The sequence below is a fragment of the Peromyscus californicus genome, unplaced genomic scaffold (genome assembly GCF_007827085.1).
Source record: "Peromyscus californicus insignis strain IS unplaced genomic scaffold, ASM782708v3 Scaffold_4__1_contigs__length_199733344, whole genome shotgun sequence".
Lineage (NCBI taxonomy): Eukaryota > Metazoa > Chordata > Mammalia > Rodentia > Cricetidae > Peromyscus > Peromyscus californicus.
In genome coordinates, this window is record NW_026294562.1 from 194,139,524 (window position 1) to 194,275,139 (window position 135,616).

The 135,616-nt window shown below is 37.9% G+C and overlaps 1 protein-coding gene and 1 non-coding gene across 2 annotated transcripts; both read right to left on the reverse strand.

Annotated features, from left to right (window-relative positions):
* Positions 1–12,461: 12,461 nt before the first annotated feature.
* LOC128124283 (vomeronasal type-2 receptor 116-like) lies at positions 12,462–74,220 on the reverse strand. The gene is made up of 13 exons (XM_052760446.1): positions 74,211–74,220; positions 68,527–68,663; positions 67,366–68,172; positions 64,801–64,924; positions 61,568–61,977; positions 42,001–42,062; positions 41,614–41,799; positions 20,762–21,062; positions 19,600–20,406; positions 18,608–18,826; positions 16,216–16,339; positions 14,559–14,561; positions 12,462–13,390 (listed from the first exon to the last, which is right to left on the reverse strand). Exons 1-13 carry the CDS (start codon positions 74,218–74,220, stop codon positions 12,462–12,464), a joined length of 4,119 nt encoding a protein of 1,372 aa, XP_052616406.1.
* On the reverse strand, positions 17,628–17,700 carry Trnak-cuu (transfer RNA lysine (anticodon CUU)). The gene has a single exon. It is a non-coding gene; the product is annotated as a tRNA-Lys (tRNA).
* Positions 74,221–135,616: the final 61,396 nt, after the last annotated feature.

The window sequence follows — 135,616 nt, forward strand, 5'->3', positions numbered from 1 at the left end:
AGTATGCAGCTATGTGGAGTGTACTGTAGGGACCAGCTGACCTGTCCAAGAGTACCTGAATACGGGAGTGAGGATTAAGACAGAAAAAGACAAAAGACAGAAGATAGAATCAGGAGGGCTCTCAGTGAATACTGCAGCAGCCCCGAATTTATTTACCATAGTCTTTTTATACCCAAAACAAGGTGGGGGGTGGGGAGATCTTCTTACCACAGTTCAAGGAACAAACAAGCATAAACACCTCTTAGTTATCAAAACATTTAGTAACCACACCTTTGACCAAACACCCTGTTACTTGGCGTTGATGAGCAAGACATCTAGTAACCAGTTCTTTGACCAAACATCCAGTTATTCAGCCTTGAGGAGCAGAGCCAAACTTGAACTCTCTGAACTTAAGTTAAGATGGAATCAAGCCACAAGCTGGAGTCACTGTGGCATCTCACAATTCCCCCCTTTATTTTCTAAGGGTGCCTGGAACCCCTCAGGTGACTGTTCCTGTATTAGATTGCCTTTTTCAACTAACCAGTCTTATCCATCTTAGTCTCATGAATTCCATCATTCATTCACTGCTTAGGTAGAAAAATGCTAAAAAGGACTTATTTGTCTTTAACTACCAGCCTCTGGAAAATTTCAATGGAGGATGCAGAGCTTAACATCATGTAACTCTGAACCAAATTTCCACCAAGAGTTCACAAATAACTTGGTAATAATAGACAAGCAAATAATGCCTAGCAATACACATGTTCCTATGGCTGCAATATACTCTAATAAGGTGAGTAAAGGATGACTAACATGGAATGACGTTTTTAAATTGGTCAAGGATGTCTTTAGTCGTTTTAGCTGCATCAAAATTCAACATTTCCTTTTTAACTACATCAAATCTAAGGACTCAATAGCATCACACCAAATTCCTCTCAGGTGAGCTCTAACCTTTTTCCAACCAGTAATATTTTCATTGTGAAAAGAAGAGGTTACAAACAATAATGAGTTAACAACATAATTCTAGTATGCTTATTAAAAATGAACACACAATTTGTTAATTACAATTCTCATAACTTACATTAAAAAGAGGGTGCTTTAACACAAGCAAATACTGATCTATTCAAGAAACAAGAAAATGTGTTTTTTGTTGTGAGTGTGGTAGGAGTAACTCCATAATTCTGAATGCCTTATTTTCCCTCTCCTAAAATTCAATGCATCACTGCCTCTGGCTTCCAAAGAAAACTTTGGGTTGCTCCAGTCCCTGAGTACCAAATACCAACAGCAAAACTTTCATCCCACTCCTTATCATTTTGGAGGGCCTCTTCAGTACCTCCTAATTTGGTTTTCTGACCAGTGTAGCACATATCTCTGAAATCCAGTGATACTATACTGAAGAGGGGCCTCAGCCACACATTGCTTTCATAATACTGTTGGATTCCTCCAACAAGTCTCTTTCCCACAGAGGGAAAACCTCTGAGGCACTTGTTTTCCAGCCTTCTATTTCCTTTTGGCAACAAAAGATAAACAGTATAATGGCAAAAGTGACCTCCTTGTCCCAAGATATAGTGTGGATAAATGGCCAAACACCCAGTCACAGTTTTATTTTGGAAAAACAAGCAGGCATTTCTCAGCTGGATCCAGAATAATTAATACTCACAGGGGTCTGGAAAATTGTGTAGCATGTCTATCAAGAAGCTGAGAATCATTAACCATAACCAAAATCTCCTTCCTTTTCCAGACTAGATGATGAAATATTGGGGGATTAGGAACATTGGTTCAGTAAATCTCACTCCAACCCCTCTGGGAGAGCATCAGCAATCACAAGATCATCTGGACTGGCATTCCTCTCTTCTGTACACCACACCAAATGCTGAGGCAGCCATCTAGCTTCATTTTCTTCCTGTGAATAAATGCAAACATGCCCTCGACCCCATATCAAAGAGGGTTGTGTCCCTTCCATAACCCAGTGCAAAGGGTCCTTCCATTTCACCTCAGCAGAAGTTGTTTGAGTGCCATCATGCCAAAATCTATATGTGGCAGATTGCTCATGGGCATCCAATTTCAAAATATTTAAAATAAAGAGGGAACAATTGAATGCATTATATGGTGACTGAGGTTATAAGTCCCTCTTTTTATTTTTTGAAGATGGATCTTGAGACTGCAGTGGACTCATTCAACAATACCTTGTCCTTTAGGGTTATAAAGAATGTCTGTGTTATGCTCAATTTTCCATTGGGAACAAAATTGTTGAAAAGCTTTACTAATATATCCCAAACCATTATCTGTTTTTATAATTTTAGGAATCCCCATATATGAAAAACATTTTAAGAAATGAGCAATCCCATGCTTGGTAGCTTCCCCAATTTGCCCAATAGCCATCAAAAAACCTGAATAGGTATTGACTGTCAAATGCACATATTTTAATTTGCCAAATTCTGCAACCTGAGTAACATCCATTTGCTATAAATGATTGGGAAGACAGACTCAAGGATTTACCCCTAAGGAAGGCACAGGCAAATACTGTGGACACACATCACATTGTTTAGCAATCTGACTAGCAACTTCCCTGGTAAGGCCAAATTGTTTTCTTAAACCTTTGCTTTTCTGATAATGAAGGGCATGTGACTGTTGAGCCATTTCTACCTGGGACAAGGTGACCATCTGTGTTAATTTATCAGGTGATGTATTATCATCAGCTAGAGGGGCAAGAAGATTGAAATGAACCCTAATAGGAACCACAAAGCATGACAACTTTCTTTGATGACTGGCATCTTAAATTTGCAGAAATAACATCCTAACATGACCATTAGTAGTCCCAATGCAGGAAACAGTCTCTATGAATTGAAGGGCTCAAAAATATAATGACTATCAGTATACAAATTAAATGAGCTATTTACAAAAAAACTGGAAAACTGTAGCCACATCTCAAAATTCTGCTTCCTGAGCTGAAGCTGGAGCTGCTTGTACTGCATAACCGTTACCATTAATGACATAAGCAACTCTTCCATTGAAGGAACCATCAGTAAAAACCAGCATAGCATCTTTTATGGGATCTTTTATCACAACTTTAGGAAATATAAATGAATGCATTTGGGCAAATCGAAACAATCAATCAGCTGGAAAATGATTATCAATTTGGCCCCAAAACTGAGCAATTACCCAAAAATCATTATATTAAAATAAACAATCGGCTTGTTGTTTAGTAAAATGAATGTTGATCACACTTGATTCTCTACCAAATTATCACATAGAATCTATCCAAGTTTTCTGTGTTAAACAAGGTACTGCTTCATAATAAGAGTTTAACACTCAGGCTGGTGAAACAGCTAGATTCAAACACAATAACAGCCCATTTTGCAGTAACACAGCTGTTGGAGTATGTCATGTAGGAAGCACATAGATTCCCCATGGTTTTGCATAGTCAACATAGCATACTTGCTGATGTTGAATGGCATGCTCCACCTGACCCAGTACTTGTCCAGCAACATCCGTAAGATAACTAGGGAAACTAGGATCACTATTTCCTGTAAGAATCTCACTGCGGGGCTTCAGATCTCCCACACACAACTTTAAATAGGGCCATTGTCATTGAATATCCCCAATAATTTTTGAACACCATTCAAAGTTTGCAAGCTATGTTTCCTAATTTCCATTTTTCTGAGGTTTAATTTCTTTAGAATACAATATATGTGTCAAATAATGAAAAGGCAGCTGTCTTTGCACTTTCCTGGAGCAATTAACAACCCTGCATGAAGAAGACTCTGCTGAAGCTGTATAAATGTGGCAAGCAGAACTCCTTCATTTTTATGCGTAAGCAAAATACCACTTATAAAACACAGTGGATTCCTCTTGGTATCCTTCTTTGATTTACATTTATTAGCCCAAATTCCCTCTCTTGAATCCACAACAGGTAATCCTCTCATGACGGGCAAGCTTTGGCAATCTGTTTCCAATCTCTGGGAGCAAGGCTTCTATCAGTCCCTGGGAATATTTGAAATCCTTGCACATCCTTCCCTCTGCCAGCTGCTTCTCTAACACTAGCTTTCAGGGGAGATGCATGACTAAGGGTGAGGGTTTGACGTGTTCCTGGAGGACTTTGCACCATAGCAATCATAGGCAAATTTTCTACATTGATTGATGGCCCCCCAGGTAGTTCTAATCCAGCCCTTACAGTAGAAAGTGGAGCGTTCTTCCAAGCAGAGGAGACCCGAAGAGTCTCCAATTTTGTGAAAGGGAAACTATTAAATCTCTCAAGCCCTTCAGCTCCTCCTTAGTTTCATCACAAAATCTGTGCTTCTTAACATTCATGGTCAGAAACAGAGCATGTGAAAACTCCTGATTATGTTATTTAGTGGCTTCTTCCTTAAGCTCAGCTTCATCATCAGGATTGAACTGATCATCATCAAACAATTTTGTAATGTAGTCTGTGTCTAGTGTCTCCTCTGGTGTCATGGAGTGTTTTGTTTCACTTTTAACCATTTCAGGGGGAAATGCCATCTGCTGTTCATGGCTCAAATTAAAAGTGTCCCTGAAAAGTGCCCACAGAATAAGTTCATCCATTGTGACCTTCCCAGGCCCATGCTCATTATAATGCTGTTGGATTTTGATTACAATTATCCCTCATGTGTCTGTGTCCAAGGTCTCATGCTTGGGAACCCAGGGGCACACCTGCTGTACAAACTAAAAATTTCTGTACTGGCTGCTGCCCTACTTTAGCTCCTCTGACTTTTAAGCAAATGTATAAACATTTTTTACTATAACCCTGCCCCATATTTACAATTTCACTCCCAAGTTACTCACTGCACTTCTACTTTAATAATATCTGAAATGCTTCATTCACCTGAGTGTCCTTCATGAAGGGCCCCGTTTCCAGATCCCCTGTTTGGGCACCACATGTCAGGACCAACTGACCTGTCCAACAGTACCTGAAAGGGGAAGTGTAGATTAAGAAAAAAAAGACAAGAGACAGAAGATAGAATTAGGGGGTCTCTCAATGAATACAGCAGTAGCCCCAAATTTATTTTGCAAAGCATTTTTTATACACAAAGTGGGGTGCAAAAGACCTCCTTATCATGGTTCAAGGAACAAACAAGCATAAACATCTCCTTATTATGAAAACATCCAGTAACCATGCCTTTGTCCAAGCATCCTGTATTCAGCCTTGAGGAGCAAAGACAAGCTTGAACTATCTGACCTTAAGTCAGGATGGAATCAAACCACAAGCTGGAGTCAGTGCGGCTCCCACAAGTATGTCCTCATGTTTCTCTCAGTTTCCTCAGGATCTGTTGTAAAGTCATCTCTTTCATATCTAGCTTCATTAATTTAGATATTCTCTCTCATTTTGTTGACTAATTTGGCTATGGCTTTGCCATCTTCTTGATTTCTTTGAGGAAACAACCTTTTATTTCTTTTATTCTTCATTTGGTTTATGCTGTTGCTGTTTGTTTCTATCTCATTGATTTCGTCCTTAATTTTCACAGCCCTGATTTGTAGTCCTCTTATTTCTTTTTATCTACCATTCTCAAGTATTGTTTCTCTAGAGATTTCAAGTGTGTAATGAAGTTATTAATAAGAAATCACTCCAGTGTTTTTATGTAGGCATTTATTGCTTTGAATTTGCCTCTTAGAACTGCCTTCACTGTGTCCCATACTTTGAATATTCTGTGTTCTTATTTTCATTCTTGGTTTCTGTCTTGACCCACTGTTCATTCAGTAGTGAGTTGTTCAGCTTCCATGAGTTTGTGTATTTTCTGTTGGCATTGTTGATGTCCAGCTTTAATTCATAGTGGTGAGACAGAGTGCAGGGTATTATTTCAATTTTCGTATAACTGTGGAGACTTGTTTATTTCTTGTTTGTGGTCAGTATTGGAGGAAGCATTGTGAATTCTTGTAAAAAGGAATATTCTTTATTGTTTGGTTGTTATATTCCATAGATATCTGTCAGGTCTATTTGATTCATGATGTTATCTAACTCCAGTGCTTCTTTGTTTAGATTATGTCTGGAAGACCAGCCTATTTGTGTGATTAGGGTATTGAAGTCACCTAGTATCACTGGGTTTTGATCAATATGTGATTTTAGCAGCAGTACTGTTCCTTTTACAAACTTTTGTGCCTGGCATTTGGTGCATACATGCTTAAAATTGTTAGATGTTTTCACTATATTTTCCCTTTGATTATTATGTAATATCCTTCTCAACCTATTCTGTTTAGTTTGGGCTTGAAATTTATTTTATCATTTAATATAAAATTAGCTATGCTTGCTTTCATCTTAGATTCATTTCCTTATAATATTTTATAATCTTTTTAAAGTATGCAATAACTGACCTTGTTTGTTAAGTGTGTATTTTGGAAGCATCAGAAAAATGCACCTTGTTTTTTACTCAATCTTTTAGTCAGTACAGGATGTTAGTAGAATATTAGGCTCAACTGTCCCATAGTTAAAATGAATAAATTATTATTTTCAACATATTTCTAAAACAGAAAATGTCTATACTATGAGAAATTTAGGCTCATTTTTACTATGAGATTAAAGCTGAGAGTAAGAAGAATTATCTCCATGCATTCATTGTCATTCAAGTATTAATTAATTTATTTCATTTTTTTTATTAGAGGACAAATTTTTTTTTACTCTCTATTGATTTTATTGTCCAGATTCACCTTTGCTCAAGCATCTTTATTCTTTGGGGAGGGCTAGCCTTAATACACATTCCCTGGCTAACATATTTGGTGTACTCTCTCTCTCTCTTTTTTTATTCATTTTACATAACAACAGCAGACCCCCCTCTCTTTCCTCTTCCTGCTCCGCCCCTACCTTCCCTTCTCCCCAACCCACCTACAACAGGGTAAGTTCATCCTCTCCTCCAACAATGTAAATCATCCCATGGGAGGACAGCTAAGTCTGGTATATTTGGATGAGGCAGGACCAAGCCATTCCTGGCCACATCAAAGGTGAGCATGGTGTCCTACCACAGGTAATGGGATCCAGAAAGCCAGTTGCTGCAACAAAGATAGATCCTGATCACACTGACAGTGTCCCCTCAAACAGACCCAGCTACACAATCATCTCCCATATGCAGAAGGTCTACTCTGGTTCCATGTGGGATCCACAGCTGTAGAGGACAAATCTTTAAAAAAAGTTTGATGTGAATTGAAGGATAATTAATTTCACAACCTACTTAATTATTTAGTAAGGAAAGCTGAAGTACAACATTAAAAATATAGAAGAAATAAATTATCTTTAAATGCCAATTAATAGAATTGCATTGTTATTTTTCATATTATAGTGAAATTACATCATTTTTCTTTGCACTTCTCTCTGACTAAATGATCCTGAATACCCATTCTTTCTCTATTGCAAACTCATGGACTCTTTTTTAAGTTGTCATTAGATATATACATTCAAATATCTGTGAGTACATATTAGGAATATAAAAGTATGTATAATTCCTATATATAATATATACCTTATGTAATATATAACCTATACATATAATCTCAATTATAACATATAAATTATGTACTATATGATTCATGTATACAAATACATATAAATACACAATCCTAAATTGTATATGAATATCATTTTGTCTTACAAATCATTTAGTGTGCTCTGCCTCATGGAAGACTTTTTCTTCCTCTGTCAGCTTTACTTTGTTGCCTGTTGTAGATGTTACTAACCGTCTTATTAAATAAGAAACACAGAGCTGATTCAGAGAAGAAAGCCAAGAGGTCAGAGCTAAGAGCGTTACCCTTCCTGCTTCAGCCAAGAGCTCTCCGAAAAAGGAGCTACTTCCTGTCTGTCCGTCTTTATATAGACTGTCTGTTCTGCCTTCTTATTGGTTGTAAACCCAAACATATCATGCCAGAATAAAAGATCTATCTTCTGCTATGGGACAGGAGAAAAGCCAAATTAATTAAGGGACTATTTTATTACTAATTTCAACTCTTTGATTCTATTCTGATTCTTTAAACTTTTCTTAAAGTATAAATATTATATCAAAATTTACAAGATTAATATATATATATAGATATATAGATATATATACATTTTAAACTTTGTTAAGATATGAATGGTCGTATAGAGTACTAACTAATTCTAGAAAAAAGGCTTCCATTAGTTGCATACATATGTCTTTGTGTTCGAGTCTCTTATCAGTTTTCTGCAGGAAATCACGGCCAGGCCTAACATCAACTGAAGTCTCCAGGAAGAAGATGGGGCCCCACAACAACAATAATTCCACATGGACAATAATAACATCACTAAGCTGACAAACATCATCTACAGATCAGCTTTGAACTACAAGGTGCTCAGAGTAATTTCGAGATGACTAGCTGAGATGATCCAGTCTCAAAGACTACTTGAATAAAGACGTAAGATAAATCCTGAACTTTGGCATTATACAAAGAATGGATAATGAAGGATATAGTTACCTTTTTTAGAATTTGACAATTAATCTAAAATTTTTCTTTCAGGATAAAGATACCTTCGCCCATACCCAGCAGGAAGAAATTTTAAGAATATGATGCCCACATTCCCAAAGAGGTGGTGTGAGGCAGGTGGTTTTTTTGGTCTTTTTAATGGGTTTTGGGTCCGGGATAATTTTCATTGTTTAGGGGGGTTGGTTACAAGTTGTTGTCAAGGGTTAGGAAAAAGGCTAAGCAAAGGAGATTAGATTTAAAAAAAAGAGAAAGAAAGAAAAAAAAAGACAATTACTAGTTTCAAATACTTTTCATTGGATTGGATTTTTTATATTGTATACAAATTATATATATTGAAATTGATATTGTTAGAAAATGCTATATGTATATTTCTAATTGTACTTATACCGTTCATTTAACAATGCAATTTTCTGATCCTTGAATGTTATTATTACCAACTATTAGGATATAAAGAAATGAAAGTTAGTAGTTAGACATTACAATAGAACTTGTAGTCATTAGATATGTTTTCAAAATTGAGCAGATATATTTTAGACAGGTCATCTTCAAACCCTTCAGAGATCTACAGAATATGGCATTTAAAATGTTTTAATTACTTAGAATTTTTTTCTTTTTTGTTATGACTATGAGACATGTCGGCTCCTGGCAGTACCAATCTGCTTCAGAGAAAATATTGAAGAAACTGCATATGGAGTTAACTTTCATTGTGGCAAAAGTTAGCCACTGTACAACAAAGTATCCTCGAATCAACAGGACAAAATGGACAGACAGGACATGAAACAAAGGACTACTGATTCTTGCCTAAACAAGCATGGTTATGGCTTTATCAAAAGGCATCTTCTGAGACCAGGGCAATATGGCACCATCCCTGAAGTGGCCTTCACAATTCGGAAAAGTTACAGTGCCCTTTTCTTTGAAGGCAGCTTAACAGGCAGTGGGTCGATGGCTTCTGATGTGCTATGGAACAGCAGCTGAAACAGTTATTCTTGAAGAGTAACTAAGCTCACACCTCTCGATAGTAGACTGGCATTTGATAGAGGGATGTGGAGAAGAATGGGATGCTGAGATGAAGCCATATATACACAGTCAAGAAGAATGGACAGCTGAATTAAAAAACCATCAACAATTTCCAGAATTTAAAATCCTAAATTTGACACTAGTGGAATTCAGGTGTTTCTGGTACATGGACTGCTCTCACCCAATGTGAGGTTGAACTGTTGACCCTGTTTACATCCTACTTCACAAATGTGTCTGTCAGATACGCTAAGCCTATAGGCTGAAGATGATGCCCCAGCACTTCGGAGAAACCTCAGGTGACTGTCCAGGCAGCTGGCTGTTTCTGTCAACTCACAAATTTTTTTGGAAGTTGCTTGCATGCACTTTCTGTTTTTATTTTTCTTAGGTAATATTATTTCCTTCTTGTGTCTCTGAGGGAGTTGAAGATTAGTTAGTTATAGTTGAAGATTAATTAGGATAGAAAGTGAATTAGATACATTTTGAACTTACCAAAATAGAATAGATAATGAAATTATTTTCTCTGAATTTGTCAAATACAAATGGACTAGACATTGTTTAGATATTTATTACTTATATATATTGTATATAGTTATTGTACTTTTGTATATAGTTTTTCTTTTGTTAGTTATAACCTTTTTTTTCCTTTTTATTAAAATAGAAAAGGGGAAATGTGGTAGTATTTTACTTGTACTGAAATGTCATTTTAATTGTATGTTAATAAATAAAGTTGCCTGGGGGTCAAAGCTTAGAGCCATAGCAAGTGCGTGGCACCGGTGGCGCACGCCTTTAATCTCATTACCATAGAGGACCTGGAGGGCTGTACATGCATGCAGTGACGAGGCAGTCACGTATTTGGGTTTACAATCAATGAGAAGGCAGAACAGCTAGACTATATAAAGACATACACACAGGAAGTAGGTCCCTTCTTTTCGGAGAGCCCTTTGGCTGAAGCAGGAAAGGAAAGGCTCTTAGTTCTGACCTCTTGGCTTTCTTCTCTGAATTGGCTCTGTGTTTCTTATTTAATAAGACGGTTGGTTACATCTACACCCTGTAATCCTTGTATGGCTGAGGTCTAACGAGGTTTGCCATTCACATCTGCATGCCTATTGCTGTGTTCCTAATTTAGCTCACATTTATGAAGTCATGTTGATCAGACATTATGTGTCTTTATGGATAATGTATATATTCCTAAGAGACATAATCTCACAACACACTCACAGGTCCTCAGGCACTTAGATTCTTTCTGTTCCATCTTCATCAATGAAACCTGAACCTTAGGGGAGTATTTACTGTAAATGTATCAATTGGAACTGGGATCCACAATTATTCAATTTGATTGCTTGTGGCCTTGTATAATTGTATGCATCTGTTTCAATATGCCATATCCTTAAAGAGATCTGAAGAATAGACTTAATTGTAGGTATGAGAACAAATATTTAGAATGTTTAGGGACTATGCTATTTTAGTAAAGTGGCAGTTATAGCTTCTCCTCTGAGATCCAAGACTTCACTAGTTCTTGGTTGTTGCTTTGGTTTCCATAACTAGGGTTGGTTTTCCTTTTGAGAAGTAGTAAATATGTTCGAGTATAGCTAACAATAGCATTTGTGAAACCTCCTAGCCTAGTATATAGACATAAGAGCAAAAGAGTCACCATAGCTAGGACAAAACTCACAGTAGTAAAAGTCTAACAATGTTATACAATTTTGCTTCTATTTAATGATGTGGAAATAGAAAATATTTTACTTCATATATTGAATGTATTTGTATGAAATGGTGATAAATTCTGGAGAAATATGTAACAGTAAAGTGGCATGTTGTAACCTATTCATGATTTTAAATGAGGAGTATATACTAATTCAAGGAAAAGCAGTTAATTGGAAGAAGCATTCAGATAAATGATGTGCAAATGCGCAGAACAAAAGGGAACTGGGGGTAGTCAGCTGGAGTTAAAACAGGTGGAAATGCGACATACCTCATATGAGGGCAATAAGGGATCCATGTAGTTAGACATGGTTACTTGTTCTGATTGACTGACATTTGAAATTGGGAAATAAAATATAATTCATAGTAAGTCTACATTCTAACTTAGCTTGCAAAATATTATTCAATGACTGATGAAGTCTTATGTTCATAGAAGATTATATTTACATTTTGAAAATGCCATAATCTTCAGTATAATTACATAAACTTGAATGAAATCATGATAATTTAGTGAAGGGCCTTCACACCTTATGAAACAGATGGATATTCTTGTACAAATCTGGTATATTAAAAGTTGAATATAAAATAAAATTTTGATCTATATATTTTACCACAGCTATTGAAAGACAAGATAAAATTTTACTAGGAAACACTTTCAAAATTTAAAACAACATGTGATGAGTACAATTGAAAAAGAGAATATACTTGATGCTTTCAAGCAATTTAAATCAATAACATGAATCTTACAGTCTATATTATAGAAGAATATGGTGGGGTGGTGGGACTGGCCATCTTTAATCCCAGAAGAGGTGTTGTGAGGCTGTCCATCTCAGATGAGCAGAGGCAGATGTAGGTAGAACTCTATGCGTTCAAAGTATCATGATATTCACAGAAGGTTTCAGACAAGCCCAGATACATACTGAGTCCTGTCCTTATGAAAATGCAACCTGGATTTCAATAGGTCCAGTATAAAGAGGCTCTAGTTCAATTGGATGACTGTAGACAGAAATTTTCCTGTAAGCAGATGATGTAAAAGCACAAAGAATCGCCCGGGCGGTGTTGGCGCACGCCTTTAATCCCAGCACTCGGGAGGCAGAGCCAGGTGGATCTCTGTGAGTTCGAGGCCAGCCTGGGCTACCAAGCGAGTCCCAGGAAAGGCGCAAAGCTACACAGAGAAACCCTGTCTCGAAAAAACGAAATAAAAAAAAAAAGCACAAAGAATCAAACCCACACTCTAATTGCATAACACATATTTGCAGTAGAGATCAACTGGACCTCATCTTTGAAATTCATGTTTTAATATGAGAACTGTGTTGAGTTTTGAACTAGGTTTTGAGAGGGTTATTCCTTCTAGAATGTGGCTTGTTCCTGATATGATGAATTGAGTTCTTATCTGGCCTTATTAAGATAATATAGCACTTAGGGGCAAAAATGAAGCCGAGGAGGGCTGCACTAGAAGCCAAGATAGAGAAGACTTCCATAGCCACCATGACCTTCCCCTTGGTGCTGTGGTAGACAGGGAGGAATGTGATCCACACACAGAAGAACACCAGCATGCTGAATGACAGGAACTTGGCTTCATTGAATGTGTCAGGCAGATTCCGTGACATGAAAGCCATCGTAAAACTCCCAATTGCCAAGGAGCAGAGATATGCCAGTATACCATGGAAGGCGAAATCTGAGCCCTTGTTACACACAAGGATGATATGTCCATGTTCAGCATGAACATCTTGGTCAAGGAAGGGAGGAGAGGTCCCTAGCCATATTCCACAGAGGACTAGGTGGATCAGAGTACATATGGGGATGATGAAGTTCGGAGCCTTTGATATTATTAACCACCTCACCACTCTCCTTGGAAAAGTAACCTTGAAGGCAATAACCACAGTGATAGCTTTGGCCAACACAGCGGCAAGAGCTACAGTGAAAGCACCTCCAAATGTGATCTGCTGCAGGATACAGGTTGCAGTATTGGGATGGCCAATGAAGAGCAAGGCACATAGGAAACAGACAGTGAGTGTGATAAGCAATGTGTAACTAAGGGTCCTATTATTAGCTTTGACAATTGGAGTGTCTCTGTGCTTCACAAAGAGTCCAAGAACCACAGTCGTGAGTACAGAGAAGCACAGAGCTATGGTTGTGAGAGACATCCCCAAGGGGTCCTCATGGTTAAGAAAACTCACAGCTTTCTGGAGGCAGTGTTTCTTCTCTGTGTCTGCATAATGACTCTCTGGACACTTCATGCAATTTTCCATATCTGATCAGAAATGAGGTGAGATTTAATCCAAGCTGAAGTTATTCCTTTTATTCTCAGCCATTTCTCTGTACTTTTTGACAGAACTGCTATCTACATCACTTTCTTTTTTCTCAGGGAGAAAGAAACACAAACTGTAGTGAACATTTTCATATTTATACTACTCAACTTCCTTATCTGATATTTCAGTTATTATTTATGTGAAGTTATAAAGTATGTTGATCCAACTCAGCCCTCTTTCCTCTTGCTACATTGCTCAACATCTCCCTCTTTTAGTTCCCAACTTATTGTGCTCTCTTATCTCACCTTTTACATTTTAATACTCACTGAGTCTATTCAGTGCAGCTAGTATTTACATATTATGGAGGCATCACCTGGAATATGGGCAACATTTCAGAGTCCACAACCTTAAAGAAAAAGTGATGTTCCTCTTTTGGTAGTAGTTATCAATTACTAGTAGCTTCTCTTACAACTCATCTTCTTTATAGTGATATAAATTAAGTACACTTTACACTTTTCTCTCTTATATGCCTTCAAGCCTCTTGTGCTATTGGTGTATCTCTTTTGGAAGTTATTAGAAAACTGAAATACAATATGTAAACTTACTTTATTTCTGAAACCACATCATAATTCATACCACATTATTAATTTAAATAGTGCAAAAGAGGGAGTATGCTCTTGAAATTATTTTCATAAAATACACTTTTTAAACATAGAGTCTCATTTTTCTTATCATTATAAAATGCTTCCTGTTTTCTAGTATTGACTCTTCTTTGTGGAAGCTTTAGTGAATAGGCATTACTATGTTGTAACAGGCTTGACTAGTGCACTAGTGAATAGTCGTCATTCAAACTGGGGAAAGGTTAGAACTATTGAGACAGTTTTAGGGAATGAAATAAAACAGTTTATAATATTCTGCTCTTGAAAATTCATAAAATTCATCTTGTATTTGAAATACAAAATAGCGATTTATGCATGCCAGATTGCCACTGTCATTTTTTGTATGATTTTAAAAAGAAACTCATCACCAGATTTTCAATATTATTTTGTTGACAAATTTCATTAGCATATTATTGAATTCACTTTAGAAGAATAAAACTTATTTCTATATGCCTTGTAAATAATGTTTCCTTCAGCTATTGTGACACATTGTTTTATCTGTTCTTAGCACCTGCTTTTAAGGTAAAACTTCAGGCTCTGTTATTTCCTTCCCTTTTTTGTGGAGGTGTTCATTTTGTTTTAGTTTTCTAAGTTCTAATGGATGACTCACATGTATAACTCCATTCCTTACTAAAGGCACATGACACATATAATAAAAAAAACTACTCTGTGTGTGTGTGTGTGTGTGTGTGTGTGTGTGTGTGTGTATGTGTGAATATGTGCATGCATATTCACTAAAAGTGTGTTTCTTTTGAATAACGGCTTGAGGGCAGAGTCTTTTACATCTCAATGTGAGAAGTCCATGAAAGACGTTGCAGAAAGAATGTAAAAGCCAGAGGTCATGAACTACTTCATGGGAATAGAAACTTGCAGACACAGCAGGGCTGTTGAATATATAAATTCAAGGTTTGATATCATGCATATAACAAACATGTGAAAGCTCAGGGCAGACCAAATATCATTATGTATGGAGAGTTGGCATAAAGTACTACACTGAACTGAGAAGCTATTTGACCTCATAGCTGCTATAAGGGTAAGACACTTAAAACTTTAAGAATGTGGCAGTAGGAATTAGTTCATATTCCATCAGGGACTTCACTCCAAAGAGTATTTGGGTAGCAGAAACTGAATTCAACGAGTTTTTCTTAATTTTTTTTAAATAGGAGAGAAAAAAAGTTAAGTAGGAAAGGAGAAGATTTGGGAGGGTATGAATATGATCAAAATGCATAGTATGAAATTCTCAAAGAATAGAAAACATTTCAAAATTTCAAAATTGAAGCAAACCTCGTCACAAATTTAGTACTAGGTATGGAAATTCTAGCTTTTAAAGATTTTTCTTTCCAATGAATTATGCTGTGAATATGTTCATGAACTATTCTTCTTCTTTTTTTTTTTTTTTGGTTTTTCGAGACAGGGTTTCTCTGTGTAGCTTTGTGTCTTTCCTGGAACTCAGTTGGTAGTCCAGGCTGGCCTCGAACTCACAGAGATCCGCCTGCCTCTGCCTCCCAAGTGCTGGAATTGAAGGCGTGCTCCACCACCGCCGGGCATGAACTATTCTTCTAAATGGAGATTCTATATTCCATTGAAGCTCTTATGTCTTGGTACAACTCTCAGTAACAGACTGATGGAACTGCTTTGAGGATGTTGTTTTATATACCGTTTCTAAGAATTATCGCAGAAAAATGGACATTATTCTATTCATTAAGGAAATTTGAAATTTTAGTTATGCTGTACAGTCAATAATTATATAGTGGGAATATCAAACACAAATTGCTAATTTTCTGTTCTTGCTGGGAAGAATCATTATTAAAATAACCTATCCTACATTTAGGTGAGTTCTAATCATTATTGAATTACAGTTAGGAAAACATCAAATTTGTGTACTTTATTACTATGTGTTAAATTATGTGGGGAAATAAAGCATATTGATTAGTACAGAGAAAAGGGGTTTCCTGCAGTAAACAATAGCTGAAATTGATCATAAAGTAAAACAATTATAAATTTCAGTGTATACTCTGCACTATTTCAAGACATGGTGATGCACATTTCATATCCTAAATAAGAGAAGGAATACATTACTCTGACTTCTCTCTAGATATTTTTCAGTTTTTAAGATAATGCAGAATCCTGTAGAAATGTGGAACCATTCCTGGAAGATTTATTCTTACCTGTCTCATTGGAAATCTCATTGTCTGCACAAGGAGTGCAATCATAGCAGCAAACAGCCTTGCCCTCTAGGGAAATTTTCCTGAATCCAGGCCCACAGCTCTCACTGCACACAGACTTAGGAAGCTGAGAAAAATGGGAGCAAAGTTACCAAATTCTCATGGTTTATTGAAAGTCTCAATAATATTTTTAATAACACATAATTAATTTGCAAGTTTTATTCCTATAAAAGTAGAAAATGAATTTGAGCATCTGTGATCTATTCAAAATTGGTCTGAGGATTATACCATTATTAGACAGTTTGGATCATAATGAGGTAAGGACAAGTTTGATGCAGGGAGGTCATAGAAGACATCACCTAGAAGGTCAAGTGGTCCTTCCAGATGGATCTTGTCTCTCTGCTTGCTTTCTAATGTGTTGAGAAACTTTTATTTCCACCATGGTTGTAAATCTTGCTTGTCAACATGACAGGACTTATAATCACGATGTAAACAAATTGTTGGGTATCCCTGTGAGTGTTTTTAAAGAGAAGTTTAAAGGGTTCACTCTAAGAGTGAGCATCACCATTCTATAGGCTGTTGTCTCAGAATTGAGAATGAGAAAAAGGTGATTCATGGTATTTGCTTTTTTCTATTTTTTCTATTGACTGATAATATGATGTCATCAGGAACGTCATGCTCCTAGAGCAATAAATTTCCAAAGATAAGGGCTGAAGGCTCATACTGTCATCCAAAAGAAACACTTGCTTAAGTTATATTAGGTATGTATGTATCTTCAGTAGCTGAACAAGAGATAACATACACATGTGCATGCTATAGTATTTCAATTCAAGGGGTGGATAAAAGAAATGGTAACTGTTTATCTTCTGTAATTTTAAGCATGGAATCAAGATGAACTACTCAAATTTTAGAAACAGTGAAGGAATTCTAATAGAGACATTGTGTATTGGTTTGAATGAAAAGTGGCAATTATAAACACAGATATGTGACTATATATTTCCTCAACGGTGGTGCTATCATGAAAAATATTGCAACTTTAAGAGTTGCAGACTTATTGGCAGAATGAATTCAGGGTTGGGGATTGTGCAAATTTATGACCCGATGTAGTGGGTAGCCATTCCAGCTTTGATCTGGAAGTTCCAACCCCCATTGAGACTTCGGCAACTGTCACGCCTACAAGGCAGGGCCAAGGGAGGCGCCGGGGGACCCGAGATCTGGATCGGCGGGTGCTCTCTCTGTTGCGGGACCCTGGACTGGAGAGGTGGACTGAGCAGAGCTCCAGAGAACACCGCTGGACTGTGATACACCTTCCCCAGACTCCGCGACCTACCTATTCCTTAATTTGTAAGTTACGCCATTAAATAAATCTCCTTTTAACTACGTGGAGTGGCCTTAATAATTTCACCAATATCTGGCGCCCAACGTGGGGCACGAACCCACGACCCTGAGATTAAGAGTCTCATGCTCTACCGACTGAGCTAGCCGGGCTGGTTCTTCGAGCCACTGATTGGCAGTGGCCAGGCAGGAAGTATAGGCGGGACTAACAGAGAGGAGAACTGAGAGAACAGGAAGCTGGGAGGGGAGACACTGCCAGCCGCCATCAGGATAAGGAAGATGTAAAGTACTGGTAAGCCACAAGCCACGTGGCAAGGTATAGATTAATAGAAATGGATTAATTTAAGCTGGAAGAACAGTTAGCAAGAAGCCTGCCACGGCCATACAGTTTGTAACCAATATAAGTCTCTGTGTTTACTTGATCGGGTTTGAGCGGCTTGGGACTGGCGGGTGAGAGAGATTTGTCCTGACTGTGGGCCAGGCAGGAAAACTCTAGCAACAACCCTCATCTAATTCCAGTATTCACTCTCTGCTTCCAGTGTGTGGACTGAGACATTTTGTTTCAGGTTCCTACCCATCTCTCCACGGATGCCACACACTGGCATGCCTCCTGAGTATAAAGGACACTTGAAACTCCAGAACCATAAGTCAGATAAACTCTTTTTTCCAAAAGTCACTTCTGGTGATGGTGTTTGATCTAGCAAGAAAATATAAATTATTCAGTGTTCTGTTGTGAATGTAGAGATTGTCTACATCAGAGTGTCCTGTGAGACATTACGAGGATTGCATATACCACTTCTCAGGTGTACTTAATTTGTGCCAGACTGACAAAATTTAACCCATGAACAACTGAATATTAGCAGACATTTAAAGCTTAAATATGTCCTTTTTTTAAGAATCAAGGGATCATAAAGCACTGTCTTCTTTAGTTAATTTTGTCTTTGTCCTCTGGGAATTTTATAGTACTGGGATTAAATTTCAAAAGTAGAAGTTGTTATACTGGGGGATATATTTGTATTATTATGTTAAGTTTAATGCATTGAGATAATATATAACCCACCTCTGAATATCTTTCTGGCCATCGTATCATCTTCTCAGATAAAGTCAACTGTTGACTCTGGGGAGCATTGGGCAAAAAATTTCCTACTTTCACTTTTAGTCCAAGACCCTTTGGAAAATTCCAAAAGTTGAGAATATCATACTTATCATCATCTAACTTCTGTTTCCATTCTAAAGCCATGTTGCCTCCCACATGGACATTCCTCAAGAAAGGATTAAGCTGAAAGTGATGCAAGAATATGTTTTAATGTAGGTCTGAGAGTTTGACCACCCATGGATTATAGAATAACTCTCAAAGTTCATTATCTGTGGTGTAGGACACAATACTAATGTAGGTGTCATTGAAGGTCAGCAATGGTGATCTATGTAAATGGGATACAATTCTACATCTGAGGAACAGTCAGCCTCAAGCACATCTCCTATTCAAACTTAGGAATGGAGTCAGTGAGTATTAATTGAAGCAAATCTCAATTTCTTTAAAAGAAAGCTATTTCCATTTACACACAGGGTTATCTCAAATTTCATTGAGTAAAATGTGGGTACTTATGACTAAATAGTAGTTAGAAGAAATCATTTATGTACCAATAACTTGGGATAATGAGCTTTCATTGTTTCACTGAGAAAATTCTTAGGTTTCTGGTGTAATCATTATAATGAAAAAAACTGTGCAGCTATTTGTGACACAATTTTTATATTCATTAAAATCATTTCCTCCTTGCCAATAGCAACTTATTCCTAAGCATCATGAACAGAAAATCTGCACTGACCTGGAAGATAGGATAACACATGAAGAATCACCTGTGGATGGATACACACACACACACACACACACACACACACACACACACACACACATACACATATGCATACATGTATGTATATATACATATAGTATATGTAAAATACTGAAATATGTAATATCTACTTTGGTGCCTCTCAAGACTCTCAAAATTTCACATTGTTGATGCTCTAATACAATGGAAGGAATATTACCTGCCAGGGGAAGAACACCATGCTTTCCCCATTTCCAAATGGTTGCATTTGTACTTGCTGAAGACTCATCTTATGGAGACCGTGGGCCACAGTATAGACAGCCTTGTATGTATTGTAGCTGTCTTCATTCATTACCATGTCAAAAATGTGTCTAGGCAGTAATTCCAAGGAAGCATTTGGTTGACAGTTCTCCAAAAGATGACAATCAAGCTCTGAAAATGAGCAGTTGAAGAACAAAAACCACAACTTAGGAAGGTAATTGTCTTCTGGGTATTTATAAGGATTAATTGTTTGGATAAAATTTTTAAATTCAGCCACCTGCTCATGGTGTTGTGAAAAAATGAGACTTCCATGGAATGAATCCAGCAAGAAATAATCAGCGATATTAGTAACATCCCACTCAAAGGTCATGACCCAGACTTTACTCGTCAAAATCTGTTGCCCTATGTTGCTCATTAAACCTTGTAGTGAATCATTGTCACCATAAATGATGATAATATTGGCCAATGTTTCCTGGATGATGCCAAGACTTTTCCAGTATTTGTATGATAATGAATTCAAGGTACTTTGGATCATTTCAATAAAAGCGATGCAGACTTGATTTTTCTCCATCTTTTCTCTGATATCTGCTAGAAACTGAGTCCCTCTATGATCATCTCGGATAAGCAGACCAATCCAGGTCCAGCCAAAATGAAGCATCAAAGAGACCATGGCAAGAGACAGAGTTGTGCCTTTGGGGGCCATCTGGTAAAGAGAAGTAAACTGACCTCGGTCACTGAAGATAGGCTCAAAAGGACCAACAGTGAGCTGAAGAGAAAAAAAATTGGAAATAAGAGAAAGAACAATGGTATTAAGCACAATCCTTGTTCTGCAGAAACGGATGGAAATGGTTAGCACAATGATGGATTCACCCTGATTGTAAAGACAAATTTCTGTGAGAGATGTTTTCAGTAAATGACTGGCCTATTTTCTATTTTTGTTAATCCTCCTTGTCTACTCCAACCTCCCTTTTCTTTTCCCAGTTCCTTAAATAGAGATCCATCTCCAACTGTCTGGACAATTGTCATTGATATCTAACTAATCCAAATACACCGTTTTACCTATGGACATACCTGAAATGTCAACAAAGGAGATCTGCATTTATATCCCATACACTCCTCACCTGTGGAAATTTGTAGAGCTGAAGCAGTGTCCCAATATGGGCAGATTTTGCCCACGATGGTCCTGTTATTGCAGCAGTTAACTTTCTCTCATTTACACAGTTATAATTACAGTAAAGACTCTGATGACTACTCAGGCCTGTGATCCAAAAAAAAGCATTCGTAAGAATGTTTTTCTCACTGTATGGGACATTATAGAAGTCAAATCCCAGAGATATGTTGGGTAAAAGATGAGGGTTCCTGTTGATCTCCTCAATGGCAAATACCAGGGCCAGAACCAACTGGTGTAATTTAAAATTATACCTGCAGAGATCGAGTAAAAACATACATGAGGGAATTACAGAACTGCAGATTCCAACTTCCAAGACTAAGGGACAGATTCCAGAATTCCTGAGTGCAGCTGGGTATTTCAGTGTTTGTGGAAACTGCACTGCCTCTATATATAAACACAAAGTAGGAAAACTAAGGCCCTAATCTTGACCGAGACTAAATGAAAGACATTCAAGGCTTTAAAAATATCTCTGAATTTAGCTCCAGCCCTAGAACTTCCACATGCCTCAAAACCTTTTCATTGCAAGTCCATGACACAAAAGACAAAGGGGTTTTACCCAAATGTTGGGACCATGGAAATTCCCTGTGATACATCAATCCAAATGACTGGACCCTGTAGCCATAGGATGGCCTTTCTGTCAAATATGTGTGGAGAGTACTGCTAGCTTAATAAAAGAATGCAATTGAGTTAAATGTGTTGAGATCTGACACTCACAGTATCTACAAAAATGAGATCTTCTACTGAGGAAAGAAATGAACTGTTAATGACTGTTTGACCCAGTATAATACTCTACTCTTGGCCCCAACTTGAGTTCAGTTTGTCATCAATCCAGTTATCCCTCTTGCCTGATGATGACCTACAGGTGCTCATACAAGACTGTCACCAGATAAAAGATGAAACCAGGAACATGCGAGATGCAATACTTACTTTTAATAAAATTATTTTTGCCTAAACCAGGAACCTCATTCCATTTAGAGGAACTGATTGACCTAGACCAGTATCTCATATGAGGAAAAGGAAAATCCACTACTATATACATGGACCATCAGTTGATATGATTTTACAAGTGGGTATGTCAACTGTGTGATCTATAGAGAAAGATGGCTTCATATGTTGATATTTTATTTGTATTAAAATGTTATTTGTATGTTAATAAATAAAGTTGCCCGGGGGTCAGAGCTATTAGCAAGCCATAGGAAAGCAGGGCAGTGGTGGCATATGCTTGTAATCCCAGCACTTGGTAGGCAGAGCTGGGTAAGTCTCTGTGTGTTCAGGGATACAGCCATTATTGGATACACATGCCTTTAATCTCAATACCTATCATGGAAAACCTGGAGGCCTATACAGACAGGCCGTGAGGAGGCGGTCATGTAGTTGGGTTTACAACCAATGAGAAGGCAGGACAGGAACTCTATATAAAGACTTTAACACAGGGGTAGCTCTGGTTTGGAGAGGTAGGACCACTGCAGGAGGAAGGGTAAGGTTTTAGCTCTTAGCTCTGACCTCTTGGCTTTCTTCTTTGCATTGGTTCTCTGTTTCTTATTTAATAAGAAGGTTGTTTACATCTACATTTGGCACCCAACATGGAGCCTGCCCTGCTGAACAGGGCCCCTGCCTGTAAAGCCAAGGCTTGACTTGGCTCAAGCAGCTATGCTTTCTCTCTCTCTCTCTCTCTCTCTCTCTCTCTCTCTCTCTCTCTCTCTCTCTCTGGATTCACACCTCGAACACCAGGTGGCTGTTTTGAAATTCCCTCGGACTCTACTGTTCTACCCAGACTTGGTAAGTCAATTAACATATCTATTTAAAAGAGAATTTTTTTCTACATTAAAAAAATGAGCTTTATGTGTACATTGGAAGAAAATTGTGCTTTGTTTGAAATTTTAGGCACTCTGACAATGGAACAACTATATGACAAGATTAATATTGATCAAATTATTCAGTTTGTTACATTTCTTATCCTCATTTTACTATTTAAAAAGATAGTCAATTTAAGTGTCAGGAAAACAGTCTTAGAAAAACTTGTTAAACCGGTAAAAATGAATTATAGAGAAATTCAAATTCAGACAGAAGAAATAAACAGTAAAGTTGTTTCAAAATTGGATCATAAGGTTACAGAAAGAAAGCCAGTTTTCACACAATTACCCTTAATTTATCTGGTAGCCATACAGCAGCTACTGATGAAGAGAATGAACAAAATACTTGGGTTCCAGTTAAAATGTTAGACTTAAGAAGATTTAAGGAGGCAATAGCATCTTATGGCATGCACTCCCCATATGTAAAGCAAATGTTAAACACCTGGTCAACTTGTAATAGGATTCTACCAAAGGACTGGCAGGATTAGGCACAGGCTGTTCTTGAACCCGGACAAAATTTCCAGTGGAAAATGTGGTTCAATAGTGAGTCTAAAAATATAGAAAAACAATGGAGGGATAACGGAATACAAGTCTGCCAGGATCAGCGTATTGGAGAAGGCCAATATGCTTCAGTACAAACACAATGTTTATATGATGTCCAAACCCTAGTTCTATGTTGAACAGAAGCTTTGAATGCATGGGACAGAGTTGAAGAACCAGGAAAAAAACTCAGTCATTTACAAAGGTTATACAGGGCCCAAAAGAATCTTTCACAGATTTTTTTTACGAAGATTGACTTCAGCAGTACAGAGAATGGTCCCGAATTCAGAGGCTAGTCAGATAATAATTGAATCTTTGGCCTTTGAGAATGCAAATACAGCATGCAAAAGAATAATCAGGCCATTAGGCAAGATCTGCACCTTTGGAAATTTGGATTAGAGACACAGTTAAAGTTGAGGTTTATGACCATGATGATATGTGGGTAGGAGAAGCAATTTCAAAAGGTTTGAGAAAAGTTAGATGTTTTGGATGTGGAAAGCAAGGACATTTGAAAAGGGATTGTAAACAGGTCATTCCTAGAAATAATGTTTCTTCAAGGAACACTGGCAACAGAATGCCCCTTCCTTCTGGTGTATGCAGAAGGTGTGGTAAGGGAAAACACTGGACCAACGAATGTAGATCAACAAGGGACAGACAGGGTAATCCTCTGCCTCGAGCTTCGGGAAACTCCCAGAGGGGCCTCAGGCAGGCCCCCACAGTAAATCCAGTTCAAACCATTCCTGCAGTTGTAGAGGAAACCCCTACTCAAAGCAACTAAATAACCAAATGTCTATTGGAATAAATCATGTTAGTCGAGATGATGAAACAGAGAAAATAGGAAATACAGGAAAAAACATAAAGAAAATTTTTTGGCAAACTTCTATTAATGAACAAAGACCAAAACTAACAATAAAAATAAATGGTGTTTTGTTGTCTGGTCTGGTAGACACAGGTGCTGACATTACCATAATTGCACCAGAATTTTGGCATCCAACTTGGCCTCTTGAGGAGGTAAACGTTCAACTGTTAGGAATTGGGACATTATCCCGAGTGAAACAAAGTATAAGATGGCTTGAATGTATAGGTCCAAAAGGACAGAAAGGAAAATTAAAACCATATATGGCTAACATAGCTATGAACCTGTGGGGTTGAGACTTGTTACAACAATGGAATACTCAGATTAATATCCCTCCAATCTCAGAAACAAATCATAAATTAGTACATGTTTCTGAGAGAAATATTAAAAGATATTATTCTAATGAGTGCTCACCAGCCATCCATGTCATACAAGAACAGGGCACAACAACTGATAATCTTCCAAAAACACTAATAGGTCTACCTTTAAAATGGTCAACAGACAAGCCTGTATGTGTTCAGCAATGGCCTTTAACAACAGAGAAATTCCAGGCTTTACAAGAGCTGGTGGAAGAACAATTAAATGCTCATCATATTGAAGAATCAACCAGCCCTTGGAATTCTCCTGTATTTGTTATTAAAAAGAAATCTGGTAAATGGAGAATGGTAACAGACCTTAGAGCAATTAACAAAGTAATTCAGCCAATGGGCTCTTTACAATCTGGAATTCCTTTGCCTACTCTGTTACCAAAAGGATGGCCTCTCATAGTTATTGATTTAAAAGACTGTTTCTTTTCAATACCCTTTCAAGAAAAAGACAGAGAAACATTTGCTTTCACAGTGCCTAGTTATAATAATTCTCAACTGGTTAAAAGATTTCAATGGAGGGTTCTCCCACAGGGAATGTTGAATAGCCCAACTTTGTGCCAATATTTTGTGCAACAGCCATTGGAAGTGATATGTAAAAATTTTCCTAAATCTATAATTTATCATTATATGGATGATATTTTATTAGCTGACTCAAATGCAGATACTTTAGAAAGAATGTTTGAAGAAGTAGAGAAAATTTTGCCTTGCTGGGGATTACAAATTGCTCCTGAAAATATACAAAGAGGAGATTCTATTAATTATTTAGGATATAAAATAGAGCTACAAAAAATTAGACCTCAAAAGGTACAAATTAGGAGAGATCAACTACAGACGCTTAATGACTTTCAAAGATTATTTGGAGACATTTCTCATCTAAGAACTATTGTTGGGGTCAAAAATGATGAACTAAATAATTTGTTTAAAACCTTAGAAGGTGAAAAGGACATAAATAGTCCAAGAGAATTATCACCTGAATCTGAAAAGAATTGGCCTTGGTAGAAAAGAAAGTACATGAAGGGCACTTAGATCATATTGATCCAAAGCTGGATTGCATTTTGGTTATTTTACATTCTAGGCATTCTCCTACAGGAATATTAATGCAAAGGGAAGATATTATATTGGAATGGATATTTTTACCAAATAAACCAAATAAAAAATTAAAAACTTATGTGGAAAAAAATCTCTTTTACATATGTGGGTGCCCTTGTGTTTGGGGCATAAATGTTCAGAATTGAGACTTCGTCTTGGTGGATCTTTCCTGTGATGAGTATGTAATGCCCTTCTTGATCTCTTTTGATTGATTTTAGTTTGATGTCTATTTTGCTGGATATCAGGATGGCTACACCCGCTTGTTTCTTAAGATAATTTGATTGGAGAGTCTTTTCCGAGCCTTTTATTTTTAGGTACTGTCTATCTTTGAATTTGAGATGTGTTTCTTGTATGCAGCAGAAAGATGGGTCCTGCTTTCGTATCTATTCTGTAAGCCTATGTCTTTTTATAGGTGAATTAAGTCCATTGATATTGAGGGATATTAATGACCAGTGATTGTTCATTCCTGTTATTTTTTGGTGGTGATGTGTGTGTACTTCTCTTCATTGGGGTTTACTGTTGTGGCTTTATCTATTGCCTGTGTTTTCTAGGGTGTATCTGACTTCCTTAGGTTGGAATTTTCTTTCTAGTGCTTTCTGTAGGGCTGGGTTTGTGGATAAGTATTGTTTAAATCTGGCTTTGTCATGGAATGTCTTGTTCACTCCATCTATGATGATTGAAAGTTTTGCTGGGTATATTAGTCTAGACTGACATCCATGGTCTCTTAGTGTCTGCATTACATCTGTCCAGGTCCTTCTGGCTTTCAAAGTCTCCATTGAGAAATCGGGTGTTATTCTGATGGGTTTGCCTTTATAAGTCACTTGGCCTTTTTCCTTTGCTGCTCTTAATATTCTTTCTTTATTCTGTACGCTTAGTTGTTTAATTATTATGTGGCGAGGGGACTTTTTTGGGGGTCTAGTCTGTTTGGTGTTCTATAGGCTTCTTGTATCTCTGTAGGCATTTCCTTCTTTAAGTTGGGAAAGTTTTCTTCTATGATCTTGTTGAATATATTTTCTGTGCCCTTGAGTTGGCATTCTTCTCCTTCTTCTACCCCTATTATTTGTAGGTTTGGTCTTTTCATGGTGTCCCAAATTTCTTGGACATTTTGGTTCATGACTTTGTTGGCTTTAAGAGATCAAGAAGGACATTACATACTCATCACAGGAAAGATCCACCAAGATGAAGTCTCAGTTCTGAACATTTACGCCCCAAACACAAGGGCACCCACATATGTAAAAGAAACATTACTAAAGCTTAAAGCACATATAAAACCCCACACATTAATAGTGGGAGACCTCAACACCCCACTTTCACCACTGGACAGATCTCCCAAATTGAAACTTAACAGATAAATAAAGGACTTAACTGATGTCATAACTCAAATGGACTTAATCGATATCTACAGAACATTCCATCCTAACAAAAAAGAATATACCTTCTTCTCAGCCCCACATGGAACCTTCTCTAACATCGACCATATACTTGACCATGAAACAAATCTAAACAGATACAAAACAATTGGAATAACCTCCTGTGTTCTATCAGACCACCATGGTCTAAAGTTGGATTTCAACAACAACAAAATTTACAGAAAACCTACAATCTCATGGAAACTGAATAATACCCAACTGAATCACCAATGGGTTAAGGAAGAAATAAAGAAAGAAATTAAAGACTTCCTAGAGATCATTGAAAATGAAGCCACCACATATCCAAACCTATGGGACACTATGAAAGCAGTACTAAGAGGGAAATTCATAGCACTAAATGCCCACATAAATAAGTTGGAGAAATCTCACACTAGTGACTTAACAGCACACCTGAAAGCTCTAGAACAACAAGAAGAAAAGTCTCCCAGGAAAAATAGACGCCAGGAAATTATCAAAGTGAGAGCTGAAATCAATAAAATAGAAACAAAGAGAACAATACAAAAAATTAATGAAAGAAAGAGTTGGTTCTTTGAGAAAATCAACAAGATAGACAAGCCCTTATCAAAAATAAAAAAAAAAAGAGAGAGAGAGCATCCAAATCAACAAAAATCAGAAATGAAAAGGGGGACATAACAACAGCTATTGAGGAAATCCAGAGAATCATCAGGTCATACTTCAAAAACCTCTATTCCACAAAACTGGAAAACCTAAAAGAAATGGATAACTTTCTGGATAGGTACCACATACCTAAGTTAAATCAAGACCAGATAAACTATTTGAATAGTCAAATAACCCCTAAGGAAATAGAAACAGTCATTAAAAGTCTCCCAACCAAAAAAAGCCCAGGACCAGATGGTTTCAGTGCAGAATTCTACCAAATCTTCAAAGAAGAGTTAATACCAATACTCTCTAAATTGTTCCACACAATTGATACAGAAGGAACATTACCAATCAACTTCTATGAGGCTACAATTACCCTGATTCCTACACCAAACAAGGATACAACAAAGAAAGAGAACTACAGACCGATCTCCCTCATGAACATTGATGCAAATATACTCAATAAAATACTGGCAAACAGACTCCAAGAACACATCAAAACAATTATCCACCATGATCAAGTAGGCTTCATTCCAGGGATACAAGGGGGGTTCAACATACGAAAGTCCGTCAATGTAATACACCATATAAACAAACTCAAAGAAAATAACCACATGATCATCTCACTAGATGCAGAAAAGGCATTTGACACAGTCCAACACCCTTCATGATAAAGGTCTTGGAGCGATCAGGAATACAGGGAACATACCTAAACATAATAAAGGCAATTTACAGCAAGCCAACAGCCAACAACAAATTAAATGAAGAGAAACTCAAAGCAATTCCACTAAAATCAGAAATGAGGCAAGGCTGTCCACTCTCCCCGTACTTATTCAATATAGTACTTGAAGTTCTAGCCAGAGCAATAAGACAACATAAGGAGATTAAGGGGATACAAATTGGAAAGGAAGAAGTCAAGATTTCCATATTTGCAGATGTCATGATAGTATACTTGAGCAACCCCAAAGATTCTACCAAGGAACTGATACAGCTTATAAACACCTTCAGCAACATAGCAGGATACAACATCAACTCAAAGAAATCAGTAGCCCTCCTATATACAATGGACAAAGATGCGGAGAAGGAAATCAGAGATACATCTCCCTTTACTACAGCCACAAATGACATAAAATACCTTGGGGTAACACTAGCCAAACAAGTGAAGGAAGGACCTGTATGACAAGAACTTTAAGTCCCTGAAAAACGATATTGAAGAAGATGTCAGAAAATGGAAAGATCTCCCATGCTCATGGATAGGCAGGACTAACATAGTAAAATGGCAATCTTACCAAAAGCAGTCTACAGATTCAATACAATCCCCATCAAAATACCAAAACAATTCTTCACAGACCTGGAAAGAATAATACTCAACTTCATATGGAAAAACAAAAAACCCAGGATAGCCAAAAGAATCCTGTACAATAACACAACCTCTGGAGGCATCAAGATCCCTGACTTAAAGCTTTACTATAGAGCTACAGTAATAAAAACAGCTTGGTACTGGCATAAAAACCGACATTTGACTAATGGAATCGAATTGAAGTCCCTGACATTAATTCGCACACCTATGAACATATAATTTTTGACAAAGAAGCCAAAAGTGCACAATGGAAAAAAGAAAGCATCTTCAACAAATGGTGCTGGCAAAACTGGATACCAACATGTAGAAGGCTGCAAATAGATCCATATCTATCACCGTGCACAAAACTTAAGTCCAAATGGATCAAGGACCTCAACATAAATCCAGCTACTCTGAATCTGCTAGAAACGAAAGTAGGAAGTAGTCTTTAATGCATTGGCATAGGAGACCACTTCCTAAATAGAACACCAGCAGCACAGACACTGAGAGAAACAATCAACCAATGGGACCTCTTGAAACTGAGAAGCTTTTGTAGAGCAAAGGATACTGTCAACAAGGCAAAGCGACAGCCTACAGAATGGGAAAAGATCTTCACCAACCCCACATCTGACAGAGGACTGATATCCAGAATATATAAGGAACTCAAGAAATTAGACATCAAAATGCCCAACAGTCCAATTAAGAAATGGGCTATAGAACTAAACAGAGAATTCTCAATAGAGGAAACTCAAATGGCTGAAAGACATTTAATTAATTGCTCAACATCCCTAATCATCAGGGAAATGCAAATCAAAACAACTCTGAGATACCACCTTACGCCTGTCAGAATGGCTAAGATCAAAAACACTGAAGACACCCTATGCTGGAGAGGATGTGGAGCTAGGGGAACTCTCCTCCACTGCTGGTGGGAATGCAATTTGTACAACCGCTTTGGAAATCGATATGGTGCTTTCTTAGAAAGTTGGTAATCCATCTCCCCCAAGATCCAGCTATACCACTCTTGGGCATATACCCAAGGAATGCTCAACCACACCACAAGAGCACTTGTTCAGCTATGTTCATATCAGCATTGTTTGTAATAGCCAGAACATGGAAACAACCTAGATGCCCTTCAACTGAAGAATGGATAAACAAAATGTGGTACATATACACAATGGAATACTACTCAGCAGAGAAAAACAATGACATCATGAGGTTTGCAGACAAATGGATGGATCTAGAAAAAATCATCCTGAGTGAGGTAACCCAGACTCAGAAAGACAAACATGGTATGTACTCACTCATAGCAGGATACTAAATGTAGAACAAGGATGACTGGACTGCTACTCACATCACCAGGGAGGCTACCTGGAAAACAGGCCCCCAAGAAAGACACGGGGATCGCCCAATGACAGAGATATGGAAAGAGATCTACATGAACAGCCTGGACATGTGTGTGGGTAGTGAATGGTGAGGGTCAAGGGAAAGAGAGCTTGGGGGAATGGGAGATCCCAGCTGGGTCAACAACAGAGAGGGAGAACAAGGAATAGGAGACCATGGTAAATGAAGACCACATGAGAATAGGATGAAGCAAAGTGCTAGAGAGGCCACAGAAATCCACAAAGATACCCCCACAACAGACTGCTGTCAATGGTCAAGAGACAGCCTGAACTGACCTACTCTGGTGATGGGATGGCCAAACACCCTAGTTGTCATGCTAGAAACCTCATTCAACTACTGAGGGATCTGGATGCAGAGATCCATGGCTAGGCCCCGGGTTGATCTCTGGGAGTCCAATTAGTGAGAATGAGGAGGGTTTATATGAGCGAGAATTGTTGAGACCAAGGTTGGATAAAGCACAGGGACAAATAGCCAAAAGAATGGAAACACATGAACTATGAACCAATGGCTGAGGGATCACCAACTGGATCAGGCCCTCTGAGTGGGTGAGACAGTTGTTTGGCTTGATCTGTTTGGAAGGCATCCAGGCAGTGGGACCGGGTTCCTGCGCTCATTGCATGAGTCGGCTGTTTGAAACCTGGGACCTATGCAGGATCGCTTGGCTCGGCCTGGGAGGAGGGGTCTGGACCTACCTGGACTGAGTCTACCAGGTTGATCTAAGTCCACAGGGAAGGCATTTCCCTGGAGCAGATGGGAATGGGGGTAGGTTGGGGGGAATGTGAGGGGGGCGGGAGGGGGGAGAACAAGGGAATCCGCGGCTGATATGTAGAACTGAATTGTATTGCAAAATAACAAATAAAATCTCTCACTTGATTTGGAAAGGAAAATTGAGACTTTGTCAATTAGCAGGAATAGACCCAGCAGAAATTGTCGTACCTTTAATTAAGGAATACATTGAAAAATTATGGATAGAAAATGAAGCTTGGCAAAAAGCTTGTAGTAATTTTTTGGGAGAAATTAACAAAATCCCAAAAGCAATAGAATTGATCTTATAAAGAGCTGATTGGATCTTGCCTCGAATTTGAGGAAAAAACCCATATCTGGAGTTCGTACATTTTATACAGATGCCAACAAACAAGGAAAGGCAGGTTACAAATCAGAAAATTTAAGTAAAGTGGTTCAAAATCCTTATAATTCAGTTCAAAAATCAGAATTGTATGCTATTCTGTTGGTATTAATGGATTTTTCAGAATCTCTCAATGTAGTAACTGACTCTCAGTATGCCGAAAGAGTAGTATTACTTATTGAGACTGCTGAATTTATCCACGATGCTTCAGAGTTAATCTCACTATTTATTCAATTACAAGATACAATCAGAAAAAGGAGTCATCCTTTATATATAAAATTCACATCTGATCCCATACTGGTCTGCCAGGCCCTCTAGCACAAGGCAATGATGAGATTGATAAATTATTAATAGGAAATGTGCTGGAGTCCTCTGAATTTCATAAAAAAATCATGTAAATAGTAAAGGTTTAAAAAAGGATATATCTATAACCTGGCAACAAGCCAAAAAATAGTAAAGAAATGTCCTACTTGTTCCTTCTACAATCAAACACCATTACCAGCAGGATGTAACCCAAAGGGTACTCAAAGAAATGAAATCTGGCAGATGGACGTGTTTCACTTTGCAGAATTTGGAAAACTGAAATATGTACACCACACTATCAATACTTATTCAGGATTTCAATGGGCAACTGCTTTGAGTTCTGAAAAAGCTGATTCTGTAATCACTCATTTGCTAGAAGTTATGGCCATCATGGGTATACCTGCACAAATCAAAACTGACAATGCTCCATCATATGTCTCTGTTAAAATGAAACAGTTTTTTGCTTATTATATTATAAACCATATTACAGGCATACCACATAATCCTACAGGTCAAGCAGTTATAGAAAGATCAAACAGAACTCTAAAGGATATGCTAAATACACAAAAAGGAGTAACAAAAACCCCCAGAAATAGACTACATAATGCCCTATTAACTTTGAATTTTCTCAATGCCAATGAGAAAGGAACAACAGCTGCAGAGAGACATTGGATAATAGAAAAAACTACAGAATTAAATCAACATATATACTTTAAGGATGTGCTGACCTCAGAATGGAAACCAGTATATGTGTTACATTGGGGACAAGGTTTTGCTTTTATTTCTACAGGAGAAGATAAGCTGTGGGTACCATCAAAATTGATAAATTTTTGATTTGAACAAAAGAGACCTCTTAATTAGAAGAGGTGATAGTTCATCAACTATCATGAACATCCAATTTAAACTAACTTACACCAGTAACACATGCCTTTTCATTTAATCAGATAACAACTTCCAAAAAGGAACATCCCCAAATTAGTCTTGGGGAAAGGTTTTTGTTTTTGTCTTTTAGGAGAATGAAGGTTAAGGAATCTGAAGAACACTGGACAAATGAGACAACTGATGAAAAGGGACAAATCGTCTATCCTAAGAAACAGAGTGAAATGGCGTATGTTTATGTTATCTAAAAATTTTATGTCTTCCTAAATGTTTGTTTCTGCTTTTCTTTAAAGATTTAACACTATTTAACTTCTAATAGTCCCAATTCAATTAAAATTTAAAGCTGACTTTGGAGTTGGAGAAAGGCTCTCTCCTTCTTCAAACTCAAGCATATTGTTAAAAGGAAAATTCAAGCTCCCTGTATCATGCCAGAAGAAAAGAGCCATCTTCTGCTATGGGACAGGAAAAAATCCAAATTAATTAAGGGACTATTGTATTACTAATCTCAACTCTTTGATTCTATTCTGATTCTTTAAACTTTTCTTAAAGTATGAATTTTATATCAAAATTTACAAGATTTTATATATATATATACATTTTAAATTTTGTTAAGATATAAATGGTCATATAGAGTACTAACTAATTCTAAAAAGCTGCATATATAGTCTTTGTGTTCGAGTCTCTTATCAGTTTTCTGCAGGAAATCACGGCCAGGCCTAACATCAACTGAAGTCTCCAGAAAGAAAATGGGGCCCCACAACAACAACAATTCCACATGGACAATGACAACATCACTAAGCTGACAAACATCATCTACAGATCAGCTTTGAACTACAAAGTGCTCAGAGCAATTTTGAGAGAGCTAGCTGAGATGATCCAGTCTCAAAGACTACTTGAATAAGGATTTGAAATAAACCCTGAACTTTGGCATTATACACAGACTGGATAATGAAGGATATAGTTACCTTTCCTAGAATTTGACAATTAACCTAAAATTTTTCTCTCAGGATAAAGATACCTTCGCCCATACCCAGCAGGAAGCAATTTCAAGAATACGACACCCACATTCCCAAAGAGGTGGTGTGGGGCAGGTGGATTTTTTTGTCTTTTAATGGGTTTTGGATCTGGGATAATTTTCATTGATTAGGGGGGTTGGTTACAAGTTGTTGTCAAGGGTGAGGCAAAGGGCTATGCAAAGGAGATTAGATTTAAGGTTCTTATAAAAAAAAGAAAGAAAGAAAGAAAGAAAGAAAGAAAGAAAGAAAGAAAGAAAGAAAAGAAAAGAAAAATGTAAATACTTTACATTGGATTGGATTGTTTTATATTGTATACAAATTATATATATTGAAATTGATATTGTTAGAAAATGTTATATGTGTATTTCTAATTGTACTGTTCATCTAACAATGTAATGCAATTTTCTGATCCTTGAATGTTATTATCAACTATTAGGATATAAAGAAATGAAAGTTAGTAGTTAGACATTATAATAGAACTTGTAGTTATATTAGGTATGTTTTCAAGATTGAGTAGATATATTTTAGATAGACAGGTTATCTTCAAACCCTTCAGAGATCTACAGAATATGGCATTTAAAATGTTTTAATAACTTAGAAAATTTTTCTTTTTTGTTATGATTATGAGACATGTTGGCTCCTGGCAGTACCAATCTACTTCAGAGAAAATATGGGCATTGAAGAAACTGCATATGGAGTTAACTTTCATTGTGGCAAAAGTTAGCCACTGGACAACAAAGTATCCTTGAATCAACTGCTGACAAACAGGACAGACAGGACACGAAACAAAGGACTACTGATTCTTGTAAAAACAAGTGTGGTTATGGCTTTATCACAAGGCATCTTCAGAGGCCAGGACAATATGCCACCATCCCTGAAGTGGCCTTCGCAATCCGGGAAAGGTACAGTGCCCTTTTCTTCGAAGGCAGCTAAACAGGCAGTGGGCCGATGGCTTCTGATGTGCAATGGGAAGGTAGTTGAAACAGTTATTCTTGAAGAGTAATTAAGCTCACGCCTCTCAACAGTAGAATGGCATTTAATAGAGGGATGTGGAGAAGATTGGGATGCTGAGATGAAGCCACATACACACATAGCCAAGAAGAATGGACAGCTGAATTCAAAAAACATCAACAATTTCCAGAATTTAAAATCCTGAATCATGACATGACACTAGTGGAATTCAGGTGTTTCTGGTATATAGACTGCTCTCACCCAATGTGAGGTTGAACTGTTGACCTTGTGTACATCCTACTTCACAAATGAGTCTGTCAGATACGCTAAGCCTATAGGCTGAAGATGTTGCCCCAACACTGCGGAGAAACCTCAGATGATTGTCCAGGCAGCTGGCTGTTTCTGCCAACTCACAATTTTTTGGAAGTTGCTTGCATATACTTCCTGTTTTTATTTTTTTGTTAGCTAATATTATTTCCTTCTTGGGTCTCTGAGGGAGTTGAAGATTAGTTAGTTATAGTTGAAGATTAATTAGGATAGAAATTAGATACAATAGGATAGATAATGGAATTATTTTCTCTGAATTTGTCAAATACAAATGAACTAGACATTGTTTAGGTATTTATTACTTGTATATATTGTATATAGTTATTGTACTTTTGTATATAGTTTTTCTTATATTAGTTATAAGCTTTTTCTTTTTTTCCTTTTTATTAAAATGGAAAAGGGGAAATATGGTGATATTTTATTTGTATTAAAATGTTATTTGTATGTTAATAAATAAAGTTGCCCGGGGGTCAGAGCCATTAGCAAGCCATAGGAAAATAGGGCAGTGGTGGCATATGCTTATAATCCCAGCACTTGGTAAGCAGAGCTGGGTAAGTCTCTGTGTGTTCAGGGATACAGCCATTGTTGGATACACATGCCTTTAATCTCAATAACAATCATGGAAAACCTGGAGGCCTATACAGACAGGCTGTGAGGAGGCGGTCATGTGGTTGGGTTACAACCAGTGAGAAGGCAGGACAGGAACTCTATATAAAGACTTTAACACAGGGGTAGCTCTGGTTTGGAGAGGTAGGACCACTGCAGGAAGAAGGGTAAGGTTTTAGCTCTTAGCTCTGACCTCTTGGCTTTCTTCTTTGCATTGGTTCTGTGTTTCTTATTTAAAAAGAAGGTTGTTTCCATCTACAGTTTCTCACTGCTGGAAAAAGGACATTAAAAAATCTGGCCCTCCTAGAGGATATGTGGCTTCCCCTAGAAATTGCTGTCCTTCATGGGCCTACAGTTTAACTCACTCTCTGACAGATGACACTAAAACTTACTGATGTTCTGATGACACATGCCATAAACCAGTGCTACCTGAGACTGCAGGGTAAAGAAAAATGGTCAGTACAAAACTATATGTAGTCAGGAGATTTCCTATGTCCTGGTCTGATGGCAGTTGGGGCAAATCTCTCCCACTTGCATCCCCAAAGTAAACACACAGAACCTTATATTAATTATAACTGCATGACCATGTCTCAAGGTTTTGGCTAGCTAGCTCTTATATCTTAAATTAGCCCATAACTATTAAGCTATGTATCACCACATATTCTGTGGCTTTACCCTCATCCCATTAAATGTTGTTTCTTGAGTGGCTCACTGGTGTCTCTCCCTGCCTTCTTTCTGTCTCTCTCTTTGAATTCCCCGCTGCCTCTATGCTCTCTTGCCATAAGCCAAATGGTTTTATTTATCAACCAATCAGAGCAACACATTTTTGCAGTATACAGAAAGACATTCCTCTATCACCTATGTGTTGATGGAAGGTACCAGAGGAAAAGTTCATTCTCTCAGAAATAACTAGCTGGATTCTGGTAACAAACCTTTACCAGGCTATTCCCCTGGGTACCACAAAACTTTCTGAGTTCTTCAGACCAAGGTATGTTATAGCTATACTCGACACACTAGCGTGGCATATCTCAGCGATATACCAGGATTGTGTTAGAGTAAATCAAAACAGAGAATCCTTACCCAGGAAGGGATCCAAATGAAAGAGCAACACCCTGCCAAATGTTGGAAAACCTGATCCTGCTTGGTGAGGAAGGGAAAAATACTTGTAACTCTCTTAACGATACCGTTTTTGAGTGGTTAGAAGTGTTTCCCACATAGACTAAAAGTGTTCAAATAGTAGCTAAAAAGCTCAGGCATAAATGGATGCTCCAATTTGGCTTCCTTCTAGCAATGATATCCTGGATTTCATAACCCAAACCTTCTTAATTAATAGCTATGTCTTTAGACATAGAGCAGAATCTTCACTGTGTCTAGATCTCAGAGTTCTGATCTGGCATTAAGAATGAATAGGACATCCAATGAAACTCCAACAAAATTCTCACTAGAGTCCAGAAAAAGATGGATGGACTTCCTTGTAGATGAACAGTCACATTAAATAAGAAATACAAAGCCAATTGCAGAGTTAAAAGCCCAAGAGGTCAGAGCAGTAGCTGAGAGCTGAGCTACCCTTTGCTGCCACTGCTGTCCTTCCTCTCAGCAAGAGCCCTACTTCCTGTGTGTCTGTGCTTTATATAGACTTTCTATTCTGCCTTCTCATTGGGTGTAAACCCAACCACATGACGTCCTCATCACTGCCCATCTATACAGACCTCCAGGTCTTCTGTAGTTGGTATTGAGTTTAAAGGTGTGTGTCTCCATGCTGGCTGTATCCTTGAACACACAGAGATCTGCCTGTCATGTGATCAGGATTAAGGACATGTGCTACCACTGCCAGACTTCTGCTATGGCTCCCTGTTAGCTCTTACCCCAGGCAACTTTATTTATTAACATACGAATAAAATCATATTTCAGTCCAAATAAAATATCAACATACTTCCTCCTTTACTGTGTCTCAGTTTACTGTTCCCCATATAGGGAGGGATTAACTACCCATGAGATTATATTTGGAAGAATTCCCCACCTACTTCCCAGGCTCAGAGACAAGCAGTTGACAAAAATCTTTAATCATTCCTTTATTAAGTCACTAAAGACCTTCCAGTTCTCAACACAGGCTATTCCCTGAATTATCTGAGATACCCAGCCATCTTCTGAGTCCACCACCAATTTCACCTTGCTTAAGTAGAGTGATATCCTCTGTGTCAAGTAAGTAACCAAAGGGACACTGGAGCTAATCTGTTAAGGACCCTATAAAGTCCTTTTCTCTACTCCTCTGGTGGTAAATGTAGGTGCTCTTACATCACAGACCCACCACACCCAGATAAAGAAAGTGGAAGCCACAGATGCTATTCTCAAATGGAATGTCTCTGAACTATGAGCCCATTAATAATAAGGTTTCATTGGTCCCCAGGTTCTTGCACTCCCTGCTCTTATACCTCTTACTGAATCTTGTGTTTTTCACTATGGGTATGAACACAGGGTCACAGTCCAAGCCTCACTGCTCTCAGGACTGGACTGGAGATTGAGGATGACAGATACATGGAAGGTATTATCTGATGTGACTACAGACCAGCAGCCTTTATCTCATATTGATCTTTACTTGCTGATGCCTACTTTAAGTGTTTGGCTGTATTGGAGAAATGAATGACCTGAGAGTTTATCTTTTTAGATAGTAATACAGAGTTTATGATTCCATGCATTCCCTGTGGCTTGGTCCTCTAGTTGCCAGCATCAAGGAGGTTTCCATGTAAAACTGGAGAGTCCTAAAAAGATTGATTTAAAAAGATTCTCTTCTGGTCTTTGAGAAATAGGAATAACCTAAGAAATCAGACTCTATTCTGTAGGTGGGACCTTAGGGATAGAGTTTTATCATTAACATCCAAAATCAGCCAGAATTTCTGGTTATGCTTAGACCATGCCCTCATACTACATAGGGATATTAATTAAACAGACTGTCAGCCCATTGACTGACATACTTACAGTGACTGGGGTAGCCTTAATTAACATTAGGAGAGTTACAAAGGACAAAGAAATCTAATATCCCAAATTTTTAACCTACACACTTTTCCTTATTTTGATAGCTGATATTCAGCCTAATGGGATGATTTATAATATATATATATGTATATATGTATATATATATGCAATATTATTCGGCCTCTGGGACTATTTGGTGGACATATACAAATGGTTTTACTCAATGGCTCTTCTAATTGTTTCCAAACTAAGTAGATCTGTTGATCACAACTTAGAGGCATTAAAAGTTCCTGTTTCTGAATTAAAAAACAGATTTCTTTGAAGAAATGTTCCTACAAAATTGGAGAGGCTTAGAGTTCTCATGAAATATAGGAAAGTATGTATGGATTTGGGAGAAACCCGTTTCTCTTTACTAACTGATCAGGAGCAATTAGAGAAGTTCTTGGCATGGTTGTGAAAACGTTTGCTGCCCCTTGCAAACTACTCTGCTATCAGCACTGGGTGGGCATCTAACTCTCATTCTGGTTGGATCATAAACTAAAATGGTCATGATTTGGCTCATTCCCTGAGAACAGTGGTGAATGTAGCAGTGCCCCAGTCCTTAGTAGGCCTCCAGAACTTAGCTCAACTGACTGGATGGTGGAATTGCCATTCAGCTTGGAAAGCTCAGCAAATGGACAGCACCACCTGATGAAATGAAAACAACACACATAGTTTTCAGAAAGACTCTAAATGTATTAAACTTGCTTTTTGCTTCTGTAGTTCCAATTCTAGCTAACTGTTCTTGTTATCTGATATATTTTAATACAGAACATGTTTTTTGTACTTAAAAGCTCATCGTGAGAAATTCTCCATGGTACCCTGGGATTCTGATCACCCAGTATAGTTGCAGGCTGCCTAAGAAAAGTTTTCTATTGGCTTAAATCATGTTCCAAAATTCTTCTCTGGTGAATACCCTAAATACTAAATTGTTACCATCCAGTTATGAGCCCTGCAAGATGCTAAAATAACTGACTTAATAAGACATGCCCTCTGATGCAATAGCCAAAGAAATATTCCATGAATATTCAAATAATTTTCTGTTTGGAACGAGGGCATGTTCTATGAGAAGAAATTCATTAATAGCATAGTTATTTGAAACACAAGAGAGACCATAAGCCCAAGGACAGAATATAATAATATTATTCTGCTAAATGGACATAGAATTAGCATGATTCCTAATAATTTATTTTTCAAACCATAGAAGAGAACATTGACCCATTTTTGTCACAGAAACCTCTCCTCGTAGGTGTAAATTAACAGAGACCTTCAAATGAACATTTTGGAGAGAGTGAGGCAATGGATAATGCTCAGCTTCAGATGAGGAACACAAATTTTTCTCAGGCACAGAAATCTCAGTGATCTTCCAGAGGTTGTAGATAATTAAAAGGAAATTATTTTTCCAGAAAGAACAGAGTAATTGTAGATACAAATGCATGGTATCAGGGGCACCAGAGCTGCAAAAGGTAACACTAGGAAAAAAACAAAAAACAAACAAACAAACAAAAAAACCTCAAGCATAGAAAAGAGAGTTTTGTGTGAAATCATACGACTAGCCATGGGGATTTTGTTCTTGATACATTTTGTGATAGTTATTATCAAAGCTTTGAACTCCAGTAGGTTTTCCACTGTCCAGAAAAGGATCCAGTTTTTGAATAATACAACAACATAGACAGGACACTTTGGGGAGAAAGAAGAAATGTCAAATTGGGTGAACAGGAGGGTTAGTATAAAGGAGAACATATGGAAGGAGTTAGGGGAGGAGTGAATGTGATCAAAACACACTGTACTTAAGTTCTCAATTAATTCATGAAAGCATTTAAAAGCCAACAAGAAAGCAGCCAGACACACCAAAATGATAAATAAAGACAGGCATGTACTGGAAGGGAAATGAGCACAAAAGTCCTTCATAGTGGAAACCAAGAAAAATAGTGGAAACCAAGTTTTCTTTCCTAACAGAAAGACTTGAATGTGTGTGTGTGTGTGTGTGTGTGTGTGTGTGTGTGTGTGTGTGTGTATGTTCACACACATACAATGCATGCATTTTGAGAATTTCTTACATGTATGTAGTCTTCTGAACACATTATAATCAAAATCCCTGTTATATTTTCCATGAAAAGACAGCAGAGATGCTCAAAGCCTCCAACCACTAAGCAATGATAAGCTGATGAAAACTTCAATCACAAAATCTGATCAGTATTTGTTAGATCTCTGTTTTTTTATACATAGAACATCAAAAATTATGTCCAGTTCAAATATGATACTAAAATGTGGGATTTTTTAACTTGGATGCTGTATTATTAGATTTTTAAAATGAAAAAGCACCAAGATAGGTGTGGAGAACATCATACCAGTTTCTTGGAAGAGGACAATGGGAGAGAGAAGAAACACAGCCATGCTTAAGTACTTGAGTTCAGCAAACATGGAGGTCAGACAGAGATGGAGAAGCCACATTGCAGGGAAAATGGCTTCAGAGAAAGAGAAAGGGAGCCCAAGATATCACAGAAGCATAGTGAGGATCTGCCCAGAACCCAAAAGAAAGTAATAGAAAGAAAAAAAAATTAGGATTTTCTGAATTAGCACTCAGCTGTATTCAGAACCAAGTAAAGTTATGACATACTCAAGTACATAAATGTTGTGATCTGAATATTCACTATTATCATACACAGAAAGTTCAATCCTATCTCCTAGGGACTAGTTAAAATTGATTTTGGATTTTAATATATTTCATGCACATTAATTTTTAAAAATTTTGATTAATGTGAAAAACTTAAGAAATTGGCAAAAATGATGAGAAATAAAAATACAAGATTCTGTCTCTTCATAAATGTATTTTAGTAGCCTATGATGTACAATATTGTCACTGGATGACAGCTGTAGAAAATAGACAGACATATTGAAAGGTTTAGAAATCTAAGAATTTGTTGTAGGAATTATTGTCCCTACATTGCATAATTTGCACTGGAAATCAGAGATGTCATTAATTATTTATTCAATTACATTAGATACGAGAGTGAGATTGAATAATTTAATATTTATTAATCTTATTAGACAACATCCTTCTAAAATGAAATCTGAAACAGCATAAATGAACAACACCACTTACTGTATGTGAAAGTCGGTGTAAATGTTTGGCAGATAAGAATGTGGAACTTTGTTGCCTGTGTAGAAAGTATGTACTGGGAAAAATACACCAATGGTTACATCTCCTTCATGGTGAAAATCTTCTTTCATTCTGTAATAACACTCAGAGGAGTTATAGGCATATGCATGACTGTGATTAAACAAGATCCTGATGATAATAACCAAAAGAAAACATCCCACAAACACACATGTCTGCTCAGACATAAGTCTGATGGATCCAGATCTCACAGTGTCCAGCAGGTTTATACTTAGCTCAAGTGTTTGTGACCATATGCGCTTCTAACTTGTTGATGGGTGAGAATGTCACAGTAACACAGAGAGCTGTCACACTCTGAGCACGTTCTTATACCTCTTCCACTGCCACTGAGAATTCTGGAACTCTTTCTTGCCTTGGGCTATGCATCTGAGGCCCTGTATTCAGGTAAAAAATAAGCTGAAAAAATATGTTTATAGATTTTCTTCTGCACCTGTATGCACCATGACTTCAGCTAAAACAACAGGCAGTAAGAGCCCAGGGATGAACTCCTCTTTGGATAATTTGGTCACAAGATTGAAGCAAGAAACTTTTCATATGAAAACAACTGAGATTGTTTTTAACAGTCTACATCAGAGGATGACATTCCAAGTGTAGTGGGTAGAGAAAGGACCAAAGTCCCATGATGGACCGAACCCATTAAAATGATTGAGACATCATGATTTTCCAAACCAAGGAAGTCAGTGGATTCTACCTTGCTTAGTGTCTGTGTCTTAGAGATTCTTTGCTTCTATGATACATTTATATATGCATATTAATATGATGTCCACATGCAGTAAAATCCTTTATTTCTCACTTTGAGAAAATTATTGATCTTACTAAATTATTCAGTTCCAAATGGACCAACTATCTGAGACATGAAGTTTCCTGTTTAGATTCTATGATTTGAGCTACTGCACCTCTAATGTCCTAGTTAATCCTCAGTAAATAATTGGGTAGATGTGTTGTTCTGATAAATACCCGTACCTAGTGCAGTGGGTTTACCAGCTACTTACCCTGTTCTGAGAACATGAGGATGATAGGAAATCCTTCTCTTTTCTCTATAAAGCACAATAATTTAATAGCCTCTAAATATACTCTTCACATAATAAACCAAATGAAGCTGTTATGAGCAGCATTCTATTTCCTAATTCACAGGATAAGTTAACACAGTGAAAGTCTTTTGTATTATGTTATGTAATGAGTGGATGCTCCAACACATGAATAAATTCCCTAAATAAAGGATGGAAGAGTGCTGTGAATAAAAACCCACAGAAAATTGTCTGAGGATTAATAAACGTTATTATTTATTTTTCAGTCATGTGCATTAGAAGACAAACTGAAACATCTCAAATAGTTAAGGTGGTAGTGAAATTAGTAAATCCCTCCATCACTTGTGCTTCACATCAGGAACATAGAAAGCAGGAGGAACTGAATTAACCAAACAGGATATCTAGATGCTGTGTGAATGTCTTCTAAGGGATTGCTATTTATGCACAACATTATTTGAACTTTGTCACTTAGATCCTATGATATGTTGGTTTTGTTTTAGCATATTATATTTTATTTTATATTTTGTTGTGACCTTTTAGAAGCTCATTCTTTTTAAATGAGAGACAGAAATCAAGTGCATCTCCATATGATGGAAGAGTGGGAGGGAGTGGTATGAGTAGAGGGAAGGAAAATTGATTAGGATATATTGTATGAGAAAATAATCTGTTTTTAATAAAAGGAAGAAAGTTAAAAAGAAGAAAGCAAAATGCTTTCACCTTAATGGACTAGATACTTATTCTTGTTACGAATTTGCTTATCCAGAGCCTAATGCACATGTCAAAACTAACATTGAGTGTCTTAATGAGTATCTTTCACACCAGCATGGTATACTAGACAACATTGTCTGTGTGTGTATGTGTGTGTATGTGTGTGTGTGTGTGTGTGTGTGTGTTATTTGTTTTTTATCAATCAGTTTCTCCCCCTCCCCTCTTCACAGGTTCTCCTCTCATCCCTGTTCACCCAACATACCCATCCAGTTCTCCTTCCTTGTTTCTCTCCGGATACATGTGGGCCTCCCTTGGATCTCAGTTAGCCATGGCATATAAAGTTTCAGTAAGACTGGGCACTTCCTCTTCTATCAATGCTAGAAGAGGCAATCAGAAGGAGGAACCAGGTAACAGAGTCAGAGCCCCTAATCTCACTGTTAGGATTCACACAAGAAGACTAAGCTATACCACTGTAACATATATGCACAGGGATTAGGTCAGTCCCATGTTGGAGAGATAATTGGAATCTGGGGGCATTTCTTCAATGAGCTAGAAACCTAGAGAAATGGAAACTCCCAGGAATAGATGAGGGTGACCCTAGCCAATTCTCTTAGCAATACAGGATATGGAGACTAAACCAGTCATCTCCAGTAACAAGACACATCTTTCAGTGGAGGGACTAGGACACTAATGGAGCATTACTTCTTACAAAGGAAATCTCTTCACACAAAGAGGATTACAACATTAGACCCATATTCATGGAAACCACTAGTTTAATATGTCCTCCACCATCCTTTATCAACAAGCATGGTATAATGGTAACATAGCTTTTCAAAGTTAAGATACCATTTATGTGGTGTTTGCATAACGGTCTGTGACACTGCCTTTCAGAAGGTTGTATATGTTTTGAATCAGGTTGCAGTATATTGTATCCTGTCTTTCTTAGCCATCAGTTATGGGTCAAGGAATTCTACTGTAGAAATTGGAATGTTTCCCCTCAATGTTACCTCTTATGGCCCAGGAAAAATCGCTTACTGCTGCAGTGACTTTATGTTTTGCTCTCCTAGAAATGTGCTTTCAGGAGCTGGAGTATTACTAACTGGAGACACAGTAAATATTTCTTCAAATTAGAACCTGATATTTCACCCTGGTCAACCTGAGCTTTCAATGCTCTGATGTGAACATGTTACTAAAGGATTAACAGTGCTAGGAGATGTGATTAGTCCCCACTAGTGAGGGAAAACTTGGTTGTTCTTCTGCAATGGAGTAGAAGATTATGTCTGGATTACTGCAGAACCTTTAGGACTATGGTCTGTATTACTATGTCCTGTGATTAACGCCAGTGGGAAACTGAAACTAGAACTAATCCATGTAGGATGATACAGTGCCCATGATTTTCAGAATGAATTTAGAGATCACACATTGAGGGAAATTATCAAGACCTTCAAAGGTGCTATTGTATAGGGAAATAAATAATGAGAGGTAGTTGTATAAGTTCAGTAATACAAGCTAAGATCACATGAACAGCTGTGGAAATAAGAATTTATTTGTTAAAAACATCTTTTTGTGTATAAACAAGCATATATATCAGTATTTATGATTTAATTCAATATTTCCAATGGGTGAAGACAGTGATTGATATATTCATGGTTACTAAAGTTATGGGGAAAAAAGACTAAGTATTCCTCAAAGGACATCACCATCTACTTTTAAATGTATAATGAATTTGACATTGTATTTAAGATTGTTGTATCATATTAGTTGGAACATGTGACCGGGTTCTTGTTTTTATAAGGAATAAAACATGACAGGAAGAGATTTGATTGTGTGTCATGTTGATGTAGGATGGATTTTGATTGGTTAACCTCTGTTTACGACTGTATTGCATCAGGAATAATCTAACAAGCTATTAGGAAAGCCTTTAACATATTTTCTTAATGAGATTACTATAAGCAGAATGACCTATGATTTTCTGGTAACAGACCACACAAAGTATATAGGACAAAACACTTCCATTTTTAGAGATAGAAACTCACTCATCTACCAAGTCAATCTCTACTGCTGCTTTGAAATTAGTTCACTGATATTAGTCCAGAATCTTTATAATTTCAAGACAAAATGAAAATCAGTATCTCTCCAGTAATCTTCACGGGCTATAATACCAGATTTGGACTGCTGAGACATCTAGACTCTTGAATTGAACTACTGGATTTTCAGTCACTCCAATGTGAGATATCTATTTCCGTTGCTGACCAGCCTGGAACACAACATGGAAACCTATCTCATAAATCCCATAAATATACACATATATGTATATATTCTCTATGCTGTCTTCCTTTAAAGAATCCAGACATCCAGTGCATTTTCTGTACCCTCATGCTCTACTGTGTGAGTAGTGGTTATTATAAGTTCTTATTAGTCTACTCCCCAGACCTACTACTATTTGTTTTTTCATATGATGGTCTAAAATCTTTCTAAAACAAAGAAATAAATAGTACTGTGTAGCTAGAGTTTTCCTTGCCTGGCCCACAGTCAGGACAAATCTCTATCACCCGTCAGTCCCACAGCCACTCAGACCCGACCAAGTAAACACAGAGACTTATATTGGTTGCAAACTGTATGGCCGTGGCAGGCTTCTTGCTAACTGTTCTTACAGCTTAAATTAATCCATTTCCATTAATCTATACCTTGCCACGTGGCTCGTGGCTTACCGGCATCTTCACATGCTGTTTCTCATCATGGTGGCTGGCAGTGTCTCTCTCAGCCTTCCACTTCCCAGCTTTATTCTCCTCCTTGTCCCACCTATACTTCCTGCCTGGCCACTGGCCAATCAGTGATTTATTTATTGACCAATCAGCAACACACTTGACATACAGACCATCCCACAGCAGTACTGTGTGTTTTTATATCATTCATACCCCATAAACTCTCATAAAGACAGAAGTAGATAAAGCAAATACCTAACAGTTATTTTCTGCTGGACATACCTTTCTTTCTTTGGATTCATGCACTGATGTATTTACAAAATTCTGCTGCAATAATAAAATGCTTTGCTGGCTGTGGTGGCACACGCTTGTAATCATAGCACTCGGGAGGTCGAGGCAGCCAGATCTCTGTGAGTTTGAGGCCTGCCTGGTCTACAGAGTGAGATCCAGGAAAGGTAAAAAGCTACACAGAGACACCCTGTCTCAAAAAACAAAAAAAATAATAATAAAATGCTTGACCTGCAGATATAAACATTACTGATGTGAATTTACTTAATATGTTTATAGTCTGAGAACTCAAACAGCATTGCAGTTTCCAAGAAGTACTTGTCACCAATTTCTTTTAGTAGATGTAATGCGAATGAATGGAGAGAGAGACACAGACACACAGAAGGAAACAGAGAGAGAGAGAAAGACAGAGACAGAGAGATGAAAGAAGAAAGAGTAATATTGAGCATAGTGAAAATTTTGCATGTTATTTTAATTGTTTTTAGTGTTTTTTATAATGTAAAATAATTTTAAATTCCAATGTATTTCATTCATATTCTTCCACTCTCTCAGGTCCTTCCAGATCCTCTTCTTCTCCCTATCCTCCAAATTCAAGTTCAGTCTCAAAAAAAAAAAAAACAGAAGCTCAGTAAAAGAAACCACACAAAACCCAAGAGAAGAAAATGGCGGTGGTGGCGCACGCCTTTAATCCCAGCACTCGGGAGGCAGAGACAGGCGGATCTCTGTGAGTTCGAGGCCAGCCTGGTCTCCAAAGCGAGTTCCAGGAAAGGCGCAAAGCTACACAGAGAAACCCTGTCTCGAAAAACCAAAAAAAAAAAAAAAAACCAAAAAAAAAAAAGAAAAGAAAATAAAACAACACTAACAAAGAAAACAAACCCCTCCAAACTATAACCAAATAAAATCATACACTCAAAACTGTGGAGTTTATTATATAGTGATCAACAGCTCCTGAACATGAGGCCTACCCTAAAGTGGTTGATATACACACTGTCACTATATAGGAGAAAACTCAATTTCCCTATCACATCAGGTTAAAAAAGTGTTCATATTTAATGTTTGTGTTGCACCATGATGCTTTTTTTTCCATGTGATTTCAATATTATGAAAACTCACTGCAGGGCACACCTCTAACAGCTGGCATCAGATGGACAGAATTTCCTTAACTCTCCTTACCTACATTTATAGAGAAAATGACCCAAGGGACTCCACATTATACACATTTGTTGAAGAGATTCAAATATTTTCTCAATTTATTCTGTTTTACTTAAATTTATGTAAAGACATCTTTCCATTAATATATGGACAGTCATTCTGGGAAAAATTTCATTAATCTTATAAATTAATGCTAGCTTTTATTCCAAGTACAAAACAATCATATACACTACAAATACCAATATTAATATATTTCATGATTCTTATAATGCTAGTCCAATAGCAGATTATTAACATAATATTGAGTTTCCAAGTGTACTTTATTTTGTTTTACTTTTCTATTGCATAATTTAGAACATTTAATTAGCAAATAATGCATTTAATAAGGGTACAATGGGAAGCTTTGGGCTATGTGAATTTTGCATTCTAATCTGTACATTCACATTCAGTAATACATCTATCACAACCAAGTTTGCATGAGGACTAAGTTCAGCAAAATACATACGTAATCATGGTTCAGTTAAAAAAAATTGATTATTAATTGCATTCATCCTCCTTTGTTCTGCTCATTCACACTCTTCATAATTGAAAGATTAAATTCTTTTAGGATATTGGGAGTTCATGTTAAACCACTGTTTTCTTTACCCCATAAGTCCTGTCACTATAGAACATATTAAATATTTGCAGAATTCAGCAGTATTAAATGTCCAGAACCACATGTATCTTTGCTGACTACCCCTATTCCTCAGTGGTGTCTCTCCTTCCTTTACAATTTTGACATACACACAGGTTCAATCCACACTCCCATTTTGATAGGGCCACTGACCCACACTCTTGACACAGGATTTCCTTTATGAAATTTCATTGTGGGCTATCTTTCTGTATGCTGTGAATAAGTGTTTCTCCCATTGGTTAATAAATAAAGTTGCATTGGCCTATAGCAGGGCAGAATGGAGCCAGGTGTGAAATCCAAGAGAGACAGAGAAGAAAAGCAGGGGGAGGGCAGGTGCTGTGAGCCACTGCCAAGAGAATCAACACATGAGAGAACAGGTAGTGTCCCAAAGCCATGTGGCAACACATAGATAAATAGGAATGGGTTGAGTTAAGTTGAAAGAGCTAGCTAATATAAGCTAAAGCCATAAGCCATACAGTTTGTAATTAATAAAAGCCTCTGAATGATTATTTTATAAGTGACTGTGGGACCATGGGTAGGATAGATTCATCCCCACATTAGGACTGGGAAGGATCAGAGAAACGTCTGGCCACATTTGATCCCCAAACTTTTAGCAAGAATTTCTACCCAAAACCTGAGAAAGCTTTAAAGAAGTTTTCTAAAGTGGAACGAAGAGCAGCTTCCTAGTTGTGTCTCTCAGGCAAGCCATAATACAAAGATGCCTCAGCATGGAGGCTTGAGCTACAGTATGGTGTGTTCAGGGCATGTGGGCTTGACCTACAGCATGGCAGATTCCCACCACAGTACACAGAGATGTCTCCAAGCCTTGCAGTGCACTGCGTGGTGGATTTAGCTTTTGCTAGTACAGACAAAAAAAGAGGTTTCTCGGCTACACATTGCTTGATGGAGGCATAGACCCACTGCTTCCTAGAGTTGGTGGTAAACATAGCTCCACCATGTTAAGAAGTCAAGAGGAGTGGAGTCAGCACCCAAGTCTGCTGCTTTGGTCCTAGCCACACTGCAGTTTAAAACAATGGACAGAAGGTATAGACAGTCATAATATGTATGATATATATATATATATATATATATATATATATATATATATATATATATATATATTCTCTGAAAAGGAGAATAAAGTAATATAAAAAAATTAAGTCACACAAAGATGGAAATTACACAGCCAGTCTGGATTGTGATGTATTTGGGATTTTTAACTGGAGAGAGACATTTGATTATAAAGGCTACTCAGTTAAACCAATATTTATATTTTAAAGGTATCTTGACTTTAAAATTTGTGTCTAGGAATATGTAGATTTGGAAAAGAGGTTCTGTTTTTGTTTCCACAGAAGATTAGAACCTGTGGATTGCTTCTAGGCTAATATGTTTTGATCAACCAAGACCCCTGAAAGGTCAATAAAGCCTTAAACACTACTACAGCCATATTTTAACTATAACTCTTAATTTTCTCAGGAACCCCATAAGATTGCCAGAACCCCCAACCAACAGGAAGTAGTATTAGAAGCTATGCCCAAATTTCCAAATATTGTTTATAAATGTTTATTTTTATTTAAAAGTGGTTGATTATAAATTTAATCTCTTTCTAAAAAGAAAAGGGGTATAGATATGACAGGATAAAAGGGTAGATTATTGAATCTACCTTTAATGAGTAACAACTTGTTTGAAATGTTTTACATTGCTATGGATTATGTTTTATTGATACAAATTTAAAGTTAGTTTTGTTACACTGTATATATATATATATATATATATATATATATATATTTATTCCTATTGAAGGTATTATGTTTATGCATCTCATTTAAAAAATGTAATATACTGTTAAGAAATACAAATTAATAGTCAATTTGTTTTGTTTTTTCAAGATGGTTTTCTATTTATAGTTTTGGTGCCTGCTCTTGATCTCAATCGATAGACCAGGCTAACCTCAAACTCACAGAGTTTCACCTGGCTCTGCCTCCAGAGGGCTAGGATTAAAGGCATGCACCACCACCACCCAGCTAATAGTGAAATTTATAGTCGTTAGTTTAGCTTTTTTTAAGATATACAAAGATACATTTCAAGTGGGTAGGTAATCTTCAAACACTTCAGAGGGACCGACCAAATGTGGCATTTGAAGTGTTTTAAGAGCTTAGACTTTTCTGGATATTGAGACATGTCTGCTCCTGGCAGTACCAATCTACTTCAGAGAAGATGATGGGTATTGAAGCATCTCCACATGAAGCTTACTTTCTTTACGTCAAAAGTTAGCCATTTGGGAAAACAAACAAACAAACAAACAAATGTTCTTGCCTGGACTGCTTGACAGTATGTTGTATAACTGGACATTCAGGACCAATAGGAAAATGAACACTAAATTTTGTAAAAACAGGCAAGGTGGTCCTCCAGGTTCTTGCTTTGCAGAGGAGACTGCCAGACCTTGTTCAGGAATCAGGAAGAAGTGACTGAGAAACTATAGGCCTATAGGCTGAAGATAGACACCCCAACACTAAGGAGGAACTTTGGATGACTTTCCAGGCAGCCAGAATTTGTCATTTCTAGAATTTTGGAAGTTGCTTACAATGCACTGCATGTTTACTTAGGTAATATTATATCTTTCTGGGGTCTTTGATGGAGTTGGACTAGATAGTTATAATTATAGTTTTTCCTCTGTTATGGTAAAAGGTAAATAAGACATAAAACTTTAGATTCACAAATATAGGATAGGTGATAGTATATTTTATTTATTTTACCAAATACAAATATATTAGATATTATAACTCTTACTTGATAACTTATGTTATATAAAACTTTACTGTTAAAGTTAAAACTCTCCTTCTTGTTTAGACAGAAAAGGGGAAGTGCTGTGAGATGTCTTTCTATATGCTGTGAATTTTTGTTGCTCCCATTTGTTAATAAATAAATCTGCATTGACCTATGGCAGGGCAGAATGGAACCGGTGGGAAATCCAAGTGAGATAGAGAAGAAAAGTCAGGTCAGGGCAGATGCTGTGAGCTGCTGCCAGGAAAAGCAAGATGTAAGATAATAAGTAATTCCACAAAGCCATGCAGCAACATACAGATAAATAGGAATGGGTTGAGTTAAGTTGAAAGAGCTAGCTACTATAAGCTAAAGGCATGGGCCCTAAAATAGTAATTAAAATAAGCCAGGCTGACTACTTTATAAGTGGCTGCAGGACCATGGGTGGGAGAAATTCATCCCAACTGCAGGGCCAGACATGATGAGAGAAACTTCCAGCTACAAACTCTACTTGCACAATGCAATATGAAACACACAACACTAGATCTTTTCTGAGTTACTGATCCCACTTCCAAAGTCTCTTTATCTGGGACATGTGCTATAGGGAGGCAGCCAATACCTGACATATGGCTGTGTGATTCCATGTGTTTTCCCCCAATTATCAACTTACCTGTGAAGACTGCAACTATGCACCTATGTGGAGCATGCTGTAGGGACCAGCTGACCTGTGCAAGAGTACCTGAATAGGGGAGAGAGGATTAAGAAAGAAACAGACAAAAGATAGAAGATAGAATCAGGATGGCTCACAGTGAATACTGCAGCAGCCTTAAATTTATTTCTCATAGCCTTTTTATACCCAAAACAAGGCTGGGGGGCACAAAAGACCTTCTTATCATGGTTCAAGGAACAAACAAACATAAACAACTCCTTAATTATCAAAACATTTAGTAACCACACCTTTGACCTAACACCCTGTTACTTGGCCAAGACCAGTCCTTTGGCCAAACATCCTATTATTCAGCCTTGAGTAGCAAAGCCAAATTTGAACTCTCTGACCTTAAATCAAGATGGAATCAAACCATAAGCTGGAGTCCTTGTGGGATCTCACAATTCCCCTCTTTATTTTCTAAGGATGCCCCGAATGTCTCAGATGACTGTCCCTGTATTAGGTTGCCTTTTTCAACTAACCAGTCTTATCCATCTTAGTCTCATGAATCACATCATTCACTCACTGCTTAGATAGAAAAATGGTAAAAAGGACTCATCTGTCTTTAACTACCAGCCTCTGGAAAATTTCAAGGGATGTTGCAGAGCTTAACTCCATGTAGCTCTGAACCAACTTTCCACCAAGAGTTCACAAATAACTTGATGATAATAGGCAAGAAAATAATATCTAGCAATACACATGTTCTTATGGCTGCAATACACTGTAATAAGGGAGTAAAGGACGACCAAGGTGGAATGACCTTTTTAAATTGGTCAAGGATGTCTTTAGCAGTTTTAGCTGCATCAAAATCCAATATTGCCTTTTTAACCACATCAAATCTAAGGACTCAATAGCATCACACCATATTCCTAAGGGGAACTCTAAACGTTTTCCACCCAGTAACACTTTCATTGTGAAAAGAAGTTACAAAGAATAATGGATTAACACAATAACTCTAGTGTGATTATTAAAAATGGACACACAATTGGTTAATTACAATTCTCATAACTTACACTAAAAAGAGGGTGCATTAATACAAGCTAATACTGATCTGTTCAAGAGACAAGAAAATGTATCTTTTTGTTGTTGGTGTGGCAGGAGCATCTCCATAATTCTGAACGTTTTTATTATCCCTCTTCTAAATCCAATGCATCACTGCCTCTGGCTTCCAAAGATAACTTTGGAAGCTAATACACTTCCTGAGTATCAAATACCAGTAGCAAAACTTTAATCCAGCTCTTTCTCATCATTTTGGAGGGCCTCTTCAGTATCTTCTAATTTGGTTTCCTGACCAGTCTAGAACATATCTCTGAAATCCAGTGATACTATTTTAAAGAGAGTCTTCAGCCACACATTGCCTTCATAATAGTGTTGGATTGCTCCAACCAGTCTCTTTCCCACAGAGGGAAATCTCTGAGGCACTTGTTTTCAGGCCTTCTATTTCCTTTCATCAACAAAAGATGAACACTATACCGGCAAAGTGACCTCCTTGTCCCAAGATATAGTGTGGATAAATGGCCAAACACCCAGTCACAGTTTTATTTTGGAAAAATGGATAGACTTTCTCAGCTGGATCTAGAATAATTAAAACTCAACAGTGGTCTGGAAATTTGTGTAGCATGTCTGTCAAGAAGCTGAGATTCATTAACCATAACCATAATCTCCTTTCTTTTCCAGACTAGAGGATGAAATATTGGAGGATCAGGAACATGGGTTCAGTAAATCTCACTCCAACCCCTCTGGGAGAGCAACAGCAACGACAAGATCATCTGGACTGGCATTCCTCTCTTCTGTACACCACACCAAATGCTGAGGCAGTCATCGAGCTTCATTTTCTTCCTGTGAAAAAATGCAAACATGTCCTTGACCCCATATTAAAAGAGGGTTGTGACCCTTCCACAACCCAGTGCAAAGATCCTTCCATTTCACCTGAGCAAAAGTTGTTCAAACGATGTCAATCCAGAATCTATATGTGGCAGATTGCTCATGGGCATCCGTTTTCAAAATATTTAAAATAAAGATGGAGTAATTGAATGCATTATATGGTGACTGAGGATATAAGTCCCCCTTTTTATTTTTTGAAGATGGATCTTGAGACTGCCATGGGCTCATTCAACAATACCTTGTCCTTTAGGATTATAAGGAATGACTGTTTTATGCTCAGTTTTCCATTGGGAACAAAACTGCTGAAATTCTTTACTAATTTAACCCAAAACATTATCCGTCTTTATAATTTTAGGAATCCCCATATATGAAACACATTTTAAGCAATGAGCTATCCTATGCTTGGTAGCTTCCCCAATTTGCCCAATAGCCATCATAAAACCCTGAATAGGTATTGACTGTCAAATGCACATATTTTCATTTGCCACATTCTGCAACATGAGTAACATCCATTTGCCATAAATGATTGGAAAGACAGTATCAAAGACACCCTTAAGGAAGGCACAGGATAATACTGATGACACACATCACATTGCTTAACAATCTGACTAGCAACTTCCCTGGTAAGGCCAAATTGTTTTCTTAAACTTCTGCTATTCTGATAATGAAGAGCATGTGACTGTTGAGCCATTTCTACCTGGGACAAGGTGACCATCTGTGTTAATTTATTAGCTGATGTATTATCATTAGCTAGAGGGGCAAGAAGATTGCAACGACCGTAATATGAACCACAAAGCATGACAACTTTATTTGATAAATGGCATCTTGAATTTGCTGAAATAACATCCTAACCTTACCATTAGTAATCCCAATGCAGGAAACAGTCTCTGTAAATTGAAGGCCTCTAAAATATAATGACTATCAGTATACAAATTAAATGAGCTATTTACAAAGTAACTTGGAAAACCATAGGCACAGCTCAAAATTCTACTAACTGAGCTGAAGCTGGAGCTCTTTGTACTACATAACCTTTACCATTAATGAGATAAGCAACTCTTCCATTGAAGGAACCATCAGTAAAAACCAGCATAGCATCTTTTATGGGATCCTTTATCACAACTTTAGGAAACATAAATGAATGCATTTGGGTAAATTGAAACAATCAATCAGCGGGGAAATGATTATCAATTTGGCCCCAAAACTGAGCAAAACAAATTGCCCATAAATCATTATATTAAAATAAACAATCAGCTTGTTGTTTAGTAAAAGGAATGTTGATCACACTTAGTTCTCTACCAAAATATCACTTAGAATCTATCCAGGTTTTCTGTGTTAAACAAGCTGCTGCTTCATAATAAGAGTTCAACACTCAGGCTCCTGAAACAGATAGATTCAAACACAAGAATGACCCTTTTTGCAATAACACAGCTGTTGGAGTACGTCATGTAGGAAGCACATAGATTCCCCATGGTTTTGCATAGTCCACATAGCATACTTGCTGATGTTGAATGGCATGCTCCACCTGAGCCAGTACTTGTCCAGCAACTTCTGTAAGATAACTAGGAAAACTAGGATCACTATTTCCTGTAAGAATCTCACTGAAGGACTCCAGATCTCCCACAGACAACTTTAAATAGGGCCATAGCCATTGAATATCCCAAATAATTTTTTAAAACCATTCAAAGTTTGCAAGCTATGTTTCCTCATTTTATTTTCTGAGGTTTAATTTCTTTAGAATACAATAAATGTCCCAAATACTGAAAAGGCAGCTGTCTTTCCACTTTCCTGGGGCAATTGACAACCCTGCATGAACAAGACACTGCTGAAGCTGTACAGATGTGGCAAGCAAAACTCCTTCATTTTTATGGGTAAGCAAAATATCATTTATATAACACAGTTGATTCCTCTTGGTATCCTTCTTTGATTTACATTTATTAACCTAAAGCTTCCCTCTCTTGAATCAACAACAGGTAATCCTCTCCTGACAGGCAAGCTTTGACCATCTGTTTCCAATCTCTGTGAGGCAAAGCTGCTATTGATCCCCGGTAACATTTAAAATTCTTGTACATCCTCCCCTCTGCTAGCTGCTTCTCTAACACTAGCTTGCAGGGGAGATGCATGACTAAGGGTGAGGGTTTGACGTGTTCCTGGAGGACTTTGCACCATAGCAATCATAGGCAAATTTTCTACCCTAGTAGACGGGCCCCCAGGTAGATCTAATCCAGCCCCTACTGTAGAAAGAGGAGTGCTCTTCCAAGCAGAGGAGACCTGCAGAGACAATATTCTTAATATTCATGGTCAGAAGCAGAGCAGTTGCAAACTCCGATTATGCTATTTACTGGCTTCTTCCTTAAGCTCAACTTCATCACCAGGATTGAACTGATCATCATCAAACAATTTTGTAAAGGAGTCTTGTCTAGTGGCTCCTCTGGCGACATTGAATGTTTGGTTTCACTTTTAACCATTTCAGGGGGAAATACATTCTGCTGTTTATAGCACAATCCAAATTGTCGCTGATAAGTCCCCATGGAATAAAAGCATTCACTGGTACCTCTCTAGGCCCATGCTCATCATAATGCTGTTGGATTTTCACTCCAATTCTCTCCCATGTGTCTGAGTCCAAGGTCCCATGCTTGGGAACCCAAGGGCACTCCTGCTTTACAACCTCTAAAATTTTCTGTATTTGCTGCTGCCTTACTTTTTAGCTCCTCTGGCTTTTAAAATATCTTAAAGCAAACGTATAAACAGATGTCTACTATTACCCTGTCTCATATTTACAATTTTATTCCCGAATTACTCATTGCACTTACACTTTAATAATACCTGAGTTCTCCATTCACCTGAGTGTCCTTCACGAACCCACCTGTTTTCAGGTTCCATGTTTGGGCTCCACATGTCAGGACCAGCCAACTTGTCTAATGGTACCTGACTAGGGGAGTGAGGATTAAGAGAGGAAAAGACAAGAGACAGAAGACAGAATCAGGAGGGCTCTCAGTGAATACTACAGCAGCCCCAAATTTATTTCTCATAGCCTTTTTATACCCAAAGCAAAGGGTGCAAAAGGCCATCTTTCTCACCATGGTTCAAGGAACAAACAAGCATAAACACCTTCTTAATCATCAAAACATCTAGTAACCACACCTTTGTCCAAACATCCTGTTATTCAGCCTTGAGGAGCAAAGACAAGCTTGAACTCTCTGATCTTAAGTCAAGATGGAATCAGGCCACAAGCTGGAGTCAGTGTGTCTCCAACAAGAATTTCCTTGTGTTTCTCTCAGTTTCCTCAGGATCTGTTGTAAAGTCATCTCTTTCATATCTAGCTTCATTAATTTAGATATTCTCTCTCATTTTGTTGACTAATTTGGCTAAGGCTTTGTCATTTCTTAATTTCTTTGAGGAAACAACCTTTCATTTTTTTATTCTTCATTTGGTTTATGCTATTGTTGTTTGTTTCTATCTCATTGATTTCATCCTTGATTTTTATAGCCATGATTTCTAGCCCTCTTATTTCTTTTTATCTACCATTTTCAAATATTGTTTTTCTAGAGAATTCAAGTTTGTAATGAAGTTATTAATAAGAAATCACTCCAGTGTTTTTATTTAGGCATTCAGTGCTTTGAACTTGCCTCTTGAAACTGCCTTCATTGTGTCTCATACATTGGATATGCTGTGTTTTCATTTTCATTCTTGGTTTCTGTTTTGACCCACTGTTCCTTCAGTAGTGAGTTGTTCAGCTTCCAGGAGTTTGTATATTTCCTATTGATATTGTTGATATCCAGCTTTAATTCATAGTGGTAGGATATAGTCTACGGTATTATTTCAGTTTTCTTGTAACTGTGGAGACTTGTTTATTCCTTATTTGTGGTCAATTTTGGAGGAAGCTTTGTGAATTCTTGGAATAAAGAATTATTCTTTAGTGTTTGGTTGTTATATTCCATAGGTGTCTGTCATGTCTATTTGATTCATGATGTTATCTAACTCCAGTGTTTCTTTGTTTAGATTATGTCTGGAAGACCAGCCTATTTGTGTGATTAGGGTACCGAAGTCACCTAGTATCACTGGGTTTTGATCAATATGTGATTTTAGCAGCAGTACTGTTCCTTTTACAAACTTTTGTGCCTGGCATTTGTTGCAATGCTTAGAATTGTTGTATGTTTTCACTATATTTTCCCTTTGATTACTATGTAATATCCTTCTCAACCTATTCTGTTTAGTTTGGGTTTGAACTTTATTTCATTATATAATATAAAAATAGCTATGCCTGCTTTCATCTTAGATTCATTTCCTAGTAATATTTTATAATCTTTTTTAAGTATGCAATGACTGACCTTGATTGTGAAGTGTGTATCTTGGAAGCATCAGAAAAATGCACCTTGTTTTTTACTCGATTTGTTGGTCTGTACAGGATGTTAATAGAATGTTAGGCTCTCCTGTCCCATAGTTAAAATGAATAAATTATTATTTTCAACATGTTTCTAAAACAAAAATATCTATACTGTGCGAAATTTTAGTCTCATTTTTTTACTATTAGATTAAAGCTGAGAGTAAGAAGAATTATCTCCATGAATTCATTGTCATTCAAGTATAAATTAATTTATTCCATTGTTTTTATTAGAGGACAACTTTTTTTACTCTCTATTGAATTTATTGTCCAGATTCACCTTTGCTCAAGCATCTTTATTTTTTGGAGGGGGCTAGCCTTAACACATGTTCCCTTGGCAAGCATATTTGGTGTACTCTCTTTTTTTATTCATTTTACATACCAACCACAGACCCCTCTCTTTCCTCCTCCTTCTCTGCCCCTGCCTTCCCCCCTCCCCAACCCACCTCCAACAGGGTAAGTTCATCCTATCCTCCAACAATGTAAGTTCTCCCATGGGAGGACAGCTAAGTCTGGTACATTTGGATAAGGCAGGACCATGCCATTCCTGGCCACATCAAGGGTGAGCAGGGTGTCCCACCACAGGTAATGGGATCCAGAAAGCCAGTTCCTGCAACAGGTATAGATCCTGATCACACAGGGTCCCTCAAACAGATCCAGCTACACAATCATCTCCCATATGTAGAAGGTCTACTCTGGTTCCATGCAGAATCCACAGCTGTAGAGGACAACTCTTTAAGAAAGAGTTTGATGTGAATTGAAGGATAATTAATTTCACAACATATTTAATTACTTAGCAAGGGAATATAAAGAACAACATTAAAAAATATATAGAAGATATAAATCCACTTTAAATACCAGTTAATAGAACTGCATTGTTATTTTTCATATTATAGTGAAATTACATCATTTTCTCTTCACTTCTCTCTGACTAAATGATCCTGAATACCTATTCTTTCTTGATTACAAAATCATGGATACATTTTTTAAGTTGTTACTACATATATATATTGAAATATCTGTGAGTAAATATTAGGAATATAAATGTATGTATAATTCCTATATATGATATATACCTTATATAATATATAATCTCTACATATAGTTTCCATTATAATATATAAATTATGTATTATATGATTCATGTATATGAATACATATAAATATATAATTCTAAATTGTATATGAATACTATTTTGTCTTACAAATTATTTAGTGTGCTTTGTCTCATGGAATACTTTTTCTTCCTCTGTCAGCTTTACTTTGTTCCCTGTAATCTTAGTGTGGTTGAGGTCTAATGAGGTTTGCCATTCACATCTGTATGCCTATTGTTGTGTTCTTAGTTCAGCTCATATTTATGAAGTCATTTTGATCAGACATTATATGTCTCTATGGGTAATGTATAACATTCCTAAGAGACATAATCTCACAGCAAACTCGCAGGTTCTCAGGCACTTAGATTCATTCTGTCCCATCTTCATCAATGAAACCTGAACCTTAGGGGAGCATTTACTGTAAATGTAGCAATTGGAACTGGGATCCACAATTATTCAATTTGATTGCTTGTGGCCTTGTATAATTGTATGCATCTGTTTCAATATGACATATCCTTAAAGAGATCTGAAGAATAGACTTAATTGTATGTATGAGAACAAATATTTAGAATGTTTAGGGACTATGCTATTTTAGTAAAGTGGCAGTTATAGCTTCTCCTCTGAGATCCAAGACTTCACTAGTTCTTGGTTGATGTTCTGGTTTCCATAACTAGGGTAGGTTTCCCTCTTGACAAGCAGTAAATATGTTCAAGTATAGCTAACAATAGCATTTGTGAAACCTCCTAGCCTAGTATATAGACATAAGAGCAAAAGAGTCACCACAGCTAGGACAAAACTCACAGTAGAAAAAGTCTAACAATGTTATACAATTTTGCTTTTAGTTAATGATGTGGAAAGAGAAAATATTTTACTTCATGTATTGAATGTATTTGTATGAAATGGCGATGAATTCTGCAGAAATGTGTAATAATAAAGTGGCAGGCTATAACCTACTCACGATTTTAAATGAAGAGTATATACTAATTCAAGGAGAAGCAGTTAATTGGAAGCAGCATTTAGATAAATGATGTGAAAATGCCTAGATTAAAAGGGAACTGGTGGTAGTCAGATAGACTTAAAACAGGTGGAAATGTAACATATGTCATCAGAGGACAAATAAGGCATTCATGTAGTTAGAACTAGTTACTTGTTCTGATTGACTGACATTTGACATTGGGTAATAAAATATAATTCTTTGTAAGTCTTCATTATAACTTAGCATGTAACATATTATTCAATGACTGATGAAATATTATGTTTAAGAAGATTACATTTACATTTTGAAAATCCCATATTCTTCAGTATAATTACATAAACATGAATGAAAGCATGATACTTTATTGAAGATGGATGTTCTTGTACAAATCTGGTATATTAAAAGTTGAATGTAAAATAAAATTTTGATCTATATATTTTACCACAGTTATTGAAAGACAAGATAAAATTTTACTAGGAAACACTTTCAAAATTTAAAACAACATGTGATGAGTACAATTGGAAAAGAGAATATACTTGATGCTTTCAAGCAATTTAAATCAATAATATGAATCTTAGCAGGCTATATTACAGAAGAATATGGTGGGGTGGTGGGACTGGCCATCTTTAATCCCAGAAGAGGTGGCGTAAGGATGTCCATCTCAGAAGAGCAGAGGCAGATATAGGTGGATCCCTATGCGTTCAAAATATCATGATTTCACAGAAGGTTTCAGAGAAGCCCAGATACATACTGAGGTCCTGCTCTTATGAAAATACAACCTGGATTTCAAGTATGGATAACTCCAATAGCTCAAGTATAAAGAGGCTCTAGTACAATTGGATGACTGTAGACAGAAATTTTCCTGTAAGCAGATGACCATGTAAAAGCACAAAGAATCAAACACATACTCTAATTGCATAATACGTATTTTCAGTAGAGATCAGCTGGACTTCATCTTTGAAATTTATGTCTTAATATGAGAACTATGTTGAGTTTTGAACTAGGTTTTGAGAGGGTTATTCCTTCTGAATGTGGCCTTTTCCTGATATGATGAACTGAGTTCTTATCTGGCCTTATTAAGATAATATAGCACTTAGGGACAAAAATGAAGCTAAGTAGGGCTGCACTAAAAGCCAAGATAGAGAAGACTTCCATAGCCACCATGACCTTCCCCTTGGTGCTGTGGTAGACAGGGAGGAATGTGATCCACACACAGAAGAACACCAGCATGCTAATGACAGGAACTTGGCTTCATTGAATGTGTCAGGCAGATTCCATGACATGAAAGCCATTGTAAAACTCCCAATTAATTGCCAAGGAGCAGAGATATCCCAGTATACCATGGAAGGCAAAATCTGAGCCTTTGTTACACACAAGGATGATATGTCCATGTTCAGCATGAACATCTTGGTCAAGGAAGGGAGGAGAAGTCCCTACCCAGATTCCACAGAAGACAAGGTGGATCAGAGTACATATGGGGATGATGAAGTTCGGAGCCTTTGATATTATTAACCACCTCACCACTCTCCCTGGAAAAGTAACCTTGAAGGCAATAACCACAGTGATAGCTTTGGCCAACACAGTGGCAAGAGCCACAGTGAAAGCATCTCCAAATATGATCTGCTGCAGGATACAGATTACATTGTTGGGATGGCCAATGAAGAGCAAGGCACATAGGAAACAGACAGTGAATGTGATAAGCAATGTGTAACTAAGGGTCCTATTATTAGCTTTGACAATTGGAGTGTCTCTGTGCTTCACAAAGAGTCCAAGAACCACAGTTGTGAGTACAGAGAAGCACAGAGCTATGGTTGTGAGAGACATCCCCAAGGGGTCCTCATGGTTAAGAAAACTCACAGCTTTCTGGAGGCAGTGTTTCTTCTCTGAGTTTGCATAATGACTCTCTGGACACTTGATGTACTTTTCCATACCTGATCAGAAATGAAGGTGAGATTGAATCCAAGATGAAGTTATCCCTTATATCCTAAGCTATTTTTCTATACTTTTGGACAGAACTGCTATGTACATCACTTTCCTTTTTTCTCAGGGACAAAGAAACTCAAACTCTGTAGTGAACATTTTCATATTTATACCACCCAACTTCCTTATCTGTTATTTTAGTTATTATTTTTGTGAACTTATAAAGTGTGTTGATCTAACTCAGCCCTCTTTCCTCTTGCTCCATTCCTCTACTTTTCCCACTTTTACTTCCCAAATTAATGTGCTCTCTTGTCTCTTCTTTTTACATTTTAATACTCACTGAGTCTATTCAGTGATGCTAGTATTTACATATTATGGAGGCAACAACTGGAATATGGGCAACATTTCAGAGTCCACAACCTTAAAGAAAAGTGGTGTTCCTCTTTTGGTAGTAGTTATCAATTACTAGTAGCTTCTCATACAACCCATCTTCTTTATAGTGATGTAAATTAAGTACACCTTACACTTTTCTCTCTTATACACCTTCAAGCCTCTTGTGCTATTGGTGTATCTCTTTTGGAAGTTATTAGAATACTGAATTAAAATACATAACCATACTTTATTTCTGAAACCACATCATAAGTCATACCACATTATTAATTTGAATAGTGCAAAAGAGGAATTGTGCTCTTGAAATTATTTTCTTAAAATACTCTTCTTAAAAATAGGGTCTCAATTTTCTTATCATTATAAATTGCTTCCTGTTTTCTAATATTGACTCTTCTCTGTGGAAGCTTCAGTGAATAGGCATTACTACATTGTAACAGGCTTGACTAGTGCAATAGTGAAGAGTCGTCATTCAAACTGGGGAAAGGTTAGAACTATTGAGACAGTTTTAGGGTATGAAATAAAACAGTGTTATAATATTCTGCTCTTGAAAATTCATAAAATTCATCTTGTATTTGAAGTACAAGAACAGTAATTTATGCACGCCAGATTTCCACTGTCATTTTTGTATGATTTTAAAAAGAAACTCATCAACAGATTTTTCATTTTATTTTGTTGGCAAAATTTTTTAACATATTATTGAATTCACTATAGTAGAATAAAACTTATTTCTATATACCTTGTAAATAATGTTTCCTTCAGCTATTGTAATACATTGTTATATCTGTTCTCAGGACCTTCTTTCAAGGTATAACCTCAGGCTCTGTTATTTCCTTCTCTTTTATATGGAGGTGTTCATTTTGTTTCTGTTTTCTAAGTTTTAATGGAACTCACATGTATAACTCCATTACTTACAAAAAGCACATGATACATGTAATAAAAACTATTGTGTGTGTGTGTTTGTGTGTGTGTGTGTGTGTGTGTGTGTGTGTGTGTGTGTGAATATGTGCATGCATATTCAGTAAAAGTGTGTTTCTTTTGAATAGCAGCTTGAGGGCCCAGTCCTTTACATCTCAATGTGAGAAATCCATGAAAGAAGTTGAAGAAAGAATGTAAAAGTCAGAGGTCCTGAAATACTTCAAGGGAATAGAAACTTTCAGACACAGCTGGACAGTTGAATATATAAATTCGAGGTTTAATATCATGTGTATAACATGTGAAGCTCAGGGCAGACCAAATATCTTTATGTATGGAGAGTTGGCATAAAGTACTACACTTCACTGAGAAGCTATTTGACCTCATAGCTAAAACAAGGGGAAGGCACTTTAAACTTTAGGAATGTGGCTGTAGGAATTATTCCATATTCCATCAGGGACTCCACTCCAAAGAGTAATTGGGTAGCAGAAACTGAATTCAATGAGTTTTTCTTAATTTTCTTAACAAGAGGCAAAAGAAGTTAGGTAGGAAAGTGGAAGATTTGGGGGGTATGATTATGATCAAAATACATAGTATGAAATTCTCAAAGAATAGAAAACTTTTCAAAATTTCAAAATTGAAATAAACCTGGTCACAAAATTAGTATTAGGTATGGAAATACTAGCTTTTAAAGATTTTTATTCCCAATGAAATATGATGTGAATATGTTCATTAACTATTCTTCTAAATGGAGATTCTATATTCCATTGCAATTCTTAGGTCTTGGTACAACTCTCAGTAACAGACTGATGGAACTGCTTTGAGGATATTGTTTTATATACTGTTTCTCAGAATTGTAGCAGAAAAATGGACATAATCCTATTCATTAAAGAAATTTGAAATTTTATTTATACAGTATAGTCAATAATTATGTAGTGGGGATATCAAACACAAATTGCTAATTTTCAGTTCTTGCTGGGAAGAATCATTATTAAAATAACCTATCCTTCATTTAGGTGAGTTCTAATCATTATTGAAATACAGTTGGGAAAACATCCAATTTGTGCACTTTATTACTATGTGTTAAATTATGTGGGGAAATAAAGCATATTGATTAGTACAGAGAATAGGGGTTTCCTGCAGGAAACAATAGCTGAAGTTGATCAGAAATGCCGCGGGGAAGGCTTTGCCCTGGAGGAGGTGGGAATGGGGGGTGGACTAGGGGGAAGGTGAGGGGGGCGGGAGGGGGGAGAACAAGGGAATCTGTGGCTGATATTTAGAACTGAATTGTATTGCAAAATAAAAATTAAAAAAAATATGGAGAATAAAGAAGGTAAAAAAAAAGAAATGTAAATCAATTACAAATTTCAATGCCTACTCTGCACTATTTTAAGACATGGTGATGAACATTTCATATCCTAAATAAGAGAAGGAATACCTTTGTGTGACTTCTCTCTAGATATTTTTCAGTTTTTAAAATAATGCAGAATCCTGTAGAAATGTAGAACCATTTCTGTAAGATTTATTCTTACCTGTCTCATTGGAAATCTCATTGTCTGCACAAGGAGTGCAATCATAGCAGCAAACAGCCTTGCCCTCTAGGGAAACTTTCTTGAATCCAGGACCACAGCTCTCACTGCACACAGAATGAGGAATCTGAGAGAAAATGGAGCAAAGTTAACAAATTTTCATGGTTCATTGAAAGTCTCAGTAATATTTTTTAATATCACATAATTAATTTGCAAGTTTTATTCCTATATAATTAGAAAAGGAATTTGAGCATCTATGATCAGTACAAAATTGGTCTAAGGATTATCCCATTATTAGACAGTTCGGATCATAATGAGGTAGGGACAAGTTTGATGTAGGGAAGTCATAGAAGACAGGACCTAGAAGGTAAAGTGGTCCTTCTAGATGGATCTTGTCTCTTTGCTTGCATTCTAATGTGTTGAGAAACTTTTATTTCCACCATGGTTGTAAATCTTGCATGTCAACTTGACAGCACTTAAAATCACCATGTAAACAAATTGCTGGGCATCCCTGTGAGTGTTTTTAAAGAGAAGTTTAAAGGGTTCACTCTAAGAGTGAGCATCACCATTCTATAGGCTGTTGTCTCAGAATTGAGAATGAGAAAAAGGTGATTCGTCGTATTTGCTTTTTTTTATTGACTGAGAATATGATGTCATCAGGAATGTCATGCTCCTAGAGCAATAAATTTCCAAAGATAAGGGCTGAAGACTCATACTGTCATCCAAAAGAAACACTTGCTTAAGTAACATTAGGTATGTATATATCTTCAGTAGCAGAACAAGAGATAACACACACATGCACACTGTAGTACTTCAATTCAAGGGGTGGATAAAAGAAATGATAACTATTTATCTTCTACAATTTTAAGCATGGAATCAAGATAAACTACTCAAATTTTAGAAACAGTGAAGGAATTCTAATAGAGACATTGTGTATTGGTTTGAATTAAAAGAGGCAATTATAAACACAGATATGTGAGTATGTATTTCCTCAGTGGTGGTGCTATCTTGACAGTTATTGCAACTTTGAGAGTTGCAGACTTATTGGCAGAATTATTTCAGTGGTTGGGGATTGTGCAAATTTATGACCCACACCTAATTCCAGTATTCACTCTTTGCTTCCAGTGTGTGCACTGAGACATTCTGTTTCAGGTTCTTGCCCATCTCTCCATGGATGCCACACAGTGGTATGCCTCCTGAGTATAAAGGACACTTGTAACTCCAGAGCCATAAGTCAGGTAAACTCTTTTTTCCAAAAGTCACTTCTGGTGATGGTGTTTGATCATAGCAAGAAAATATAAATTATTCAGTGTTCTGTTGTGAATGTAGAGATTTTCTACATCAGAGTGTCTGAGACATTATGAGCATAGCATTTACCACTTCTCAGGTGTACTTAATTTGTGTCAAATTGACAAAATTTAACCCATTAACAACTGAATATTAGCAGACATTTAAAGCTAAAAAACATCCATTTTTGAGAAGCAGGGGATGATAAAGCACTAGTAGTTATTTTTTGTCTTTGTCTACTGAGAAATTTATAGTACTGGGATTTAATTTCAAAAGTAGAAGTTGTTATACTGGGGGATATATTTGTATTATTATGATAAGTTTAATGCATTGAAATAATATATAATATATAACCCACCTCTAAATATCTTTCTGGCCATTGTATCATCTTCTCAGATAAAGTCAATTGTTGACTCTGGGGAGCATTGGGCAAAAAATTTCCTACTTTCACTTTTTTCCAAGACCCTTTGGAAAATTCCAAAAGTTGAGAATATCATACTTATCAGCATCTAACTTCTGTTTCCATTCTAAAGCCATGTTGGCTCCCACATGGATATTCCTCAAGAAAGGATGAAGCTGAAAGTGATGCAAGAATATGTTTTAATGTAGGTCTGAGAGTTTGACCACTAATGGATTATAGAATAACTCTCAATGTTCATTATCTGTGGTGTAGGACACAATAATAATGTAGGTATCATTGAAGGTCAGCAATGGTGACCTAAGTTAATGGGATACAATTCTACTTCTGAGGAACAGTCAGCCTCAAGAACATCTTCTATACAAACTTAGAAATGGAATCCGTGAGTATTGATTGAAGCAAATCTCAATTTCTTTACAAGAAAGCTATACCCATTTACACACAGGGTTCATCCCAAATTTTATTGAGTAAAATGTGAGTACTTATGACTAAAATTCTTAGGTTTCTGATGTAATCATTACAATGAAAAAATTGTGCAGATATTTGTGACATAATTTTTATATTCATTAAAATCATTTCTTCTTTGCCACTAGCATCTTATTCCTCAGCAACATGAACAGAAAGATCTGCACTGACCTAGAAGATATGACAACATGTGAAGAATCTCCTGTGGATGGATACACACATACACACACACACACACACACACACACACACACACACACACACACACACACACATATGTATGTATATATACATATACTATATGTAAAATACTGAAATATGTAATACCTAGTTTGGTGCCTCAGAAGACTCTCAAAATTTCACATTGTTGATGCTCTCAACAATGGAAGGAATATTACCTGCCAGGGGAAGAACACCATTCTTTCCCCATTTCCAAATGGTTGCATTTGTACTTGCTGAAGACTCATCTCATGGAGACTGTGGGCCACAGTATAGACAGCCTTGTATGTATTGTAGTTGTCTTCGCTCATTACTATCTCAAACATATGTCCAGGCAGTAATTCCAAGGAAGCATTGGGTTGGCAATTGTCCAAAAGATGACAATCAAGCTCTGAAAATGAGCACTTGAAGAACAAAAACCACAACTTAGGAAGGTAATTGTCTTCTGGGCATTTATAAGGATTAACCGTTGGAATAAAATTTTTAAATTCAGGCACCTGCTTATGGTGTTGTGAAAAAATGAGACTTCCGTGGAATGAATCTAGCAAGAAATAATCAGCGATATTAGTAACATCCCACTCAGAGGTCATGACCCAGACTTTACTCATCAAAATCTGTTGCCCTATGTTGCTCATTAAACCTTGTAGTGAATCATTGTCACCATAAATGATGATAATATTGGCCAATGTTTCCTGGATGATGCCAAGACTTTTCCAGTATTTGTATGATAATGAATTCAAGGTACTTTGGATCATTTCAACAAAAGCAATGCAGACTTGATTTTTCTCCATCTTTTCTCTGATATCTGCTAGAAACTGAGTCCCTCTGTGATCATCTCGGATAAGCAGACCAATCCAGGTCCAGCCAAAATGAAGCATCAAAGAGACCATGGCAAGAGACAGAGTTGTGCCTTTGGGGGCCATCTGGTAGAGAGAAATAAACTGACCTCGGTCACTGAAGATAGGCTCAAAAGGACCAACAGTGAGCTGAAGAGAAAAAAAAATTGGAAATAAGAGAAAGAACAATGGTATTAAGCACAATCCTTGTTCTGCAGAAACAGATGGAAATGGTTAGCACAATGATGGATTCACCCTGATTTAAAGGCAAATTTCTGTGAGAGATGTTTTCAGTAAATGTCTGGCCTATTTTCTATTTTTATTAATCCTCCTTGTCTACTCCAACCTCCCCTTTCTTTTCCCAGTTCCTTAAATAGAGATCCATCTCCAATTGTCTGGACAATTGTCATTGATATCTAACTAATCCAAATACACCTTTTTACCTATGGACACATCTGAAATGTCAGCAAAGGGATCTGCATTTATATCCCATACACTCCTTACCTGTAGAAATTTGTAGAGCTGAAGCAGTGTCCCAATATGAGCAGATTTTGCCCATGATAGTCCTGTTATTGCAGCAGTTAACTTTCTCTTGTTTACACAGTTATAATTACAGTGAATTCTTTGAAGTCTACTCTGACCTGTGATCCAAAAAAGAGCATTCATAAGAATGTTTTTCTCACTGTATGGGACATTATAGATGTCATATCCCAGAGATATGTTTGGTAAAAGATGAGGGTTCCTATTGATCTCCTCAATGGCAAATATCAGAGCCAGAACCAACTGGTGTATTTTAAAATTATACCTGCAGAGATTGAATAAAAACATACCTGAGGGAATTACAGACCACACAGAACTGCAGATTCCAACTATAAAGACTAAGGGACAGATTCCGGAAATCCTGGGTGCAGCTGGGTATTTCAGTGTTTGTTGGAAACTGCAATGCCTCTATACATAAGCACAAAGTAGGAGAACTAAGCCCCTAATCTTGACTGAGAGTAAATGAAAGACATTCAAGCCTTAAAAATGGTGATGCTCAAGCCGGGCGGTGGTGGCGCACGCCTTTAATCCCAGCACTCGGGAGGCAGAGGCAGGCGGATCTCTGTGAGTTCGAGGCCAGCCTGGACTACCAAGTGAGTTCCAGGAAAGGCGCAAAGCTACACAGAGAAACCCTGTCTCGAAAAACCAAAAAAAAAAAAAAAAAAAAAATGGTGATGCTCACCTTTAATCCCAGCACTTGGGAGGCAGATTCAGGCGGATCTCTGTGAGTTTGAGGCCAGCATGGTCTCCAAAGTGAGTTCCAGGAAAGGCACAAAGCTACACAGAGGAACTCTGTCTCAAAAAATTAAAAAAAAATCTCTGAATTTGCCTCAACCCCTGAACTTCCACATGCCTCAAAACTTTTTCATTGCCAAAGACAAAGGGGGCTTTAGCCAAATGTTGGGACCATGGAAATTCCCTGTGATACATCAGTCCAAGTGACTGGACCCTGTAGCCATAGGATGGCCTATCTGTCAAATATGTGTGGAGAGTACTGCTAGCTTAATAAAAGAATACAATGTAGTTAAATGTGTTAAGATCTGATACTCATAGTATCTAGGAAAAATGAGGTCTTCTACTGAGGAAAAAAAATCAACTGTTTAATGAGTATTTGACCCAGTACAAGACTCTACTCCTGTCCCAAACTTGAGTTCAGTTTGCCATCCATCAAGCTATCCCTCTTGCCTGATAATGGCCTACAGGTGCTCAGACAAGACTGTCAACAGATGAAACATGAAACCAGGAATGTGGGAGATGCAATACTTAGTTTTAATAAAATTATTTGTGCCTAAACCAACATGCTCAGTAAAAGAAAACACCCAAAACCCAAGATGTAGACAAATTTCCAAATAGTCTTTTAAAATAAACAACACAGAGCCGAATATAGGGGTGAAAGCCTTAGATTTCAGGAAAGTAGGAATAGCTATTAGCTACTTTACCCATTCAGCTCTGCAACTTCCAAAATTGAGCTACTCCCTGTCTACTCACACCTTCATTACCTTGCTGTTTTGCCCTCTCATTGATTCTTAGCAGAGCTACTTCACTTCCTTGTCACTGCCTGTCTGTACAGACCTCCAAGTCTCTATGGTTGCAACTTGGATTAAAGGCATGTGTCACCATGCTTGGCTGTTCCCTAATGTGTCTTTGAACACACAGAGACACTGCCTGCCAGGTGTTTGGATTAAGGGTGTGTGCTAACCCTGCCTGAATTGTGTTAATGGCTTATTATTTATATCTACATTAGTTGGTCCAATGTTTACCTTTACCACACCTTCTGCATAATCCAGAAGGGAGGAGCATTGTGTTGTCATTGTTCCTTGAATAAGCATCCTTTCTACGAATGCCCTGTTTATACTCCCTTTTCAAATGACCTTGTTTACCACAACAGCAACATTGGACATTTTTTCCTCAAAGCTTTTGAATATAACTCTCCTACCCACATATCATCATGGTCATGAGACTCAATATTAATTGTGTTCCTGATCCAATCCTCCAAGGGTGTTGACCTTGCCTTTACCAGCAAGATTATTCTTTTACATGCTGCATTCACATTCTCAAAAACCAAAGATTCAATTATTACCTGTCTAGCTTCTGAATTTGGTATCATTCCATTTACTGCTTAAGACAGCCGTTGTAAGAAATCCATGAAGGTTTCTCTGGGTCCCTGTAAAACTTTTGTGAATGATTCAATCTTTTTCCTACTTTCTCAATTCTGTCCCATGCATTCACGGCTGCCATGGGGCATAGAATTAAGGTTTGGTTATCATATAAACATTGTCTTTGTATATTAGAGTATTCACCTTCTCCAAGAAGCTGATGCTGGGAAACTTCCACACCTCTAGTTCTCCATTGGTGTTCTATTTCTTAGGCTCATACTTAAGCCACGTTTGCCATTGTAATTGTAGTCCAGACTCCAGGACAGATGTTACCAAACCTTTCCAGTCCTGAGGAATAATTCTATTACAAGTTGACCATGAGTTTAACATTTGTTTTATGAATAGAGAATACATGCGACATGATACTATAGCTTCCTTAAATCTCCTTAAATCTAACATTTCCACTGGAATCTAATCAGCAAGTACATGCCCATGAGCAAGTAGTTTCTAGAAGGTTATCAGATAAATTAAGTTTGGTTGTTTAAAAACAGGCTGTCTCTCTGTATCCATATAATTCAACCCTGTAATAATTTCATCTTTAAATTCATTTGTCTGAATGAATTTCTCTATAATTCATTTTAACAGGTTTTTCAAAAGCTTTTATCTTGGCACTTAAATTGGCCAACATTTTTAATACTAAAATAAGGACAATTAAGCCGGGCGGTGGTGGCACACGCCTTTAATCCCAGCACTCGGGAGGCAGAGGCAGGAGGATCTCTGTGAGTTCGAGGCCAGCCTGGTCTACAAAGTGAGTTCCAGGAAAGGTGCCAAACTACAGAGAAACCCTGACTCGGAAAAACCGAAAAAAAAAAGGACAATTAAACAAATAATATTCATAATTGATGTTACATACATTCAATCAACATTAATTATCTTCCCATTCAATTTTTCCATTTTCAGACTGCTTAATGGGTTATCAAACAAAGACCAATTTACTTCCATTGTAAAAATATTTCCCATTTTTTAATGTGGATAAAATTCTCCTTTAACTAGTTTCTCCCTTTAAGTTATCTTAATGGACTTACCAAGTCTGCATAGAAAAGTAGAAGTCCAAGGGAATTTCAAAGCAACTACCTAGTAAGGTAGCAGTCTAAAATGTGGAGAGAGAGAGAGAGACAGAGACAGAGACAGAGACAGAGAGAAAGAGAGAGAGAGAGCCTACTATCCACCAAGAGAAAAAAAAGCTTAAGAAAGTCTAGTCACGTGTTCTGGCCTGAGCCATGCAGGGACTGAGACAGGGGCTCTGTATCCCCATAAGCGGTTTGGCAGCTTGTAGCTAAGGCTGCTTGTACCTACAGTCAAGTGCAGCTCTGGCTGCATGTAGCCTGGATTGCTTGTAGCAAAGGCCAAGCCTGGGGGCTTGTAAGCTCCAACCAAGCCAGGGGCCTGTAACCCCTGGCCTGTAAGGCCACCAATGGTTATTCAATGAATTCTTGCCACCTGGGCACCAATTGCAGACAAATTTCTAAACAGTCTTATACAATGTAAAACACAGAGCCAAATATAGGCGTGAAAGCCTCAGAGATCAGGGAAATAGTGATAGGCACCAGCTACCTTACCTCACCATCTCCAAAACTTCCAAAAATGAGCTACTTCCTGTTTACCCATGCCTCTATTGCCTTGATGCTCTGTCCTCTCATTGGCTTTAACTCAGCTACCTCACTTCCTTGTCACTGCCTGTCTGTACAAACCTCCACATCTCAATGGTTGATACTGGGATTAAAGGCACATGTCACTATGCTTGGCTGTTTGTATCTGAGGTTGATGTTTGAGTTCCTATATTTTTAATTTCCAGATTATCCTCAGTTATGGATTTAGTTAGTGATTCTATTTCCATGTTTCTGTCTTGAACAGTTCTATGAATTTCCTTCCGTTATTTATGTTTTCATAGATGTCTTTAAGGGATTTTTTCTTTTCATCTTTAAAAACCTCTATTATATGCTTAAATGATATTTTTCCATCTTTGTCATGTGATCCAGCTGTGTTGCCCCACTCAGTGGATACTGCAGTAGTGTTGTGGGGCTCTAATGGAGACATAGTGTTCTGGTTATTATTGATTGTATTTTTGCATTGATGTCTAGGCATCTAGATTTAGTATGATTATAATTCTAGGTGGTAATATCTGAACTAGTCTTTCTTTTGTGGACACTGTGTTTTTTAATTTCTTTAGCCTTCTCCCATTGTTAGGAGAGTAGTGTGTCTGAAGTTACCTGGTAGAAACTTTGTCTATGATCATTCTAATTTTGGTCACTCACCCTTCAAGGTAAAATATGTTTCTAGTTATTGTGAGATGAAACTTAGAAATGGAGATGAGCTTAGAGGGTATCTGAATGGGTCCAAAGGCAAGGAGGAGACAAGGTGTTCCACTGAGATCTGCTTAGTTTCTAGGGAACAAGCCTGAGGAGAGTCCTGTTGGCACTGTGGATTGAGATAGCAGTATATGTGGTAAGGAAGTTCGGAAGAAAGGGTCTGCATGATTCACTGGAGATGGGTATATCAGAGAGGGGAGGCCTCAGTAGGTGATCTGTTACAGAGCTGGGGATGAGAGCAGGGGTTGAAGGAGGAGTGAAAGAGTCAGAAATGAAGGCCTGCCGTTAACCTACTTGCATCCCTGGATTGGAAGGAATCCCTGCATTCCTACCAATGGAAGGAGATGAATAAAACTGTTCAAGACATGAAAGAGGAAATAAAATTAGTAAAGAAATCCCTAACTGAGGAACATCTGGAAATTAAAAATTATATATTTTATTTGTATGAAATCTTCTCATTTCGCTTTTTCTTCCCTCTACTCCACTTTCTCCCTATTTCCCCTCTCATCTGGATGCACCCCTTCTGTCTCAATAGAAAACAAACAAGTTTCTGAGGGATAATAATAAAATGAGTCCAAAAAATATTGGAATAAGACAAAAATCAGCAAAGAGGAAAAGATCCAAGAAAAGGAACAAGAAACACATAGTCACAGAGAGATCGATTTTTTCACACACTCAGAACTCAAAAAAACCCACAAAAACAGAAACTACAATTTTTATTTATGCAAAGGACCTATATGGCCAAGATAGATAGATAGATAGATAGATAGATAGATAGATAGAGAAACAGAGAGACACAGAGAGAGATGGAGAGGAAATAAAAACAAAAGATAAAATTAAAAATACATTTAAAAACAGAAAGATTCAATTTAAATTTTTTTAAAAGTCCTGGCACAACACAATGAAGCAAAGAACCTCCTCTCTACTCTGTGATGATAGAAGAGCTGTTTGGACACAAAATAATCCAGGAAGTCTTTCCAGTCAAAAGCAGCCATTATCTGTGGCACTCCTCTACACAGGGGAGTTAACAAGTTGGCTGCAAGCAAGTGCTGCCAGATCCAGTCTGTGGATCTTAACCTGAACCCAATGTGGTGAGGAAACAGAAAATGGTAGAGGAGAGAAGAATTTCCCTGGATTCCAACAACAGTCTATGCAAACAATATCCCCTCCATGGCCATCTCACCTGCAACCATGCTCTCAGATCCTGCTTACTAAGGATGAAGCTATGCCTGAAAATGTTAAGCATAGGCTGCATGCACTGTGTGAAACCAAGTCTTCCAATTCATAGTTAGTTTCTCACCGTGCTTCTTTAACTTGTTAGGTTTTAGGATAAATATTTATTTAAAAGAGTTGCTTTATAATTTTAGACACATTGCAGTGTGTAGGAATTTACTATGAATGCATCACTCAATTCTTCCATTAATCTCAATTAATTGAAAATCACTGCTACAGAGAAAAGTAATGACATCATGAGGTTTGCAGGCAAATGGATGGAACTAGAAAATATCCTGGGTGATGTAACCCAGTCTCAGACAGACAAATATAGTATGTAATCACTCATAAGTAGATACTAGATGCAAAGCAAAGGATAACTAGACTGCAATCCACAGCTCCAGGGAGGCTAGCTAGTAAGGAGGACCCTAGGAAAGATGCAAGGATCACCCAGCAATGGAGAAGTAGATGAGATCTCCATGAGTAAACTGGGGTTGAGGGGGGATAATGGAAGGCAAGGGACGGGGCAATGAGAGAATAGGGAAATGAGAGGTTCGAGCTGGAATGGGAAAAGAGTGGGAGAAGAAGGAAAGAGAAACCATGATAAATAAAAACACCATGGGGGTAGCGAGAAGCAGAGTGCTAGGGAGGTTCCCAGGAATCCACAAAGATGACTCCACCATAGACTATTGGCAATGATTGAGGGGGTGCCTGAGTTTACCTACTCTGGTGATATGTGGTGGTATTGTGTTCCCCAAAATATTGTGCACCCTAATAAATTTATCTGGAGTCAGAGAACAGACAGCCACTAGATACAGAGGCTAGAAAATGGTGGCACTCACACCTTTAATCCTAGCACTACAGAGATAGAAATCCCTCTGGATCTCTGTGAGTTCAAGGCCACAGTGGAAATGGCCAGACATAGTGACACACGCCTTTAATCCCAGAAAGGGAGCCTTTAATCCCAGGGAGTGGTGGTAGAAAGCAAAAAGGCATATAAGGCATGAGGACCAGAAACTAGAAGCATTTGGCTGGTTAAGCTTTCAGGCTTCTAGCAGCACAGTTCAGCTGAGAGTCATTCGGATATGAGGACACAGAGGCTTCCAGTCTGAGGAAACAAGACCAGCTGAGAAGTTAGCCAGGTCAGGTTAGTTGTGGCTTGTTCTGTCTCTCTGACCTTCCAGTGTTCACCCCAATACCTGGCTCAGGTTTGATTTTGCTAATAAGAACTTCTAAGATTCATGCTACAGTGATCAGATAGCTGAATACCCTAATTGTCATGATAGAACTCTCATCTAGTGACTGATGGAAGCAGATGCAGAGATCCATGGCTGGGTCCCAGGCAGAGCTCCAGGAGTCCAATCAACAAGAGAGAGGAGGGATTCTATGAGCAAGAGATATCAAGACCATGATTGGAAAAAGTACAGACAACTAGCCAAACTAGTGGAGACACATGAACTGTGGACCAATAGCTGAGGAGCCCCCATGCTACTGGACTAGGCCCTCTGGATAAGTGAGGCAGTTGTTCAGCTTGAACTGTTTAGGGGGCCCCTAGGGAGTGGGAATGGGACTCATCCTTAGTGCATGAGCCGGCTTTTGTAGCCTAGTGCCTATGGTAGGACACTTTGCACTTTGTGCAGCCTTGGTGCAGGGAGGAGGGGCTTGGACCTGCCTCAACTGAGGCTCTGCTGACTCTCCATGGGAGACCTTGCCTTGGGGGAGGTGGGAATAAGGGGTAGGTTGGGGGGAGGGCTGGGGGACAGGAAGGGAGCAGCACAGGAGAATCAGTGGTTGGTATTTAAATGAATACAAAATCTCAATTAAAAAAGGGGGGAAAAAAGAAAATCACTGCTACAGCTAAATTACACTAGTAAAGAAAAGTGAGAGAAGTTTTGCTATATTAAAAATTTGTATATATTCATCCAGGCAGTGGGACTGGGTCCTGTCCTCAGTGCATGAACTGCCTGTTTGGAACCTGGGACTTATACAAGGGAGGAGGGCACTGGACCTGCCTGGACTGAATCTAGCAGGTTGAACTCAATCCTCAGGGGAGTCTTTGCCCTGGAGGAGATGGGAATGGGGGTGGGCTGGGTGGAAGGGGGGATGGGGGAGAGCAAGGGAATATCCGTGGCTGATATGTAAAATTAAATTAAATTATAAAATAAAAAATGTGTATTCATACTTGATTAATGTGATCAGATAGGATTTAAACTGACAAAAAAGATACAGAAAAACAGGACATATAAATATCTCAAATGAAACGTTGGTTAATTATAGAAATAAAGAGCAACACAGACTTATTTTAATACAATTCCACCATTTTTATCTAGCATTGTATACTTTTGTAGTAAAACACTCCAAATTTATAATTTATTACTAGGAAAAATTAAGGTATCTCCATACATGGAGGAAAATAGAGCTGGAGCCTGTCTCATGACAGGTGTGTATTGTTTGAAAATGGTCCAAGGGGCTGGAGAGATGGCTCAATGGTTAAGAGCACTGACTGCTCTTCTAGAGGTCCTGAGTTCAATTCCCAGCAACCACATGGCGGCTCACAACCACCTGTAATGAGATCTGGCGCCCTCTTCTGGCCTGCAGGGACACATGCAGGTAGAACACTGTATACATAATAAACAAATAAATCTTAATAAAATAAAATAAATAATATTTAAAAAATGGTCCAAATCCCAGATTGGTACATACATAATCATTTATTCATAATGATGTTAAAATCACAAATAAAGTATAATTAAAAACAACTTAAGTCAAATGCAATGTCTTTTTTTTTTTTTTTTTTTTTTTTTTTTTGGTTTTTTGAGACAGGGTTTCTCTGTGTAGCTTTGCGCCTTTCCTGGAACTCACTTGGTAGCCCAGGCTGGCCTCGAACTCACAGAGATCCGCCTGGCTCTGCCTCCCGAGTGCTGGGATTAAAGGCGTGCGCCACCACCGCCCGGCCCAAATGCAATGTCTTAAAAGTTATAAAGAAGAAGTAACACCGGATGAAACTTGGGAAGTTTTCTCAGCATTACCATTGGACAGAGGACACATTGAATGGCTAATTGATAACTGAGCATGTATTTTTCTTTCTAAGAATTTATTTATTTATTTTACTTAATTAATTTATTAATTTTACATCATGATGGCAGTCTTCCCCCCCTCTCTCATGCCACTCCCTTTTCCCCTTTCCCTGAACCCTGCCTCCATCCACTCTTTCTCCATATTAACTCAGAAAGATGCAGGCCTCCCATGAGCACAAGCAAATCATGGTATATCAAGTTACCATAAGACCAAACACCTTCCCTTGCATTCATTGCTTGTGGCAGTCTAGCCTGAGGAATAGGTTATTAATAGCCAGACAAAGCACTGGGACAACCCACACTCCCATTGCCAGGAGTCTCAGAAATAGACCAAGCTACACAATTGTCACATATGCACAGAGGCCCAAAATCAGTTCCATACAGCTGAGCATATAATTTTCTTAGGGATGGAGGAGGACTGATAAATAACCCTACTGTCATGGCCATGTATACCTACTGCCCTGTGTTGGCCTGAAAGTTCTTATTAATTATATAATTGAAATAATTGATTTCTATACATCAAATTATATTGATATTTACATAAGTTTTAGGTTTATAGCTGTGCAGTGCAACATGAAAAGAGTCTACAGTGTACCCCTGAACTTTTTACAGCATTCTCTGATTGAATATGTATGTTAGATGGGTGTTTTTGTGTTAAAAAGGGAGACAATTCTTTAAACCAAATAAAAGATTATATATGTGTGTGTGTATATATATATGACTGGAGGTGTTGGGAGTGGATAATACTAAGGCTAATGTTAACCTTAAGATGTTTTAGCTGACTTTAAGAAGGAATCCAACTCAACATAAGCTCAGAGAGCTGGCCTGTTTCCTAGTGTGCCCAGTTAAAGGCAAATCAGCCTCTAAGCACTAGATCCAGTTTCTGCCCAGGATGACTGGATCCTCTTCACTGTGTGCATGGGGACACTGCAGTAAGAGCTCTTAGAAACCTGACAATTCGGAGGAGGACACCTGTGGAGGGATGAGCAACAGATGGGTTTTAAAACAACTTTTAGCACTTTGAAAACAAGGTGTCATTATCACTTATACTAAATCAGAGCAGTGTGATTGTGGAATCCTATCCATGTAGGTGATTTAGGGTGTGGGGGTCTACAACCTCAGTGATCTGTTGGTGGGTCATGTTTCTCTGGATTTATTCTGATTGATGAGATCTTGTCCTTATGTCATTTACAAACTCACTTGATATTCTGGTGAGGTCATTTACCTGTACTCTTTTGGTTGTTTTTGATTTCTGGACTCTGACTAGAGTAGTACAACTGGAGACAATACCTGTGATATTCCTTTTGAAAACATGCTCTTCTCAGTTCCATGATCTCTGTGACCAGCAGGTGAGCTGCAAGGAGGAAGCCAGTGCCTGAGACATGGGTCTTGAATCTGTGTCCTCCCTTCCCCTCAGTCCTGAAATTTTCTCCTGCAGTAGCAATAGGTTCACAGGGCTGTGGAGCCAAGAACTTTTCTGAACAATTTTTTTCCTGGTGACATTAGTAAAAAGTGGAAAAGTTTCTTGATATAGTGGTGAGAACTCATAAAAACTGCAATCCTGCAGCTCTCTATAGGATGTGTAGAAAGCCATATCGTACATCATCTAGGCAGCTAGACATCTGAGGCTATCCTCCCCTAATGCTGTTCTGCTTCTGTATCACTGGAGAGAGGTACTTGTGAAAGTTATTTGCTGCAGTCTTTCCGGACATGGTAATTTGTTTTTCTCCTGAGTAGAGTGGATGCCATAAGTCCTCCTGAGGTACTCTTTCAACTCAGAGAAAACTGATATAGAACAGAGATGGCTGGGCTCACCAGTGGATGCATAACTGATAACAATGAATATCTGTTTCCCAAAAATTCATCTACATTCATGTAGGGAAAGATAGGACCCTACATTCCCCTCCCTGGTGCTTGTTTGGATGTTGAAAGGCCCAGTATTGTACAGCCACAGTGTAGGCAACAACAACAGCAAACTGGCATGAGATCTTGACTGTAAACATGGAACAGTAGTGCTGGCACTGTAGTAATCCTTTCCAATGTAGGTACTCCATCCAGCGATCCAGAAGTTCTGGTCAGAAAGTTCATTGACAAGAATAATCTTGATTTGTTGATGAAACCTCGAGAGATACATACTGATAATCGAAAAGTTCATTGTAAAAAGGATGTCATATTTGTCATGTTATGCATTATCCTTTTGCATACTTACACATTCATTTAAAGTTCTGATTAGGTTCCTAAAAGCATATTATGACTCTGGAAATAAATTAATACAGTGTAAAACAACAAAGACATAGGAATTTTGTGGATGTCATAAAGCAGACATCACATGTTTAATGCTCAACAAATGAATATTCATCCCATTTACTGAAACACACAAACAAATTTCAATGGTTCAATTTAAATTGTGTGTGTCATCTGGTTCACAACTTCTACATGAGCTTCAGGAAGGGTGCATGGGGAGAGAGTCTTGGGTTACTTGCACCAGGTTACCTAAATCCCAACATTTGCCCTTCAACTTAGTCTTAAATGGAATTAAAATTAAGAGGTTCACTGAGATGTTAAGAATAGATTTGCAGTATAGAGATCTCAGCCATGTAAGAGGAACAACATATAATATATCTTGAATTCTATGTACAGATACACTTAACATGTTAATATTGAAGATGCAAGAAACAGAGTTACATCTCTATATTTTAGTATTTTTGAAATACAGCTTGTTTGAGGGTAGTTGGAAGATGGAAATGATTGGATGGTGATGGATTTAATATACAGCCAATCCAGAGGTTCTGTAAAGGACAGTTACTTACTGGGTTTTCCAAACACAGAAGTGGCATATTTTTTTTTTTACCAGTTTTGTAATTCCTTATCGTATCCTTCAAAGCAAGAATTTTATTATTTCTTCTCTTAGAAGTATGGATTTGTTTAAGAATGTGAATAGTATGGGTCAGTATCAAGTAATAGTGAGGGCTGAATTTTTTTTCTTTTTTTCTTTTTGGTTTTTTCAAGACAGGATTTCTCTGTGTAGCTTTGTGCCTTTCCTGGAACTCACTCTGTAGCCCAGGCTGGCCTTGAACTCAGAGATCTGCCTGCCTCTGCCTCCGTAGTGCTGGGATTAAAGGTGTGCACCACCACCACCTGGGGAGTGCTGAAGTATTTTGATGAAAGATTACAAATCTTGAAAGAGCCATTATGTCAGAGACCTCCAGCATGCTGTATCTGTATAAGGAACAACACACCTGAAGCAATCACATAATTTATTCATTGTTCAGATGCCAACCAAATACTAGTAAAGGTATGGGTGAAGGAAAAAACACATTATTTATTTCATTAGATGACCTTAAGGACCAATACATAGCTGAACTAATCACATTATTATCATTGAAACAAATCTGTAGATTAATTTTTATAACATAGGCTGTGTACACAATCTGATACATTTGTGAAATGAAGCTGCAGGGATCCCAAAATAGCTTGGCCACACAACTGCCATGAAAGTCTTAGAGGTCCAGACAAAGCATCTGTGACAAGCTTACTGGCAGGTAGCACCCAGACCTAGGAAAAGCCATAAACTGACCCCACTCAGGGAGGGCCTACATTTAAGGGGAAGTACCTGATATCTCAAACATTCCTAACATTAGATAAGGTTAGATAAGACAGCCAGATGTCCCTGAATCTAACACATACTATTAGTGTTCGACTGATAGGCCTAGACAAATATCAGTCAATCAGGGTCCTGAACCCTGGCAACCCCCTCACCCCAACCTCTGCTATGATAAAAAAAAACTCTACCCTGCCTGAGCTCAGGGCTCTGCTCTCACTGCTGCATTGGACAGACTGAGAGACCAAGCTCGGAGCTTGAAAATAAAGGCTCATTGCTTTTACATGTGGTATTCCATCTCTGTGGTAGTCTTTAGGGTTTTCCTGCAATCTTGGCATAACAGAAGCCATGGATGTAACATTTGATACAGTTTTTCAGATCTCATTTCATTCACATACTTGCCAGAACATAGTGCTTAGATCAGTGTTAAGTTACAAGAATTACAGAACAGAAGGTAGAGTTCTTTTGTGCATTTACTCATTCACATAGTCTTCTAAGTCAGTGAAGAACATATAAAACCAGTGAAAACAGGTTGTAGCTCCCCTAATAAACATGACTATAGGGCAGAGGCAGGCAGAGCATCGGCTGAGGTAGGCAGAGGGGCAGCAGAGCCAAGCAGAGTGGAGGCAGAGATGGGATGTAATAAAGACCAGAAACTGAGCTATTACCCACCGAGGAGCTAGTGAAAACAAGGAGATTAAGAGCTTGGAACAGGGATGCCTTTTATCCCAGCACTCAGGGAAGGAGCTATCTCCATGGGACGTGACCAGAAGGGATCCTAATGAAAGACCCTAACCCTTCAGGCTTACACCCCCAAGCACCAGGAGAATAAGGAACTAAAAAGAAAACTAGTTCCCAGGGCCACCTGACTCAGCCATTATTCATCCACCCCTGCCACAATGTAACAATGTAAAGAGATTTCTACTAAGAGATGTGCTCAACTGTGACTGGGATAATTGTAAATGTTCCAGGAAAGACCACTGTGACCTTTGTGGAAACTCCACTCCCGCCCTGATACTCCCCTTGAGGTTTCGGGAAGAATGTGCATGCGGACGTGACTGTACCCACTCTGTGATCACTCTGTGATCAGACCATGATCTTATGAAATTAGCCTCTACACATAAATCAATCGAAATGAAATTGTATGGGAATTGTAATCTTATGGCTTTTGTGGGTTTTTCCTTTAAAAGTACCCATGTGATTGCAATGTGATTTGTGCTACTTCTTTCAGAACATAACTAGGAATGGTGACCTGCTAAACTATTGCTTGGGGAAACAATCTCCTTGTGCAATTTTCAGTTTAACAGTAAAGGATAATACAGCATTCCATTTATATAGTTGTCTAGAGTAACTAACCTCTGATTCAAAGATTCAAAGAATGGCCTTCCTTTTGTTGTTATTTTTGAGGCAGTATGTTAATTAGAATATTTCTCCACAAAAGCGCTCTTTTCCTGACTTTTGGGACCTTATTCCTCATATTAAGTTGCCTTACCCAGCCTTAATACACAAAGAGGTGCTTATATTTATTGAAGCTTTATAAGTCATGTTCTGATGACATCCATATGATATCTGCCTTTTCTTGAACAGAAAAGGAGGCAGAGTGGATTTGGGTTTGGGAAAAGAGAGGGGGTAGAGGGATGATCTGCAAGGAAGGAGGAAGGAGAAACTGCAACCTGTATATAAAATAAAGAAGAAAGAAAGAAACAAGGAAAGAAAGATTGAAAAAGAATATTTCTCCCCCCTTTCTTTAATATTGTCTTTATATCACCCGCTGATCTTCTAATTCAAAGTGTCTTTTTTGATGAATTGTTATCACATGCATATATGTATTTGGATTTGCCTAAATAGCATGCTGAGGACATGTAATGTTACATGTATGCATACTTACAGGGCTAAGCATTTGGCACTGAGCAAACACTTTGTATACCTGAGAGTGCTACCTCCCATGATCCTAGCTTTACTCATTTGTCTGTAGTTATTTGTGTAGGGTTGAGAATCTTATCAATGCCCTACATAACCAATGAGTGCTAGAGTGACAGAATTATCTTGGCAGTAACCAACACATCTCTAGTTGGTCTCCAATCCAGCTCAAACAAGAGAAATATCATGCCAACAAACTGCCTCCCTTGCAAAAATCATCAAAACTGGACATGTTTACCATTATATACTGTCAAGTCTGCATGTGTCCTAGCAAAGGAAACACACACATACACACAAAAAAAAACACCGAGAGAGAGAGAGAGAGAGAGAGAGAGAGAGAGAGAGAGAGAGAGAGAGAGGAAGCTAAAGATAGATGGATAGAGAGAGAGGAGGGAGGAAGGGAGAGAGGGAAAGAAAGACTATTGAGGAAAATTAGACAGGAGGTTCTCTATGTGTCTAAGAGCCCTAATTCCTCCTGAAATAGACATTCCAGGTACAGGCAGTGGGTTGAAGTCCCCACACCAGTGTTAAGAACTCCTCATCTATGTTCTGTAAGGAAGCCCAGTATATGCAGTGGGTCCACAGCATGGATTTCAGAGGAACTGAACCTGTGGTTCTTAATGGTACCTTAGAAGAAGGGGTATATGTAGCATATGGATTCCCTTGGGAATGACTTTTAGCAACAAAACAATTATAAATTTTTTTATGGTATTTTCCTTTTTGAGAACAGGGACTTTATTTTTGTAAGTTATTTTTGCTTGAAGGAAAGTACTTCCTTTGTAGATGCTCATTGAGGAAAAGCACTAGGGTGTTAGAAGAATGTTAGGTTGACCAGTCCCATAGTAAAGTCAATAAATTATTATTCTCATCATGTTTCTAAAACATAAAATGTCTATACTGTAAGGAAATTTTGTCTCAATATTTACTATTAAATCAAACCTGAGAGTAAAAAGACATATCTCTCTCTGTGTATTCATTGTCCTTCAAGTATAAATTAAGGAAATTTTGTCTCAATATTTACTATTAAATCAAACCTGAGAGTAAAAAGACATATCTCCCTCTGTGTATTCATTGTCCTTCAAGTATAAATTAATTTATTTCCTAATTTTTATTTAAAGATAATATTGATGTAAATTTCAGAGTAATTTCAGAACGTATCTAATTACTTAGTAAGAAATGCTAAAGAACAAATTTAAAAACATAGATGACTTATATCAATTTTAAATGCCAATGATTAGAAAAGCATTTTGTTTTTGAGATTACAGTGAAATCACATCATTTTTCCATTCTCCTTTCTCCACTAAAAGCTCCTGTATACCCATGCTTTCTCTTTCAAACTCATGAATTGTTTTTTATAATTGTTATTACATATATACATATAGATGTATATAATAACTACATAATATATAACTCATATGCACAAATAACCTATGCATTTAATTGAAATAATATATATGATCCATATATGTACCTATATATATATATAATCCTAAATTATGTATGAATATCATTTTGTCTTACAAATTATTTAGTTTATTTTGTGCCATGGTAGACTTTTTCTTACTCTGTCAGCATTACTTTGTTCACTGTAGTTCTTTATGGTTGAGATTCTGTAAGATTTTCCCATTCACATCAAGATACCAAAGGTTGTGGTCCTTGTTCAGCTCATATTTAGGAAGTCATGTTTATCAGACTTTATGTGTCTTTATGGGCAATGTATGACATTCCTAAGAGACATAATATCCCAGCAAACTCCCTGGTGCTCAGACTCTTACATTCTTTCTATTCCATCTCCCTCAGTGAAACCTGAACCTCAGGAGTGGCAGTAGTATTTATTGTAAATGTATCAGGCAGAACTGGGATTCACAATTCTTCATTTTGATTGGTTGTGAATTTGTATCATGTCCTTAAAGAGATGTGAGGAATAGACTTAACTGTATGTATGGGAACAAGTATTTAGAATGTTTAGGGGCTATGGTGCCTTAGTGAAGTGGCAGTTATAGTTTCTCCTCTGAGATCCAAGACTTCACTAGATCTTGGTAGCTGGTTTGGTTTCCATAACTAGGCATGATTTCCCTTTTGACCAGCAGGAATTCTGTTCATTTACAGCTAACAACTGCATTTGTGAAACCTCCTAGGCTAGTATAAAGATAAAAGAGCAAAGAAGTCACCATAACTAGGATAAAACTCACAGTAGTAAAGGTCTAACAATTTTATAGAATTTTACTTTTATTTAATGATGTGGAAATAGAAATAATTTACTTAATACATTGTATGTATTTCTATAAATTGGTCATTAATTCTGGAGAAATATGCAATAATAAATTTGCACATGGCAACCTATTCATGATTTTAGATTAAGAATACATACCACCTCGAGGAAAAGCAGTGAATTGGAAGAAGCATTCTGGAAATTATGTGCAAATGTCCAGATTTAAAGAGAAGCGGCAGTCGTCATCTAGATTTAAAACATTTGGAAATGTTACATAAGTCATCAGAGTGTAAATAAGGAAGGGGTCCATGTAGTTAGACCTAGTTACATGTGCTGAGTGACTGACATTTGACATTGAGTAATATAATTCTTACTAAGTCTACGTTAATTTAGCAGGTGATATGTTATGCAATGACTGATGAAGTATTTTGTTTACCAGAGATTACATTTACATTTTGAAAATCCTGTGATTATTCTTCAGAATAATCACACAAACCCAAATGAAAACATGATCATTTACTAAAGGGCCTTGAGGAATTAAGAATCAGATTGATGCTCTTGTACAAATCTTGTCTATTGAAAGTTGAATATAAAATAAAATTATAATCTACATATTTTACAACAGTGATTGGAAGGCAAGATAAAAATTTACTAGGATCCACTTTTAAAATTTAAATGAGCATGTGACTAACACTATTGGATAAGAAAATATGCACAAAGCTCTTAAGAAATTTAAATCTATAACATGAATATTAACAGTCTATATTAGAGAAGAATATGGTGTGGTGATGTGACTGGCTATGTTAAAACTCAAAAGAGCAGAGGCAGATGTAGTCAGATCGCTATGGGTCAAAAAATATCAATATATTCACAGAAAGTTTCAGACAAGCTGAGATGTATACTGAGGTCCTGCTCATATGAAAATACAACCAAGATTTCAATCATTGATAACTTCATTGGCTCCAGTATAAAGAGGCTATAATACAATTGGTTGAAAACATAATAGCCCAACGAATCAAACCCATACAATAATGGTGTAACACAATTTGCACGAGATATCAACTGGACTTCATTTTTGAAATTCATCCCTTAACATAAGAACTGTTTAGCTTTGAACTAGGTTTTGAGAGAGTTTTTCCTTTCAGAATGTGGCCTATTCCTGATATGATGAATTGAATTTTTATCTGGCCTTATTAAGATAATGTAACACTTAGGGCCAAAAATGAAGCCAAGGAGGGCTGCATTAGAAGCCAAGATGGAGACTTCCATAGCCACCATGACCTTCCCCTTGGTGCTGTGGTAGACAGGGAGGAATGTGACCTTTACACAGAAGAACACCAGTATGCTAGATATGAACTTGGCTTCATTGAATGTGTCTGGCAGATTCCAGGACAAAAAAAGCCATAATGTAACTTCCAAGTACCAAGGAGCAGAGGTATCCCAGTATAGCATGGAAGGCAAAATCAGAGCCCTTGTTACACACAAGGATGATTTGTCCATTTTGAGCATGATCATCTTTGTCAAGGAAGGGAGGTGAGGTTCCTAGACAGATTCCACAGAGGACAAGGTAGATCAGAGTACATATGGGGATGATGAAGTTTGGGGCCTTTGATATTATTAAACACCTCACCACCCTCCTTGGAAAAGTAACCTTGAAGGCAATAACCACAGTGATAGCTTTGGCCAACACAGTGGCAAGAGCCACAGTGAAAGCACCTCCAAATACGATCTGTTGCAGGATACAGGTGGTAGTGTTGGGACGGCCAATGAAGAGCAAGGAACATAGGAAACACACATTGAGTGTGATAAGCAACATGTAACTGACGGTCCTATTATTAGCCTTGACAAGTGGAGTGTCTCTGTGCTTCACAAATAGTGCAAGAACCACAGTTGTGAGGACAAAGAAGCACAGAGCTATGGTTGTGAGAGACATTCCCAAGGGGTCCTTATGGTCGAGAAAAGTCATAGTTTTCTGGAGGTAGTGTTTCTTCTTTGTGTTTGCATAATGACTTTCTGGACACTTCATGCACTTTTCCATATCTGATAAAAAGTAGAAGTTGAAGTTATCCCTGTAACTCTAACCCATTTCTCTACCTGTTAACAGGACTGTTATCTACTCCACTTTCCTTTTTCTCAGAGACAAAGGAGTATGAACTCTGTAGTGAATACTTTCATATTCATACCACCCATCTTCCTTATTAGATATTTCAGTTATTATTTATATGCACATATAAATTGTGTGGCTCCAACTCAACCCACTTTCGTCATGCTCCATTTCTTCCTTTCTCCATCTCTTACTTCCCAAGTTTATGTGCTCTCAATGTCTTCTTTTTACATTTTAATACACAGTGAGTCTATTCAGTGATGCTAGTATTTACAAGTTATGTGGGAATCTGCTGGAATATGGGTAAAATTTTCAGAATCCACAACCTTAAATAAAAGTGATGTTCCTTTTTTGTAAGTAGTTATCAATTACCAGTAGCTTCTCATACAACCCCTCACCTTTTTTTTCTTACATACTATCAGTGCCTCTTGTGCGTTTGGTGTATCTTTTTGCAAGTCTTTAGAATATTGATTTAAAATGCATAAACCTACTTTATGTCTGATACCACATCATAAGTTAAATCCACATTATGAATTTGAATAGTGCAAAAGAGGAAGAATATCCTTTGAAATTATTTTCATAAAATTCTGTTCTTAAACATATGTTCTCAAATTTCTTATCATTATAAAGTTCTTTCTGTTTTCTAATTTGGCTCTATAGGCATTATTATGTTTTTAGAGTATTGAATAATGTAGTAGTGACCTGTTGTCATTCCCAGTGGGGAAAGGGCAGAACTATTTTGGAGTATGAAATAAAATAGTCCTATAATATTCTGCTTTGAAAATTTGCAAAATTCATCATGTATTTGAGGTAATTTAAATTGATTTATGCATGCCAGATTACCAATGTCATTTTTCCTGTTTATATAAAAGAAACACATCCCTAGACTTGTAATTTTATTTTGTGATGAATTTTATTAGCATATTATTGAATAAACTTCAGTAGAATAAAATATATTTCTATATATCTTGTTAATATTGCTTCCTTCAGCTTTGTGACACATTGATATACCTGTTGTCATGGCCTACTTTCAAGATATTTCCTCATACTCTGTTATTTCCTTCTCTTTTATCTGAAGATATTTATTTTCTTTTGATTTTCTACCTTTCAATGGATGACTAACATGTATAATTCCATTCCTTACTAAAGGCACATGGTACATGTAATAAAAACTACTATATATAAAATAACTACATGTATTTCAAAATACTATAACATTTTTGATACATTGAATCAGTAATCTGTCCTCAAATATCTGACATAATTGAGCTACATAATTTTTGGAAGTATACTTATTAATTAGGAGTTGTGAAGAAATTTTCATGGATAAATGAACCATTACTAATATATATGAATGTGTACCTTGTGTGCTTAGAGATTCACCAAAGGAGTGTTTTTGTAAATAACAGCCTGAGGGTACAGTCTATTATATCTCAAGGTGAGATATCCATGGAAGAAGTTGCAGAAAGATTCTAGAAGTCAGAGGTCATGAAATACTGGAATAGAAGTTTCAGACAAAGCAGGGCAGTTGAATATATAAATTTAGGTATGATATCATGCATATAACATGAGAAAGCCCAGGGAAGACCAAATATCATCAGGCATATAAGGTTGACATAAAGTACTACCCTTAACTGAGAAGCTATTTGACCTCATAGCTGTTATAAGAGGAAGACTCATTAATCTGTAAGAGTGTGGTAATTAGTTCATACTCCACCAGGGGGCTACACCACAGAGAATTTGGGTAGCAGAAATTGAATTGAATGAGTTTCTCTTAATTATTTAAAGGGAGAGAGAAGAACTTAGATAGGTAGATAAGTGGAAGATTTTGGAGGGTATGAAAATGATCCAAATACATAGTATGATATTCTCAAAGAAAAAAAATTGTTTACAAATGTTAAAATTGGTATAACCATGGTCACAAATTTATTATTGGATATGAGAATACTATCTTTTAAAGATTTTTCTTCCCAGTGTAATATGCTGTGAACAGGTTTATGACCTCTTATTCAAAACAGAGATTCTATATTGCATTGCTGCTCTTAGGTCTTGATACAGCTCTCTATAACAGATTGCTGAAACTGCCTTGGGGATATTGTTTAATATACTGTTTCTCAAAGTTGAAGCAGAAAAAAATGGACATCATTCTATTTATTAAGGAAATTTGAAATTATTAGTTATGCTGTACAGTCAGAAGGTATATATTGGGGGTATCAAACACAAATTTCTAGTTATCTGTTCTGTATGAAAAACCTTGCTTAGAAGAATCATTATTAGAGGAACCTATACTACAGTAATGTGAGTTAAAATCATTATTGAAATACAGTTAGAACAACATCCAATTTTGGTACTTTCTTACTATGTGTTACACTATGTGTGGGAAAAAGCATATTGATTAGTACAGAGGAAAGAGGCTTTTTGCAGCAAACAATATATGCATTTGATTATAAATTAAATCAAATATAAATTTCAATGCTGACTCTGCACTATTTTAAGACATGGTGATGCACATTTAATACCCTAATTAAGAGAAGGAATAAATTTGTCTGACTTGTCTCTGGATTTTTTTCAGTTTTTAAGATAATGCAGAATCCTGTAGAAATGTGGAACCATTTCTGTAAGATTTATTCTTACCTGTCTCATTGGAAACCTCATTGTCTGCACAAGGAGTGCAATCATAGCAGCAAACAGCCTTGCCCTCTAGGGAAACTTTCCTGAATCCAGGCCCACAGCTCTCACTGCACACAGACTTAGGAATCTGAGAATAATGGGAGCAAAGTTAATAAAGGCTCATGGTTTATTGAAAACCTGAATAATAGTGCTTTTTAATATAGCAAAATTATGTTTTATTTCTATAAATGTAGAAGAAAATATTGAACATTTGTGATCCACATAAGAAAGTTCTGAGGATTATCACACTGTTAAACTGTTTGGAGCATAATGAGGTAGGGAAAATTATGATGCTATTAAGTCAAAGAAGCCATGACCTAGAAGGTCAAATGGTCCTGTCTCTATACTTATTTTCTAATATGCTGAAAAACTTCTATTTTCACCATGATTGTGGATCTTGCTAGTCAACTTGACAGGAATTATAATCATCTTGTAAATAAATTGTTGGTGTTTCTGTGAGTATTCTTAAAGAGAAGTTTAAAGGGTTCATTCTATAGATTGTTGTCTCAGAATGATGACAATTAAAAAAGGGGGATCTGTGGTATTTCCTTTTTTTTGACTGAGGTTATGATGTCATCAGGAACCTCATGCTCCTAGAGGAATGAATTCCCAAAGATAATGGCTACATTTTCACACTGTCAGCCAAAAGAAATACTTTCTTAAGTTATATTGGGTATGTGTGTATTTGCAGCAGCAGAACAGGAGAGAAAATGCTCATTAAAATATTTTTCCACTTAAGCAGTGGATAAAAGAAAAATGGTAATTGTTTATGGTCTGTAATTTTTAAGCATGGAATCAAAATGAACTCCTCAAACTTTAGATCCAGTGAAGGAATTCTAATAGAGACATTGTGTAGTGGTTTGTATGAAAAGTGGCAATTATAAGCAGAGACAGTTGACTACATATTTCCTCAATGGTGGTGCTATCTTGAGAGTTATTGATACTTTAAGAGTTTCAGGCTTATTGGCAGAACTATTTCAGTGGTGGGAATTTTGAACATTTATGAGCCTCAGCTAATTCAGTATTCACTCTCTGCTTCCAATGTGTTCACTGAGACAGTTTGTTTCAGCTTCCTGACCATGTCTCCATCAATGCCACACACTGTCATGATTCCTGACCATAAAGGACTCTCGAACCTCTAGAAGCATAAGCCAGATAAACTCTTTTTTCCAAATTTCACTTTGGTGATATTGTTTGATCATAGCACAAAAACATAACTTACTCAGTTTTGTGTGGTGAAAATAGAGATTTTTCTACATCAGAGTGTCCTGGGAGACATTATGGGAATTGCATGTACCACTTCTCAGGTGTACTTAATTTGTGTCAACTTGACAAAAACTAAGCCATGCATCACTGAACATTAACAATCACTTAAAGCTAAGAACTTCCATTTTTAAGAATGAGGGAATGATAAAACACTGTCTTCTATTAGTTATGTTTTATCCCTCTCTACTCCAAGTTTTACGGTAACGGGATTTAATTTCAAAACCAAGAGTTATTATACTGGGGGGGTATATTTGTGTTATTGTGATAAGTTGAATGCACTGTGAGAATACATAACCCACCTCAGAATATATTTCTGGCCATTGTATCATCTGCTCAGATAAAGACAACTGTTGGTCATGGGGAGCATTGGGCAAAAAGGTTCCTACTTTCACTTTTTGTCCAAGACTCTTTGGAAAGTTCCAAAAGTTGAGAATATCATACTTATCATCATCTAACTTCTGTTTCCATTCTAAAGCCAAGTTGGCTCCCACATGGATATTCCTCAAGAAAGGATGAAGCTGAAAGGGATGCAAGAACATGTTTTAAAATGGTTGTGAGAGGTTGATCAGAAATGAATTATAGAGTGACTATCACTGTTCATAATCTCTGGTGTAAGGTACAACATTTTTGTAGTATCACTGAGGGTGAACAATGATTACCTAAGTTAATGGAATGTTATTCTACCTGTTAAGGACAGTCATCCAAAAGAAAATCTTCTAAACAAACTCAGGAAAGGAATCAGTGAGTACTGATTAAAGCAAATTTCAATTTCTTTAAAATAAACTATGCCTGTTTACATTAAGGGTGTATCCAAAAGTTCAGACTGTAAAATGTTGGTACAGATGACTAAATAGTAAACAAAATTATTTATGTACTGACACCTTGTGGTAATGAGATGTCATCATTTCATTTACTGAGAGATTTCTTAGTATTCTAATGTAATCTATTACCACAAGAAGATTGTAAGGATATTAGTGACAAAATGTATATTCTCTAAAATCATTTTCTCCTTACCACTAACACCCTATTCCTCAGCAACATGCACACAAAGATCTGCACTGACCTGAAATATGAAATAACAAATGAAGATTTTCTTATGGACTTAAAATGTAAAATGTTGAAATATGTAATACCCAGTTTTATGCCTATGAAACCTCTCAATATATCACATTGTTAATGCTCTAATACAACAGAATGGATATTACCTGCCAGGGGAAGAACACCATGTTTTTCCCATTTCCAAATGGTTGCATTTGTACTTGCTGAAGACTCATCTTATAGAGACCGTGAGCCAGAGTATAAACAGCACTGTATGTATTGTAGTTGTCTTCATTCATTGCTATATCAAAAATGTGTCTAGGCAGTAATTCCAAGGAAGCATTGGGTTGGCAGTTCTCCAAAGGTTGACAATCAAGCTCTGAAAATGAGCACTCAAAGAACAAAACCCACAATTTAGGGAGGTAATTGTCTTCTGTGTATTTATAAGGATTTACTGTTTGGATAAAATTTTTAAATTCAGTAACCTGCTCATGGTGTTGTGAAAAAATGAGACTTCCATGGATTGAATCTAGCAAGAAAAAATCAGCAATATTAGTAACGTCCCATTGAGAGGTCATAACCCAGACTTCCTTGTCAAAATCTGTTGCCCTAGATTGCTCATTAAACCTTGTAGTGAATCATTGTCACCATAAATGATGATGATATTGGCCAATGATTCCTTGACCATGCCAAGACTTTTCCAGTATTTGTATGGAAATGAATTCTAGGTGCTTTGGATCGTTTTGACAAAAGCTATGCAGACTCGATTGTTCTCCATATTTTCTCTGATATCTGATAGAAACTGAGTTCCTCTGTGGTCATCTGGGATAAGAAGACCAACCCATGACCAGCCAAAATGAAGCACCAAAGAGACCATGGCAAGAGACAGAGTTGTGCCTTTGGGGACCATCTGATAGAAGGAAGTAAACTGATCTCTGTCACTCAAGATAGGATCAAAAGGACCAACAGTGAGCTGTAGAAAAAACAATTGGGAACAAGGGAAAGAACATGGCATTATGCACAATCCTTATTCTTCAGAAACAGATGGAAATGAATAGCATAATGATGGATTCATCCTGAAATTAAAGGCAAGTGTATATGACAGAATTTTTCAGAAAATGACTGGCCTGCGCTCCATTTTTATTAATCCTCCTTGTCTACCCCATCCTCCACTTTCTTTAATTTCCTAGTGACTGAAATAGAGGTCCATCTCTAATTTTCTGGTCACTTGTCATCAATAGCTAACTAATTCAAATGTCCCAATTTTGCCTTTGCATACCCCAAAATGTCAGCAAAGGAGATCTGGCTCTTTTGCCCACACAACTCCTCACCTGTGGAAATTTGTAGAGCTGAAGCAGTGTCCGAATATGAGCAGATTTTGCCCACGATGGTCCTGTTAGTGCAGCAGCTGATTTTCTCTCCTTTAGACAGTTATAATTAAAGTAGAGATTACTCATGCCTTCGAGCCAAATAAGGGCATTGACAAGAATGTTTTTCTCACTGTATGGGACATTATAGAAATCAAATCCCAGAGATATGTTGGGTAAAATGTGAGGGTTCCTGTTGATCTCCTCAATGGCAAATAGCAGGGCCAGAACCAACTTGTATATTTTAAAATTATACCTGCAGAAATTGAATAAAATTATACCTGAGGAAATTACAGACCACACAGAGCTGCAGATTTTGTGCAATGGTTTTCTAGTTCAAATATTAGTGTTTATATAAAATACACATTTAAAATTCTCCACTAAATGCCTGGAATTCAAATTATTGTGTTACCTTGTTAGGATGACATAAGATACTGTAGTTATGACCCACATAGTTGGCAGTCCCATGACTGTTCACTGTACTTTCTGTTGTATTTGGTACACTAAAAATATTGCCCATGAATTTAAAAAGTGTCCATTAAAAATACTTTATCTCCTGCTTCATTGTTTTTTGATGTTTATCTTCTACAATTAGAAGAAAATAAATAATCTGCCATTAAGACACCCAGCTTTCCAAGATAATATCTTAATCAAAGAATACTACTGAAATAGTGTGATTCATCTTTTTTTTTTTTTTTTTTTGGTTTTTCGAGACAGGGTTTCTCTGTGTAGCTTTGCGCCTTTTCCTGGAACTCACTTGGTAGTCCAGGCTGGCCTCAAACTCACAGAGATCCGAATGGCTCTGCCTCCCGAGTGCTGGGATTAAAGGCGTGCACCACCACCGCCCGGCAGTGTGATTCATCTTTATAAATATTTGTGATACTTTGACAATATTATCTTTGTATGAGTTGATATTTTGTACCATTTATGTTTATGCTTGTGTGTGTGTGCTTCACTGTGTGTGAAAATGTTAGAATATAAATATTATTATTGCAAGATGGAGAACAACCTCCACAAGCAGTTCTGCCTCTACTATTCCTTTTAGCAGAGCCTTACGGTTTCCATTGCATTTGCCTGAATATCTTCATTGCACACTTCCACGGCTTCTTGTGTAAAAAGTCTCATCTCCTCCACATGATCCCTAGATCACAAATATTTACTCATGAAATTTCTGTGGATCTGAACTCAGGGAATCTCACTTTTACCTGAAGCATTTTTACCTTCTGAGGTATTTCTTATTTTATTTTCACTGCCTGAAATTCATTGGAATACCATAAAATAAGAGTTGAATAACCCCATTGCCAGACAATGGAAACCTCTTCTTGAATTTTTGTTTTTAGGGGAGTCCAACAGACTTCCTCTAAAACTATAGGCTGCTTCCCATGCCCTTCATAACTTTTAGAAAAAGAAGATAAGATCTTATTGCTGAAGACATCACACACTTCTGACATTAGGTGAAATTATCAATTTTTATTTACCAGGAAGCCTCCCTACTGAGGACTGGCTCCCAATGTTACAGAAGGAGTCATACAATGAAGAAAAGCTACCAGTAATCCTATCCATCTGTAAGGACAGTGAATGAAAATTATATTAAGCAGAGTCAGATATCCTGATAGGTGTAATCATGACACTTACATTCTTGGATAACAAATTGGACTTAAGGCATGATGGGATAGGAAGGAAGCTATTACTGTAACTGTACTTATACATATAGACAACTACCTATACCAGAAGGCATGGACTCTAGAGAAGAACCTACTACTGTCAGGTTTCTTAACTATTATAATCCATACTATAATCTAAATTTAACCTTGTACCCACAAATAAGTATAGCTCTCCTCCTTGTATAAAGATGCTTCCTTATATGGTAGACACAGATTATTACAGGATGCAACAATTTGTAATAATATACTGTTTAGTCAGCTGCATGGTGTCTACCCCCAATTAATACATTTGCAATACAATGCCTTAACTGAAAGATCAGGAAACTTCATAGAAGATGGGAAAAAAACTGTTATGACATATAGGCCAGGACAAATGTTGCAAGATATTATTTTCAAATTAAGAGAAATAACATGAAGAGGGACTGAGAAAGTGAATTTGAAGGATTTGGTTGGAAGAGTCAGGGATTAATATAGCTGAGATATATTATTTGAAAATTTCCAAGGATTAATAAAATATTTTTATTTAAAATATGGTATTTGTTCTTCCAACACCTGATGAAAAGATGGTATTGCTGAAGACAATAGCTGATTCACAGAATAGGGAGATATCAGGCTGCTGCTTTACCACAATCTTCATCCCTATTGGATAACTTTCACAGTTCAATTACTGTAACAAAAGTCCACACCTTAGTAGGCCTTTAGACCTTAGCATGACTGTTCAGTTGATGGCGGTGCCATTAAGCATGTAAAAATCAGCACGTAGGAAGTACCATCTGCCAAAATTGAAAACAAAGACATAATTTATCAAAGTTCAAGGTTCTGGGATAGTCTCAAAATATGCCAACTTACTTTTGGTTTAGGTAGCTCTGCTTCTGGCTAACTGGTCTTGTTAACTGAAATATATCAACCCAGAAGATGACTTTTGTACTTAATAGCTCATCCTGCTAACATTTCAGTGCTCAACTGAGATCCTGAGCACCTAGCATAGTTGTAAATTGGGTAACAACTTTCTCTTGTCTTGAACTCATGTCCAAACAGTGTTCTATGGTCAGTACCAACAAAGTTCTAGAGGGTCCATCAAGATATCAGAGCAAGACCTTGACACATAAAGTGTCTCAGAGCTCTTCAGATCAAGGAAGAGTTCAGGGGTCAACAAACATAAGGAGTTTGCAGCCAGAGGTCCATGTACCCAAGATACCCTTTGATCAGTTTCTGCCTAGGGAATCTAAGGGATCTGACACCTTCACCCCAAAATGAAACAAATTAGAAAGTCTCTTGGTCTGTCACCTCTGCAGGTAATTCTGATTAAGGTGTCTTCTGTTTTGACACATAGGAGAGAGGTCAGAGAGGACTGCTGGCCAAGTGTCCAGGAACCATGTGAGATGACACTGGATTCCTTCTGTCTGGTCAGGTGTATAAACGTGTGCTGGCCAATCTGTGTTGTTTTCATTGTTCTTGTGTACATGTATGGTATGTGGTGTGTGTGTGTGTGTGTGTGTGTGTGTGTGTGTGTGTGTGTGTGTCCTTCTATGTGTTTCTGGCAGTTTTTTCCCCTGTATTCACCTGTGTCTTTTTCTGGTGTAACACCCTCCCCCAATCTGTCTTAAGACCCGAGCCTTCTCCTGTTGGAGACCCAAATCCTTTTGGCTCTCCTAGGTGCCCCAGGGAAACAAACAAGCAAACAAACAGTTCCACCTATCCCACACTAGGAGCAGGAGCACTTTCTCTTGCTTGTTTTGTTGCTTGACTCCTGCTCAGAGTCCAGCCTTATCCCTCTGTGGAGATGCTGAGGATTCAGACCTCTCATCCACAGCCTCCTACATCTAAGGAGAATACAAACAGGAAGGGTCAAATAGTTCACCCAGGGGAGCATTCTCTACACTTTCAGCTTGCTCTAAGCATCCCTGCAGAAGGGGGAATTTCCCCTGCGCTGAGCATGAAGGAAAAGAAAAATTCCTACTCATTTCTCTTTCATGATAATACGTCTTCTTATTATTCAGTGAACCATATTATTTGAAAACACAAAACCCACAATTCTCTCTTTAAAAAATGAAATAAAGGTAGAAAACTCCTCCAGGATCTTGCCAGGGGTATTTCTGCCAGACAACACAGCTTGGTCAGAACAGATTTTCTCTTCTGTCCAACACTGACTAAAGAACATTGTAGATGTAACCAACCGTCTTATAAAATAAGAAACACAGAGCCAATTCAGAGAAGACAGCCAAGAGGTCAGAGCTAAGAGCCTCACCCTTCCTGATTCAGGGATCCTCTCCAGCCAAGAGAGCTCTCCGAAAGGGACCTACTTCCTGTGTGTCTGTCTTTAAAGTCTTCCTGTTCTGCCTTCTCATTGGTTGTAAACCCAAACATGTGACTGCCTCGTCACTGCCTGAATGTACCGCCCTCCAGGTCCTTAAAGGCGTGCGCCACCACCGCCATGCACTTGCTATGACTCTAATAGCTCTGACCCCCAGACAACTTTATTTATTAACATACAATTAAAATCACATTTCAGTACAAGTAAAATACCACCACATTTCCCCTTTTCTATTTTAATAAAAAGGAAAAAAAAGAAAAAGGTTATAACTAACAAAAGAAAAACTATATACAAAAGTACACTGACTATATACAATATATACAAGTAATAAAGGTCTAAACAATGTCTAGTCCATTTGTATTTGACAAATTCAGAGAAAATAATTTCATTATCTATCCTATTTTGTTAAGTCCAAAATGTATCTAATTCACTTTCTATCCTAATTAATCTTCAACTATAACTAACTAACCTTCAACTATAACTACCTAATCTTCAACTCCCTCAGAGACCCAAGAAGGAAATAATATTAGCTAACAAAAATAAAAACAGAAAGTACATGCAAGCAACTTCCAAAAAATTTGTGAGTTGACAGAAACAGCCAGCTGCCTGGACAGTCACCTGAGGTTTCTCCACAGTGTTGGGGCATCATCTTCAGCCTATAGGCTTAGCGTATCTGACAGACTCATTTGTGAAGTAGGATGTACACAAGGTCAACAGTTCAACCTCACATTGGGTGAGAGCAGTCCATGTACCAGAAACACCTGAATTCCACTAGTGTCATGCCATGATTCAGGATTTTAAATTCTGGAAATTGTTGATTTTTTAATTCAGCTGTCCATTCTTCTTGGCTGTGTATATATGGCTTCATCTTAGCATCCCGTTCTTCTCCACATCCCTCTGTCAAATGCCAGTTTACTATTGCGAGGCGTGAGCTTAGTTACTCTTCAAGAATAACTGTTTCAGCTGCTGTTCCATTGCACATCAGAAGCCATCGGCCCACTGCCTATTCAGCTGCCTTCGAAGAAAAGGGCACTGTACCTTTTCCGAATTGCAAAGGCAACTTCAGGGATGGTGCCATATTGTCCTGGCCTCAGAAGATGCCTTTTGATAAAGCCATAACCACACTCGTTTTGGCAAGAATCAGTAGTCCTTTGTTTCATGTCCTGTCTGTCCATTTTGTCAGCAGTTGATTCAAGGATACTTTGTTTTCCAGTGGCTAACTTTTGCCACAATGAAAGTTAACTCCATATGCAGTTTCTTCAATGCCCATATTTTCTCTGAGGTAGATTGGTACTGCCAGGAGCCGACATGTCTCATAATCATAACAAAAAAGAAAAATTTTCTAAGTTATTAAAACATTTTAAATGCCATATTCTGTAGATCTCTGAAGGGTTTGAAGATGACCTGTCTAAAATATATCTGCTCAATTTTTAAAACATATCTAGTATGACTACAACTTCTATTGTAATGTCTAACTACTAACTTTCATTTCTTTATATCCTAATAGTTGGTAATAACAACATTCAAGGATCAGAAAATTGCATTGTTAAATGAACGGTATAAGTACAATTAGAAATATACATATAGCATTTTCTAACAATATCAATTTCAATATATATAATTTGTATACAATATAAAACAATCCAATCCAATGTAAAGTATTTAAAACTAGTAATTGTCTTTTTCTTCTTCTTTCTTTCTCTTTTTTTTTTAAACAAGAACCTTAAATCTAATCTCCTTTGCTTAGCCTTTTTCCTAACCCTTGACAACAACTTGTAACCAACTCCCCTAAACAATGAAAATTATCCCAGACCCAAAACCCATTAAAAAGACCAAAAAACCACCCGCCCCACACCACCTCTTTGGGAATGTGGGCGTCGTATTCTTAAAATTGCTTCCTGCTGGGTATGGGCGAAGTTATCTTTATCCTGAAAGAAAAATTTTAGGTTAATTGTCAAATTCTAGGAAAGGTAACCATATCCTTCATTATCCAGTCTGTGTATAATGCCAAAGTTCAGGGTTTATCTCAAATCTTTACTCAAGTAGTCTTTGAGACTGGATCATCTCAGCTAGTCATCTCAAAATTGCTATGAGCACCTTGTAGTTCAAAGCTGATCTGTAGATGATGTTTGTCAGCTTAATGATGTTATTATTGTCCACGTGGAATTGTTGTTGTTGTGGGGCCCCAACTTCTTCCTGGAGACTTCAGTTGATGTTAGGCCTGGCCGTGATTTCCTGCAGAAAACTGATAAGAGACTCGAACACAAAGACATATATATGCAGCTAATTGAAGCCTTTTTTCTAGAATTAATTAATACTCTATATGACCATTCATATCTTAACAAAGGTTAAAATGTATATATATCTATATATCTATATATATTAATCTTGTAAATTTTGATATAAAATTTATACTTTAAGAAAAGTTTTAAAGAATCAGAATAGAATCAAAGAGTTGAGATTAGTAATAGAATAGTCCCTTAGTTAATTTGGCTTTTCTCCTGTCCCATAGCAGAAGATGGCTCTTTTATTCTGGCATGATACAGGGGGTTTGCATTTTCCTTTTAACAACATGCTTGAGTTTAAAGAAGGAGAGAGCCATTCTCCAACTCCAAAGTCAGCTTTAAATTTTAATTGAACTGGGACTATTAGAAGACCAGTAGTGTTAAATTTTTAGAGAAAAGCAGAAACAAACATTTAGGAAGACATAAAATTTTTTAGATAATATATACCCATACGCCGTTTCACTCTGTTTCCTGGGATAGATGATTTGTCCCTTTTCTCAGTTGTCTCATTTGTCCAGTCTTCTTCAGATTCCTTAACCTTCATTCTCCTAAAAGACAAAAACAAAAACCTTTCCCCAAGACTAATTTTGGGGATGTTCCCTTTTGGCAAGTTATTATCTGATTAAATGAAAAGACATGTGTTACTGGTATAAGTTAGTTTAAATTGGATGTTCATGCTTGTTGAAGAACTATCACCTCCTCTAATTAAGAGGTTTCTCTTGTTCAAATCGAACCTTTATCAATTTTGATGGTACCCACAGTTTATCTTCTCCTGTAGAAACAAAAGCAAAACCTCGTCCCCAACGTAACACATACCCTGGTTTCCATTCTGAGGTCAGCACATCCTTAAAGTATATAGGCTGATTTAATTCTGTAGTTTTTTCTATTATCCAATGTCTCTCTGCAGCTGTTGTTCCTTTCTCATTGGCATTAAGAAAATTCAAAGTTAATAGAGCATTATGCAGTCTGTTTCTGGGGGTTTTTGTTACCCCTTTTTGTTTATTTAGCATATCCTTTAGAGTTCTGTTTGATCTTTCTACAATTGCTTGACCTGTAGGATTATGTGGTATGCCTGTAATATGCTTTATATTGTAATAAGCAAAAAACTGTTTCATTTTAACAGAGACATATGATGGAGCATTATCAGTTTTGATTTGTGCAGGTATACCCATGATGGCCATAACTTCGAGCAAATGAGTGATTACAGAATCAGCTTTTTCAGAACTCAAAGCAGTTGCCCACTGAAATCCTGAATAAGTATCGATAGTGTGGTGTACATATTTCAGTTTTCAAATTCTGCAAAGTGAAACACGTCCATCTGCCAGATTTCATTCCTTTGAGTACCTTTTGGGTTACATCCAGCTGGTAATGGTGTTTGATTGTAGAAGGAACAAGTAGGACATTTCTTTACTATTTCTTTGGCTTGGTGCCAGGTTATGGAAAAATCCTTTTTTAAACCTTTACTATTGACATGATGTTTTTTATGAAATTCTGAGGCCTCAAAGACATTTCCTATCAATAATTTATCAATCTCATCATTGCCTTGTGCTAGAGGGCCTGGAAGACCAGTATGGGATCGAATGTGAGTTATATATAAAGGATGACTCCTTTTCCTGATTGTATCTTGTAATTGAATAAATAGTGAAGTTAATTCTGAAGCATCAGGGATAAGTTCTGCAGTTTCAATATGTAATACTACTCTTTCAGCATACTGAGAGTCAGTTACTATGTTGAGAGGTTCTGAAAAATCCATTAATACCAACAGAATAGCATACAATTCTGATTTTTGAACTGAATTATAAGGACTTTGAACCACTTTACTTAAATTTTCTGATTTGTAACCTGCCTTTCCTTGTTTGTTGGCATCTGTATAAAATGTACGAACTCCAGATATGGGTTTTTCCCGTACAATTCGAGGCAAGATCCAATCAGCTCTCTTTATAAGATCAATTCTATCGCTTTTGGGATATTTGCTGTTAATTTCTCCCAAAAAATTACTGCAAGCTCTTTGCCAAGGTTCACTTTCTGTCCATAATTTTTCAATATCCTCCTTAGTTAACGGTACGACAATTTCTGCTGGGTCTATTCCTGCTAATTGACGAAGTCTCAATTTTCCTTTCCAAATCAAGTCAGAGATTTTTTCCACATAAGTTTTTAATTTTTTATTTGGTTTATTTGGTAAAAATATCCATTCTAATATAATATCTTCCTTCTGCATTAATATTCCTGTTGGAGAATGCCTAGAAGGTAAAATAACCAAAATGCAATCCAGCTTTGGGTCAATACGATCCACATGCCCTTCATGTACTTTCTTTTCTACCAAGGCCAATTCTTTCTCAGCTTCAGATGATAATTCTCTTGGACTATTTAAGTCCTTGTCACCTTCTAAGGTTTTGAACAAATTATGCAGTTCATCATTTTTTACCCCAGCAATAGCTCTTAGATGAGAAATATCTCCAAATAATCTTTGAAAGTCATTAAGAGTCTGTAGTCTATCTCTCCTAATTTGCACCTTTTGGGGTCTAATTTTTTGTAGCTCTATTTTATATCCTAAATAATTAATAGAATCTCCTCTTTGTATCTTTTCAGGAGCAATTTGTAATCCCCAGCAAGGCAAAATTTTCTTTACTTCTTCAAACATTCTTTCTAAAGTATCTGCATTTGAGTCAGCTAGTAAAATATCATCCATATAATGATAAATTATAGATTTAGGAAATTTTTTACGTATCACTTCCAATGGCTGTTGTACAAAATATTGGCACAGAGTTGGGCTATTCAACATTCCCTGTGGGAGGACTCTCCATTGAAATCTTTTAACCGGTTGAGAATTATTGTAAGTAGGCACTGTGAAAGCAAATCTTTCTCTGTCTTTTTCTTGTAAGGGTATTGAAAAGAAACAGTCTTTTAAATCAATAACTATGAGAGGCCATCCTTTTGGTAACAGAGTAGGCAAAGGAATTTCAGATTGTAGAGAGCCCATTGGCTGAATTACTTTGTTAATTGCTCTAAGGTCTGTTACCATTCTCCATTTACCAGATTTCTTCTTAATAACAATACAGGAGAATTCCAAGGGCTGGTTGATTCTTCAATATGCTGAGCATTTAACTGTTCTTCTACCAGCTCTTCTAAAGCCTGGAGTTTCTCTGTTGTTAAAGGCCATTGCTGGACCCATACAGGCTTGTCTGTTAACCATTTTAAAGGTAGAGCTGTTGATGTCTTTGGAAGATCATCAGTTGTTGTGCCCTGTTCTTGTATAATATGGATGCCTGGTGACCATTCAGAATATTGCCTTCTAATATTTCTCTCAGAAACATGTGCTAGTTTATGATTTGTTTCTGAGATTGGTGGGATGTTAATCTGAGTATTCCATTGTTGTAACAAGTCTCGACCCCACAGGTTCATAGCTATGTTAGCCACATATGGTTTTAATTTTGCTCTCTGTCCTTCTGGACCTATACATTCGAGCCATCTTGCACTCTGTTTCACCTGAGATAATGTCCCAATTCCTAACAGTTGAATGTTTACCTCCTGAAGAGGCCAAGTTGGATGCCAAAATTCTGGTGCAATTATGGTAACATCCGCACCTGTGTCAACCAGACCAGACAACAAAACACCATTTATTTTTATCGATAATTTTGGTCTTTGTTCATTAATAGAAGTTTGCCAAAAAATTTTCTTTATGTTTTCTCCTGAATTTTCTATTCTCTCTGTTTCATCATCCTGACCAGCATGACTTATTCCAATAGGCATTTGGTTATTTAATTGTTCTGAGTAGGGGTTTCCTCTACGACTGCAGGAAAGGTTTGAACTGGATTTGCTATTGGGGCCTGCATGAGGCCCCTCTGGGAGTTTCCCGAAGACTGAGGCAAAGGATTACCCTGTCTGTCCCTTGTTGATCTACATTCGTTGGTCCAATGTTTTCCCTTACCACACCTTCTGCATACTCCAGAAGTTCCTCAACTCTGTCCCATGCATTCAAGGCTGCTGTTCGACATAAAATTAGGGTTTGGACATCATATAAACATTGTGCTTGTGCTGAAGCATATTGACCTTCTCCAATAAGCTGATCCTGGCAGACTTGTATTCCTTTATCCCTCCACTGTTTTTCTATGTTTTTAGCTTCATCCTTGAACCAAGTTAGCCACTGAAGCCTTTGACTGGGTTCAAGAACAGCTTGTGCCAGCTCCCGCCAATCCTGTGGTACAATCCTATTATATGTTGACCAAGAGTTTAACATTTGCTTTACATACGGGGAATGCATGCCATAAGATACTATTGCCTCCTTAAACCTTCGTAAATCTAACATTTCAATTGGAGCCCAAATATTTTGTGTAGTCATTTGATCAGGCAACTGCTGTATGGTTACTGGACAAACTAAGGGTGACTGTGTGAACACAGGCTTTCTTTCTGTAACCCTATGATCCAATCTTGAAGCAACTTCACTGTTAGTTTCTTCTGTCTGAGTTTTTACAGGTTTATCAAGTTTTTCTAAAGCTGTCATCCTGGCACTTAAATTGACTATCTTTTTAAATTGTAAAATGAGAATAAGCATAGTAATAAAAAGCATAATTCGGTCAACATTAATCTTCTCATATAGCTGTTCCATTGTCAGACTGTCTAAAATTGCAAACAAAGCCCAATTTTCTTCCAATGAACACAGAAAACCCATTTTTTTTTAAACGTGGAAAAATTTTCTCTTTTAAATAGTTTCCTTTAAAATATTCGATATGTTAAGTGACTTACCAAGTCCTCGTAGAACAGTACCAATCCAAGGGAATTTCAAAACAGCCTCCTAGTGTCCGAGGTGTGAATCCAGAGAGAGAGAGAGAGAGAGAGAGAGAGAGAGAGAGAGAGAGAGAGAGAACACGCAAGAACCGTAGCCACAAGTTCTGCCTAAGAACTTGAATCCAGCCACGTGTTCCCGCTTGAGCCTAGTCAAGCCTTGGCTCTGGCTACCTTAAGCTCCAACCACGTGCGTTGGCTTTACAGGCAGGGGCCCTGTTCGGCAGGGCAGGCCTGAATTGTCTGTAGCACCGGCTTTAAGCAAGTAGCTCAAAGTTAGTCTGGCCTGAGGCCAAGCCGACCTGGGCCCGGGCTAGGGAGCTGGCCGCCCTTGCGGGAGACCCTCCCGGACCTGCCGGCCACCCTGGCGGGAGACTGGACCTGCCGGCTGCCCTGGCGGGAAACCCGACCTGCCACCAAGCCAAGTTAAGCGGTTTTTAATGGATTCTTGTCACGTTGGGCACCAAATGTAGATGTAACCAACGGTCTTATAAAATAAGAAACACAGAGCCAATTCAGAGAAGACAGCCAAGAGGTCAGAGCTAAGAGCCTCACCCTTCCTGATTCAGGGATCCTCTCCAGCCAAGAGAGCTCTCCGAAAGGGACCTACTTCCTGTGTGTCTGTCTTTAAAGTCTTCCTGTTCTGCCTTCTCATTGGTTGTAAACCCAAACATGTGACTGCCTCGTCACTGCCTGAATGTACCGCCCTCCAGGTCCTTAAAGGCGTGCGCCACCGCTGCCATGCACTTGCTATGACTCTAATAGCTCTGACCCCCAGACAACTTTATTTATTAACATACAATTAAAATCACATTTCAGTACAAGTAAAATACCACCACAGAACTTTATGTAACTTTTACTAAGTACTTTTTCAATGATTAAAGACAGCTCCTAAAATGATTCCCTTTGTCACCCAGCTTGAAACATATATTACAAAATGTTAATGAACTTCAAAGAATCTAAGTTGTGTAATTTAGGTATTAGCTGCTGGAGGTATCTCAAAGTGTGATTAACAACAAGGAATTAAGTGGGCATAAGTCATTTTGCATAACTGAAAGCCACTATCATTTTCTGTCATGGTTAGAAATATTACTGAACGTGAATGCAGTGTTAGATAGACACATGCATTTCTGGAAGTGATACACTGAGATAACTATTAAAAGAATCACCACAGTGCTAAATTTGACAGCCATCAGCACTCAATACTATGGCAGAATGAAAAACATTCTTACACCAGGTATGTTTGTGTGTATCTGATTAGCTGCCTGTATGTTTGTTTCTGTCTGTGTTTTAATATATCAAAGCAGAAATCACATTCTTTGTGAAACACCCTAAGAGAAAGAAGGCTAACAAGTAAGATCTCAGTGCTAATGGAAAGTACATACTGAGGATGAAAAAAAGCACAGTGGCCACAGCAGAACAAACACCAAAGAAGGGCTTTTAAAATAAGTGAATGCAGTCCTCATAGACCTTCATAAAAGGATGTAGAGAGCATTCAATAGTCACCCCACTGATATGAAGAGAAAAGGTCACAAAGCTTCAATTCATGGAAAGAGGGAGAATGATTATGAGGCCACAGGTGACAATGGAGGGAAGAGCTCAGAATCATGACAGAGTTAGGGCTAGAGACACTGTCATTCATAACACACAGAAGGAGGACACATGGGGAAAACGTGTAAAGTGACTTTTGCTATATGAGTTATGCTTTTTCTATATATAGTTATGCTATATATAATGTGTGTGTGTACAAACATATGTCTATGTAACAACATTTTTTTTAAATAGTCCATGAATTTGAAAGGGAAGCAGAGTTATATGGGAAGGTTTGGATGTATTATTATTAAATAATATTATATTTAATTATAATATAATTAAATTATATTATATTATAATTTCAAAAATAAATGAAGTGATAAAAAATTTTAAACAAGCATCCCACTGCAAAAAATTTTAGAATAAGCAGCAAGAAAATACTTTTGTATTTGTGAAACTTCGCACAAAAAGGCATATATTTATAGTAGAAGAGAAAAACTCTTGACATCCAAATTGTGAAAGATAAAATTCATAAGATACATGAATTTATATCACATCATAAACATAAGAACTGTTTGTAGGTTTGGGGAAATCTACTTTGACATATCAAGTCAACCACATTTCTAAGTAAATTGGAGGGACATGTTCTTCATCTCATACATTTCTAGAGATAATATAAATTTTAATTTGGAAGGATAACAGTCATCATATATAACAGGATTTGCCATATGGGAGAAAATATGGTTCACCCAGGACAAAATCCTAGCACTGAGTATGGTAGGAGTTTGATCTCAACACACACATGGTGGGAGGTTAAGTTGTCCTTCCACAGATGATCTCTCACCTGCCTGTGACACCTGAGGCATGAGTGTGCACAGACACACACAAAAATTGTGGTAAAAAATACTTTGGAGAGTCTGTACCATGTGCATTCCAATAGACTAAGTCTTGTTGCCCCTAAATGTTAACTTACATTAATCTGGAAATTGATATGTATTTTTAATGTTCTTATATCATATTATCTGAACAGTTATGATAACCTTAAAGTAAAATCCAGTTAGTAATTTAGAACACAAAAAACAAATGTAATGGAGCAAAATTTCTGTGTCCAACTTATAAGTTTTGTCATCTTGATAATTAAGATGATTATTTCTAGGCATGTAAAAATGCAGAAAGAATTGAAGAAAGATGAAGAGACAGAGCCTTAGAGAGATGACACATTCCCTCTGAAAACATATATGCACTCTCATACTGTTAAAAAGGTGTACTCAGAAGCCCTACAAAATGCTTTTAGCCTTGAGATACATACACTTCTTGTACCTGAAATTGTATGAAAACATTTAGGACAGGGGCTGCACAATGGTAGATTTTGAGGGAGGAAAGGAAAGGGGAAAGACACATATTAATCTTTTGTAGTAACAAAAATATTTCCCTACCACAAACTCAGTTTGATTTTATTTCTGACTTAATATGAAATAGTCCTATGTGGCCAAAATCATGTCAATGAGTCTTATGAACACACCCATGAAAATGAGATAAAAACTTATTAGAAATGCATGGAACAATCATGTAAAAGGGAAAATGTGTCTGAAAGTAAAAGATAAGCAAATAATTTAATTAAAAAACCTTGAAGATAGGCAGAGATGTTTTGATCATAAAGAAATATTTCCAACTTCTAACTCTGATGCCCATACTCTTAAATCAGTGGCATATAAACACATGCAAGCCTGTGACTCCATCACCATATCCCTCCACGGTAACAGCTTTCAAGAACATCACCTCTTTTCTTGGCAGTACATATAGATTTCTAGACTGCTCTGAAGATCCAGGTCAAACTTTGATAAAACCATCCTTTGTCTGAAGATCTAACATGAGAAACATGTTGCAGTAAAGGGATGGCAAGTAAGATGACAAGATTGCAATTATCATATTTGGAAACAATAACCAATAAACAAACAAGCAAACTTATTTTATCATCCTTGAGAAAAGAAAATAAATGAAGAGTAACATACAATTGAATAAGGAATTTTGGATTGGAGGAGGGTTTTTATGATAAAATAAGTAGTATAGAAGTTTGAATACATATATCACCTGGGTCATTTGTAATATGAAATCTGAAACAGGATAAATGAAAAGCAATACTTACTGTATGTGAAGGTCGGTGAAAAAGTATGGCAGATAAGGATGTGGAACTTTGCTGTTTGTGTAGAAAGTATGAACTGGGAAAAATGTACCAATGACCACATCTCCTTCATGGTGAAAATCTTCTTTGATACTGAAACAACACTCAGAGGAGTTATAGGCATATACATGACTGATAAACAAGATCCCGATAATAATAATGACCAAAAGAAAACATCCCATTAACACACAGGTCTGCTCAGACATAAGACTGATGGATCCAGATCTCACAGTATCCAGAGATTTATACTCTCAAGTGTCTGCGACCACATGTGCGTCTAACTTTGTTGATGAGTGAGCCTGTCACCATGATCACTCTGAGCACTTTTTGATACCTCCTCCACTGCCACTGAGAATTCTGGAACTCTTTCTACCCTTGAGCTTCACATCTGAGGCTCTGTATTCAGGAGAAAAAAAAAGCTGGAAAATATCTTTGTAGATTTTCTTCTATACCTTTAGGCACCATGACTTCAGCTAAAACAACAGGCAGTAGGAGCTCAGGGATGAAGTCCTCTTTGTCTAACTGGGCCACAAGAATGAAGCAAGATACTTTTCACATGAAAACAGCTGAGGTTTGTGTAAACAATTCATATCAGAGGATGGCATTCTAAATGTGGTGGGAAAGAGAGAAGCCCAAAATCCCATGCTAGACAAATCCCAGAAAATGATAGAGATATCATGATTTCCCAAACCAAAGGAAACCAGTGGATTCTACTGGTTAGGATCTGTGTCTTAAAGTTTCCTTCCTGTTGCAGGAATAATGATAAGACAGCACCACAGTTGAGCAGGTAAATTTAGCTGCTCACTAATTTGATTAAGGAGTAAAATGAGAAAAACAGGATGTAGAACAAAAGTGTGTGAAAATTGGCTAGGAAAGTAATGTGAGAATGTTGGCTTGGCAAATAATTTGCCAAACATCTGAAAGTATTAGAGATCTTAACACCATTATAATGAAAGAAAGTTCATGTTCTGCATGAGACGATAGTAAAGATTGAACCTGATATCATAATACAGGTCATATAATGTTCAACATTTTATAATACAATTCTTTGGAAAGAAGAGAGACTGAGATGGGAATGTTCATCAAATAGTTCTTTTAACTAAAGAACTATCCGAGGACATTTTTCTTTTCAATATCAAACAGAAGACACGGAAACTGTGGCCTAAGTATCCAGGCTATGTCTTCAGCTGGCAGTGAATGTGACAATGATTTCTATGTTGTACTGCTTGGCGGGACTAAAAGATACAAAAATGAAGAGTACAAGGGAGTTTTTATATGGATATCAGAAAGTCACAGAGTCCAGGATGTAGATGGCAGACCCAGACTCTATGTAATGAGTCCAGGGCAGGGTGTGACATTTGAGGTGTCTTAACCTGAGAAAAGAAGCATTTCTAAAAGGATACTGAAAAAGATAGAGGTATTATGTGCTGAAGTAGAACATGTAATGTTGGGGATGTCAAAGTGGAGCCTAGAATATTCCAAATCTGTTACAGTCTGGCTATGCAACAGCAGTACTCAATGTTTTCCATTACACATGTTGTTCATCTTTCAGCCCAGTCCTCGTGTTTTCTGACTTTTGAAAATGGTGCAAATTGGAGAGGTTGATATGTTGAGTGGAAGTCTTATTAGTGCCTGACTTTTGAAGACTTTTCACACTTCTGTTTCTATATTGTCTGATACATTATAGTCTATCATGTAAGGAGTTTACCATGACAAGCATGTATTGGACACACCTATCCCTGCTACTATGCCTTTTCTTACATGATGGACAATGAACACCCTAAAATAATGAAACTCAGCAAGACTGCTCTGCTTCAAGTATTACATCTCATGTCATTTCTTAAAACAAAGAGAGAAACATCTAAGGAAAACAGAGAACACATGTTTCCTTCCATGGCAATTTAGTCTTTGGATCCATGGACTAATATGTTAGTCAGATTCTGTTAAAATAAATAATATCATGCTAGAACTGAGTGCACATAGATAATACATGGCTTAATACATTCAGAGTCTGAGAGTTCAAACTGCATTGGACTGTCAAAAGAGGTCTAGCATCCTCAACAATTTGTACTAACAATCAAGAAAGCTGTTAGAGAGAGACAGAGAGTCAGAAAGAGATAGAGAGAGACAGAGACAGAGAGCATATAGTCAAAAGGAATCTTTAGAAGTAGAGAGGAGAGGTCAGGAAGGCTAAACCCTCCATGTCTTAAGAGCCTACTTCCTTAGTCACACCACTAAGGTAACCAAGCCTCAAAGAAAAAACCTAGAAGAGACTGCATATGTCCAAACTCCATCAAGTCATATTGATGGCATTTAGAATGCTACTGGAACAAGAATCTTTAACATTAAATGTTTTAACAAATTTACAATGAGAGCCATGATTTTCTTCCAAGGATACTTCATAGCCTACCATGATTTCATGATATGCTCACATTAATTTCAAAGTCCATTCCTGAGATTATTTTAAAACAACTTCTACTTCCTTTGGCAAATATTCAATACTCTATTTCTTTTAGGATGAAATTAAATAACTTTCAATTAATTGTATTCCTATACTTTCTCCTCTATACATTATAGTAATTCCATCTTCCTCAATTGTTATTCCCGCCTATACTTCCTGCCTGGCCACTGCCAATCAGTGATTTATTCATTGACCAATCAGCAACACATTTGACATACAGACCATTCCACAGCACTTCCCCTTTTCTTTTCTTAAAAAGGAAGGTTTTAACCTTTACACATCTCCAAAGTCAGCTTGGTATATTTGGGAATTTGGGCGTAGCTTCTCTTACTACTTTCTGCTGGAGGGGGGCGCTGTATCTTCTGGGGAAACAAAGAAAATTTTAGGATCATGGAGTAGTCCGTGAGGCTGTATCATCTGAGCCAGTTGCCTTGAAACGGTTCTGGATGTTGGATCATCTGGGCCATGGTGTCATCGGAGACCTTTCAGGTGGTCTTGGCTGGTCAAACCTGATGTATCTTTATCTGGAACAAATCCATAGCCTCTGGCTTTCTGTGGAAACAAAAGCAGAGTCTCCTTTCCAAAGTAACATATCCTTATATCCAAATTTTGAAGTCAAGGTACCTTTAAAATATACATTTTGGCATAACTCAACAGCTTTTACAATCAAATGTTTTTCTGGAGTTAAAAATCCCAAAGACAACATAATCCAGATTCTCTGTGTAATATTTATCTTTACGTGGCTTATTTTTATATTAATTTTACTGTCTCTTTAAAGACTTTATTTTTTAAAACTATGTATTTGTTTCTATACTGTATATATCACCTTTTTTTGTCTCTTTTAAGCCTACGTATATTTTACATACATTTTAAACTATTACATCTGAATCTGTCTTATTGTGAATCTGTTGCTTTAAGCTGCAGCAGCTGTGGCTGCTGGCTCCGCCCACCTCAGCTTCCCAACATGGCGGCGGTATGCTTACTGCCAGCTCTGGGAGCCATCGTGGGTCTATGCTTTTATCCAAGCAGCATGTAGCCCAGAAACCTCTTTTTTTGTTTTGTACTAGCAAAGGCTAAATCCACAATGCAGCTTAATGTGCCACTTACAGAGGCCTCATTCCCGCCATATGGCGGCAGGTCGAGCACGCACGCCAGGAACCCGCCAGTAGCTCAAACTGGCAGCTGCCGCTCATTTGAGAGAGACAATTAGGAACTGTTTTTAGCTCCGTTTTAGAATCCTTTTTTTCAGTTTTTAGGTGGAAACTCTTGCCCCACGTTGGGCGCCATTTGTTGTTAGAGTTTTCCTGCCTGGCCCACAGTCAGGACAAATCTCTCTCACCCGACAGTCCCAAGCTGCTTAAACCCGATCAAATAAACACAGAGACTTATATTGGTTTCAAACTGTATGGCCGTGGCAGGCTTCTTGCTAACTGTTCTTACAGCTTAAATTAATCCATTTCTATTAATCTATACCTTGCCACGTGGCTTGTGGCTTACTGGTACTTTACATCTTTCTTATCCTGATGGTGGCTGGCAGTGTCTCTTCCACCCAGCTTCCTGTTCTCTCAATTTTCCTCTCTGTTAGTCCCGCCTATACTTCCTGCCTGGCTACTGCCAATCAGTGATTTATTCATTGACCAATCAGCAACACATTTGACATACAGACCATTCCACAACACTCAATGACTATTTCTGAACTAATCTCACTGTGACTACTTCTGTTCCAATGTACTGTGCTCATAAAAGTCTATCTACCAACCTTACCAGTGACTAACTGTTTGAGACTATTTATTTAAGATATGTTATATTTGTTTATGTTGTGTAATATGTGTTTAATGATTCAAAGATGTGTTGCATTCTTTTATGTTGCATTTGTTTAACTCCTTTAAGCTGTGTTACTTTGCCTGTCTAAAACACTTGATTGGTCTAATAAAGAGCCAAATGGCAAACAAATAGGCAGGAGAAAGGCTAAGAAGAGCCAGCAGGCAGAGAGAATAAAGAGGAGGAGAAAGCAAGGAAGAGAAGATTGGGGAGAAAAGGAGCAGGAGAAGATGTAAAGGGCCAGCTACCCAGCCAGACAGCCAGCCACAGAGTAAGAAAAAAAGAAAGGGATATAGAATAGAAAAAGTTAAAAGCCCAGAGACAAAAGGTAGATAGGATAATTTGAGAAAAACTGGGTAGAAATAAGCCAAGCTAAGGCCGGTCATTCATAAATAAGTATAAGTCTCCATGTATTTATTTGGGGGCTGGGTGGTGGGCTCTAAAGATACAAAAGAATAAAAAAAATACTAACAATATTTTAGCAGACCGATATGAGGTTCAAATATCCCTAGGGTGATTAGTTAAAACCATTCATTCTGGGCAGGTAGGTCAGTGAACTGAGGATCCTCCATACAATACCACTCCAATTTCACTGTTTTCAGGGTACTCTCCTTCCAACAACTGAAGTGAGGTCATAATAAAGACTCAGGCAGAAACTATAACTGATGAGGAATCTCAAAGTAGGTGTAAGTGACTTATTCAAATCAATCTTCAAATCCAGATATGGGATAAACATTTGTAGTACTACGTAAAAATGATGAAGAAGGCATGTGTATGATGCCAACAGAACCCAGCAGGTACATACCTATGTGGACAGTGTCATGAAACAATCATTTAAACAGTAACACAAGAATAGTATGAGCCTGATTTCATATAGTTCTTGTGTATCAGGTACCTGGCCCCTTGATTAAACCCCAGCAAGCCAAGAAACTGGTTGCCCTGTAAGCCAGTAATCCCACCACTGTGAGGCCTGGGAAGAGAAGTGCTATGGGATGAAGTTTTGTGATGTTGTAGTTCTAGGCCACAGAAGATTCTGGAAGATTAAAAAAAAAAAAAAAGAAAGAGAAAAGACAAGAAAGGAACATGGAGGAGGTAAAAATGGAGGATGACACCATGTAAGGCAAAGGTCTGTCAGTCCATCACTGTGGAGCTTGAAGAAGGAATACTTTCTTCCAAGTCATGCATGGCTAGAGTTCACCATGTCTTAAAGACCATTTTAAGGCCGGGCAGTGGTGGCGCACTCCTTTAATCCCAGCACTCAGGAGGCAGAGCCAGGCGGATCTCTGTGAGTTCGAGGCCAGCCTGGACTACCAAGTGAGTTCCAGGAAAGGCGCAAAGCTACACAGAGAAACCCTGTCTCGAAAAACCAAAAAAAAAAAAAAAAAGACCATTTTAAGGGTCTGGGGTATAGTCCTGTGGTAGAACACTTACCTCACATGTACAAGGTCCTGAGTTCCATTCCCAAACTATATATAGTCACTAAATAGAGATATACTTATAAAGAAAAATCACTGAAAATAAATTGTCAAAAGGAAAACCAGAATGAAGAATTCTCTTGTAGCTTTGTGTGTTAGACTGAATCCTGAATTACCCAAAATGAATTAGGAATTTGTATGTTTGTTTATTGTGATAGGGTCTCTTCTAGTCCAGATTGTCTTGGAATCCTCCTCCATGTAGCTGAGGATGGCCTTGAACTCCATATCTCCAAAATCTGTGGATCAAAAAACAGAGACAAGAAACAGCGGGGCATTTACCTCAGCAGAATCCTGAATGTCGTTTATTGAAGGAGGGAGGAGGCCTTAAATACAGGCTTATAGCACAATGGAAGCACCCCGGAGGGCAGAAGTTTGCTACCCATGTCCTACATTCTTGTATCTAAGTTATTAATGCCCAATATGCAGGATACACGAACAAAGACCCCTTGGTGAGCAATCAGGAGAAAGGAAACCGGTAGGGAATCAGCATAGGGAGGACATCAAGTAGCAAAAAGACAGATGTATAACTCCATGTCTATTTCATTAGTTTATGTAAATCAAACCAAGGCCTCTTGCATGCTGGTTAATCACTTCTCCATTCAGCCCCATTCCCCACTCTCAAGCATAGATTCCTGTGCTCAGCCCTTCTGATCACACCCGATAAAAGGTCAGTTTGAAATAACCCATGTAGAATATTGTTTTCCTAGATATTTTAGGGTTTTCCAGACACTGGGTTTTGTTTTCTTATGTTTTGGCTTTTAATACTGGGTCTGACCACCTATGGCATACCCCTTTTGCACTCTAGATCATCTACCTCAGCCTCCAGAGCATTGGTACTCTCTTAAACACATCAAAACAGACATTCTGATATACTTTCTAACAAGCAGCTCCAGAAATTTCCACAAATAATGCTGTTTCAGAATTTAGAGATTCCCCTGGCATGTAAACTGTTCTAATTCAGTAATCCATACATAAGCTTCACAATTTCCTTGGAATTTTCTTTCCATAATTTCCTTGGATCATTGTTTCAGGATTCTGAGGACAGCAGTTAGGGCAACCAATGTGCTATGGATGAGCTCATCTCACAGGTATGGTAGTGCACACCTATAATCCCAGTACCCAGGAGGCTCACTAGGTAGATCACCATGTATTTGAAAGCATCTTGTTCTACACAATGAGTGTTAGAACAGCCAAAACTCTATAGACCTTCTCCATTTCTCAAAATAACAACATAATAGAACTCTACATCATCAGAGAAGCAGCCATAAGTCACTCTTCCTTCTTAGCAACCTTCATGCTACAATACGAATTGGACTTTCTCCCAATGAATGTGAGAAGAGGTAAAGGCTCCCTCAGCCATTATTGCATCCCCCTTAGAAATCCTGCAAAAATTGAAGTCTATTCCGAGAAGGATATAGCAATGCTCCATGGGTTACTAACAGTCTTCCTGAAGATGCTGTCCTCCCTTTACCTTCTAATCTCACTAAAAATAGGATCTCATCACAGGGACACCTGTATGGACCTCTTAAATATGCCACACCTGGTGTAGCAGTAATGCCCATTCACCATGTCCGAGCGAGGGGCTGTGGATCAAAAAACAGAGACAAGAAAAAGCGGGGCATTTACCTCAGCAGAATGCTGAATGTCGTTTATTGAAGGAGGGAGGAGGCCTTAAATACAGGCTTATAGCACAATGGAAGCACCCCGGAGGGCAGAAGTTTGCTACCCATGTCCTACATTCTTGTATCTAAGTTATTAATGCCCAATATGCAGGATACACGAACAAAGACCCCTTGGTGAGCAATCAAAAGAAAGGAAACCGGTAGGGAATCAGCATAGGGAGGACATCTGGTCAAGGTCAGCAAGCAAGGCAAAGATACCCAAAATGGGGGGTCAGGGCCCTACAACCTGGCTTTGAATTCCTGAGTCCATTGCCTTCAAATTAAAAACTAAACTGTGACTGCTTCTGCACTAAGCTCAACAGTTTCCTTCTCATGTTCAAGCACAAAACCAAATCAGTGGACAGATGATGTCAGCAGGAGTACACAGATTGACCACCCATGAGAAAACTAGAATGATCCTTGGTGTACCAACCTTGTACTCAATGAGCCCTACCTCTCTAGCACAGCTTCTGTCCTGTTCAATGTCCTTCACAGTGTCCCTAACCACTGTTACTCAATTCCCTTATACTCAGCCCCTACTTGTGCTCAAATAGCCTCTCAACCACAGGAATCAGAGACAGATGGATCCTGTTTACAGATCTGAGGATAAAGGTGACATGGCGCAACCTGTGGTATAAGCACACACACCTTTTGTAAATCAAATTTTCCTTCATCTGGTTCCCAAGTGGAAAATTTTCCTAGAGCAAGGACACATACATGACAGCATGAGATTACTGAGGTGACACTTTAAGATGCTAGAGTAGCAGAAAGATTCCTATATCAGCTGGGCAGTGGTGGTGCGTGCCTTTAATTCCAGCACTTGGGAGGCAGAAGCAGGTGGACCTCTATGAGCCCCAGGCCAGTCTCGTCTACAGAATGAGTTCCAGGACTACCAAGCCAGGACTACACAGAGAAACCCTGTCTTGAAAAAAGGAAGGAATTCTATATCAATTCAATTTCACATCAGTGTGTACTCCACAGAGCACTGGAATTCACAGGTGTACAGCAATGTTTAATGTAACCCTGAAAGTCTTGGTTCTGGCTGGTAGAGGAAACTCTCAACCCTTCCTCATTTGAACACTAGTTCCAAGTATTCATTCAGGAAGTAGACTTTCAAATATAGATGCTATAGATTGTTGAGGTTGGAGAACAGAGGAATGATCTGTGTAAAACACCAGTCTTCTATTCCTTGGTATCCAAGCTACACCAGAGTATGTGTATTTCATTTAGAAGTGATTCCTGAAATTTTCTCTCTTAGCCCAGGCAAGGACTATCAATGCAATAGTGACCATATTTCTGCATGAATTTATATCAAATTCTTGTACAGAGCCTGTCTTTATTATGACCAGAACCTCTGGGAGAATATACACTGTGTTGAACCAAAACTCTAGCTTTTTACAGATCATATATTGTGAATCTTTTTTCTGATAGTATCACTACAAGAAATATTTTATTTATGTAGAGGATTGGCTGGACTAGACAGAATTGTTTATCTATACTCACACTGACTATTCTCCCCTTCATCTGGGATGATACACCACTGGTTGGGCCTTCTTGTGGTTGATATATTGTTCACCCCAATAAACTTATCTGGGGGTCAGAGAGCAGAACAGTCACTATGTTAAACATAGAGGTTAGCCAGTGGTAATACATGCCTTTAATCCTGGCACTCCGGAGGCAGAAATCCATCCAGATCTCTGTGAGTTCAAGGCCACACTGGAAACAGCCAGGCATGGTGACACTCTCTTTTAATGCCAGGAAGTGATGGTAGGAAGAAGAAAGGTATTTAAGGTGTAAGGACTAGGAATTAGAGGTTTTTAAGCTTTTAGGCTTTTAGCAGCAGTTCAGCAGAGATCCATTTTGATGAGGACGCAGGCTTCCAGTTTGAGTAAACAAGATAGGTTGAGAAGTTGGCAAGGTGAGGTTAGTTGTGACTTGTTCTGTCTCTCTGGTCTTTCAGAATTTATCCCAATAGCTGACACTGTGTTTTTTATTAATAAGACCATTTAGCAATTTGTTTACATCTTCTTTAGGACATCTGATGTGTAGATGTATCCAACCTTCTTATTAAATAAGAAACACAGAACCAATGCAAGGAAGAAAGCTAAGAGGTCAGAGCTAAGAGCTAAAACCTTACCCTTCCTCCTGCGGTGGTCCTACCTCTCCGAACCAGAGCTACCCCTGTGTTAAAGTCTTTATATAGAGTTCCTGTCCTGCCTTCTCATTGGTTGTAAACCCAACCACATGACCGCCTCCTCACAGCCTGTCTGTATAGGCCTCCAGGTTTTCCATGATTGGTATTAAGATTAAAGGCATGTGTATCCAATAATGGCTGTATCCCTGAACACACAGAGACTTACCCAGCTCTGCCTACCAAGTGCTGGAATTACAAGCATACGCTACCACTGCCCTGCTTTCCTATGGCTTGCTAATAGCTCTGACCCCCGGGCAACTTTATTTATTAACATACAAATAACATTTTAATACAAATAAAATATCACCATACTGATGAGAAAATACCATCCACTGTTCCAACCCATACATTCCAGAAATTGTGTCATGCAAACTGCAAATGGAGCACATATAGTCTCCACTTCCTGTGGGTCAAAAAGTAAGGAGATTCAGATGTCAGGAGACCCGATTTATAATCTACTTTGAACCCATATCTGAAATTCCCTTTATTCCATTGCTTGAATCCAGTATGTTTCCCCATCTACTGGCTGGATTGTCAGGAACAGAGTACTTCCATATAGATGGCATCTGTTCTGGCCTGTGCTCTACCCACCATTAGCCTTTTCCCATTATCTCATTTCTGTAAGCTAGTGACATCAGAAGGCTCTAATTCACCTTGAACCATATTCTAAACTCTGTATTCACTTCCATCCCTCCATATACTTCCCCTGCATGCTACCTTAATCTCACTTACCTTGGCTGAACCCTTTGTGCTATCACAAATCTGATTGCAAAATACAGCCTTCTAAGTCTCCAGGTTGTGAGCCTTCATCAGGGATCCCTAAGGCAGGCTTGGGAAGGAGCAGGTTACCACCATTGTCTGGATGTTAGTTTCTCTGCCAGTAACGGTGCCCTTGAACAGTGGGGGGACAGGTCTAGTACTGCAGAACAGAGGTTGCCAAGGCTTTGTCTTTCTGCACATTACTTCTTTCCACTTTCAGCAAAGAGGTTAGGGTCTGGAAGCTCTTCTTCACCCTTCAGGAAGACAGATGCTGTGGAAGCATCCACTAAAAGAAATACTTTCAGGCAAAACACCGTTGAGAACCTGCTTTTGTCACCTCATTACACAAACCAAGCAGAGCCTCAGTCACTGCTCTGGCAATGGTGATACAGTTGGTTTTCCCAATACTCAATGTCTGTCATTATCAAAGTCACAGTTCCCTCACAGGCCTCCTCTAGGATTTATAAGCTTCCCCTTGCAGAGATCTTTAATGATATTCTGCCCCAATTGCAGCCAATGCTGCCCAGAATCCTATTCCATTAAAGTCTGAGTAGGAGGAGGCTAAAACTTTTGTGGGCAATTTTATATAGTGTATATATTTGAATTTCTTTGAATGACTTTCAGGCTGCAGTCCAACAGTGGATAGTTCTGAATGGAAGTCCAAGAATCTAGGAGGTGCTAAGTCCCATGAAGCTGGGTGTCTCTACATGTCTGCTGAGTTCATGAAGAAGGAATGTATAAGATAATGAAGGTGGTGACAAGCAGGCAAAGAACGCCCTTCCTTCTTCCATTGTCCTTATGTATCTTTCCAACAGGACATGTGGCCCAAATAAAAGGTGTGCCTTCCAGCCTCAAGGTCTGGATTAAAGGTGTATGTTATCAGCCAGCCACCACATCTAGATCAAAGGCATTTTTTTCTTTCATCCTCAAAATCTGGATCACAAGTGTGCCTTCCAGCCTCAAGGTCTGGATTAAAGGTGTATGTTGTCAGCCAGCCACCACATCTAGATCAAAGGCATTTTTTTCTTTCATCCTCAAGATCTGGATCACAAGTGTGCCTTCCATATCTGAGTTACAGTTCATCTCAGACACAGTCAAGTTGACAACTAGAAATAGCCATCACACCATCTCACTCAGCCCAGGTAGTCTCTCATTTCATCTTAATATTTTTTTTGTTTTTTTTATTGTTGCTATTTTCTTTATTTGTTTGGTGTGACTATAGTGTAGAAGTAAATAAACCTCATGTAGCCCAGGCTAGCTATGAGTCATGAAAAAACAGATGCTTCTACCTCTACTCCTGAATTCTGAAACCTTTAAGCTGCCTTGTGTGCTTTACAGAGTGCTGATGATTCAAATTTCAAGGACTCATGGAAATTGGTCATGCACCCTATATACAGACCACTGTCTCTAGATAAAGCTTAAAGATTTTTCATTAAAAATGATTATAGATTTATTAAGTAAAAATGAAGTAAATACTGTAACAGAGGACACTAGGATGTGGATCCCAGCATAACATCAAATTTACAATTCCCAGTCCTCAATCTTCTAAAGAACAGAGCCTTATATAGGCAAACTTATCTAAAAGCCACTAGGTAGCCCAGACTGGCCTTAAATGTCTGATCTTCCTGCCTGTGCATAGCTCAAAATTACAGCATATCATGTATATCTGGAAGCCAGGGAAAGTTGTAGATGACCAGCATTCACTCACTGACTCAATCAAACCCCGTTTTTATTAACAGTTTTGACTTCACACAAGGAGTTTTTATTCAATCAAACTACATTAGAAAAAATAAACTTAAAAAAATTTAGTCAATAGAGACTCAATCTCTCAAACAGATGGAACCATGTTCTTGGGACACTGGGCTACATGAAGGGACTGTGAGGGGAAAGGAGTATAAAAGGGTCAGAGGACCCTTATAATGCCCTCAGAGTCCTGAAATCTTGAGTCACACACTGCTGGGAACACGAGATCTATCACTAGTATCCAGAGTAGATAAGTCACTCACCTCCATCAGAAGGTCTCTTGCATGCTGGAAAGGCTTTATCAGCAATACAGCTACATTTCAAGATCCTATATTTAGAAAGGAAAAACAGAATTTGAGGGTTGTTTTGGATTTGGTTTTGTTTTGATTTGTTTTTTGAGGTGTTGCTTTGGTGTGGTTTTGCTTTAATGGAAAATTCTTATTGGACTGGAATTTACATATTAGTAATTATTATTCATTTGTGGTATTTTGGATGTGGGATCTCAGATAAGCAGGGCTGGCCTTGAACTCCAGCTTCTTCTTGATCTGTAGAGTATCCTTTGCTCATTCTGGAGATCAATGTAGGATCTGTCTTGTAGTTTAATCCTCTATAGTCCCTTAAAGTATGTTTCACAAAATAAAGTTTTGCAGTTTTTTTGAACTGAAAATTTCCTCTTAACTGTAGATTACAAAATATCCTGGGAACTACTAATATTGTCATGAACATAAGCTGCAAATCTCAGCTGATCATGGAACTGAGACTTCAGAAATGTTGTTGCCTTGGACTTGACTATTTGATATAACATTCTCTGAGAGAAAAAATGAAAAAAAAGTAAAAACCAAAATGGATTCAGGTAGCAAACACCAGTCACACCTGGTGAGTAAAATTAAGGTCCTGAGTACAGAATATCCCAGATTCAGGCTAGACATGGATGCATGAAGAGACAAAATTAAATAGTTGCCCTGGGAATCTTTCTCATTTTTATAGTACCTGTTTATTGGGCTCAAACTCAACAACCAATCCTCTTAGATTAAGATATTTCATGTTATATTTTATTTGAGACTGAAAAACATGCAATAGCCTGAATTATACTATTTATATTGGACTCCCTGGAATTCTCCTGATTCTCCCGTGAAAGTGCTGTCATTACAGGCAACTGCTACCACACATGTCATCTACTCAGTGTTTTAAGAGGAGAGTGCATTAGCCAGACATGGGAACTGAAACAGAACACTGCCAGTGACAGCCAAACATGACTGGGCTGCATAAGGTCTTCTTCTCTTCAACTTTGGGAGTATAAGTAATTCCACTCAAGCCTCCACTGTGTGCAAAACCATATTTTCAAAAGTAAATTAAACTACAGTTTTCCCTACTGTATTTCTTAGCCAGTGACACGGACAGCCTTGTGAATAGGGTTGATTAGTAGTTACTCTGGGCTTACCTGTGGTAAACCTTCTGTGTCAACAGCATGTCTACACCATAAACACAGCTTGCAATATGTGCAGATTATATATATACACAAAACAAAACATACACACCTATGTGCATATAAAAACACATACAACTTAATTCAATCAATCAATGAATTAATGAACTCTTCAAATTCTCCTTAGTTTATTTTTTTCACACAAGCAGCTATAACTCAGTCAATATATGCTAAGTAAAATAATCAAAAAAGATTAAGTGTACGAACCATCAATCTCCCAGTCAGTTAGAAGTATTTCCTTGGGATGTGTGGCCTAGAGAGGGAAGGTGTGAGAATAAATTAGTATAAAAGGATACAGGAGCTCAAGAACTGAGCTGCTTGTGAGATTCTCCTCAGTCCTTCCCTTATAGACTGAACACATGGAATGGAGAACAGGGGTGGATTGTATATGTGACTTTAGTGCTCTCTTTGCAAAGGGGTCATGAAAGATTATCAGTCTCAATTTGCTCCAACAAGAGGCTTGTCTGAATCCTGGTTTCTGTATAATTTTTCCAAAGGGGAATACAATTCAGAAGAGTGTAACTTAGTATCTAGGGGGACAATAGTTAATTGTGTCTGTATCAGACCTTCTGAGATGATCCACATGCTGAGAAGGATGAGGATCTGAGTTCGCCAGATAATACAAGAAGACATGCTTGATTCTCCACTATTGCCATATCAGGGGCTCCGGAATTTCTGGGGGTGATTCCTCTGATGGGTGAGACACAGAATGAAAATATGACTCCTGAATATTTTTTTTTTATTTTGCAATACAATTCAGTTCTACATATCAGCCACGGATTCCCTTGTTCTCCCCACTCCAGCCCCCCTCACCTTCCCCCCAGCCCACTCCCCATTTCCAACTCCTCCAGGGCAAAGTCTCCCCTGCGGACTGAGATCAACCTGGTAGACTCAGTCCAGGTAGGTCCAGTCCCCTCCTCCCAGGCCGAGCCAAGCGACCCTGCATAGGCCCCAGGTTTCAAACAGCCAACTCATGCAATGAGCACAGGACCGGTCCCACTGCCTGGATGCCTCCCAAAGAGATCAAGCCAATCAACTGTCTCACACATTCAGAGGGCCTGATCCAGTTGGTGACACCTCAGCCATTGGTTCATAGCTGATGTGTTTCCATTTGTTTGGCTATTTGTCCCTGTGCTTTATCCAACCTTGGTCTCAACAATTCTCACTCATTTAAACCCTCCTCTTTCTCGATAGTTGGACTCCCAGAGCTCCACCCAGAACCTAGCCATGGATCTCTGAATCCACATCCCTCAGTCATTGGATGGAGTTTCTAACATGACAATTAGGGTGTTTGGCCATCCTATCACCAGAGTAGGTCAGTTCAGACCGTCTCTCGAACATTGACAGCAGTCAGTTGAGGGGGCGTCTTTGTGGATTTCTGTGGGCCTCTCTAGCACTTTGCTTCTTCCTATTCTCATGTGGTCTTCATTTACCATGGTCTCCTATTCCTTGTTCTCCCTCTCTGTTGTTGATCCAGCTGGGATCTCCCGCTCCTCCAAGCTCTCTTTCCCACTTTCCCTCGGCACTTGCCCTTCATTACCCCCACTCATGTCCAGGCTGTTCATGTAGATCTCATTCATTTCTCCATCATTGGTCAATCCCTGTGTCTTTCTTGGGGTCCTGTTTTCCAGGTAGCCTCGCTGGTGATGTGAGTAGCAGTCCAGTCATTCTTGTTCCACATCTAGTATCCTCCTATGAGTGAGTACATACCATGTTTGTCTTTCTGAGTCTGGGTTACCTCACTCAGGATGATTTTATCTAGATACATCCATTTGCCTGCAAACTTCATAATGTCATTGTTTTTCTCTGCTGAGTAGTATTCCATTGTGTATATGTACCACATTTTGTTTATCCATTCTTCAGTTGAAGGGCATCTAGGTTTTTTTCAGGTTCTGGCTATTACAAACAATGCTGATATGAACATAGCTGAACAAGTGCTCTTGTGGTATGAATGAGCATTCCTTGGGTATATGCCCAAGAGTGGTATAGCTGAATCTTGGGGGAGATGGATTCCCAATTTTCTAAGAAAGCACCATATTGATTTCCAAAGTGGTTGAACAAGCTTGCACTCCCACCAGCAGTGGAGGAGAGTTCCCCTAGCTCCACATCCTCTCTAGCATAAGGTGTCTTCAGTGTTTTTGATCTTAGCCATTCTGACAGGCATAAGGTGGTATCTCAGAGTTGTTTTGATTTGCATTTCCCTGATGATTAGGGATGTTGAGCAATTCCTTAAATGTCTTTCAGCCATTTGAGTTTCCTCTGTTGAGAATTCTCTGTTTAGTTCTATAGCCCATTTTTAATTGGACTGTTGGGCATTTTGATGTCTAATTTCTTGAGTTCATTATATATTCTGGATATCAGTCCTCTGTCAGATGTGGGGTTGGTGAAGAACTTTTCCCATTCTGTAGGCTGTTTCTTTGCCTTGTTGACTGTATCCTTTACTCTACAAAAGCTTCTCAGTTTCAAGAGGTCCCATTGATTGATTGTTTCTCTCAGTGTCTGTGCTACTGGTGTTATATTTAGGAAGTGATCTCCTATGCCAATGCATTCAAGACTACTTCCTACTTTCTCTACTATCAGGTTCAGAGTAGCTGGATTTATGTTGAGGTCTTTGATCCACTTTGACTTAAGTTTTGTGCACAGTGATAGATATGGATCTATTTGCAGCCTTCTATACGTTGATATCCAGTTAAGTCAGCACCATTTGTTGAAGATGCTTTCTTTTTTCCATTGTGCACTTTTGGCTTCTTTGTCAAAAATTATATGTTCATAGGTGTGCAGATTAATGTCAGGGTCTTCAATTCGATTCCATTGATCAACATGCCGGTTTTTATGCCAGTATCAAGCTGTTTTTATTACTGTAGCTCTATAGTAGAGCTTCAAGTCAGGGATCGTGATGCTGCCAGAGGTTGTGCTATTTTACAGGATTCTTTTGGCTATCCTGGGTTTTTTGTTTTTCCATATGTAGTTGAGTATTATTCTTTCCAGGTCTGTGAAGAATTGTGTTGGTATTTTGATGTGGATTGAATTGAATGTGTAGATTGCTTTTGGTAAGATTGCCATTTTTACTATGTTAGTCCTGCCTATCCTTGAGCATGGGAGAGCTTTCCATTTTCTGACATTGTCTTTAATTTCTTTTTTCAGGGACTTAAAGTTCTTGTCATATAGGTCCTTCACTTGCTAGGTTAGTGTTACCCCAAGGTATTTTATGTCATTTGTGGCTATTGTAAAGGGTGATGTATCTCTGATTTCCTTGTCAGCTACTTTGTCCATTGTATATAGGAGGGCTACTGATTTTTTTGAGTTGATCTTGTATCCTGCTATGTTGCTGAAGTAAGCTGTATCAATTCTTTGGTGGAATCTTTGGGGTCACTGAAGTATACTCTCATGTCATCTGCAAATAGGAAACCTTGACTTCTTCCTTTCCAATTTGTATCCCATTAATCTCCTTATGTTCTCTTATTGCTCTGGCTAGAACTTCAAGTAATATATGGAATAAGTGTGGGGAGAACGGACAGCCTTGCCTTCTGGATTTTAGTGGAATCACTTTGAGTTTCTCTCCAATTAATTTGATGTTGGCTGTTAGCTTGCTGTAAATAGCCTTTATTATGTTTAGGTATGTTCCCGGTATTCCTGATCGCTCCAAGACCTTTATCATGAAGGGGTGTTGGATTTTGTCAAATGCCTTTTCTGCATCTAGTGAGATGATCATGTGTTTTTTTTCTTTGAGTTTGTTTATATGGTGTATTACATTGATGGACTTTCATATATTGAACCACCCTTGCATCCCTGGAATGAAGCCTACTTGATCATGGATAATTGTTTTGATGTGTTCTTGGAGTCTGTTTGCCAGTATTTTATTGAGTATTGTTGCGTCAATGTTCATGAGGGAGATCGGTCTGTAGTTCTCTTTCTTTGTTGTATCCTTGTTTGGTTTAGGAATCAAGGTAATTGTAGCCTCATAGAAGGAGTTTGGTAATGTTCCTTCTGTTTCTATTGTGTGGAACAATTTAGAGAGTATTGATATTAACTCTTCTTTGAAGATCTGGTAGAATTCTGCACTGAAACCATGTCTTCCTTTGCTTTTTATGGTTGTCAGACTTTTAATGACTGTTTCTATTTCCTTAGGAGTTATTGGACTATTTAAATAGTTTATCTGGTCTTGGTTTATCTTAGGTATGTGTTACCTATCCAGAAAGTTATCCATTTCTTTTAGGTTTTCCAGTTTTGTGGAGTAGAGGTTTTTGAAGCATGACCTGATGATTCTCTGGATTTCCTCAATGTCTGTTGTTATGTCCCCCTTTTCATTTCTGATTTTGTTGATTTGGATGCTCTCTCTCTGTCTTTTGGTCAGTTTGGATAAGGGCTTGTCTATCTTGTTGATTTTCTCAAAGAACCAACTCTTTGTTTCATTAATTTTTGTATTGTTCTCTTTGTTTTTATTTTATTGATTTCAGCTCTCACTTTCATAATTTCCTGGCATCTATTTTTCCTGGGAGAATTTGCTTCTTCTTGTTCTAGAGTTTTCAGGTGTGCTGCTAAGTCACTAGTGTGAGATTTCTCCAACTTATTTATGTGGGCATTTAGTGCTATGAATTTCCCTCTTAACACTGCTTTCAGTGTTAAGGGTATGTGGTATCTTCATTTTCGTTGATCTCTAGGAAGTCTTTGATTTCTTTCTTTATTTCTTCATTAACCCATTGGTGATTCAGTGGAGAATTATTCAGTTTCCATGAGATTGTAGGTTTTCTGTAATTTTTGTTGTTGTTGAAATCTGACTTTAGACCATGGTGGTCTGATAGAACACAGGAGGTTATTCCAATTGTTTTGTATCTGTTGAGATATGTTTTGTGGCCAAGTATGTGGTCAATTTTAGAGAAGGTTCCATGGGTTGCTGAGAAGAAAGTATATTCTTTTTTGTTAGGATGGAATGTCCTGTAGCTATAGATTAAGTTCATTTGAGTCATGACATCAGTTAAGTCCTTTATTTCTCTGTTAAGTTTCAATTTGGGAGATCTGTCCAGTTGTGAAAGTGGGGTGTTGAGGTCTACCACTATTAATGTGTGGGGTTTTATATGTGGTTTAAGCTTTAATAATGTTTCTTTTACATATGTGGGTGCCCTTGTGTTTGGGGCATCAATGTTCAGAATTGAAACTTCATCTTGATGGATCTTTCCTGTGATGAGTATGTAATGCCCTTCTTGATCTCTTTTGATTGATTTTAGTTTGAAGTCTATTTTGTTGGATATCAGGATGGCTACACCCACTTGTTTCTTAAGCCCGTTTGATTGGGAAGTCTTTTTCCAGCCTTTTATTTTTAGGTAGTTTCTATCTTTGAATTTGAGATGTGTTTCTTGTATACAGCAGAAAGATGGGTCCTGTATCCATTCTGTAAGTGTATGTCTTTTTATAGGTGAATTAAGTCCATTGATATTGAGGGATATTAATGACCAGTGATTGTTCATTCCTGTTATTTTTTGGTGTTGATGTGTGTGTACTTCTCTTCGAGGTTTACAGCTGTGGCTTTATCTATTGCCTGTGTTTTCGAGGGTGTATCTGACTTCCTTAGGTGGAATTTTCCTTCTAGTGCTTTCTGTAGGGCTTGGTTTGTGGATATGTATTGTTTAAATCTGGCTTTGTCTTGGAATGTCTTGTTCACTCCGTCTATGATGATTGAAAGTTTTGCTGGGTATATTAGTCTAGGCTGGCATCCATGGTCTCTTAGTGTCTGCATTACATCTGTCCATGTCCTTCTGGCTTTCAAAATCTCCATTGAGAAATCGGGTGTTATTCTGATTGGTTTGCCTTTATAAGTCACTTGGTCTTTTTCCTTTGCTGCTCTTAATATTCTTTCTTTATTCTGTAAGTTTAGTTGTTTAATTATTATGTGGAGAGTGGACTTTTTTGGGGGGCCTAGTCTGTTTGGTGTTCTATAGGATTCTTGTATCTTCATAGGCATTTCCTTCTTTTTTTTTTTTTTTTTTTTTTTTGGCTTTTCGAGACAGGGTTTCTCTGTGTAGCTTTGCGCCTTTCCTGGAACTCACTTGGTAGTCCAGGCTGGCCTCGAACTCACAGAGATCCGTCTGGCTCTGCCTCCCGAGTGCTGGGATTAAAGGCGTGTGCCACCACCGCCCGGCTGGCATTTCCTTCTTTAAGTTGGGAAAGTTTTTTCTATGATATTGTTGAATATATTTTCTGTGCCCTTGAGTTGGTATTCTTCTCCTTCTTCTACCCCTATTATTTGTAGGTTTGATCTTTTCATGGTGTCCCAAATTTCTTGGACATTTTGGTTCATGACTTTGTTGGCTTTAGTGTTTTCTTTGACTGATGAATCTATTTTTTCTACTGTATCTTCAACACCAGAGATCCTCTCTTCCATCTCTTGCATTCTGTTGGTTATACTTGCACCTGAAGTTCCCGGTCATTTACTTAGATTTTCTATTTCCAGTATTCCCTCTGTTTGTGTCTTCTTCATTTTTTCTATTTCCCTTTTCAGGTCTTGGACTGTTTCCTTCATTTGTTTCATTGCTTTTTCATGATTTTCTTTCAGTACTTTATTGTTTTCTTCTAATTTGTTTGTCCTTTCCTCTAGTTGTTTACAGTGTTCTTCCAATTTTTTTGTCTTTTCCTTTACACAAGCCTCTAGCTTCTTCATGATGTCATTGATAAGGCTGTTTTCTTCTGCTTCTTCCAATTTTTGATGTTCAGGTCTAGGTGTTGGAGGAGGGCTAGGTTCTGGTGATGCTGTATTGCTCTTCATTTTCTTGTTTGTATTTCTGCCTTGATGTCTGCCCATCTCCTTGTGGTTCATTCTTGGTCTTATCAGCGCACTTGGTTCAGACAGAGCTGACAGATTCAGGAAGTGTCTCTCTCTTGTCCAGATGGGAGCTCTCTTGTCCAAATGGGAACTCTGGGGCAGGATGGGAGCTCTTGTCCAGACAGGATGTCAGGGGCAGGATGGGTGCTCTTGTCCAGAAGGGAAGTCCAGGGCAGGATGGGCACTCTTGTCCAGAAGGGAAGTACGGAGCAGGATGGGAGCTCTTGTCTCTCTCTCTCTCTGGTCCCGAAGGGAAGTCCAGGGCAGGATGGGAGCTGGGGGCCGGCCTCTAAGTCTCAGGAAGTGGCTGGGGTCTCATGCAGATGGGCGTGGGGACAGGGTGTGGAGATTGCAGGGTCTTCCAGGGGTCTTGGAGAAGGGGATCTTTCTCAGTGGTGCTAGAAGGGAACCTGTTTGGTGGCCAGAACCTGTGGCCGAGTTGGGCAGGTCTTCCTCGGAGTGGCTGGTGCCCAGGGATGGGGTCCAGCCTGAACCAGGACATTCACCTCTGGTTCAGAAGGGAAGTCCAGGGCAGGATGACTCCTGAATATTTTACCAGGTCCTTCTGTCTGAAGATCAATCAAAAGGAAATTTGAAGCCCACACTCCTGGGACTGGCAGTGAGGAATCTACTACAGAAGGTGCCCATGGAGCTCTTCCCGTCCCTGTTCAAGGAGGCCTTCAACAGCAGACATATGAAGATACTGACAGCAATGGTGGCAGAATGGCCCTGTGGGAGCAATGATAAAGGTCCCTGATGTAGTGATATTGCAAGCTATACTGGATGGTGTAAGCATGCTGTTGACACAGAAGGTTCACCTCAGATAAGGCCAATGGAGACTAGAACAGTAGTCATCAGGTTAACTGTAAGGGAAATGTGGAGTCAAGTACGTGGTGGATCAGAGGAATCTGATGATCTTGCAAGGCTGTAGAAGGTGAAGCTGTAGCTAGTGTTTTCCTGCCTGGCCCACAGTCAGGACAAATCCCTCTCACCTCCCAGTCCCACAGCTGTTCAGACCCGACCAAGTAAACACAGAGACTTATATTGCTTACAAACTGTATGGCCGTGGCAGACTTCTTGCTAACTGTTCTTACAGCTTAAATTAATCCATATCTATAAATCTATACCTTGCCACGTGGCTCGTGGCTTACCAGCATTTTCACATGCTGTTTGTCATCGTGGCAAATGTGTTGCTCTGATTGGTTGGTAAATAAAATACTGATTGCCCAGCAGTCAGGCAGGAGAAGTATAGGTGGGACAAGGAGAAGAATAAAGCTGGGAAGTAGAAGGCTGAGTCAGAGACACTGCCAGCCGCCACGATGACAAACAGCATATGAAGATGCCGGTAAGCCACAAGACATGTGGAAATGTATAGATTAATGGAAATGGATTAATTTAAGCTATAAGAACAGTTAGCAAGAAGTCTGCCATGGCCATACAGTTTGTAAGCAATATAAGTCTCTGTGTTTACTTGGTCGGGTCTGAGCAGCTGTGGGACTGGCAGGTGAGAGAGATTTGTCCTGACTGTGGGTCAGGCAGGAAAACTTAAGCTACAAATGGCGCCCAACGTGTTGGCAAGAGTTTCCACCTAAAACCTGAGAAAAGATTCTAAAGCGGAGCTAAAAACAGCTTCCTAATTGTCTCTCTCAAATGAGCAGCAACCGCTGGTTTGAGCTACTGGTGGGTTCCTAGCATGCACACTCGACCTGTCCTGTGGCAGGAATGAGGCCTCTGCAAGTGGCACATTAAGCTGCATGGTGGATTTAGCCTTTGCTAGTACAAAACGAAAAAAGAGGTTTCTGGGCTACACGCTGCTTGGATAAAAGCATAGGCCCACGATAGTTCCCAGAGCTGGCGGTAAACATACCACCACCATGTTTGGAAGCTGAGGTGGGCAGAGCCAGCAGTCACAGCTGATGCAGTTTAAAACAATAGATTCACAATAAGACAGATTCAGATGTAATAGTTTGCAATGTGTGTAAAATATGCGTAGGCTTGAAAGAGACAAAAAAGGTGATATATACAGTTATATAAACAAATACATAGTTTTAAAAAATAAAGTCTTTTAAGAAACAGTAAAATTAATATAAAAAATAAGCCACATAAAGATGAATATTACACAGAGAATCTGGATTGTGTTGTCTTTGGGATTTTTAACTGCAGAAAAACATTTGATCATAAAAGATGTTGAGTTAAACCAATATGTATATTTTAAAGATACCTTGACTTCAAAATTTGGATGTAAGGATGTGTTGCTTTGGAAAGGAGTCTCTGCTTTTGTTCCCACAGAATGCCAAAGGCTATGGATTTGTTCCAGATTAAGATACATCAGGTTTGACCAGCCAAGACCTGCTGAAAGGTCTCCGTTAACACCATGGCCCAGATGATCCAACATCCAGAATGGTTTGAAGGCAACTGCCTCAGACAATACAGCCTCATGGACTATTCCATAATCCTAAAATTTTCTTTGTGTCCCCATAAGATACAGCATCCCCCTCCAGCAGGAAGTAGTAAGAAAAGCTACGCCCAAATTCCCAGATTATATGTAATTTTACTTTGTTAAGGTTAAAACCTTCCTTTTTGAAAAAAAAAAAAAAAAAAGGAAAGGAAAAGGGGAAGTGCTGTGGGATTGTCTGTATGTCAAGTGTGTTGCTGATTGGTCAATAAATAAATCACTGATTGGCCAGTGGCCAGGCAGGAATTATAGGTGGGACATGGAGGAGAATAAAACTGGGAAGTGGAAGGCTGAGTGAGAGACAGTGTCAGCTGCCATGATGACAAACAGCATATGAAGATGCTGGTAAGCCACAAGCCATGTGGCAAGGTATAGATTAATGGAAATAGATTAATTTAAGCTGTAGGAACAGTTAGCAAGAAGCCTGCCATGGTCTGAGTGGCTGTGGGACTGGCAAGTGAGATAGATTTGTCCTGACTGTGGGCCAGGCAGGAAAACTCTAGCTACAAGTCTCTCTTAAAATGCCCCATTTTTTAACATGACCAAGGGGGACACTAAACTATAGGGCTGCTGCAAGAGCTCTGCAAATACATTTCCGTATATATCTGAGTCTCTCTTTTGCGACATGCCCAAATCCAATCATCTATTCTTTATTAGATCTAGCACCATCTGCAGCTCTACTGTGTTCCTGTCATGAGCAAGTTGGTGCATCAGCATGCCAGAAAACTCAGTATGCTGCACTTTCCCTTTAGTAAAAGGTTCAGTAGATCCCTCTCCTAAATCTTTGAAATGTACTGTGTTCACTGAGCAGGGCATAGCCTTCCAGGTTCTGATGGCACCCTAACAAACTTGATCATAATACTGAGGAAGTCCAGGAGCCTGCCCAATAGGCTTTGAGAATGATCCTCCACCCTGTGGCATATCCACATTCAATGGTATGCCTGAGTTTCACTTGCCTCACCCAGATATTCTCAGGGACCATTGTAATTCCATCTTAGGGCAGAGAAATTCTGTTATAAGGTCAGAATAACTTGTTTCAATTTACTACAAAATTCAACTTTGACTTACACATACTCCACTCTAAAAATTTAAGGTATTCTATCAAGTAATCTTGAGAAACTCTGTTTGTGCAATGGAGTTTTACACACATGTACTCCATCCTGAGAAGATAAGGTACTCTGACATGAATTCTTGATATATTCTTCTAAGATGATCTGTCAGTGAATTTTAAAAAGGCATCCCCTTCTATGACATCTGGTAATAGTTCTGATGTGTTCTTATCTGGAGCAGAGAGGTACACGATAAAGTATAAGAACCACAGTGTACAGCCGGGTGGTGGTGGCGTACGCCTTTAATCCCAGCACTCGGGAGGCAGAGCCAGGCAAATCTATGTGAGTTTGAGGTCAGCCTGGGCTACCAAGTGAGTTCCAGGAAAGGCACAAAGCTACACAGAGAAACCCTGTCTCAAAAACCAAAAAAAAAAGAACCACAGTGTAAGGTAAATTAGAATTTCCTCTGTATATTTTTTTCATATTATTTTTAGCCTGGTTCTTGGTCCACAGTGTCTAGTTTTCCCTATGTGTATGTATTTGTGTTCTCTTTTTATTTTATTTTTTCTGGAGCTGAGGACCAAACCCAGGGCCTTGTGCTTGCTAGGCAAGCACTCTATCAATGAGTTAAATCCCCAACCCCTCTCTTTTCATTAATTGTAATTATTCATTATCCATTGTCTGTTCTTGAGGAAGCTGGAGGGACAGAAATGATGGGAAACAAGACTAGGATGCTTGAGACTCTTCTAAGCTGTGTTTTAGGAAACTTTGACCATCTTTACCTGCCTTTAATAGAGCAGGATTATGATTATCCTTTCACCAAGGATCACCTCTAATATTTTATTAACTTGAATGGCCTTCATTCATGCTTGAATGTCCTCCAAAGAACATCTTTATAACTCTGGTGGTCTGGGCCATTTATAAAACAAACCTTGGTAATACTGGTCACCTGCACCAGATTTTGTGTATTATCCCCTGAGCAGAAGCAAGATCCAATCGTCATGCATGAATGAAGGTTTATATTTTCCACGATGCAGCCATTCATATTTCTTTCACAATAGACAAAAATTTGGGGCTTTACTGATTCAATTGATAGAGTCCAGTGAGCTTTAATTTGTGACCTATTCATAGATATGTCATTTGTGGTGGTTATATTAAGGAAAGACATGGCTTCCATGTGAGGAAATGAAAGTCAAGGGACAGCCATCTTCCTCACATTTAGATTTACATTCTTTTGCCCAATGATTGCTCTGATAACATCTGGGACACTTAGTAGGTGTCTTTGTGGATGTCTACTTGTTCTGCCTTGAGTAGTATCTCTTATAATGCCTCATTTGTTGACATGACCAACAGGGGGCACTATACTTTAAGGCTGCTACAAGAACTCTGCAATCACTTTGACAGTAAATGTCTGATTCCCTAATATGTGACATTCCAGAATCTAATCATCCATTTTTTTTTTATCATACCTAACACATTCTCCATCTCTGCTGTGGCACCATCAAAATTAAGTTGGAATACCGGCAAGCCAGCCACCTCAGCATGCTGTACTTTCCTTTCCATGGAACTTTGTACCTGAGTCAAACATTTAATAAAAGTTTCAGATCTCTGTCTTAAGTCTTTGAAACTCGCTGTGACAACCGAAGAGGGCCATAGCCTTCTAGGATCTGATGTCACACCAACAAACTTGGTCTAAATACTGAGAAAATTCCAGAGCCTGTTCAGCAGGGGATGATATAAATCTTTCCCTCTGTAACACATCCACATTCAATGCTATGCCTGGGTTTCACATTCTTTCAGCCAGAATTTCTAATGGACCAGCCTGTTTCTTTCTTAGGGTAAGAAGACATTTTGTTACAAGGTCAGAATAAGTTGTTTCTGTTTATTATAAAATGCAATTTTTACTTATATATACTCTATAAAGATAAGGTGTTCTGTCAAGGCATCTGGAGATGGGTTCTGTTTTCAGAATGAAGGTTGATCCACATGTAGTTCATCCTGATATGATAAGGAGCTCTGTCAAGGAAATTTGAGATAAACTACCAAGATGATCTCTCAGATAATCTCATCTGCTATCTGTAAAATTCAATTACCAAATCCTTGTGTTACAAAATACCCAGATTTCTCAATTTTCAGATGAAAGGAGGTCTGAAGTGTTAACCCACACTTTACTCTCAAATCTCACTTTGGAGAGTAAGTCCTATGTAGAGTAAATAAAACTTGCTTAATTTGTTTAATTTGGATGGTGTTTTTCATTCTTGCTTTGTGGGATTAAGTATCTTGGAGGCCCCAGTGAGACTAAACTCCACTACAATCTTGGGGATTCTTTCCTCACATTCTCTAGCACTGAAAAACCACTTTCTTTCAAGAGACACACCTTGACAAAGTCCCAGCGCCCTCAAATGAGCTCTTGGTTCCACAGAATACTGAGGTGAAGGGCAGAGAAAAAAATCAACCAGCAAATTTCTCTCTGAGGAGACTTCCACCATTAAGTCATAACAAGGCCTCCCTTTCTATGACATCTGTTATTAGTTCTGGTGGGATCCTGCCTGGGGCAAAGGAGTACCTCACAAATTATCTGGATTCCTGTCCAAGGTTAAATTGTTTGTCCCTCTGCCCATCTGTTTTTTGCTGTTATTGTTGTTGTTTTGCCATGATCTTTCTTTCTTTCTCTCTCTCTTTCTTTCTTTCTTTCTTTCTTTCTTTCTTCCTTCCTTCCTTCCTTCCTTCCTTTCTCTCTCTCTCTCTCTCTCTCTCTCTCTCTCTCTCTCTCTCTTTCTTTTTGCTTTTTTTTTTAGCATATTTCTTGGTCCCTGGTATCTTGTTCTTTGTTTTGTGTGTCTTTTCTGTTTCATTTTTGTAAATCTTCCATGATCTGGGCTTGGTTCTGCTGGATGGACAGACAAGATTGACAACAGGACTAAGAAGCCTGACACTCTTTTAAGCTGTGTTTTATTAAATTTTGACACACTTTCCCCTCCATAATATGGTTATCCCATCACCAAGAATCACCTCTGATTATTCTGTGAAGTAGATGGCTTCCATTTGAGATGTCTGACCCCAAAGATCACCTTTGACTCTCAGGTTACCTGGGCCATAGACTACACTATCCTTGGTATCCTTGGTTTCCCAGTCCAGACAGTGAATTATCTATGCTGGGCAGAAAGGTGATCATATCCACCCTCATGGATGAAGGTTTGTAGGAATATAGATATATACATAATACCAATACATAATATATAATTTATATTGTATACATATATAATCTACACATAGAATTTAAATTATAATGTGAAATTTATACGATTCATATATATATATATATATATATATATATATATATATATATATATATATATGTGTGTGTGTGTGTGTGTGTGTGTGTGTGTGTGTGTGTGTGTGCACACTTTCACTCATATATGGAATAACATGTAAAGTAGA

Excerpts from the sequence above, each read along its gene's own strand:
- LOC128124283 (XM_052760446.1), bottom strand. Across the intron at positions 21,063-41,613 it reads TACACCGACTTTCACATACA|GTATAATTTTAAATTACACC; the intron begins GTAAGTGGTGTT and ends CGATCTCTGCAG. Across the intron at positions 20,407-20,761 it reads AGCTCTACAAATTTCCACAG|CTCACTGTTGGTCCTTTTGA; the intron begins GTGAGGAGTGTA and ends TTTTCTCTTCAG.